General features: G+C 43.7%; 1 protein-coding gene across 1 annotated transcript; it reads left to right on the top strand.

Annotated features, from left to right (window-relative positions):
- The first annotated feature begins 16,179 nt into the window (after positions 1 to 16,179).
- ANKDD1B (ankyrin repeat and death domain containing 1B) lies at positions 16,180 to 105,942 on the top strand. The gene is made up of 15 exons (XM_088443690.1): positions 16,180 to 16,481; positions 26,457 to 26,560; positions 39,148 to 39,246; positions 47,130 to 47,228; positions 62,798 to 62,902; positions 71,129 to 71,227; positions 73,659 to 73,757; positions 76,602 to 76,700; positions 80,600 to 80,698; positions 91,951 to 92,049; positions 95,001 to 95,099; positions 96,035 to 96,130; positions 99,135 to 99,327; positions 100,262 to 100,393; positions 103,481 to 105,942. Exons 1-15 carry the CDS (start codon positions 16,310 to 16,312, stop codon positions 103,537 to 103,539), a joined length of 1,653 nt encoding a protein of 550 aa, XP_088299816.1. The 5' UTR covers positions 16,180 to 16,309; the 3' UTR covers positions 103,540 to 105,942.
- The last annotated feature ends 2,482 nt before the right edge of the window (positions 105,943 to 108,424 follow it).

Here is a 108,424-nt window from a genome sequence, read left to right as displayed (position 1 = left end):
CTTGGTGTATTATTGTGAATACAAAATGAAGATGATTATCGGGACTATGCATCTGTATGACACTTATAATGGGGATCTATGAATGTAGACCAGCCACATCATTTAACCCTAAAACAAAGTACTATAAATGTGAGCGGTTTACTTACACGCACAGAGGAGACTGATATTTGTAGGCTGGACAAATCCCGCTCACCAGGGGATACATGGTAATTGGTAATCGTGTGCTACCTACACTGGTACTTATGTCTGTGGTTCCTAACGCTTGGGTATATTTGTCCAGGTTTGGCTGAGCCAATGTTCAGAAGAATGCAGCCTATCAGCTAGCTATCAATCAGTGACATCACAGAGGAGCTTCATCACCTATATACACCAGGCTTTCCAGCCTAGTGTATTGACTGACTACAGTCTCATAAATCCTCCACCAACACAATGGCTACTTCCACTGTGTGTGCTCATTAATGGCAATTTTCCAGCGCAGCTGGTGACATCAGTCTCTTTATAAATACATATATGCGTAAATGCTGAGTTGCACACCACAGTTCTGGCTACGGGAGTTCACTGAAAGGAACATAAATTTGTCAGTGTATGGGCAATGCAAGTTTGCCATGGAGTTTGGAATCAATGTGTTGGGTAATGAGAGATTATTTTTTTTTAAATATAGAGAGGCTATTAATAGCGTGTGTTGGCTTGAGCTATAAGGGACCGTCTCATTCAGCAGAAGCATTGTCAACTTATAGATATAAATTCTGTATTAGCTTACCACTCTCTTACTGTGATCAAGTAGAACTACAGAATCTTATATATAAAATTCATTGGTCTGTTTATTTGTTTGTCCGGTTATGCATTCGGACACCCCTGCAGCGATTGAGATGACACCAACGCGAGGTGGTCCAGTTGGATTCTGGCCAGGTTTTAGGGGGGTGAGGTCTCGGTCGGACCTCCCGTTGATGTACGCTGGGCAGAACTTTGACCCAGGGAGCCTGTACTGAGCTTTCCACCAGATGGATTTAGATGAAAAGTGGTAACATTGAATTACAGAAGACATACTAGAGGTTTGAGGTCCCGGTCGGACCTCCCATTGGCTTACGCTGGTCAGAACTTTGACCCGGGGACGCTGGGCAGAACTTTGACCCGGTGAGCTTGTTGTGGGCCTTCCACTGGATGGATTTGGATGAAAACTTCAGAGGGATGGCAATTGGTCTGGGATGCCTAATGGAGTGGTTGGGGTCCCAGTCGGACCTCACGGCAGAGGTCCTGTTCTGGGGCTTCCAGTGTATGAATTTGAACAACATCACATAATTTGGACGAAAACTTCTCAGAGTGGTAACATTGGAGCCCAGGAGACATACTAGGGGGTTAAGATCTTGGTTGAACCTTCCCTTGGTGTACTCTGGGCTGAACTTGGACCCGGGGAGCCTATTCTGGGCCTTCCACTGGATGGATTTGGATGAAATCACATAAGAAACCTTAATAACTTGAAGATTTAAACCCGGGCAACTTCAGCTATTACATGATAAAGTCACATCAACCATGCTAAAGTTAACTTTATATATTATTACATTTATATTATTGACATATTCACTAAGACTGCTTTATTTAAACATTCTTAAGACCGTAAAAACTTATGGCCTGATTCAGCATGGATCGCAGATGCGATTGCAATAGCGATTATGCACGCAGTATCACTGCGATCATATGCTAATCCACTGCGATCGCATCCGTAATACTTAGGAGGACTGCAAAATAATCAGTAACACTTGCAAAAGGTCAGACCTTACTCAGGAATTGCTAACCTTCCGGTACGCAGTGAGAGCTCAGGCTGCTTATGGCATCGCAGTGGCTAATTTATGCACGCCCCTGCAACAGCGGTCAAACGCACTGGCACGCCTGCATTTTGCCGTCCACTCCCCAAACGGTACTTCCTGACAATCACTCTGTGATGGGTCTGCATAGACACTGCGATCGTAGTTCCAATCGCAGTGGAGTGTTCGCGCACTGCAATGCATACACATGGGTAGTATGCAACAATCGGACGATTGTGTGAGTAATCGCATTTGCGATCCATTCTGAATCAGGCCCTTAGTTACATCTGGGTCCCCTCCATATGTTATTACTATGAAGATTTTGCATGTGCAAGTATTAACGCAACCTCTATTGTATTTATAACTAACCACATATTTGAGATTTTTAATATATATATAATATTTCATAAATGTGCAAGTGATGAATGAGACTTGGACTTAAATCCATTTTCAAATTACCTTACTGTAATGAGAGGTTTTTTTTTTATGAAAGGAAACAAATTTGTTTAGTAATGAAAATAAGTTGCTGGGATTGCTTCAGTAACAGAGCCCTAGTGTACTGTGCTTTCTACAGCAGTCACTAATGATCCTTTACTTTGCCTTTTAAGATTTTCTAATCGGAATTAATAACTCCATGTCCCAATTCAACCAAACAACACCCTGATCTGTTCAAGCCCGTCTCTTGCTAGCATGCCACTTACCCAGCAGGCCACAACGCTTGTCGCCACCAGCAATATGGTGGTTTTCCATTAAATGTGTTCTGTATGGAATCTTGATTTACTAATATGGTGCAAATGTGCAGCAGTCATAGCAACCAAACAGTTTTCTTCAGTCTAAATTGTCTTAACTGTTAATACCCATTACTCAATATTTCTACAGCGAACCACAAAATTCGGTGAGTCATGGTGTGGGATGGTATTTAAAAAAAGTTTGGCAGCATTAAGTTAGTAAAATCTGATTAACTTTGTTTGACCAGAGTTGTGGTGAAAAGCACGGATGTTCCTTAAACCTATATATCTTACACTTCCATGAGTTTGTTAGACAAAAGACATGTTCATTTTAACATTAGATTGGCAGTATGTTCATTGTGTAGGAGGATATGAACATAAACAGAAACTGCACAGACATAACACTGGTTTAGCTTTTTATTCAAGCTTTAGTCATATTTGAAATCAAAACAACCTATTCCTTCAGAATTCATATTGAGTATTTGTTTACTTCAGTTTTGTGGGCCTAATTCAGCAAGGATCGCAATTGCAAAGCTGCACGCAGGCTATAGATACAGTATATGATATATGCACGCAGGCAGCTTTGCAATTACGATCCTTGCAATAATGCAAATGCAGACCCTGAATATATATATATAATGGGAGGTGCTACCGGTGGTCGATGGTTGCGATGGTGGATGGTGCCGGGCGGCCAAACAGCTGAGTAAGCCTAAGCTTACTCAGGCTGGCCGGCTTGCGAGCCCAGAAGACTGCGTACGTCCACGCAGTCTCTGGGCTGGCCACTCCCAGAAAAAGGGGTGCAACCGCCCCGTTTCCGGGAACGCCGAACGGCCCCGCACCGCCCCTTAAATGCCTCTGCCTGTCAATTACCACGCTCTCCATTAGACCACCAGGGATATATAATACGGTACAGGGGCTGCTTAATACAAGCAGCAGCGGCCATATTCCCAGTGGGTTTTGCAAGAAGGGGGAAGCTTGCGCCTCTCTGTTCGCCCCTCCCCCAACCCCCGGGGATGCGCTTTTCCCTTGCTGCCAATAAGCTCCAGGTGCCGCCTCACTTCTCTCCTTTCCCTTCTAGACATTGGGCAGCCATTTTACTGCATGCCTGCCTCAGTGCTGGAGTGAGAAGTTTGGGCTCCGGTCTCCTTTATACCCTTCTCCCTGCAGCTGTGCTTAATTCTGCTCCTTCTTGCTATTTAGCTGGATTGTTGAGCTCTTTAGCCCACAACTCTGCATTAATAGGTCTGTGTGCATGTAAGTCACTGTACCCTTCATTGTGCCTGTGCTGCTGTTACTGGTCACTGGGGGAGCATTCCTTGCAGGGGTGAGTCTACACTACTAGTGTAGTGTGTGTGTATATATATATATATATATATATATATATATATGTGTGTGTGTGTGTATATATATATATATATATATATATATATAGAGGAAACAGTCAGGTTAGCCCCCCCCCCCCCCCCCCGGGGACTTAGGTTTAGGCGGCAGGGTAGGGGGGGTTAGGTTTAGGCACTTATAGGGAGGATTAGGGTTATACTTACCTTCCGACGTTTGGGATTTCCACCTGTGCCGGGCTGCCGCTGCTGGGATTTGAACCGCCGGCGGTAAATCATACTGATTCCATATATATATATATATATATAAACTGTTATAAGCCGGCACTCCCTGGCTGTGTAGGCAAACAACCGCGTCCAGTGCCTTCCACGTGGTGTATCTGTGACGATACCCGCATCAACTCCAAAAAGTAAGAGGTGGCACTCTGACGACTGTATAATGAATCCACACGGAGCCTGTATATAATCAACGTTTCAGAACTTTATGTTGTTCTTTCGTCAGGATACATAACATACAAATACTAACACACTTAAATACTGCACCAGATGTGACGTAGCCGGAACTCTGTGCACCGCACAGCTTCTTAGCTTGATTACAAACACACTATTAACCCATTACCAAACACAGCTGTGAGTAATCATTTACTGAGTCACTTGACAACAGTAACCCTTATAAACAACATGAGAATAAGAAATACTTACAACATACATTATTACAGAAAAACTGCTACATCAAAAAATGGATATTTTTTAAATACCCTTAGGCCGAAGCACAACCGACAATATGATATTGCACATTAATCATATAACTGTAAATAGGTGCACAAATTAGTAATGATATACATATATAAAGAAAAAACTACTAGACCCAAAAAAGCGATACTTAAAGAAAGGCATGCAACCCCAAAGTTTCATTAAGATCTATCGGTGACAGAGTGTTTAAGCGAAAGATCCATTGGGATTCCAACTGTAATAACCTCCGCGATCTATCACCGTCTCTCACCCAGGTCGGAACATGATCAATGATCCGATACCTTAGGGAAGACAAGCTATGATTGGCTTCTAAAAAATGCCTTGCTACTGGCTGATCACTCTGTTGTTTAATAAGTGCTGATCTAATTGCACTACGATGTAGTGCAGCCCGTTCCTTAAACATGCGTTCAGTTTTTCCAATGTAGTTTCTACTGCATGGACAGGTGATCATGTATATAACAAATCTTGAACTACAGGTGAGAGTTAATTTAATAGGTATCGGTTTACCTGTCAAAGGATGTCTGAAAGAACTGCCACTTGTCATGTAATTACATGTCGTACAGTTAGGACATTTATAACATCCCAACTTGCTGTTTTTAAGAAAACCAACTTGTGTTTTCCCAACATCCGTCACATCAGACTTCACAAGAAGATCCCTCAAATTTCTACCCCTCGTATAGCAGGGCATAACTCGTGTTTGCTTCAAACTAGATAGCATGGGGTCACTAGTAATGATGGGCCAATATTGATCAGTACGCTTCCTAACTACATCACTTGAATTGTTAAAATGATTAACCCATGGAATCACTTGTTTATTCTCCTTAGTCTTTCTGGGAATCAATGCTTGTGCATGTGTCAATTTTAAAACTTTATTTCTCTGTACAAGTAATGTCTCAAGAGGAAGTTTTACATCCAGACATCTGGATGTGCTATGGGGTCATCGGTTGCTCCGTCATTTGCAAATAGTTACATGTTTAGTGTGGAAAAAGAACTGTTCTATTTGGATCATAATATATCTCAATATCTTTTTTTATATTATCGTTATATAGACTATTTACTAATTTTGTGGTCTGGTCCAGAGCAGTTGCTGCAGGATGTATTTATCAAACACAATGCATTGGCCCACCCGATTAAGTTCACTTTTACCATTGACCATGTGTCAGTGAACTTTTTGGATGTGGTGATTACACTGCAAGAAGGTTTTTTAACAACCTCGTTATACACTAAAAGTACTGATCGGAATGCTATTCTTGACTACAGGAGTTGTCATCCTATTCGTTTGAAAATGGGATTACCATACTCCCAGTTTTTGCGGGTACGCAGAATTGTTAGTGACAATGAGGAGGTTAAAATTCAATTGGATAAAATGATTGATAAGTTTTATCAAAGAGGCTATCCTCTTGAGACATTACTTGTACAGAGAAATAAAGTTTTAAAATTGGCACGTGCACAAGCATTGATTCCCAGAAAGACTAAGGAGAATAAACAAGTGATTCCATGGGTTAATCATTTTAACAATTCAAGTGATGTAGTTAGGAAGCGTACTAATCAATATTGGCCCATCATTACTAGTGACCCCATGCTATCTAGTTTGAAGCAAACACGAGTTATGCCCTGCTATTCGAGGGGTAGAAATTTGAGGGATCTTCTTGTGAAGTCTGATGTGACGGATGTTGGGAAAACACAAGTTGGTTTTCTTAAAAACAGCAAGTTGGGATGTTATAAATGTCCTAACTGTACGACATGTAATTACATGACAAGTGGCAGTTCTTTCAGACATCCTTTGACAGGTAAACCGATACCTATTAAATTCTATCTCACCTGTAGTTCAAGATTTGTTATATACATGATCATCTGTCCTTGCAGTAGAAACTACATTGGAAAAACTGAACGCATGTTTAAGGAACGGGCTGCACTACATCGTAGTGCAATTAGATCAGCACTTATTAAACAACAGAGTGATCAGCAAGTAGCAAGGCATTTTTTAGAAGCCAATCATAGCTTGTCTTCCCTAAGGTATCGGATCATTGATCATGTTCCGACCTGGGTGAGAGACGGTGATAAATCGCGGAGGTTATTACAGTTGGAATCCCAATGGATCTTTCGCTTAAACACTCTGTCACCGATAGGTCTTAATGAAACTTTGGGGTTGCATGCCTTTCTTTAAATATCGCTTTTTTGGGTCTAGTAGTTTTTTCTTTATATATGTATATCATTACTAATTTGTGTACCTATTTACAGTTATATGATAAATGTGCAATATCATATTGTCGGTTGTGCTTCGGCCTAAGGGTATTTAAAAAATATCCATTTTTTGATGTAGCAGTTTTTCTGTAATAATGTATGTTGTAAGTATTTCTTATTCTCATGTTGTTTATAAGGGTTACTGTTGTCAAGTGACTCAGTAAATGATTACTCACAGCTGTGTTTGGTAATGGGTTAATAGTGTGTTTGTGCACCGCACAGCTTCTTAGCTTGTTTACAGAGTTCCGGCTACGTCACATCTGGTGCAGTATTTAAGTGTGTTAGTATTTGTATGTTATGTATCCTGACGAAAGAACAACATAAAGTTCTGAAACGTTGATTATATACAGGCTCCGTGTGGATTCATTATACAGTCGTCTGAGTGCCACCTCTTACTTTTTGGAGTGTATATATATATATATATATATATGTGTGTGTTTCTGTTATATAATACTGACACTGCTTAAGGACCCTTTTTTTGCTTCACATCTTCTTTATTTTAAAAAGGTGTGTGGTGGTACTTTCTGCAACTGTCCAGAAATAAAAATACAGAAGAGACAGCTGCCTCAGCACTGCGCAAATGCAAGAACTGTGTTCTTGTTATTTCTCCTCAGGATCCAACGCATAATGGCCTCTGTGTTAGTTGTTTTGGAGCTCTGCAACAGGTGCTTGCTCCCATGGATTCTATTCGAGAACCGACCTGAACGCCACGTCTGTTTCAGGTAATGTCGCAATTTGTAGACCGTATGTCACTCTCGGTACCACTTGTCCCTGTCGCAATGCTACAGCCACCCATGGCTGTGCCACTCTGGATGCAAACTTTTGCACAGTCAGTTCAGGGGTTGGCTCAGGTATCCACATCCTTTCAACAGATGCTGGATAGAGCTCCTAGGCGTAGGCCTGCCCCACACGAAAGTTCTACTCCAGTATCTGGAGTGTTGGTGCCAGAAGTCTCTTCTGGTGGCGAGGCTAGTGCTTCTATTGCATCCGATGTGGAGACGTCTTCTGTATCTGAGGAAGCAATGTCTCCAGAAGACGTAGAGGCTCTTATTAGAGCTGTTAAAGCTATCCTTCTGGTGGAGGACTCGGAGTAACCTTCCAGATCCAAGGCACCTGTCTTTAAAAGACAAAAGAAGACAGTGGCGGAATTTCCGTCATCACAACAGCTAGTAGACATCCTAGCGAATGCATTGACTCAGCCTAGCAGGCGCTTTCAAGTTTCCAAGCGTATTGCTCCCTTTTACTCTCTCCATGCAGCGGATAGGGTTAAGTGGGAGACGACTCCTACCTAGTAGTGGGAGATAATCTCTCCTACCTATTCCTAACATGGCATCTCTTAAAGATCTTACGGACAGGAAGCTGGAAAATTTCCTAAAAACAATTTGTTAACGCAGGTGCTTTAGCTCGTCCAGCCCTTGCATAAGGTTGGGTGGCTAAAGCTGTTGGCCGCTGGGCAGACGCTTTGGAGGAAGGTTTAACCTTGGGTGCACACCGAAGTGATTTAGTTTCTATGGTTACACATGCGAGAGAGGCCGCTGCTCATCTCTCCGAAGCAGCCATAGATTCGGGGGTTTTAACTTCTTACATTTCTGCTTCAGCGGTTGCTTCAAGAAGAGCACTCTGGCTTCGCACCTGGAAGGTGGACACGGAATTTAAGAAGGCCCTGGAAGCCCTCCCCTATTTGGTCCAGAATTGGACAAGATAATGACTACACTAGCAGCTTCTAGATCTGGTTTCTTGCCATCTGTTACCACCCTGAGATTCAGAACTTCTACATCTCGTTCCTTTCGTCCTCAAGGCAAGGCCAGAGGTCAGCCCCCAGTTTTCCGCAGCCCTTAGAAGCGGAAACTTGGTTTCCCCGAAACCATTTTTCCGCTTCTAAAAGCTCCAAACCCAGAGGTAAGCAACCATGGTCCACTAGACGTCCAGCTGCCAAGCTGGCGGACAAGCCTGCTGCATGATGGGGACCTCGGAGTGGGAGGCCGGCTTTTTCGTTTTTCGGCGGAATGGATGCAGGCCACAACAGATGTTTGGGTCAGAGGCATCGTGTCTCAGGACTACGCTCTCACCTTTTGTCAGTGTCCACCTTCCCGGTTCTTTTTCACTGGCCTGCCTACACAGCCAAAAAAAGCAGAAGCTCTTGAGGCATCGGTTCTCTCTCTCTCTTGGCCTTAGGGGTCGTCATTCCAGTTCCCCCATTCCAGAGAGTGGTAGGCTTTTACGCCAATCTATTTCTAGTTCAGAAGCTGGACGGCTCCATTTGACCCATCCTCAACTTGAAACATCTGAACAAGTTTTTTCGGATTCCCAGATTCTGCATGGAGTCCCTTCGGACCATCATTCTAGCATTGGAACCGGGGAACTTTATACAGGATGCATATTTGCATATCCCTATGTGAGCCAATTACCACCAATTTCTCAGAATCATACTACAGTCTAGAAAGCCTTCTTCGGCGCTTGTTTATCACATTATTTAGCGTACCTGCTTTGCCTGGTGTTCGACCAGAGGTTATAATCCCAGGTCTTTTCGTCTTTCCCGGATCCTTTCTTTTTCTACAGACAGGTCTGGTCTTGGGCCTACGGCTCTCGTCCTTGAATGTCCAGATGTCGGTCCTAATCCAAAGGCAGATTGCTCTGCTGCCAGAAGTGCATACATTTTTTCAAGGAGTACTCCACATTCAGCCACCGTTCGTGGCTCCTTGGGACCTTTCCTTGGTTCTTCAAGCTTTGCAGGCGGCTCCCTTTGAGTGAGCCATTACAGTCAGTGGATTTGCACTGGCTCACATGGCGAATGTCTGATTTGAGTGCTTTCTTGAAGCTCCCCATTTTTGATTATCCATCCTGACAGGGCTGTGCTACGGGCCCGCCTGGGATACCTTCCTAAAGTGGTATCCCATTTCCACATTAATCAGGAGATTGTTGTTTTGGCATTCCAGCCTATGGATTCTTCTCCACTGGAAGCTTTGCTGGATATGGTAAGAGCTCTCGGGATTTATGTCAGACGTACCAAGTAGATATGTAAGTCAGACGCTCTCTTTGTGCTGTGATGTCTTTAAGCAGAGCTGGCCAGCTTCTAAGCAAACCTTGGCCAGGTGGCTCCGATTCTCCATTTACAGAAATGTTTTAAGGATATCTATGCCTAATGAAAGTCACAACTTTAAATACAAGACATTGACTAATCAGCCTGTAAACATTTTTACCATCTATTCATATAGCACTAGCATATTCCATTTATGGGATGTAGTTATAATATCAACATGTGACATTCTGCAGGGTTAGGCACTTGGAGAAGGGTTAGGTTTAAGCTCTGGGTTGGGAGGTTAGAGTTACGCACTAGGAGTGGTGAGGAGTTAGGGTTAGAGGTTAGTCGCACTTACTGCCAGAAGCAAAACCGCATCGGTCGGAAGTCATCAGGACATCACCGCCAGACCCGGAAGACACATCTGCAGCCACCAGACCCACCATACCAGGCAAGTCACCAGTAGACAGCCAGGGACATTTTGCCAACATGGTCAATGTCAGCATTACGACCATGTTGACATTCTTATGTCAAGATTATGAATGTCGACAAAACACATCACACCCCTTGTTTACAATTGGGAAATAGTAATTAGACCAGACTGTATATTAACAGACAGACACTGGGAGGTAAGAGGGCCCTACTCGCAAGCTTACAGTCTAAGATTGGGGGGTTTAATACAGGATCGATACGATCGTTCGACGGTCATGATGTCGATAATCATTATGGGGACTTTGAAATGCCGACGCCGTCATTATGGTGATACAGTTGTAATGCTGCTAATAGCATTTTTAAGGGGACAGCATTTTTAGTGTCTTCATAGAGATTGATGACATCATGACCATCAACAATTTAACTCCATCCTGTTTATTACATGAGGATAAGAGCCACATATTGCATATTAATCTAGCCAGATTGCTGAGACAATCCTGATTCCTGCAGGTAAGTACCCTAACCCTCCTCCTAACCCACCTTTCCTGCAGCTTAACCCTAACACCCCCCCTCCCCACAGCCTAATCCCAAGCCCTCGACTTGCCGTCGGGGTTGGGATTCTGAACGCTGGCATCCCAATCACCGGATCCCGAATGTTTAATTGTAAATAAAGAGCACCTGTAAATTTTATGAAAACTGCAGAGGGGTTGAAAGTAGGTAGTACAATTTATGGAGGTTAAATGGACGGTTTAAATGTTTGCATGAAGCAGTCAGATTTCAGAAAATTTTTGAAGGATGTAAGAAAATATTGTGTGAGGAAGGTCATTCCAAAGAGTGATTGCAGCCCTACAAAAGTTCTGCAATCATGAATGGGAACATCTAATGAGTGTGGATGAGAATGTGAGCTTGGCCTCAAATCTCTTCAAACCTGTTCTACCTGCCCCTTTGACCTTTGCAAGTTATTCACTGTAACACTGCTGCAATCCCCAACTTTGCCCGGTTTCTCACCATTCTCTTGTTTGTCCGCAACTGCCTGAGGGCTGTGGCCTTTGAGATCATCATAGCTATGTCCACTTCTCTGCATGGGCCCCATCATACTACATATTCCATGTTTCGCAATGCACATTGATAGCAGCATAGCTAATCCACATCTGGGCTGGAGGTTACAGATGGGAGCTTGGAGCCTTATTTCAACCATGAAAGCAAATCTAGAAAAGTACCAGTGACATTTTTACTCTAACCGTTGCTTCTTTAACACTTTTAGGTGTCTGTTTATCAAATATCCTTGAATAGTTTTATTTATTTTTCACTGGAATAGAAAACATTTTGGGGGTTATTTATCAAAAAAAGAAATTTAGTCTGAGCTGCTGGGCGATGCTCCACTTCACCGTGATACTGGCTGGGAGCAGTAAACATAGACTTGCCACAATGCCAGGTCATAACATGCTCACTGTACATGGAGCCCTGGCTCAGGCAAACAGGTGCAGATTCCAGATTCTGTATGGATGTATATAATAAATATATAATACTAACTGAAGTTCCCAGCGTTGCCCGGGTTTAAGTTATTAAGTTTTATTATGTGATGTCAATCAAAACCATCAAGTAGAAGGCCAAGAACAGGCTCCCTGGGTCAAACTTTTCCCCGACGCACTCCACCACGAGGTCTGACCAGGACAACAACCACTCCATTAGGCATCCCAGACCAATTGCCACCACTCTGTGAAGTTTTCATCCAGGATGCACAACAAGTCCTGATCAAGTTTTCCACAACTCTTGTCTGTTTTCCAGTCTCAAGAATTGGTGTTGATGCAGCCCCCTCCACAAAGCCTCAACCACGGGCCGGTATATCAGATATGTAAAAAAAGAAAGAATGGAGGGCTGCATTGAGTGAGTATAATTTCAAACACACATTTACTGTAATTATGTTCACATTCATCAAGATAAAAGATAATCAGCCTCATGATCTTCCTCCAGACAGCCAGCATGATCTTATACCAGGAGCTGTCCGGGGGCACTATAGGAAGATCATCTTTTATGTCCCCTCTGTCATCAGGGAGAAAATATAATGTAAGATTTATTCTTATATTTCTTCCTGATGACGGAGTAATTCCGAAACATAGGAGTTACAGGAGGTCTGATTATATTTCTTTTAGAGTAAAATGAGTGTCACTTCTCTGCTGGACATATATTTTTATAAGTTGTGACGATACAGTGGAAATTAGCTTGGTAGAGTGTTAGTGGTGCAGTGTTAGGTGCTTAAAGAAGGGTCTACACATAGCTTTTCACGTTATATATAAATGAAAAGTGCTTACTGTCAGCATAAAAGGAAATCTAACAAATATCTAGCCCCCATTCAGGGCACTGACTCACTTCTTCACCCCTGACTAACCTTGGGCAGCAAGTCTGCGTCACAAAGTCTGCCTGATTCTCTGCAGATCTATTTCAGGCTCCAGCCTGGCTTTGCTTGGCTGCCACAGCTACTCGAAAACTCAGCTCAGTCTTGATGGCCTTCCCTATCACCTCCAGGTATAGACTCACTGGCTTTCCCAACCCCAGTTGGGCAGGATACACAGGCCACAGGCTGTCCTGGCTGAAGAGTCTTCCACACTGACTTCCCACTACAGCAACCATTAGGTGTGCTCAAACCTGGCTTTTCTTCCCTGTGTGGGTGGATCCCTCCAGCCCAACACTAAAACAGTTGCTCATCAGTGCCATCTTTGGTGATACTGTCAATATATATATTATATTATAATTTTAATATACATTAAATAAGGAAAAATAGCCATTGCATTCTAAAGCTGGGTACACACTATAAGATATATCACACAATGTATCGTTCCGACGTGGATCAGAATGATATATCATGTGGCTTGCATAGTGTGTATGCTGTGTTGTGCTGAACAGCAGATGGGATGATGCAGTGAACTACACTATGCTGCTAAATGCAGTATGGAGCAATATATGTCACAAAGGTGTACGGCACGCACGATGTAGCGTTCCATCGCATTGTGCTGTCGCTGGGTACACTCATATAGTGTGCACCCAGCTTAAGAGTAGGGACATCAACCTACATGGTCATGCACCATCTGGGCTCTCAATAGAAGGTGGCCTTGATGGTGCTCACTGATGGGCACTTGGTCACGCCTCACATGCAATCCCAGGCCCCCTATGTTCCTGCCTTTACCTTTCACTGCACTTCTGCCTGGGGGCTTGGCAAATAAACTGAAGTTTTTGACTTTTAGAACCATTAATCTCTGGCACTTCACTATCTATGGCAGATATGTTTGAATGAAATGATATTTGTCACCGTAAAGACATTAGTAAGATATCTACAAACTATCCAGTTGTGGAGACACATTTTCTTCTGAATGTCTATTACATTTTCATCAATCACTCGTTTTAAGCACTGTCGACTATTGAGTATCCTGCTCATTTCTTCTCAGAGGATTATTCATGAAGAAACCAGGTCTTGTAGTTCTACAAGGATGGGTGCCGAAACATAGGAAACATCAGAATCCTGACGCCTGCATCCCAACAGGGTTACAGTAACACTGCACAACAATGAAAATGTTTCCGATGTGAAAATAGTTACTTCTAATTGATTTCAGCATGCAAAGAATGAATACGACATTTAAAACTCTCAGTTAGCTCTGAGTTCCGAGATATAGCCCATTTATGACGATGTAGGGGTATTCCTAGTGAAGTGGGCAGAATGGAGAGAATCTTACCAGCAATCTGCGTTCTGCACAGAGGGGGCGGGGCCTAATGACCCAGTTAAATGAATCAGTTATTTGTTCCCTCCCCTATTCAAATATATGCGATTCATGGGATTACCCACACAAGATAACTGTGGTGCACTGCGTGACAAGCATAGTGAGCGATTCCACCAAGACATTTCAGCAATGGAACAAAGATATCAGGGTAGGTGATCACTACTGTTGGACGGTGACAAGAGATGCCCCAGAAGAGGAGTACAAGCGACAAGCAAAGAGAAAGCACCCCCATGAATAGGCCTCTATATTAGATAGTACTTTCGTATGCTGTATGTTTGTTTCGTATTGTGTTCTTATTTGTGAATGATTGAATTAAAACAACTGTTATTTATTTTCTATGAAGAAAATATCAGATTATTTTAAACTAGCTTTTCACTATGACTATATTACTAATGTACATACAGTATAGTGCAAGTAGTGTAGCTCAAAAAATAGAGCTAGTAAAAACATTCTGACATCATTTTAGTTTTCCTTGACCTCAAATTAGTAATGTATGACTATTTTTAGAAAGGAAACAAATTAAAAGTATTAATTTGTTGTACAGTGTAATCAGTATGCTAACCCTCCCACTCTCCCTAACCCTCCCTCCTTGGTTCCTAACCCTAATCTCCCCCCTCCTTAGTGCCTAAACCTAACCTCCCCCATTCTGCACACTAAAGCTACCCCCCCCCCAGTGCCTTATGCTGGGTACACACTGGCCGGTATATTGGCCGATCATATGATCGGCCAATATATCATGCCCCCGTCGGCCAGTGTGTACAGACGAAATGTCTGTGAACAACGTCTTTCATGGACATATTGTATTGGCTGTGCTGCACAGCCGATGAACATATATGTCTGCATATGTATCTGTCCATTGGCAAGTGTGTATGGGCGATCAGCTAATCACCCGTACACAGGGGCGCCAGGAGGGGGGGAGTCGTGAGCGTGTACTAATTTCCTGGGTCTGGCACTGCTCCCCATCCCTCTTGGGTCACTGCAGCCCAGCACACGCTGCTGTGGGCTGGGCTGCACTGGGAGACTGTCAGAGGCTGCTAAAGCAGCAGTCGGAGAGTCTCCTATGCCGAAGGGGGGGAGCGATCACGCTTATCGTGCCCCCCATTGGCTGGGCGCCGGGCTGAGGGGCATACAGCGACCCCCTCCCCAGCGCGCAGCGCCGCAAATGGTTTCTTTTTAAGGGGGTGTGGCTACGGGGTCCCGCAATTAGGCCACGCCCCATACCCGACCCCAGGCCGGCCCGACCTGCTGCAGCATGCAGATGATGGTCGTTCAGTGTGTATGAACGACCATCATCTGCAGATATATTGCTATAGTATGTACCTACCTTAAGACTAACCCTCCTCCTAGTGCCTAAACCTAACGCTCCCCATAACCCTGGTACTTGCCTTTGGCGGTCAGGATGCCGGTGTCGGGATTCCGGTGCCGGCATTCTGGCCGCTGGAATGCCCTCCGTCTGTATTTTTAACCGCATCCCATTCTACAATAGCTAAACAGGACACTATGCTAAAGCCTACATGAAAGCTACAATACTGTATGAGATTTCTAATAGAATCTATTAATTCAGGTTTCAAAGACAATAATATTTATAATTATATAGCTCTCTATTGCCCCATGCACACCAAAATGTAAAGTTATATAAAACATATGTAAATGTCAATCTTTGTGATATTTATATAGTGATTTACTCCCCAATTGGGTATATTTTCATTGTGTTGAAGAGATTTTGGTTCATGTTGCAGTCAGTAAATGGCATAATTTATATAAGCGACTATTTAAACTTGCTGAGTCCAAGGCAATCTTGTCATATATTTACTTTGTGTCTTTAGTTTAGTCTTGCCTTCGGTTAACCATGTATCTTATTGACAGTTTTACAAAGAGTTAAAACTAACTTTATATAGCATAAATACCTCCATGTACAGTATGTGTCAGTGTATGCTGGTTCCAGCTAAAGGGGACACCCATCACACACACAGACATACCTGTGCACTATTCAAAAAACTGGACAGGGAGGGGAGACCTGAAGAACAGGCCAGCCCAGCTCAGTCATCTCATGTGTACAAATACTGCAGGAGGTAGAGAACACAGACCTCGCTGACAGAGATTACTGAATGAAGGCTCCACAGCGTACAAAGGTGCCTGCAATAGGGAGTTACATTGAGGAGAATACGGGAAAGAGCTACCTCTACAAAAGAAGACAGACTATTTTCTGCAAATAACAAAGATGAGGGAAGAGGAGAGCTCCCAAAGGAGAGCAGATGGCAATGTGGTGCTGGCTGAATTGGGTAACAGTGCCCAGAAGGTGTTTGGAACAGTCACTGGATCAGTCACTGGGCTGGTGCAGACTGTTCGGCATAAAACCATCCCGCAAACCTCAGAGGAAAGTAACGAAACATGTAAGTTACAGACAGTGATTGCAGCATAATTGTGTACTGTCCTCAATTTACAGGAAACAATATTTACATTGAAGATTTGTATCTGAAAGACAAGGTCCCCCTTTATTAATATAGGGCCTAATTCAGATTGATGCAGAAACCTTATGGTTTGGGGTCTGCACATGTGCAGAGCGGATCCTGTGATCTCGCTCTCAGACCCCTCAAACCGCAGCATAATTCATGTTGTGGCGTTTGGGGGCAGAGCGGGGACTGCGTTCCTGGAAACGAGGGGGTCGCCCCCATTTCCTGGGTACCGAGGCTAGGGCCTGCATTGGTGGACGCAGATATTCCAGCCTCTCAAGCTGCAAGTCTGAGTAAACTGCAGCATGTGATCGAATGTGATGGTGGTCCAATGCAGCGTCTACATATACTGCACTCGGATTGCAATTGCTGTCAGAAGGCGTCTGCTTCCTAAAGTTGCATCCTGCAGCATTTATATATTTGCTGGTGGGTCCTGAACAGCCACTTCCGTCAACATCTGAAATGGGCCGTGGAATGACTTCCATAGTACAATTCACAGAATCTTTATTCTGGATGATGAATAAGTTAATATTAAAAATCAGTATGTACCCGTCATGTGATGCACTCATGCGCATCTGGTGCCCCTGCCTGGCCGCAATACGTGCCTGGTAATAGCATTCACATGTTAGAGACATTTCTGCTCTGAAATACCGATAAGACGGCCTCCTGCCGAAGGACAGTCTTACAGAATACCTGATGTGACATTATTTTGTGTAGTAACTAAAACCAGAGCACACAGTAAACATAATTAGTTAAAACTGAAATAGTCATATATAGTTATTTAATATTGAATAGATTTAGCTATTACTGCCATAAAATTCCATTCAAATTGTATGTTTTGTATATAAGTGTACAGCCACTGAGATATCTATACAGTAATGATGTGCTGTATGTATTTGTACTATAGGGGGCATTAATATATGGGTTATATTGTCTAAGTAATATTGCACTACCTCCGTTTACTTATACATCTTTACACCCCCTACCCAGCATTATGGGTGGACATTGGAAAACAATGGTTAGCAACCATCGATGTTCCCGCTCCGATGGAAATACTTTGTATTCGATGGTTGCCAACCGAATACAAATCGGTGCAGCTTTAAAATAGGCTCATAATAGATATAAATAGATCAGTCCCTGGGATGCCAGCCTTCCATTGCCAGCAGTGTGTTTAACCGTGACCTATTCCAAAAGGATTTCCAGCTCTCCAGAGGACGACTATAAAGCAGGGGTGTAGCCAGGACTTTGTCGGCCCTATTGCAACATTTTGAAGGGGCCCCTGTCCCAATGATTCTAGAGTGACTCCTATCCGCAGCAGCTGTTCATTCTTTGCCCCAAAATCATGCCCTAGTTAATGTTATGCCCCATAGTAGTACCCTAGTTTATTTTATGAACCATATAGTGCCTAAGTTCACATTATGTCACATTGTAGGGCTGCCGGGACACATTATGCCACACAGGACCCCAATTCACATTATGACATAGTGGGCCTGATTCAGAGACAGGCGGTAATGCATTCGCAGCTCCTCATATCTGTACGACAGCGTGTAACAGTGTAAACATCGGTACCATCGATGCACATCGGGCAGCCGTGTTGCTCATGCTTCAAGTCTGACTAGCTCCAAGCACTGCAGGAAACACTGCAGCTCTCCTGACATGCAGAGGGCTATCATGCTACGTATGAGATCACAATTGATAATATATGCACGCCCATGTAACAGCTTTTAAAATGGTCAGACACACCTGCCTTCTTCTTACCACTCCCCCATTACCACCCCCAAATGCTGAAATGCTGTCACTCACTTTGCGATTGGTTCCTCTATACGAACATAGTCGCATAACAATCACTTGACGTCCGTACATGCGCATTAGCAAACAATCACTCATTCTGTGTAAATATCAGCATTGCCTCCGTCTCTGAGTCAGGCCCAGTGTCCCCAGTTCATATTATGCCACGTTACAGTGCCCACTTTTCATACTATGCCACACTATGGTGCCTCCAGTTCATATTGTGCCACATTACAGAGCCCTCCAGTTTAAATGATGCCACATTATGGGGCCCCTAGTTTATATAATAACACACATTAGTGCCTCCACTTCATATTGTGAGACATTACTGTGCCCTCCAGTTCACATTATGTTACATTATTGTGCCCTCCATTTCATATTATGCCACACTACAGTGCCCCCTTACCATTATAACATCCAATATACACACCTTTCACTGTAAATGGAAAGTCACCTCATTCACGCTGGGCAATGGGTCAGACCCAATTGCTTAGCAAGCAAATCTGGAAATTGGTGTGCAATTATATAACCTGGGTCTTGAGCCCCTTAAACCTCTGAGCCCTATAGCAATGGCGCCTCCTGCACCCACTATGGCTACGCTGAATGAGTGAAAGCTATATTGGAGCAAGGCACTTTTCATTTAGTTATTTCCAATTTGTAACTGATGGCTGGTCAGTACGACTATTGTACAGGGGCATATTTATCAAAAGAAATTTGATGGATTTGCCACGAAAACATCCATTTTTGAGTGACAGAAGCAAATTTTAAGCATCCCCAGAAAGTGTTACGGGGGTGGCCCAAAGCAGATATCAGAGTTATCTTCTGGTGTCCACTGTTTTCAATTGCAAAAGCAACTCCCATAGGTTTCTGTGAGGCTGCTATATTGTGAGATTTACCAAACTGTGTTATGCAAAGCATGACAGAGCTTGGTCCCATTACCTAACGCCATATGGCTAGGGTCCACTCTTCCACAAATTTTACTGGAGAGGGATCCTTTGAATCCCCTCTCGCCAACCTTCATTGTTGCATGCTCAACCCAAAAGCAAAGCATGCTTGCCGACTTATAAATTCTCCTCCCCGGGACAAGCAGGTGGGTGGGGCCGGCCGTGTTGCGTCATTAAGCACAGTCCCCTCACGGGAATTTGCCACGAACGCTGGATATTTAAAATAGGGGCGGGGTGAAATTACACGATTCTCATAGAATCTTGTCATTAGGCCATGCCCCCAATGCATGGACCCACCGATCCCTGGTAATAGTCTCCTGATTCTGCCCACTTCACTAGGAAGTGGGCAGAATGTTGGATAAATGCCACCCTTCCACGGGTGCGGGGGTCTACCTGAAAAATCGTGAGCCTCCCGCAACTTCCGGGAGGGTAGGCAAGTATGAAGCAAAGTGATAGTGTAAGCCAGAGCCGTAACTAGCGTGCACATGATCTACCGACATTTATACACAATGGTTCATTTAAAACTTCACCTTTGACAATCTTTAGAACAGATAGATGTTCAGATCAGAACGAATAATCAGTAGCATGTATACTGGAGATCAGATGTTATCAAGATTGTTTCATCCCTCATAAAATCATAAAGACTATTGGACTATGAGAACAAGCTATCAGGGGTGTACCTAGTTTTAGCTATCATAAATTAAAAAGGATTTGGACCTTATACCAACTAGCGTTTTTTTTTGTCAAATACCTCTCAAATGTTTTTACAGCTTGTAAGAGATGGGAAGCAGTGGGGAAGCCAACGGACGGAATCCCGACCGTCGGCTTCCCGACTATCTAATCCCAAAGTCCCAACGCCCGTCATTTTACCTAGGCCGGGAGCCCGACACCCGGCTTACCAATCGAAGGTAAGCCGGGCGCGGACAGCCGTCCGGGGGGGAGGGTTAGGTTTAGGGTTCCCGGGGGGAACTTAGGGTTAGACACCTCCCCCCCTGGAGTTTAGGGTTAGGCTAGGGGAAGAGGGGGTTAGGGTTAGGCACCCCCGGGGGGAGGTTAGGCTTTGGCGGCGGGAAAGGAGGGGTTAGGTTTAGGAACTTAGAGGGGGGATTAAGGTTAGGCACATACGGCCAGCGACACAAAAAACTATTAGTTTTTCATACCCTTTCTTGTTTTACTTGCATTGCTTTCAACTACCATTTTTTGAATGGTGCTTGTTCCGTTTTCATGCGCTTAAATGCATTGGAAAGACGACAAACACCCATTGATCCAATACATATTATACATAACTAAACCGCATTTGATAAGCATTTTCACCAGCATTAAAAAAACATATAAGTTGCCACTGGGTGTAGTATGTAATGTGGCCTAAAGATTCTCGTTCTCCATTAAACTGCAAAATGCAAATATGGGGGAAAATGAAATAGCCTGTACGATGCAGGTATCGGGGAGTTCTCAGCCAGTCTGGCAGATGTTTTAAAGGGGGCAATTATTTAAAAGGCAAAACTAATTTCCTTTTGCCTTTTAAATGATTGCTACTTTGAAACATTAGTCAGACTTGCCAATGCCTGCATTGTGCAGGCTATTACATTTACCCCATGGTGTCTTTTCATTTATCCAGACAGTGTCGGACTGGTACATGAAGGGCCCAATGGGGGACTGCAGTGGTAGAGGCTCATGCTTAGGGGGTGTGGCCAGCCACCACAGTGACAAATCTTGGTGTAGTTTCCATAGAAACAAGCCAAGCACACATGTTCATCAATGGTCCTACTTCACCAGGAAGCCTAGAAGAAGGTATGGGGCCCCCAGGCAGTGAGGACCACCTGTACCTCTGTGGGCCAGTCCAACCCTGTATCAAGATAGTACCAGAAAGTAATTACAAATAAAAAAAATTATAATTTAATAAGTATGAGAAAAACAGGGGCAGTGTTCATTTTTAAATATAATTTAGTACAATTTAGGTATGCTCCAAATTCTAGAAAAAAAAATCTGGTACTGTACAAGCTACTTCCCAAATTTATAGCACTCATTCCATTACTATTCCTTTTAATTCCGTCTGATGTAAATTGCACAAGATGTTCTTCATGACGTGTGGAATTTGTGCATAAAAAAAGCAACAGAATATGAATAACAGACATTCAGCCAATCAGACAGCTCGTCATTTCTGTTTCTCAGTACTGATAACTGTGGCATTGAATTGTACATAATTTCTTCTCTTCTACTGTACAAAAATGATGTATATAAGCTCTGGAATACATAAATGATTAACATATTTTACCCATAATAACACACTAGAAAGTGTTTGTTATGGAGAGACCATAAGTAAGCAGCTTATAGACAACAAGCTGCACTGCCGGCAACATGAAATGTTACAATCTTGTTTATCCGGTTTGGCCAGAGTTTAACCATAGTTGCTGGATTGTTACTGCCACTAAGTGCAGGGTGAGCGTTACTTGCAGTACACCCAAAGACACACAACTGGTTTGATTACTTTTGTTTTTTTAAATGTAAAACCGTAAATTGTAGCCTTGTGTCTTAAACCCAGGGGATAAATTTGCTAAGCCGCCATTCTTGGCATGTCTAAGCAGGAAATTTAAAAAATGGCAATATGACTCAAAGTGAAACATGGCATGTTATAGTGTCGCCTTTTTACATTTTCTGTTTAATCATGCAGAGAATTGGCATCTTTTGCAAGTCACCCCTTAGTATAATTTACCCCCAAAACTGTGTAGCAAGGATCAGAACAACTGAACTAATTTATCCTTAGCTCAATCGGCCAACTAATTGTCATCAGCTCTGTGTTAACAGCCTTGTAACACTGGCCATACACGGCACGATCGGTGCAGACATCATGGCGGATGGATTAGGGGAGGAGCGACGGATTGATAATCTGATCGCCCCATATACTGCATGATGTATGGAAGCTATCTCCTTTCAGAGCATGAAGTCGGTTGAATGACGTTCATATGGATCAGACAGGTTTGGTAACCAAACCAAATAATCCATGTTACACAGGGCCATGGCCCCATTACCAGGTCGGCCAGTGTACCCTTTGGTCCCCACAGTACTTCCTCACAGTTCCAAGCACTCACGTGTACATAGCTAGCGTACTCTCCAGGCGTTTCCCACGGCTCCCGTCCTTGGGTGCCGCAATCTTGGAATGATGCTACCCAGACTTCTAACCAATCACAGTACAACAGGTCCTGGTCATGTGTGTTGAAGGAGTGCGCTCCTGCTTTGTCTATCTCCAGCACCTGACAGGTAGGTCTGACCGACCATCACTAAGACCTGCCAGAGCTCAGACACACCCAACCTCTGATAAGAGTTACTGTCCGTCCACGCACATCTTTACTCCCTGGTGTTTTTTTGAGGACAGATCCAGGAGACTATGACAGTGCAGAGCCACATAGCTGGACCGCAAGTATTCTATACCACCACTGTTATTATAATACAGGGCATCACCTCTACCATCCGTGTTGGTGTATTAGTTGCTAACCACCCCTGGTGCACAGCAAGGCCCAGCAACATCCAGGCTGCCTATATGTGTGTGTGTGTGTATATATATATATATATATATATATATATATATTTATTTATAAAATCAGCATAACATTGTTATACCTGTGATATCCAAGTGTTATTTGCCACATACTCTACCTGATCCAAAAAAATCTAAGAACTGGTTAAGCTGTACCACGTGTGGACTAACCACCACCAGCACCAACAACTGCATTATAAACATTACACCACATGAATCTTGGCCAAGTACATTATTCCCTGGTTTAACTATTGTGTGTAGGACTACTGCTCACAGCACAATCCTCTTTCACATTGTAGTGGCAGTCTACTCTGCTATCAGGTCATACCCAGCCTGCTGTCACCATGCTACTCTGCTAATAATGTGATTGGAGGAGCCAATCACTAGTCAAGATGCTAAATTTAATGCAAGAAGTCCTGGCAGTACATTGCCAGTACAGCAGTTCTCACTGAGGCTAGTACCTTGCCTTCAGGTTCCTACTTTGCATTCTGCACTTCAGACTCTGCATCAGTGTTCCTACTCTGAAGATCCTGCTTACCTGCATTAGTGTACTTACACTGGAGATCCTGCTTACCTGCATCAGTGTTCCTACTCTGAAGATCCTGCTTACCTGCATTAGTGTTCTTACACTGGAGATCCTGCTTACCTGCATCAGTGTTCCTACTCTGAAGATCCTTCTTACCTGCATTAGTGTTCTTACACTGGAGATCCTGCTTACCTGCATCAGTGTTCCTACTCTGAAGATCCTGCTTACCTGCATTAGTGTTCTTACACTGGAGATCCTGCTTACCTGCATCAGTGTTCCTACTCTGAAGATCCTGCTTACCTGCATCAGTGTTCTTACACTGAAGATCCTGCTTACCTGCATCAGTGTTCTTACACTGGAGATTCTGCTTACCTGCATCAGTGTTCTTACACTGGAGATCCTGCTTACCTGCATCATGTTCCCACACTGAAGATCCTGCTTACCTGCATCAGTGTTCCTACATTGAATATAGTGCTAACCTGCATCAGTGTTCCTACGCTGAATATCCTGCAAACCTGCATCAGTGTTCTTATGCTGAAAATCCAGACAGCCTGCGCCTGTGTTCCTACACTGAATATCTTGAATACCAGTATCTGTCTTCATTGGGCTCAAAGCCATATAATTGGTAAGAATACAACAAAAACAACACTACAATGGAGACCATGTATATGTGTAAGAAGACAACAAGAAAAACATAGGGAAATTCTTTATACTTCTCCCAGATCATACATGGTCCAAAGCGGGCAGGAGAGAATGATCAGGAACCAAACACACCTTCTATCTATTATTATAATTTTTATCTTTAATTTATATGCATCACCAAATGTCTGTAGTGCTATCAGGGAAGAATGACAGTGAAGCATAACCATACAATATAAGAAGTACTGTACATGACTTCTGGCTAAGATCAAGGGGTATATTTACTAAAGTGAGAGTTTTTAGAAGTGGAGATGTTGCCCATAGCAACCAATCAGATTCTAGCTATTATCTTCTCGTAGGTGCTAGATACATGGTAAGTAGAATCTGATTGGTTGCTATGGGCAGCATCTCCACTTCTAAAAACTCTCACCTTAGTAAATATAAGCCCAAGTGTCAATATAAAAACAGTACAAATAGAACGTACAAGAGGAGAAATTAAACCGCAAAATAAGAAGTCAATGAAGTGAGTAGCAGTTAAGAGTGTCAGTCAATGATATATTGCCCTGGAGTAGCAAAGGGGTTTATTGTAAATGGGTGTTCTCTTTAGAGTTTGATAATGCTCCATGAAAGAGCAGTAATTACACAACACATTTTATAAAGCTTCTGGTGCCTTTGTATTGAACTATATAGATGTATTTTAGGAAGCATTGTCAATACACATTACTGGCTGACATTTTAGGACTCTCAGACTTTATCAATAAGCAATAATTAAAGCTAAACACTAGTACATCAGACCAGCAGCCGTTTTACGTTATTAGTGCTGTAATCAATACACAGTGGTAATGGAAGCAAAATAGCGATTAGCTATTTTCTTTCTCAAAGGTTTCCCATGCAGATGCAGAATACACCAGGAAAGTAGAACAATACTGTACAAAGGACTCACATTTATATTAGAGATGTGCACAGACCAGGTTTTGGTTCTAAAGATCATAGTTATGTTTTGGTTTTGGCAAAACCACTCTCAAGTGTTTTGGTTCAGATTGGGTTTTAGATTTCTTTAACATTTTTAAAAAACGCTAAAATAATATAATTATTAGACGTGTTTTTGTTCCTACAGTATTATTAACATCAATAACATTAATTCCTATCATTTCCAGTCAAGTTTGACCACATCACAGCACTTAAAATCATAAGGGAGGGACATAAACCAAAATACACAAAAGACCGAATTTTAGATCCGAGATTTGAACCTGTGGGAAGAACCGAGACGGGACTTGGTTCTACTTGGAACCCCAAAGTGATCCAACCTGGGACTTGGTTCGACTGTGAACCCCAAAGTTCGGATGTGTTCAGTATTCAGCAAAACTGAAACATTCACCTCTAATTTTTTTTTTTCTCCACACATACTGTACACTGGATAACACAATTCAGCACCCAACAAAGCAGATACTGATAGACTGACGTTAGGGCTGAAAATTAAACTACTTTTTATTAAAAAAAATAAATAAAAAAAATCTAAAATAGTGCTAGTGCCTCAAACAAAGTCAGTCTCCAATGTTTTACTTACAAAGCAACTAAATAGACTTGAACTTAAAGGTAACACTTTGGGGAGAATTCAATTACCCACAGTAAATTACAGCGGGTAATTACGGGAGGTAGCCTCTGGCTTTAACACCCGAGGCTATTCAATTAGCATCCGGCATTCGCCCGACAGCCTTGTTAACGCACATTATAAACACGTGCGTTAACAAGGGTTATCAGGCATAAACGCACAGGATCTGTAATAAGTTCATGGACCTGTGCACAGTGGCGTCATAATTGGGGTGTGGGCAGCACCCGGGTGTCACCCGCCGAGGGGTAACACCAAGGTGCAGGCTTCCACTCAGTGACAGGAGCCGGGTGCTGCACTGTAGAATTAAGTGCAGCACTCGGCTCCTGTCATAGTGAGAGAGCCTGCAGTGCCCGCACCTCTGGCACCTTACACCACTCCATAGAGATACACGGGCCGGGGACCAGATTCAGGCCGCAAGACCACACCCCTTTCTGAAGCCATGCCTCCTCTATGAAGCCACGCCCCCTATTTGCCGTGCACAAGGCATCCCTCCCCGCACCAGGTATCACCGCGGGGAGGGATGCCACTGCCTGCGCGTTAACTGGCAGTTATCCCCTCCTAGTGACCAGCTAGTATGGAGTTGATTCTGTGCTCCTCAGTGGAGGCCCAGTTTATCAGAGGAACCCACTATCCGGAGCCTCAGGAGATGAATCCCACCAACCTGGAATGGAGGAAGTATTTCCTTTAAAATGTGTAATGAGTCTTTAAGGACATAACTGGCTACTACAACATCTGCTTAGTTTTTGCGGAATGTTGTTGTCCAGCAAATTCAACAACTCGTTTGCTGTTGGAGGTGAATCTCTGGGGAATCCTGGGTGAGTTCTGTGAACATATGAATTTCTTTTGACATACCGTATATTTGCTATTTCAGTGCTAAAAAATGAAATGGAGTTCCATCAAGCGGCCAAAAGAAATGATGTGGAGAAAATGACCAAACTGAAAGAAAAAAGACTGAACATAAACTCTAAAAATGTTGTAAGTGTTTTTGTTGCTTAACATTAGACACTGGAATATTTGGTTCTTCCTGTGTTATAGTATCCGTTAAGAACCAAGGATTTACAGGCACTTAAGGTAAAGGAGGGAAAATTATAAGAGCTGGTGGACTGGTATCTGTGCAAGGAGATGCCTGAACTCAAAGCAGTCAGAAAGCATTTTATATTATTTTATAGCCTGTAGTAGGAAAATCAAAAACAAATTTGTTGCTATGGGTTGAAGCGGCCTTAGCTACAACAGTCTTAAGCAGCATACACACCACACTAGACAATAAGTTGGCCGATATTAACGATATCGTTATCGTTCATCACAATATCGTCCAGTGTGTATGCAAGAAATCGTTAACGATGCGTGCTCCCGTGGATCGTTAACGATGTATTTCATCGCCCGTACTTGCAGGGCAACCTGACGATATCATCAGGTTCTGCAAGTACGGGGATGAGGGAGGGTGCAGTCACTGAATGATATATCGTTCAGTGTGTATGCTCAAAGTCTTTAACAACACTGAGTCTGGCAGTGCAGGGGAAACACTTAACAATATTGCTCATGGAACATATCATTACGTGTGTATGCGGCTTTACACATATAAGAGTATTGTGACATATGGGTCTATTCATTTAGCTGTTAGGGGGCTGATTATGCGGCTCAATCTCACTCCGGACTCGCAGATTTTTTGTGCAGTCCTATGGGGTTGCAAACAAAAATCAGCGAGTTGGGAGCTACACAACCACACAGAACTAATTGAACCAACACAATAGTGTCTTACACTTTATGATAGACTGATTTTAGCTAACGCCTGAAGAACATACTCCACCAGACTGCCCATGCCGCACCTGACGGTCCACGTGATCTACCACAGTACACAACACCTGACCACCCACAGTCCACTCCACAGGCCAGAGATGTCCAGTACAACCAAATGTTTCTTAGGTTCATCATCATTATGTATGATTGGAAATTTACCTGAGTATAAGATGAAAAACAGTAGACTGCCCCTAGCATAAATATATTTCCCCAAATACAAGGTTACAAAATTCAGGGGGAAAAAAATATAAAAAAGAATTAACATATGAGTCACACAAACTGCAAATAGTTTGTGATATAAAAGGATGTATTGGTATTAAGGACCTAAGGGTCTGTTTACTAAGCCTTGGATGGAGATAAAGTGAATGGAGATAAAGTACCAGCCAATCAGCTCCTAACTGCCATGTCACAGGCTGTGTTTGAAAAATGACAGTTAGGAGCTGGTTGGCTGGTACTTTATCTCCGTCCACTTTATCTACATCCAAGGCTTAGTAAATAGACCCCTATGTTAAAGCTAAAGTAAAATAATTAAACTTTTGCATGGGGTCCAAACAGTTCCGTTTTCTGTGGTGCTATTTTGAGTTGCACAAACCTTACAATCCAGTACATTCAGTGTATAAATTAGAGATATGCGTCGACCCCCGTGTTTGGTTTTGGTTTTGGATCTGTATCTACTTGTGTTTTGGATCTGTATCTGGTTTTGTATCTTTTTCCTTGGTGTTTTGTTTTTAGGTTTTGGTTTTGTATCTGTATTTTTTCCAGAAAATTATATAAACAGCTAAAACCACATAATTTGGGTCTGATTTTGTTCCTACAGTACTATTAATCCCAATAACAATCATTTTCAGGCATTTCCATGCATATTTAGCCACCTCACAGCTCACAATATTGATTTCACTATTTTTCACCAATATAGACCAAAGGCTGCAGCGAGCTGGCTGGCTAATGTAAGCAACAGAGCAGTGGCACAAATGCACATCAGTTTAAATAAATATAGGACATCTATGAAACATTGCCACACAGCAGTGGCAGACAGGATGGCAGTTTAATAAACTATAATAATGTCAGTTGGCAATGTCTCAATTCTGCCAAATGTAAAGGAAAGAGGTGCAAGATGGAATTGTCCCTCCCACCCACTCTTATGTGGGATATTAAAGAGGACATGCACAGTTTAACAAACCAAGCACTTTAGTGACTAGGACTGACACTTTCGTGGCTGAACCCCTTGGTTTGTATGGGCCCCACAAAACATTTTTGGAAGGACTACCTTCAATTATTAAGGAGGAGGTTGATGATGAGGGTGTCGGTGGTGGAGATTGCATGTGCTGGTCCAAACTGCTGGTAGCTGATACTGAACTGCTTGTTATTAATTTACAAATTATAATTTTGTTAAACAAATTGCATGAACTCGCTACAAATTACGTAACAGGGAGGAGGTGCCTAGATGGTTAATGTCCCTTCCTCTGCTAACTTTGGCTTTACAAATGGAACAGATGCCTTCACAACTGTTGCCAGAATTTAGATTAAAATAATTCCACACCCAAGATATGGCTTTTCTGGCTTTTTAACATCCTCATCGTCAGATAGGACACAAATTTCCCCCTCATCCTCCTTTTGCACTTCCTTCACACTGTCATCCTCATTGTCTATTATTTCACCATCTAATACTAGCACCTCCGTCATGGCATCAGTGATCCGCTGTGAAACTAGGTGACAGCTGTTATACTTACTTCCTCTATCAAAGGACTGTTTAATAGTCAATTGTTTTTTTTTTAATTACTACTAGTAGTAGTCTTCTTGGTCCCTTTCTGGGATGAAGATCCACCCCCAGCAGCGGCAACAGGCTTAGCACTCTAGGATCCTTCTGAGCAATCACGGATAGGAGAGCAGTCAGTCATGCTTATGAAATTGTATGACGGTGATGCAAAATCTGTGCTTGTTGGTTGGTATAGGATAATAGTAGCTGCTGGCACTATGGAGATAATCCCAGATCTCTTACAGACAATATTAATATATATAGTTATAGTGCCTGCGCTAGTTTGCAATCAATATGTGTATGTAGATCTAATAATACTAGGCACACAGGGATACTAGGTGGTTTTAATGGATCTAGTACATACTACAACAAATCAATTGAGAAGTCTGCGACTGTTACGCACATGTTCTGCAGTTCTGATTTTAAGCGGTCTTTTTGTTCTCCCTACATATTGAAGGCCACAGGGGAATTCCGCTAAGTAACTGACCCCTGTGCTAGCACATGTGATGTGTTCCCTAATTGTGAAATCTTTGTTGGTTTGTTTGGATTATGATAGAAGCACTGGAGAAGTTGTGGATGGCATATATATATATATATGTGTCCCAGATTTCTCACATATGTGCTTTAAACCCCCAGGAAAAGTCTGTTCTGCCGAACAGAATGGAGTGTTGGCTTTTGGTAAAAGCCAGATAATGGGTCCTGGGGGTGTGGATGTGAGAAGAGAAGGGAGGGATCCATCCACAGGCTGTTCCAGGTGTTGGGCCTTTCAGTCTGAGAGCAGGCTGATTATTAGTTGCACCTGGAAGTGACTCATATAAGCTGGATCAAGGTTTGGTTCATTGTCTCACATACCCTTGGGAGAACAGACACTGAGGTTTGTTCAGAGACACTGTGATATTTGAAAGTGCTGTGTTTGTGTTTGTGGTAAGACAGTAGGCCCTGCCACTTGTAGAGAGGGAATAACCTGTCTAGTTAGTGCCCAGACGGGCTAGGATTTATTTTTATGTTTTGTTTATTTTATAATTTATATTGCACAATAAAAACTGGTTCTGACCAGCTTGCACGAAAACCCTGGACTGGTGTGCTGTTTCCTGGCTGCTGTGTGTAAGGAGGTGTCCATCTACCCCAGGACAGGGACCCCCCATCCCCAGTCATATCACAAGTGGTGGAGAATGCGGGCATACACACGGAAAACTGCAGCCAGAGGAAAACACACCAATTTGTTGTTTGAATGTCAACCTGTGTTTTATGGAATCCATGAAGGTGGTGTCGGTAGATGCTTAGAGAAACCAGATTACGCTTCCAACCTACACCTAAAGACAACATGGAGGACATTGTTAAGGTCTTGCTCCAAGCTACGGCAGCTCAGCATGAAACTAACAAAATTCAGCAAGAAGCTATCAGAGCTCAGCAGGAAACTAACAAAATTCAGCAAGAAGCTACCAGAGCTCAGCAGGAATCCACCAATGTGCAATTATTGGCCTTGGAGATCACCCAGAGGCAACAACAAGTCACCATAGAGGAAACCCGACAGGCCTTCAGAGAGGTGGTACAACAGCTAGTAGTCCGGTCTGGAGATACTTCCCCTGCTCTTCTAACTCACACTCACACCATACGGGCCAGTCACTTTCTGCAAAAGATGACCCAGAATGATGATGTGGACGCGTATCTTACGGCCTTTGAAAGAACCGCACAAAGAGAGAATTGGCCAAAAGAGCAGTGGGCAAGTCTTATGGTACCCTTCCTGTCTGGAGAACCACAGAAAAGCATACTATGACTTGTGCCTGACTTATGCAAAAGACTATGTTAAATTGAAACAGGAAATCTTAACTCTATTGGGAGTCATAGTATTTGTTCACGCCCAACGAGTCCACCGCTGGGAGTTCCAAACAGAAAAGCCTCCACACTCACAAATACATGACCTCGTCCATCTTACCACAAAATGGCTGCAGCCAGAGACTCTACCAGGATCACAGATCGTGGAAAGGGTCATTATGGATAAATATCTGCGGTCTCTACCTGCAACTCTGAGCAAGTGGGTGAGCCATGCAGACCCTAAAACAGCAGACCAATTGGTTGAACTGGTGGAGAGATATGTGGCGGCAGAGGAACTGTTGAGTGTACCCCACCTAGCCCTGATTCCGCAACAGCAATATCCCATGATAACTGGTAAGACTGTTCCAGGGGAGAAGGGTGCTAGGTGGTGGAATGTACTTAAGACTGTGGGTTTGGAACCTGGAAATAGGCCAGCCAGGCCAGGAAGGTTCCTACTCCGTAATAGACTTGATAATAGTATGATTCAATGTTTCCGATGTGGTCGTTTGGGCCATATTGCTGCTAATTGTTCACTTACCTCTTAACCTATGCAATGTGATACTGCTTACGTTAATCACAGAGTGTCTTTCTTTGCACAGCCTGTACTGCTGACCGACAGGCTGAGACAGATAGCAAAAGTGTGTAGTTACTGTAGAAGGTAACCGAGTAGAGGCTCTGTTAGATTCTGGTAGCCTGGTTACACTTGTGAAAGCTGAACCCTTTGAAGCGTAAGGGAAAAACTGTGGATGTGACCTGCATACAGGGGGATACTCGATATTATGTTACTGCAGAGGTGAACATAGAAACACAATGTGGTTCCGCGATAGTCTCTGTGGGTTTGGTGCATGGCTTGATGTATGATGCAATATTGGGGAGAGACTTTGCTCACTTCTGGAAGTTGTGGGAAAGCTGATTTGTTATAGAAGTAAATAACCCTGACCCATTTGAGAAGGTTGCTGATGCAGTAGCAGAGGGAGTTTCTTCAGAGTCTGAGATGTTCCCCTTTTCTAGCCTGATTGGCGAACCAGAGAATGCTGAGAATGATGGTGGCTCATTAAGTGATGTGCCTCCTATTGAGATGGTAAGTGTTATTGAGTGAAATTGATCATCTGCCTGATCTTGAAGTCAGAAAAGGGATATTTGCCATGGAGCAGTTAAATTACCCTACTCTGGTAAAAGCCAGGGAAAATGTAAAAGTGATTGATGGTAAATCCGTAGACCCTGATAGTCCGTTGTCATATCCTAACATGGCAGTATGCCAGGATTTTTTGTATCAGGTGACTAAGAAAGGGGAAGATGTTGTGGAACAATTAATAGTTCCAAAGGCATATAGAGGAACCATGTTAGACCTGGCTCATGGTCACATAACTGCAGGTCACCTAGGGGTAAAAAACACTGAGCGAATTTTACAGAGGTTTTTCTGGCCTGGGGTCCATAAAGAGGTTTCTGACTATTGTGCATACTGCCCTGAATTTCAATATCATGCTCCAAGACTGCATTTTAAAAGTCCACTTGTCCCATTACCCATTATTGAGGTTCCATTTAAAATAATAGCTATGGATTTGGTTGGACCATTAATGAAGTCTGTCCAGGGCCATCAATATATTCTGTTGATAATGGATTACGCTACCAGGTAACCGGAAGCGATACCACTGCGCAATACATTAACAAAGACCATTGCTATAGAATTAGTCCATGTCTTTAGCAGTTTGGGAATACCTAAGGAAATCCTGACTGACCAAGGTACCCCATTTATATCCAAAATCATTAAAGAGTTATGCCGCCTGTTTAAAATTGATCAGTTAAGAACTTCTGTGTATCACCCCCAAACTGATGGGTTAGTGGAGAGGTTTAACAAAACTTTAAAAAACATGCTAAGAAAAGTAGTGGAAAAAGATGATAGAGATTGGGATTACTTATTGCCTTATTTGTTGTTGGCCATAATAGAGGTTCCCCCATCCTCCACCGAGTTTTCACGTTTTGATTTGTTGTCACCCAAGGGGATTACTAGACATTGCCATTGTTATTGAGCATGTTTCCCAAATGCAGGAAAGAATTGCTGATGTGGTGCCGATAGTGAGAGAACTTGGAACAAGCCCAACAGCTACAGCACAGGGTGTACAACCGCAATGCTCAGTTACGTGTCTTTGCTCCTGGGGACAGAGTGTTGGTATTGGTTCCCACAGTAGAAAATAAACTTTTTTCGCTAAGTGGCAAGGACCCTTTCAAATTGTAGAAAAAGTGAGGGAGGTTAATTATAAGGTTTACCAGCCTGGGAAAAGAAAGCCAGAACAGATATACCATGTAAATCTTATAAAACCTTGGAAGGATAGAGCAGCTCTGTCAGCCATCCCAGCCCCTCCAGTAAACCCATGGCCCTTGGTTCCCGAAGTGACAGTAGCTAAAACCCTGTCGGCAGTTCAACAGCAAGAAGTTAAGGAATTTCTCATCAGAAATAGGGTTTTGTTTTCAGATATACCAGGCAAAACCACAGTCATTAAACATGATATAATCACTGACCCAGGGGTTAAGATTAACCTAAAGCCCTATAGGTTACCAGAAGCCCAAAGAGAATCAGTATCTAAAGAAATAAAAAAAATGTTGGAATTGGGTGTAATTGAAGAATCGCATAGTGAGTGGTCAAGCCCCATTGTGCTTATTCCAAAGCCTGACAGGAGTGTTAATTTCTGCAATGATTTCCGAAAATTGAACAGTGTGTCAAAATTCGATGCCTACCCAGTGCCTAGGGTGGCTAAACTAATTGAAAGACTAGGAACAGCCAGGTATTTATCCACTGTAGACTTAACCAAAGGGTATTGGCAAGTGCCGTTAACTGAGAATGCCAAAGAAAAGACAGCTTTTTCTGCACCAGAGGGGTTGTTCCAATACAAGATGTTGCCGTTTGGGTTACATGGGGCATCGGCTACCTTTCAAAGGATGATGGACAGAATTCTAAGGCCCCATAGACAGTATGCTGCTGCTTATCTAGATGATGTGGTTATTCATAGTCCTGATTGGCAGTCTCACTTGCCCAGAATACAATCAGTGTTGGACTCCATCTATAAGGCAAGATTGACAGCCAACCCAAAGAAATGTCGCCTAGGGATGGAAGAAGTAAAGTATCTTGTATACCTCATTGGCAGAGGTTTGATAAAGCCACAGCTTAATAAAATTGAGGCAATACAAAACTGGCCACGACCCCTGAATAAGAAGCAGGTGAGATCCTTCTTAGGGATTACTGGGTATTATAGGAGATTTATACCCAATTTTGCCAACATTGCAGTCCCATTGACTGACCTTACCAAAGGCAAACAGAAAGTCATGGTTAAATGGAGTCCTGAAGCACAGAAGGCTTTTCAGGAGTTAAAAATTGCATTGTGTACCCAACCAGTTCAGATGACCACTGATTTTGACAGGGAGTTTGTTGTGCAAACTGATGCATCAGATGTAGGCATAAGATCGATCCTGTCCCAGAGTAAAGAAGGTGAAGAACACCCGATTTTTTACTTAGGCAGGAAATTGAATGTGCATGAGAGAAACTATGCTACAGTCGAGAAAGAAGCGTTGGCCATAAAGTGGGCATTAGAAACTCTCAGGTACTGCTTGATGGGAAGGAAATTCAGGCTGATCACTGACCATGCCCCTTTGAAATGAATGTCAGAGAACAAAGAGAGCAATGGGAGAATAACAAGGTGGTTCTTGGCATTACAAAATTTTAAGTTTACAGTAGAACACAGGCCAGGAAGCCAGCTGGCCAATGCAGATGCTTTATCGCATGTTCATTGTTTGGGGGCTGCAGTTGTTCTGCCCCACAGGTCAAAACAAGGGGGGGATATGTGATAAAAGCACTGGAGAAGTTATGGATGGCATATATGTGTGTCCCAGATTTCTCACATATGTGTTTTAAACCCCCAGGAAAAGTCTGTTCTGCCGAACAGATTGGAGTGTCGGCTTTTGGTAAAAGCCGGATAATGAGTCCTGGGGGTGTGAATGTGAGAAGAAAAGGGAGGGCTCCATCCACAGGCCGTTCCAGGTGTTAGGCCTTTCAGTCTGAGAGCAGGCTGATTTAGTAGTTGCACCTGGAAGTGGCTCATATAAGCTGGATCAAGGTTTGGTTCATTGTCTCACATACCCTTGGGAGAACAGACACTGAGGTTTGTTCAGAGACACTGTGATATTTGAAAGTGCTGTGTTTGTGTTTGTGGTAAGGCAGTAGGCCCTACCACTTGTAGAGAGGGAATAACCTGTCTAGTTAGTGCCCAGACGGGCTAGGATTTATTTTTATGTTTTGTTTATTTTATTATTTATATTGCACAATAAAAACTGGTTCCGACCAGCTTGCATGAAAACTCTGGACTGGTGTGCTGTTTCCTGGCTGCTGTGTGTAAGGAGGTGTAGAGGGACCCCCTTCCCCAATCATATCACAGGATATAAATGTTTTGATTCTTTTGGTTGTTGGTGTGCATGTGCACTCCTGATGGTAAATCCATAATGGTCCTTTGTTTTGATTCTTTTGGTGGTATGTGATTTTTGTTTAGTGTCCTGTTCAGGTCTGGTGCTTTTCTGAAAATTAGTTTTGGTCTGTTTGGGAGAATTCCTGGCAGTTTTTTATCCTGTAGTAGAATGTGCCAGTGTCTGGTGAGTATCTTGCGTAACAAATCTGAGTGTCTGCTGTATTGTGTTACTAGACAGGTTTTGTATTTTTCATTGGTAGTTGTTGGTTTTGATTTTGGTTGGAGCAGAGCGAAAACCCCCCAGGACATTAATTCCATCTGCAATATATATTATTTACATTTTTTCCTATATTTAAAAGACATTGTTTATTATTTTATCCCCCCATTTTTTTCTACGTTCATTTGACCATATACTTATATACTACCCATTCCCTGTACCATATCCTGCATACGTCAAATTAGAGAGCCTTGTGTCTTCTCAATTGATTTGTTGTAGTATGTACTAGATCCATTAAAACCACCTAACTATTATCCCTGTGTGCCTAGTATTATTAGATCTACATACACAAATTGATTGCAAACTAGCGCAGGTACTACAACTATATATATTATCAATGCTTATGAAATTGGATGCAGGACTACTGCTGATCACGATTGAGGATGTTGATGATGATGATGCAGGTGTTGGTGGTGGAGATTGCAGGTGCTTGGATCCATATAGAAGGGAGCAGCTAGGTGACACTGGACTGATTGTTGTTTGTTTTTTTGTTCCCAAAGATTCATAATTTGAGATAACCTTTCCAATTTGATGAATGCACTACAAGTGATGTAAAAGGGAGGAGGTTCCTAGATGGTTAAGGTCCTTACCTCTATTCACTGTTACATGGCAACAGTTACAAATGGCTTTGCAAAGGTGTCTGGATTTGGGTGGAAATAATTCCACACATGAGAAGTGGATGTTTTGGTCCTTTGCCCAGGCATGGCAACAATGGGATTTTTACCACATTTACAGTTTTTACACAAACATTCTCTGCATCAACATCCTCATCCTCATCATCAACATCCTCATCATCCATGTTGTTACTGCCAACTACGTAAATATCCTCCTCATCCTCCTTGTGCAATTCCACAGAAGCATCCTCGATTTCTATGTCAGCATGTTGACTTGTGCTGCTCATCCCCACATTTGCAGAGGGCACACAAATGGTGGAAGGAGGATCCTCTTTAAGTACAGTATTAGAAAGGTCAGGCTCACACATGGCAACCGCGAACACACTTGGACTCTCCTCGGGCATCTGTGACTTTTTGGAGACTATTTAAATTTTTTTTGTACCTCTTCTACGAGCAGAAGGGCTTAAATCATCACAACTAGAACCACCAGTCATAAATAAAGGCCATGGCCTTATCCTTTCCTTGCCACTTTGTGTAGTGAATGACATATTGCCAGTTTTTTGTTTCTCTAAAGCTTTAGATTTTTTTTTACTTTAACAGGGTAAAAGTAGATTTTTTTTTTACATGGCCTGACTTAAGCCCTGGTGCATTGATCTTCATAGATGACATTGACGGCCTTGCATCTTCATCGTGACTGCTGCCGGCAGCTACAAGACTGATATGTGGATCCTGCTCTCCTGTCATGTGACTGTCCTCCATACTCACTGCGGTCACCAAGCAAATATAGCGCAGCTAAGTTGCCACACGGGGGGGAAACACCCCTGAATGAGGCAGTAGCCCCTTGATGAATGACACAGGCAGTTCACCTGCGCACCTACGTTGCTGATAAGTATGGCTAATGCGCACACACATACAGAACAAATAGTTTTTATTTTTTTCACACTGGGGGGGAAGTACCCCTGAATGAGGCAGCAGCCCCTTGATAAATGACACAGGCAGCACCCCTGCGCACCTACATTGCTGGTAAGTGTGGCTAACGAGCACACAGAAAATATAGTTTTCTTATTGTTTTCACACTGGGGTTGAAGAGCACCCCTGAAAGAGGCAGCAGCCCCTTGATAAATGACACAGGCAGCACCCCTGCCCACCTACATTGCTACAGAAATCAAATACTTTTTTTTTCACACTGGGCGTGGAAGCACCCCTGAACGAGGCAGCAGCCCCTTGATAAATGACACAGGCAGCACCCCTGCGCCCCTATGTTGCTGATAAGTGTGGCTAACGCGCACATACACACACAAAAAATATATTTTTTTCACACTGGGCATGAAGAACACACCTGATGGACAGAGCTCCCCCTGGACAACACAGCAGCACAGCCAGCCAGCCTCTATGGACAACTGCCAGCCCCTATGGAGTGGACAAGACAACAGCCAGCCAGCCCCTATATGGACAACAGTCAGCCCCGCCCCTATGAACATTAAGCCAGCCCCTATGCCCAGCAACAGCACAGCGATTACATTCACAGCCCCCTCCCTCTTCACTCTCCACAGCGAGAATTAAAAATGGTGGCGATCGCGGGACCTTTTATACAATCCAAAACCGGCGAGAATCCGACAGCGGGGTGATGACATTTTGCCTCGTTTTGAGATCCGAGTCAGGCGAGAAAACCCGAGCCGACTCGGATCTGCCTCGTATCTCCTAAGTTCGGGTGGGTTCGGATCCGGGTGGGTTTTGAAATCCGACCCTGCTCATCTCTAGTATAAATACACCCATAGTCATTATCCTTTCAGAAATGTGCACCAGAAATAAGAAACGCCTCCTAAAAATATGTATTTTCAAGATATATATGCAAGTCAAAATCAGAAGCATCTCTAAGGGACTTGGTGGATTTACATCTCCATGCCTCCACTGTATTGTTCCAACCTGTGAATTACCATGGCCAGGGCCGCTGAAGGCTACTCATGGGGCTTGGGTACTGGGGGGAAGGTCTTGACTAAATTTAGGAGGGGTGGCAACGCCCCCTCCAGGGAGGGGGAAATTTAAAAAATACAGCGCGCTGCAAAGCTGACCCAGACCCCCGCCATGCTCCTCCATCAACACCGGACCTGTGTAAAAAGTACCTGCCCCCTACTCTCTCGGTGCCCCATGCTTTTTAAAAAGCAAGTTTACTCATATCTAAGTTACATTGTGTACATTGTGTGCATTTGAAATATGTTAAATGTTGCATTGTGACGTGGCGCAAATGGACCAAATATTAGGCCCTAACTGTTAAGTTCAATAAATTCCACTTTCAATAGAATTGTTTTTGTCTTGTCTGTAGACATCCTTGCCAACTTTTGAAAAAATGCCTCTGGGAAAGTCCCGTAGGGGGCAACCATTTCGGAGGTACAGGGCGGTGTCACTGTTGCCCTAACCCCCACTGTTCAGAGTTGCGATTTGCGGCATTGCACAGCAGGGGCAGTGCCAATGTGACTCGATTCAATACGAATGCCAAAATCTAACCCCCAGACCACAAACTTTACTCTGGAAGTTGGCTGCAGATGTAGCATGCTAACCCACTCGCCCGGGACTCTAATAAAGAGAGCCACCAAATGTTCAGGACTCTCCTGGTTATTCTATAGTGGTGATAACATGTAAAACTATAATCACAGTGTGAAAGTGTTTAATTTTAAAGCAACAAATAACCTATAAGACCATTTTCATTGTGGTAACTAAACCCTATACAGTGTAGTAAAAACTATTTTGCAGGTTTGGTGAGAAACTAAATTCTAAAAACCATATAGTCTAGTACAAGTGCTGCCATTTCTTTGCACCTTTACATAACCACCTGTGCGTTCTTTGCTTAGCTGGATCGCACCGCACTCCATTTTGCCGTAGCCGGAGGCCACCATGATGCTGTGACGTTTCTTCTCATGCATAAAGCCCGCGTTGATGGCGTTGATAAGGTAAGGTAAATGACCATGACATTTAATGACCTTGATCAAATAATTTTAAAATATGTGTTTAATCAGTGATAAAAAATTGTGATTAGAACAATTATGTTGTAGCAATGATGAACCACCTTGTGGTATATGCTCACATGTTATACTAGAGGTGATTAAGCATTTTTTTCCTTTTGTTTTTTTTCTTTTCAGTTACCCTTTGTATTTTTCTAATAGGAATATTAAAGCAGCAATTCTACTGTACATGTTTTTTTATTCTTTTAAATAGCAAGTTACACATGTATATGATAGTTATTATTATTTGCTATCTCATAGTCAATTTGTGTCTGGAGGGCAACCTTCCACAGATTTAAGTAAGACGTGATGGCAGAGGGGGTGAGAAGGAGGGGGAGGATGTGACAGTGAAAACAGCTGAGAGGGGCGTTCCAAAGTCTCTCTGCTTAGTACTTCATGTGAATGTGGTTACCATGGTAGTTATATGGCATTGTGGAACGATATGAATTATCATTCATTCATCGCAGTTTGAAGACACCAACCAAGGAGAACAAAACATTATCAAGCTGCTTCTTATAGTTTGCTGCTCTTTGGGGTGATATGTAAATAATATTCCAGTTGCAAGTCTTTAACTTTTTTGCTAGCATGTTATGACAGGGCCGTATCTAGGGGTGTGTGACCAGTACCGCTGCACAGGACTCAGGGCTCTGTGGGCGGCGTCATCACTGCCTTATGGCCCTTGCTTCTGGTTAGCAGGGTGCCTGGAACAGCCAGTGCTGACCATGGTGAAGACTCTCCAACATGACCAATGACCCCTTCCACCAGGTACAAAATACTCTGATTGCAGCCACCTGTGGTGAAACACCTTTCTCATCAAATACCTAGTTAAAAACAGGTGACTGCAATCATAAATTAGGTGGGAAGTCCAGGAGCAGAGCATTTTGTAACTGGTGGAAGGGGTTATGTTAGGGACATTTGAAGAGAGGAGGGGGCCCGTGCGTAGACTCAGTGCAGGCCGCCTACTCTCTCTAGCGGTGCTGCGGTGCAGTAGATTCTGGCTTAGTGCCAGAATCTACCGCGCATGTGCAGGTCTCCGGGAAAATGGCCACCGCCATTTTCCCCGTGATTTTTGCTACTCTGCAGCACCAGCCATGCGCTGCAGAGCAGCACTCCCTGCACACCCTGCACCCATTATAGATACGCTCCTAGGTCATGTTGGAGGGTAGGCGTAGTGTCCTGCCGTGTATGCAGCTGTACAGAGCATCTTCTATACACTCTATTATGTACTGATGTGCTTCCGGGTGCTGGGTGGCCCCGCCCCCTATGCAAGATCGTAGTGCGCACAAAGGGGGCGGGGGCGGCACAGGATACATTAAAGCCCTGTTACGGCACTGTGTTATGTACTCCACTAGCACTAACATGGTTAGGCATTGTGCATAATGGTACAGAGTTGGTAATGGGAGAGACATAGGTATTAGCTTGCTCATACAGGGGCATATTTATCAAATAATATTTGCAGGTTATCCCCTGAAAACATCAATTTTCGGGGGGTACCTGCAAATATTAAGCATTCCTTCTATAAAACAAGGGGATACAGCAGCAGATATCGCGGCCCCTCCTTTCCCAACAACAGAAGCAGCCCTCATAGGTTTCTATAGGGGCTGCTAGACTGTGGGATTTAACAAGCTTGGCCCCGGCAGCTAGCACCATCTTTAGATGGCATTACAGACTTTACCGGGAGAGGGATACTTAGTACATACATGCCTACTCTCCCGATTTGGCCGAAAATCGGGTGTCGCTCCCAGCCCCCCCGGAAAAGTAGGCAAGCCTCTCAGCCCCTCCAGTCCCCCCCGCAATGTACCCCAAACACCCGCAGCGGGGGGGCTGATGATGTGATTCTCGCTGAATCGCGTCATCATGACCTCGCCCCCAGCACAATGGCAGAAATCTCTGCATTGTGTAGCCCCTAAACAGCATGTGATGTCTCCGGCCACGCCCCTTTTGCCGCCCCCACCCCCCTGCGAAGCCGACCTGACTGCTCCCTCCCCAGAAGGGGCAGCCAGGATATCGGCAACTATGACTTAGTATCCATGGTGCTGCCTGCTCGCACATGTGCTGCTGGCCGAAGGAGAAACTAAAGTGATCTTGGGTGCAATTGCTTTTTTAATTCCTATCAGAGCCCTTGCAATTCAGTAATAATACATTCCAGAGAATAAGGATATCTTATTATGGCAGTAAGGAATCCCTAATATCGAGGGCAGAATGCAAATATTAATAACTATGCCCCACAGTGTTAGATGTATAAAACATTCTAAAGAGGACAGTTGAAGAAGTTCCCATAGCAACCAATCAGAATTTAGCTAATATTTATCAAATACAATCTGTAAATGTTAGCTAGCATCCACCCTCTTTAGAATGTTTGATACATCTCCAAGACAAAGAGATAATATAATGGAGTTTAGCATATTAATTGCACTGTGGGCTCGATTCAGACCCGTTTGGATGCGTATGCAAATTCTGCTAAGTGACATGAAGGCAGGCGATCGCATGGCAAGGCATAAGCACGCCCACTATGTCTTGGTGTGCAATCGCTTTGTGTATGCAGATGCCCACCAGCTTGTCTTAAGACGCCCACTTGCGAACATCATCTCCTGGAAGTGTATGTAACCATCGGTACATCGAGTACCATCGGAATTGAACGCAGCGCTTGTGGTTGATTATACCCTACCGCAAGCACTGCGAGCACTTCAGTGTGAAATACAACCAGGTAACGTGTGCTATGACGCTGCCTGATGATTATGCACGTCTCTCACGCCTGCGTTCGCACCTCCACTCCCCCATTTGTAATGGCCAGCCCTTGTCACCACCCACAAACGGCCTCTCCTGGCACTCACTCTGCTGGGATGTCTATGCGCAGCGAGCGAACGCTTCCCGATCTCTTGTACTTGTTCGTGCTCGCGCACTGCGATGTGTACGCATGTGCACAATGCGACAAACGGCCGGCTACGAGCGAACGCATCCTAGCGAGCGGGTCTGAATCAGGTCCTGTAACTGTAAGTGTTAGAGTTAAACAAATATTTTAAATTAAATAATACATTTTATGTCTGATATTTCATGGTGACTTCCACCCAATAATTGTATTTATTGCTTCTGACTAGTTATAATATAATGTGCTTCATGTTGTAACCAGAGAGTGCTACTGCACATACTCCATTTGTCTCCTTTAGGGAGGCTTCAATCCCTAGCCAAGATGGCTGCCATCTGTACTTCTGCGCATCTTATCTCTACAGTATGTTAGAGTGCCACAGTGGGACAGGGACGTGTTCCACTTAGCTCCAGAGAGACCTCTGGGCCTGATTCAGACCCGCTCGCGAGGGATGAGCGCTCGCAAGCAGGTCGATGTTGGCCAAGTGCGCATGCGCACGACGGAGGCGGCTCCTTCATGCGCATGTGCGAGACCTGAATAACGACGGCCAAGCCGTCGTTATGGGTCTCGCACCAAAGGGGGCGTGCTGTCGATGGTGATTGACAGCACGCCCCGTTTGGTGGGCGTGCCAGGGGCGTGGCTGCCCAGACGGAGGTGTTCCCATGGGATGTCAGTGGGAGTGCTTTTGGCTCTGATAGAGCCAAAAGCACTCCCGGGCTTGCGGCAGACGAGACCCTACCACAAGGGTCTTGTCGCAAGCCCGATGGTCGCGATGGTCTTGACCATCGCGACCATCTTTTTGGCCGCTCGCTATAGCTGTGGGTGGTCACCCACAGCTATGCGAGTGGCCAGGAGGCCGCTCCAAACACTAAGAGGGACGGCCCTGATTCAGAGCGAGCGCTCTGTCAGAGCGTCCGGCTCTGAATCAGGGCCTCTATGTTTAAAATTTAAAAAGTGAATAAAAATAGTTTTCATGATTTGTTTTACAGCCAAATGGTCTTTTTTTTACACTATATACGGTACTGTGCAAAAGTTTTAGGGGCCTATTCATCAACACTAAAATAATGTTGTTAAGGACATTTTCCTTAATTACCGTTATTTTAGTATTCATGAAGATACTTAACGCAGGAAATATCACTGATATCTCCAGGTTAATTCCCCCTGCGTTCATTTCCACACTCCCCATACATTAGTATGGGGATATGGAAATTAGGCTATTCATCAAATTCCAAAAATTATGTATTTTCGGAATTTTATGATGTTACCATACGCCACTGTGAGGTGGCGAATAGTAGGTGACACTTACCTGATTTCAGCTGGGCAGGTCCCCCAGCGTCTTCTCCGGTGCTCTGGTCTGTCCCCTGGCTCCGGTGACTGCTAGGACACTGTGTTCTCCCAGCAGAACACAATAAAGTTTAGAAGAAGAAAAAAAAGTGTTTTTTTTTTTCCAAACTGTACTGTGTTCTGCCTGGAGAACACGTGTCAGCATAGCAGACGGAGCCAGAGACTGCTGTGCGGGCAGGTAAGTCGGGGACGGGGAGGGAGGTGAGCGGGAGGGGGGGTTGGGGGTACACACACAAAATTACCGCAGCTGTAGGCAGTGCAGTGCATGAGCTGGTTACAGATGTAACGGCGCATGCGCAGCACGTATTCCAGCTGCGGTAAGGTAGAGCAGGCAGGGATAACTATCTATTTCCTGAAAAGCTGTCATCGCAAAAATCACAGCTTTTCGAAATTGATAGTTATGCAGAGGAGGAATGATGAATTCCTCCGGTAATTAAGTAGAACTCAGGGTGAGTTCTAAACCTAATTACCTGCAGAGAAAGTTTAGGTATGATAAATAGGCCCCTTAGGCAGGTGTGGAAAAATGCTGCAAAGTAAGAATGCTTTTAAAAATAGAAGTGTTAATAGTTTATTTTTTTATCAATTAACAAAATGCAAAGTGAATGAACAGGAGAGAAATTTAAATCAAATCAATATTTACTGTGAGCACCCCTTGCCTTCAAAACAGCATCACTTCTTCTACAGTAGGTACATTTGCACACGTTTTTTGAAGGAACTCAGCAGGGAGGTTGTTCCAAACACTTGGAGAACTAACCACAGATCTTCTGTGGATGTAGGCTTGCTGAAATCCTTCTGTCTCTTCATGTAATCCAAGACAGATTTGATGATGTTGAGATCAGGGCTCTGTGGGGGCCATATCATCACTTCCAGGACTCCTTGTTCTTCTTTACCCAGAAGATAGTTCCTAATGATATTGGCTGTATGTTTGTGGTTGTTGTCCTGCTGCAGAATAAATTTGGAATCAGACGCCTCCCTGATGGTATTGCATGATGGATAAATACCTGCCTGCATTTCTCAGTATTGAGGACACCATTATTCCTGACCAAATCCCCAACTCCATTTTCTGAAATGCAGCCCCAAACTTGCAAGGAACCTCCACCATGCTTCACTGCTGCCGACACTTATTATTGTACCGCTCTCCAGCCTTTCGGTGAACAAACTGCCTTCTGTTACATATCCATCATGCAATACTATCAGTGAGGCGATTGGCTATTTGTAACTATCTTCAGCATAGTCCTGGAATCAGGGGCGTATTTATAATGGGTAAAGGGTGTGTCCACATCGCACACCCTGCACCCATATGTTATAATACTTACCCTCCCCCCGAAGTCCCGCTTTGGGCTGTAGCACTGGTAAAAAAAAAAGGAAAATGGCGACTGTGGGCATTTTTCCGGTGTTATGCACACTATGGAAATTGATGGGAAAATGGTGGCCGTGCCATTTTCCTGGTGATCTGCACATGCGCAGTAGACTCTGGGCCCAGTGTTTACTGCTGCGGTGAAGCGGCTGGCCGCCGGGGAGAGTGGAGGGGGCCCCAGACGGGGAATGCATATGGGCCATCCTCTCTTAAGACGCCTCTGCCTGGAAGTGATTATATAGGCCTCGCAGAACCTTGTTCTCAACATCATGGAGTCTGTCTGGGATTACATGAGAGACAGAAGGATGTGAGCAAGCCTACAACCACAGAAGATCTGTGGTTAGTTCTCAAAGATGTTTGGTTCAACCTCCCTGCCGAGTTCCTTCAAAAACCATGTGCAAGTGTACCTATAAGAATTGATGCTGTTTTGAAGGCTAGGGGTGGTCACACCAAGGGGCCTATTCATCAAAACATAATTATCACTGTGATAATTATGGTTTGAACTCGCTGCGAGTTCAAACACAGTCTAGGAGGTTTCTATGAAGCAGTTTTTCGTAAGTGAAAGACTTTTATCCTAGTTTTTGCCTATCTTCATGCTGCGGACTCCACTGCCATAGACCTCCCCTCACCGGTGGACAATCCGGCCCCCCTACGCTGGTGTACAATCCGTCCCACCCCCCCATGGGTGTACAATCAAGCTCCCCTCACCCCCCCACGGGTGTACAATCCATCCCCCCCTTTCCCTTTGTACAATCCAGCCAACCCGTTCTGCGGGTGTACGATCCGGGTGTCTGGACCCCTCCTTCCCACCGCCGCAACACCTGAGCCCGTCTCCTCTGTCTTCTTTCAGTGAGTCCGGGCCACATGTCTGCAGTGCCCCGGAGCGCTCGGCAGTGCAGCGTGCAGACACAGTAGGGAGGGATCTGAATAGGTTATTTTTATTATAATTATTACATTTGATTTATAGTGCGCCACAAGTGGTCCGCAGCGCCGTACATACAGTACAGGGTACACAGAACATTACATTACAATACAGTAACCAAATTATAAACAGAGCACAAGTAACAAATAGCAACACAATTCTCCATACACAATACAGCTGGGAAGGTGAAGGCTGTCATTGAAGTGCTAGAGAATAGCGCTGTGAGACAGTAGGGAGGAGGACCCTGCTCCCAGGAGCTTACAATCCGGCCTCCCCTCCACGGGTGGTGTACAATCCGTCCCCTCCCCCCTCGTCGGTGTACAATCAGGCCCTCTCTCACCTCCCCCGTGGGTGTACAACCCCCCCCCGCGGGTGTACAATCCACCCCCTCCCTTTCCCTGTGTGCGATTCGGCCAACCAGGGTGTACAATCTGGAACCCCCACGGGTATACAACCGCCCCCCCCCCATGCTGTGTCTGCCATGTAAACAGCAGCTTGTGAAGGTTATCGGGGACTGAATGCCATTTGAAAGTGGCGTTCAGTTGCACCATCAAGTTCGAAATAAATGCTTTTTCAGAACTTGATGAATAACCCTGACACTTACTTTTTACAAAAGAATGTGAAAATTTAAATTTTCAAATGCTTTTGTGAAAAATAAGTGATTATGAATGGCCCCCCAACATTGATTTGATTTAGATTTTTCCTCTGTTCATTCACTTTGCGTTTTGTTAATTGATAAAAATAAACTTTTAATACTTCTGTTTTTTAAAACATTTTTACTGTGCAGCCTTTTTTCCACACCTGCCTAAAACTTTTGCACAGTACTGTGTATAGTATAAAAAAAATGACCATTTGGCTGTAAAAAATCGTGAAGACTATTTTTAGTCACTTTTGCACATTACTGTATATGTATATATTTTATTACAGAAGCCCCCCTGCAAGTCCCCTGGATGTGGAGGTGGTGTGCTTAGTCTATACAGTGTGTATTAGTATTATATTATCATCCAGTAGTCATGTTGTGTTATCTGGACACTGGATGTGACATCCCTAACCCACAGTGTTGGGAGGTGTAGTGTCCTGGTGGGAGGTGCAGTCTCCTATATCTGTATAGCGCATAATAGAATTATATAATGACTTTGTCCAGTGGTCATACATGTTGGGTAGGTGTATTGTTCTATGTGTGTATATAGTGTGTAATATCATTGTATTATTATATTATGTGTGTATATATATAGAGTGTAATATAATTGTATTATAGTAATTTCCAGTGAAAATGATCGTTAGATATAACTTGATTATACAATAAATGATGTGCGTATTCTGACTAATCCTCTTATTTCCAGCATGGCCTCACTGTACTGCACTTGGCTGCCTGGTCATCTGACCTGCGTATGGTGCAGATGTTAATTAAGGCAGGAGCAAGTCAGAAAACGACAAATCAGGTCAGTATGCCTCCAATACTCCTTACATTGTCACGCTGATTATATCTAATAACGTGCTGTGTTTTCATTATGAGTAAATACGTACAGGGGTGGATCCAGAAGAAAATTACATGGGGGAACCATGATAGAGTGTGCGGGGGGACCTTTGCATGGAAAAGGGAATGTGACCTCATGGCAGGAACTGCGTCCTTATGGGAAATGCCACGGTCCATTTTGTCACACTGGGCGCATGCCCAGGGCTGCGGGAGCAGCCGGACAGACCCCCAGTCCCTCTCTTTAGTGAATAGACAATGCAGGTATGCGCCAGTTATCTATTGACCATTTGCACTGCTAAGCAGAGTAGTGGGTGAGAAAGGGCCTCTCAACCTCTCCCCCCACTCCCCCCTACTGCAGGACACTGCTGCCAACAGATAAACGTGGGACAGTGCTCAAAAAGCGGAATTGTCGACGTCTGTATTCAAGCAAACCAAGGGTGATTACTATTTATTGGGTGGAGGATGGGGTGCCAAGCTTCACCCCTGCCCTGGGTGTATGTTTATATATACTGTACATATGTGCGAAGCCGGGGCAAAGCTGCTTATATATATATATTTATATATATATATATATATATATTTATATATATATATATATATATATATATATATGTATGTGTGGAAAAAGGAAATTAGTAAGGAAATATTAATCCAGTGTCTACACCTATGATATGGGAGTGGAGGAAAACTTTTTACGGTATGTCACCAGTAAGGCGGCCATCTTAAAATTGTCCATCTTGAAATTTGCCATCTTGAATGCAACTCTATTTTTTTATTTGGGAAGGTAGTCATGTGACATAAACCAGATGCAGAATTTCATAAGAAAAACAATGGTGTTCTTCTTTTTAATGTATCTTTATTCATTCTCGAGTTTTAACTGAGTTTTCTTTTGCAGGTAGTGACATTAATGACAATGGCAACTCGAGAATAAATAAAGATACCACAGCCCCCTGCATCTCACAACAGCCTACTGCTTCTTACTCAGACCCCTGCATCTCACAACAGCTTCTTACTTCTCACTCCTGTCCCCTGAATTTCACAACAACATCCTATATTTCATCACAGCCCCTTGCATCACACCACAGGCCCCCACTTCTCAGTCCTGCTTCACCCCCTGCATCACACCACAGGCCTTTGCATCTCACTCCTGCCCCCTACATCTCACTAGTGTCACCACAATCCCTACTGCTGCTACCCTGCGGTTAGCTGTGGCCCGGCCACTGGGATGTGCTTGGCAGGGCAGCAGGATCATGGATGTGAGATTTGTATTGCAGCTACTGTAAGCATTATCAGCAGCATGTTCTGTGTGGCAGCACCGGTTACATACCCCTAGTTATGGCCCTGCATAAAGGAAACACACACAAATATTTTAGCTAGCTCCAGTAATAAGAATAACAATAATAATAATAATTAAAAATAATAATAATATACACAAACATTAACTTTTTCTATACATATGAAAGTTACCACTACTGATGTTAATGCTACTAAGCCTTTGCACGGGGAAGCCTATTGTAGCAGTACTTGCACCGCTGTAGAACCTGTTCTCTAAGCGCTATCTCAGGATGGCAATAGCATAAGAATATTTTTTTTAGAAAAAAAAATAGATTTTTTTATACATAAAGACTTTTGAGATTTTATTTTATCATTTTAATAATTTTTTTTTATTTTACATTTTATTTGTATTTTTTATTAACAAGTACAAATAAAATCCCCAACCAGGTCACACATGCACGTTTGTAAAGCAGTAAGTTAACCCTTACCACCCTGGTCCAGTATTGCCATTGCAGCCAGTTATTTTTTTTTAAAAAGGCAATCAAGGTCGGGCAGACATAGAAACATAGAATTTGACGGCAGATAAGAACCACTTTTTGGATCCTCAACCCTATTTGATCCTTAGGCGCCATTTCATCATAACCTCAGGTCACGCATGTGGAGAAGCCGGCGACGGGAAAAGGTAAGTAACGCAGCTACTTCTGTAGCTGAGCTACTAATCCCGGACAGTTGCTTTTCGGAACTGCTGTCCCCGAACCAGAGCGATGATGAATTGCTTCAGTGATAAGTACCCACCACTGCGAGGTGGTTACTTAAGTATACGATCCCCAATAATGAATAGGCCCCTTAGTCCTTTGTAAGAATATTCTTGTGCCTATCCCAAGCATGTTTAAATTGCTCTACTGTCCTAGCCTCTACCGCTTCTGATGACAGGTCACACCCTTTCGCAAAAAAACACTTTCTTGTTTTAACTCCACTATAGTGGATGATGATAGGCACTAGCTATACTCTCCGTTGTGAGAGCTATACCATGACCAGGCCACACCCCCTGTGCAGACCACACCCACAGAACACTGGTCACGCCCCCATAGCACTAGTTGCACTCCCTGCAGTGGCACACAATAGGCTCTTCAAAACTTAAAAAAACATATCCACATAAAATACACTGAAACAAGCCACATACACAAATATACACTGAAAAAGCCACATCCACATAAAATACACTGAAAAAGCCAAATCTACACAAAATACATTGAAAAAAAAACATTCACATAATACAATCCAACCCCCCCTGGTGTCACTCCAGTCCCTCCATGTGTCACTTCAGACCCCTCATGTGTCACTTCAGCAGCCTCTGATGTGTCACTTCAGCCCCCCAATTGTCACTCCAGCAGCCCCTCATGTGTCACAACAGCAGTCCCTCCATGTGTCACTCCAGTAACCTCCAATGTGTCACTTCAGCAACCCCCTATGTGTCACTTCAGCAGCCCCTCATGTGTCACTCCAGCCCCCCATATGCCATTCCACAGACCCTTATGTGTCACAACAGCGGACTCTCATGTGCCACTCCAGCCCCCCCTCTCTCCCTGGGCCACTCCAGTCCAGCCTCCCTCCCACTCCACAGGCCACTCCAGCCCCTCCACATGTCACAAATAAATGGAAAAAACCCCCCCCACGGCTCTTACCCTGTTGCGACTTCTGTGTCACGTAGGTATCTGCGACCGCATCCTCCTCATGGCTGCAGGTTCAGTCACAAGTTGAGCTCCGCCTCCTGTTTGCGGTGTGACATCACCACATTGCCCATACATGCCTCGAGTGGAGCAGAATGCTACAACAAAAGCCGAGCCTCCTCTGAACAGCTGCGGTCTATCAGAGGAGGCATTCAGTGTCAGTCAGGGGAGCCGAATTAGAACAACGGAAGAGCCGCATGTGGCTCAAAAGGCCACAACCTGGCCACCGCTGCTCTTGGGGGTCAATCTAATTAGCCTCACGGCCCGGTCTCACCCCAGGTTCCCTGATTTTTGTATGCAGCCATAATTCGTGAGTTCCGAGGTACTGTAAGTGCAGCATAGAGCTGCACTTGCTCGTTCCGCCAGAAAACTTGTGGCTAATAGAATTGACCCGTAGGAGTAGAAGAATAGATCCCGACCCCTCTCCGAGTGAAATGGTCTGGCCCGGGTCTTGAGGATGCAAATAGCGGCATTGTACATTTGTGTCGCCACATTCCTCACCCCACACACCTTGAGGTCACACAGTAGAACCTCACTGAGGGACTGGGCCTGACTGGTCATCTGACACAAGGGCTGATGGGCTGGTCCGAGCAGCTCTGCCTCCCGGCGCTCTGCTCAGCCAGGATACAGAGATACGGGGGTGTTCCCCGAGGCCAGGCCCCCGTGACTTGTGACACGCCCCGTGATATTTAACCACGTCCCCGTGAGATGAGGTCATGCCCAATTTACATGAGCGTGTACGGCATGTGCACATATGGGGCTGCAAGGGCAGGTAAGACACACATTTACACAAACTCATAGATTTACAATTATATAGACTCACAATCGCAATAATAAACACACAGACAATGACTGACAGATGGACACTGATTGTTTGTCAGAAGTCTTCCCCAGTGCCTCATATTACCTTTCTTGCTGCTTTGTGCAGGAAAGATTTGAAGCTGCCACAGCCGCCGTCCCCTGCGCTCCTGTTAGGGCTGCAGAAATAACTGAGTCCAAGGATGCAGCCAAAAGTTGCAATGACTGTCTCTTACAATACAGGTTGCATCTCTTGGCTTTGGAGCTGTTGCAGCCATAAACTGAGCATGGGGGAAGGACGAGCGATCCTTCACAGCAGGAAAAGGTAACAGAAGTATCTTTCATATATAGTCAATGTATTCTGACAGCAGAACTCGCTATTATATATAGACATTATTAAAAATAGGTTCTTCATTAATGTGCAATATACAGGAATTGTTAGTTATATGCTGTCACCATTTTTATGCAGCGCTGTATAGACAATACTTGTCATTCACATCAGTCCCTGCCCCATTTGTGCTTACAATCTTTTTTTCCCATGGCCACACGTACACCCTAGGATTAAGTTTATTGTCATAATCCAGTTAACCTACAAGTATGTTTTTCTTCTTCAGGTTCCTTAGGGTCCACAGGGATACCATGGGGATAATGTGGTTGGAGTGAACCAAACAGTTACAGCTTTCAGCTCCCAGGATGCCCCTGGTCTTCCTCCACATATTCCCCGCCCCTGGCCATAGCCATTCAATTGTTCGTTGGGTGCGATAGGATTCAGATGCACTTTGTAACAGGGGACTGCTCAGGCAGTCCCAAGCTTTATTTTATATTTTATTTCTTTGTTTTTGAGTTAGCAGTGCTGAGCGCCTGTATTAAGACGCATGCACTGTGACTCCGTCTATCTCCGCCGGCCCACACCACTAGTAACATCTCTGGTGATTTTGGTGGGTCATGGCAGAGCTTGCTAGCAGTGATGCTGGGGCCCGCACTGCTACCGGATGCACGGAGATGTCAGGTAAGGCGATTCCTCGTTTACAGGGAATCACGAGCGGCAGTCCTTCCGGCGAAGGAGATGCACCGGAATCCGCTGCAGTGAGGGCCCGGAGCATCTGCGTCCTCACTAGACCACCGGGGCCTTATCGTCTGACGCCGGGGATCGGCAGCAGACTCATCTACTGTCATGAGGCCAGTGTACCTGGCTGGTTGATGCAGATTGGGGAGGTAGGCGCTCCCCGGTAGCTCCTCCCTCGACCCAGTTCCTTCAAATGTTTTCGTGTGTCTGGGTCGCTCCTCCTACCCGCCTCGTGTATGAGACGCTCATATTCCACTATCGGTGTGCTGCTGTAGCTGTTGGTCTTAGGAGGTTTTGGGTCAGTCTCCCTGTATACCTTTCCAATGGGTCAGGTATATAGAGCTCTATATATCCTACCAAGCATCATGTTTTGAGTAGTTGATTCAGAGCCCATTGCAACTAAATTGCATATGTGACAATTGCTAGCTGCTGTATTGATACTGCCTTTTATTTCTGACTGTCAGTTATAACTATCACTGTTTTTCTCCTCCTCCCTCTATTGCAGGTGTATGGGATTTTTTTCTTTTATGCTTCACATTTTACTTATTTGTGAAGGCTGTCACATTACATTACTTTGCATTGTTACCTTTATAATTGATATGTGAAAGTTAAAAGGATTCAGGAGGGGGAGGCCCCTGTGCTGGTTTCATGTAAATCCTGTTTGCCGGGCTTGTCCTCTCAGGGCTATATAAAGGATGGTTTGTGTGCTGTCTGTTATAAAGAGCCACCTCACCAGTCCATTATAAAAGCCCCTGTACAGGAGCCATCTTGGGTGTCCTCCTTGTTTCAGGTAATGAATCAGTTTGTGGATTGTATGTCTGCCCCCAAGCTGCCTCCTTGTATGGGGTACCCACAGTATGCTATGGTTGCACCTCCTATACATCCTTCCTGGATGGATGCTTATACCCACTCAAGTGAGTCAGCTGTTGCGGGCAGAACGGTAGTCACTAAGGCGTTTAAACGGAAGTTGTCTTTTTATCGGTCTGTTCAGCATATGGATTCAGACGCATCGTTGGAGGAATCAGATGATGCGCAGGGTTCTTCTTCGGGGTCTACCTCAGGAGAGGAGGACCATCCTTCTACTGTGGATGTTCCTTCTTTGGTGAGTGTAGTTAAATCAATCCTAGATATACAGGATAATGAACCAGCTCCTAGTAAGAAGGCTCCAGTGTTTAAACACCAGAAGGTGGTAAAAGCTGAGTTTCCTAAATCAGAGCAGCTCACTGAATGCATGGAAGAGGCATGGGGCAACTCGGATAAACGGTTCTATGTTACTAAAAGATTAGCATCATTGTATCCCTTCCCAGCTTCTGAATGTACTAAGTGGGAAAACCCTCCTACTGTGGATGCTCATGTTACACACTTGGTCAGGAATGCTACATTGCCTATTCCGTCAGCATCTTCTCTTACAGATCCTATAGATAGAAAAATGTAAATATGTATTTTCATCATCTGGAGCTGTTACTTGTCCAGCTATGGCTGGGGCTTGGGTAGCCAAAGCAGTTGAAGAATGGAGGTTTCTCTACCAGATGCTACCAGAAAACAGCTCACATATATCTCCCACATACGGGAAGCAGCCTCTTATTTGGGAGGAGCTGCAATAGATTTGGGACTCTTAGCTTCTAAAGAATCAGCAGCCTCAATGGTGACTCGTAGGGTCCTTTGGTTAAGGTCCTGGAAAGCTGATACAGGGTCAAAGAAGGCCCTGGAATCTTAACTTTCTATGGAAATATACTTTTTGGAGCAGAGTTACATAAGATAATAGCTCCTCTAGAAGCTTCAATATCTGCAGGTCTGCCATCTACGGCTACATTAAAGTTTAGGCAGTTTTCTTTTCAGTCCTTTTGTCCTCAGGGACGAGCTAAGGAACAGTCTTCTGGGCCAGGGCGGGCAACAAACCCTCAGCCTGATGGTTTGGGCCTTCTCCTGGTGGATTCCAGGGTGGGGGGCCAACTTCTTCAGTTTACGGAGTACTGGCATCAAACAACAACAGATGTTTGGGTCCGAGAAGTGGTCTCTCAGGGGTATGTTCTCACTTTTCTTTTTTTTGCACAAATCCTCCATCAGATGCGGTCAAGGCTTTAGCCCTTCAGGAATCCATTTACTCCCTGCGGCAGGCAGGGGTAATTATCCCAGTTCCTGTGTTACAACAAGGAAGGGGTTATTATTCCAATCTATTTTTGGTTCAGAAACCGAATGGGTCTCATCGCCCTTCTAAATCTGAAAACCCTCAACATATTTATCCGTTTACCCAAGTTCCGTATGGAAACTCTTTGTCAATTATTTTTGCAATGTAGCCTGGGGATTTTATGGTTTCTCTGGACATTCAGGATGCGTATTGCATGTGCCTATTACGCCATCCCACCAACAATTTCTATGGTTTGCTGTCCTGCAACAACATTACCAGTTTCAGGCACTGCCCTTTGGTCTGTCTATGACCCCTCGGGTCTTTACCAAAAATAATGGCGGTTATGGCGGCCTATCTCAGGCATCATGGAATCAGAATACTATCATATCTGGATGACCTTCTGATATTGGCACAGTCTCCAGTTGTTTTACAACACCATCTCCAACTGACCATTGCCTGTCTACAGAAGCATGGCTGGATCATCAATTGGAAGAAATCCTCTCTTTCTCTAACACAGCAAATGGTACATCTGGGGGCACTTCTGGATTCTCAGGCACAAAGGGTGTTTATGCCAGAGGACAAGATTGTGGCCCTAAAATTGCGAGTACACAAATTGCTACACAAGCAAAAGGTATCCATTCTATCAGCAATGCAGGTTTTGGGGTCAATGGTATCCACCTTCGACATGGTGGGGTATGCTCAGTTCCATTCCAGGCCTCTGCAAAAATTGATTCTCTCCAGATGGAATGGACAGTATCATCTAATAAGGTACCAGAGGATCCTCCTCACTCCAGAGGTTCGTCTCTCTCTTTCGTGGTGGCTACAAAAGGATCATCTGGACAAAGGTCACCCATTCTGGATTCCACATTGGGTGCTTCTCACCATGGACGCCAGTCTTCGCGGATGGGGGGCAGTTACAGGTCATCACACCTTTCAGGGAAGATGGACAAATCAGAAAAGTCATCTGCCCATAAACATTCTGGAGCTTCGAGCAGTATACAAAGCACTCATCGTGGCACAGGATCTGCTCCAGGGCAGGCCGGTCCAGATCCAGTCCGACAACGCGATCTCAATCATCAAGGCGGCATGCAAAGTCATGCAGCCATGAGGGAAGTGACAAACATTCTGATTTGGGCAGAACATCATCTTCTTTCGATATCGGCAATATTCATCCCGGGAGTTCTCAATTGGAAAGCCTACTTCCTAAGTCATCAGGACATACACGCCGGAGAGTGGTCTAGACCCCGGGGATTTTTCAACTCCTGGTGAACAAATGGGGCCTACCAGACATAGACTTCATGGCATCTTGTCACAACCACAAGGTCCCCAGGTACGGGTCCAGGACCAGAGATCCCTCAGCAGCCTTCGTGGACGCACTAGCAGTATATTGATTTCTACCAGTCACTATTTAGCGCTGCAAGTCACTTAAGAAAGAATTGCTTTCTAGTCCAATCGTGTGGTTCCAAAGCACAAAAAGTTATTTATGTAAAAGGAATAACACGATGTAAGATTTAACAAGTAGAATAAAAAGCAATGAAAATAGTACAGCCCGATACATACGCGTGCGCACTGGTCCCGGTATACAGTCATCAATCCAGAAGTCTGCAGTCGCAAGAAGATGTGTGTACACTGAGGTCAGGACACAGCCTATATACTTTACAGGTTTCAGAGTTAACAAAGGGACAAATTGAAAGGTTCTTGCTTCTGGTCAATCTGGTCATTGGTCAGTTCATACGGTGTCATCAGGGGTATGTCTCAATCTTCCAACAGTCACATTGTGTAGCTTCCCGTCGAAGAACTGGTTAAAACTGGCTACAACACTGCATACTAGTAATAACATTCTATTAAATAATTCCCTATCATCCATAACTAGCAGACGCATGATGTATCTTATTTTCCGATAGAAACAGATGTCTGCAAATAAACAGGGATTTAGTATGATACCAAACATGACATGTCCACTGTATTCTGAACCTTAGATCTCTTTTAAGTTCATCTTACATCATAATTATTAGCTAACAAATACCTTTAATAACTTTGATTATTAACTATAATGTGTGGGAACCATTTTATATGTATGCGTTCGCCTATGTGCGTCTGTGTATTGAAAATAGCAAATGTGCGTCTATGTGTATGTATGTGAATATATACAGGCGACCGTCCATGTGTATGTATGTGAATACGCATATGAGCTTCTGTGTGTATATATATATATATATATATGTGTGCGTTATGTATGTGTATTGTGGATTCGCATTTGTGCGCATTGGATTGCACCGACGCAAAGTAGCGTCCTAGTAACACGTTATCCGACCATAGACGACTATATCGTCAGATAATAATTGTACAGCGATCATATCCAATTATTTGACTTTGACAAGTAAGATGGGACTTGAAGCTGGCGTATCTCTTTCCTCTGATTTCCCTCCTCCCAAGAGTTCTCATGAAATTCAAGCAGGAAGGCGGAACAGTAATACTAGTGGCTCCTGCTTGGCCCAGATGTCATTGGTTCACCGACATACGGAATCTATCCATAGACAGTCCGTATCCTCTTCCTCTATGGCTAGATCTGTTAGCGCAGGGTCCCTGCCTACATCCGGATTCACCTCCCCTGTCTTTGACGGCGTAGCTCTTGAGTCTTCCATCTTAAGAGCCAAGGATTTCTCCAGCTCTGTAATTCAAACAATGCTTAGGGCACGAAAGCCTTCTTCTGCCTGCATCTAATACAGAGTTTGGCATTCTTTGGTAAGTAGTGTTCCCACAGAAAATATGACCCTAAGGTGTTTAGGGTTTCCCGGGTACTGGATTTTCTCTCTCTTGTTACTCCCAATTTTTTATTTTTCACCATGATAGAGCTGTTCTCTGCACAAGGGAGGGTTACCTTTCTAAGGTAGTGTCCCATTTTCATGTGAATGAAGAGATTGTAGTTCCACCTTTTCAGTCTTCAGACCTTTCTGTAGGTGAAGCCTCCCTGGATGTAGTTCGTGCTCTCCGTATCTATGTGGAGCATACAAACTCTTTTAGAAAATCAGATACTCTTTTTGTGTTATATGGTTATCACAAACAAGGGTGTCCAGCTAACAGACAGACTCTGGCTAGATGGTTATGTACGTATGACTCAGGTATACATACAGGCTGATCTCCCTGTTCCAAACATGGTGATAGCACATTCTACTCAGTCTGTAGGGCCATCTTGGGCATTTAGTCGTGGAGCCTCTGCTGAGTATTTGTGCAAGGCAGCCACGTGGTCTTCTGTTCACACTTTCTCAGGTTTTACGCTTTTGATACTTTTGCCTCTCAGGATGCTTCCTGTGGACGACAAGTTCTCCTTTCTGCTCAGGAGCGTCCCCACCCTTAGGGTTACTGCTTTATGACATCCACATGGTATCCCTGTGGACCCCTATGGAACCTGAAGAAGAAAATTAGAGTTATGATAGACTTAACATCTTATCATCTTGTATGAGAGTGTTTCTGATGTACAATGTTCTTCCTTCTCCTCTTTCCTTCTCCTGCCTTGGGCTTGCTTACAAAACTGAATGCCTGTGGCCAGGGGTGAGGTTTATGGGGAGGGGGACCAGGGGCATCCTGGGAGCTGAAAGCTTTAACTGTTTGGTGCCTGGATCACTCCAACCACGTTATCCACATGGTATCCCTGTGGACCCTATGGACCTTGAAGAAAAAGAGTTATCAATGGTAAGTCTACCATAACTCTAATTTTTAGTGTAGAAGGAAACCCATGGAAACACAGAGAGAACATGCAAACTCAACACCTAATATGAATATGGTCAGGAAATTTACCTCAATACTGTGAGGCAGAAATGCTAGGCACCGTGCTGCCCATTTAATATATTATATATTAAATTCATATTCTACATTAATATCATGTGTGTTATAAGTCAATGACTGGTAAAAGATCAAGGCTGGCACTGTGCTCAGTGGTGCACAGGGGGGGGGGGGAGTTCTGAATACAGAGAAACATTCCCCCACCCTGATGTGATGATTTTTTCTAATGAAGTCTCCATCACTAGGATTTGCTGTAGGATGTTCTACCGATGTATTGGGTGGCAGAGGCAGATAGGCTCATTGTACATACAGGAGATATCTTTAACTGATATCTTCAGTTAAATCCCCCTATATTTAAATCAGACAATTCTCAGCATACCATAAATAGGAACTATCAACCTCAGACACCATAGTCAAACACTTACAGTAACACATAGAGCTATTTGCTTCTGCATATAACGCCTTGTATTATGGCTGGACATGCACAATGCATAGATCTACTTAGACGCAATGGCTTAAAAAAAGGTTCCCCACCCCTGGTTTAAACAAACAATCCAACTAGCTTCATATAGTTAGGATTACAAGACTTGAAATACAGAAGCATTTAGCTCTATTTGTAAAGAGTCTGACTGCGGGATATGAGGTTGTGTGTGTCAGAAGCAGGAAAAATTAGCAAGTGGAAGGATTTGAGTGACTTTGATAAGGGCCAGATTGTGATGGCTAGATGACTGGTCAAAGCATGTCCAAAACGACAGGTCTTGTTGGATGTTCCCACTAAACAGTGGTTAGTAGTATCTACCAAAAGTGGTCCAAGGAAGGACAACGGGTGAATTGGCAACTGGGTCTTGGGTGTTATTGCTGCACATGGGGAGCAAAGGCTAGCCCGTCTGGTCCGATCCCACAAAAGAGCTACTGTAGCACAAATTGCTGAAAAAGTTAATACTGTGTATAGGACTTCATAACTGCAAACCGGTCAGAGTGCCCATGCTAATCCTTGTCCACCACCGAAAGCACCTTCAATGAGCACATGATCAGACCTGGACCATGGAGCAATTGAAGAAGGTGGCCTGGTCTGATGAATCATATTTTCTTTTACACTATGTGGACGCTCAGGTGCATGAAGCATTATTTACCTGGGCAAGAGATGGCACCAGGATGCACTAAGGAATGAAGGCAAACCGGCAGAGGCAGTGTGATGCTCTGAGCAGTGTTCTGCTGGGAAACCTTGGATCCTGTCGTTCATGTGGATGTTATGCTGGGTACACACTGAACGATGTGTACCCAGCACAATGTCGCCCATGGCAGGTCCCAGCAGGGGTGCTGGCATGGACAAGTGCATACACACTTCCAGATGTGGGCAGTGAAGGAACGACAGTGGGGGCCATGCTGCATTTGGCAATATGGCCCTTGCTGATGATAGCCCCCATCAGACCTGTATGCACATCCGACAGGCGATGACGCTGACGATGCACAGGAGCGTGCATCGGCAGCGACATAGCAGGTACGCACTGCCCGATGTGGATGATATGCCATATCGTCTAGTGTGTACCCGGCTTTACTTTGACACGTAACACCTACCTAAACATTGTTGCAACAAAGTGCACCCCTTCATGGCAACAGTATTCCATGTTTCAGCAGGATAAAGCGGCCTGCCACACTGTAAAAGTTGTTCAGGAATGGTTTCAGGAACATGAAAAAGAGTTCAAGGTGTTGACTTGGCCTCCAAATTCCCCAGATCACAAACCGATTGAGCATTTATGGGATGTGCTGAAAAGACCAATCCGAGCCATGGATCCAGCCTCACAATTTACAGCATTTGCCGCTAACATTTTGGTGCCAGATACCACAGGACACCTTCTGAGTCTTGTGGAGTCCATGCCTCAATGGGCCAGCAGCACGAGAGGGACCTTCACAATATTAAACAGGGGGTTTTAATGTGATGGCTGATCGGTGTATAGATATATTCTATATATATGTGTGTAAAAGCACATATACGGAACAATATACAATTTAACGACTTAGGGCCTGATTCAGCAGTGCACAGCTGATCGCAGATTCCCGATGTTTGGGAATCTACACGTGCGAAGGACCCGTTCTGCGCATGTGCATACCCTTGCATGTGCGCAGAACCCATATAGAAGTACACTCCTTCTTGATGTTCAAAAAGATACACATATTCAGAGCATGCACGCCCATCTTTTATCTGCTTCAATACACTATACCACAGGGGGTAAGACCACCCTGGGTCCCTTAAATAAAGAAGCTAAGTGCATGTGGTGCTCATGCACTGTACATTCACACATTTTACATTGTCCTTTACGGACAGTGAGGAGTGGTCAGTCCTCTGTGCCTGAGACCACCTGCAGATATAATTGACTCCCAGGTGCTGGCACATCCAGAGGGAGGGATGGTTCCCTCCAAAACTTACTTCAGGATACTGCTAGGGGACCTTAACAGCTCCTATACCCGAAGTCTGAGCACCATGAACAGACAGGCAAGATCCCCAGGCAGAGGAGTCCTAGCTGCCAAAGGGAAGCTCTTTGGAGCAGGATGCAGTCAATATCCCGACCACGGGGATTCAGGTGCTCAGAATGCCGGTGCTGGAATCCTGACACCTGTTAGATTCCCGACCGCCAGAGTCCTGAAGGCAGGTAGCAGGGTAGGGAGGAGGGTTAGGGTTAGGATTAGGCACCAAGGGGGAGGGTTAGGTTTAGGGTGCGGGGAGAGGGAGGTTAGGGTCAGGCACCGGGGAGGGAGGGTTAGGGTAGGGAGTGGGGGAGGGTTAGAATACTCACTGACAAGTGTCGGTATTCTAACCCTATCTGGATGCTGGCATCCGGGATTCTGAGCGCCGGCATCCTGTACCCATCCCCTTTGGAGCTACCAGAAAGCAATCAGCTAGCTGTGTTGGTCAGGTCTCCCTGCTCCTTATAATGCCACTTCCAGGCATGAGACTGCAGAGGAACCCAGCAGCCCCCAGGGAAAACAGGTAAGTGCAATTTCACTTAAAATGTATATTTAAAGTAAACCTTCTTACATTAAATATATGTACAGATATGTACACACTTTCTGCCTGTACATAGCATCAGGCTTTACCCACAGGCATTACAGCTTGGGATCTTCTATCCCTGGCTCCTCTTTTAAATGACATTATACATTATAAACATACTTTTTATTTAAACCTTTGTATGTATATGTGTTTATGTTTTGATATACTGTACCCAGCACTGGGCGGAGGAGCAGGGAGCTAAGCTCACAGTCCTAACAGTGGGGCACTCAGCCCTGTAGCCTTGGACTATGTCTTGGCTGCAACGGCGGTATATTTACACTCCCCTGGTGGAGCGCCTGATGTCGCATCCACTGGACTCAGTCTGGGCTGTGGATGCTCCTTACTGTCCCCTGTCATGCGGTTAATCTGCCTTGTAGTGCTGGGGTGCAGGGAGCTAAGCTCCTGGTCACCAATGGTTGTCTCATATGCCTGCAGCCTGGGACTGCGGCACTTTGCATACAGTCCCTCGGTGCAGCACTTGCTTTGCAACAGCTGCTGGAGGGGATCTGGGGTTGTGGCACATAACATAATTTAAAAATACACTTTTTAATATAGACCGCGCCTGGTACAAGTAATACTTTTAATAAATGGTGCCGCAGCACATGGGTTAATCCCTTCAGTGTCGGAGCTGCCATCCTAGCCACATGGGGGACCTGGCTTGGGACTGTGGGCCTGATTCAGCAAGGATCGCAATTGCGATCGCGGGTGCGCTTATGCATGCAGTCTTACAGTGATGATATGCTAATCCATTGCGATCGCTATGCTGTCGAAGCACAACATAAAGATGTCCACCTTACCTTACACACATCCGTAATGTTTAGCAAGACTGCAAAACCATCAGTAACATTGAGTACAATCGGAACCTCACTCACACGTATTTATTTATTTATTAACAGTTTCATATATAGCGCAGCATATTCCGTTGTGCTTAATAGAACAAAACTGGGTAATAACAGATATATATATAGGTAGGAAGGCCCTGTTCGCAAGCTTACAATCTATAGGGAAATAGGCATTGATACACAAGAATAGGTGCTATATATTGCAATTTGGTCCAGCCAGAATGCAGAATTTCTTGGTGGGCTGCATGATCCAGTCACACAGGATGTTGGCCAAATTTTAGGAGGATGTGAAAGAAAGTCAATGTGTGAGGTTATGTGTGGACTGTGAAAGGGGATGTAGTTAGATATGGAAACTCAAACGCACTGGCACCTGCGTTTCGTCGACCACCCCCTTCACCTCCCAATAACGGCACTTCTTGTCAATCGCTCTGCGATGGGTCTGCGTATTCACTGCGATCGCAGTCTCAATCGCAATGGCTGTTTCACGCACTGCGATGCATATGCATGCACAGAACACAACAGTCGGCCGATTGCGTGCGTAACCGCAGTGGCTATCCTTGCTGAATCAGGACCTGTGACCCGACTACAGTCATCAGTAGTTTTTTTTTTTCTTACAAATCTTAAGATAAAAAAATAAACGGCAGAAAAAAAATAATATTTAAAATATCATGTTAATACAGTTTCTTATAGAAAAATGTCTGACCCAGAGGATTCAACAGTAAATGAACCGAGCACAGAGGAGCTTACTGTGACACTATACAGCTTATATAGGCTTCACCCACAATCATTATGGTTCACTGTCATCATACGAGCTAGTTGTAATATTATAATGACATAGAAATAAACATGCTTGTGTTTTGCAGGATGGAATGAATGTCCTCCATTTTGCTGCCCAGAATGATAAGAATGAGATCGTGGATTATCTGCTGAGAGAAATGCAACTGAGAGACTTAAACATCAAAGATGCGGTACATTCCCTTCTCGTTGTACAGTGTGTTACTGCTACCCATGTGTGTGCTCAGCAGATATAAATATTGCATTGATTACTGATATATTGTATGAATGGGTTGGGTATAATTTGTCTACAGTCATCATGTCGGCTTGAGGATGTTGACATGGTCACAATGCTGTTGCTAACCATTCTCAACATTCATCATGTTGACAGTGATGAATTGTTGACATGTTAGAATGTCAACATATCGTCCCTGGTGGCCCAGCAGTGACTTACCTGCTCCAGGCTGCGTCTTCCGTGTCCCAGCGGTCATGTGACTGTGACTTCCAGGTGAGACCTCGAATTCTCCGCCATTTAGGTGAATATTTCCCCTCTATCCCTATACCCTATCTCCAGGGCCGGCTCTTGGGGTGTTCAACCAGTGCGGTCAAACAGGGGGGCCACCCCATAGATGGCGCACCCCTCCCCAACATCCCGATTTCAGCCACTTCGGTTCTCGGGTGGTCAAATCGGGAGGTAGCGGCACAGTTGTACGGCGGTGCCGGACCCTGGAGTAGCTGAATGGATGCTGCGCGTATGTGCGCGCCATCCATTCAGTGCCAGGAGAGGGCTGGGGGAAGCCCAGCTAGTGACGGAGGGTTGGGCTCTCCCCCAGCCTGATGTTATATGAAGGCGTGCCATGCGGGTACGCCTCCAAATAATGTCACTTAGGGGGCGTGGACTATGGTAGTTTATCCACACCCCCTTTTCCGTCTGCGAGCAGCTTTGCCACGCACGACTATAGGGAGCAATCACCAGAGCCGGCACAGGGTGCTTTGACCCCTGGAGCCGGCCCTGCCTATCTCTAACCCTAACCTCCCCCCGCAGTCTAACCCTAATCTCTCCATACAGGCTAAATATAACCGTCCTGCCGCAGCCTAACCCTAACCTCCCCCCACCCAGCAGCCTAACCCTAACCTCCCCCCACCCAGCAGCCTAACCTTAACCTCTCCGTACAGCCTAACTCTAACCCTCCCGCCGCAGCCTTACCCTAACGTCCCCCCACCCCGCAGCCTGACCCTAAACTTGTGTACAGCCTTACTCTAACCCTCCTTCTGCAGCCCAACCCTAACCTTCCCCCACCCAGCAGCCTAACACTAACCTCCCCGTACAGCCTTACTCTAACCCTTCTGCTGCAGCCTAACCCTAACCTCCCCCCACTGAGCATCCTAACCCTAACCTCCCCATATAGCCTTACTCTAACCCTCCTTCCGCAGCCTAACTCTAACCTCCCCCCACCCAGCAGCCTAACACTAACCTCCCCGTACAGCCTTACTCTAACCCTTCCACCACAGCCTAACCCTAATGTCAACATTTCACCTGTTTACATTCCTAGAATGTCAACACATTGCCTATTGACATTTTGACAATGTTGACATAACTGTCAACATTGTGATGTCAACATTATGTTATATTAACATTTTATGACCGTCAACCTTCTGAATGTTGGCATATTGATGTCGACATTCGAGCCACTAGTTCATATTCAATGCATCATATCCCTGTGTTGTTGAATTTGGGCAAAGAAATACAGCAATGATCACTTTGATAGCATCAGCACTGTAAGATTTTCTCAATGATCTAGAAGCAGGCCATTTGCAGCGCAGTTTAATATGTGCAGGGTTTGGAATATAATAAAAGGCCTCCATTCTTGTAAACATAAAACAATGTTTTTTTATTGAGATTTAGAAATACACATAAAAAAATCTTCATTGATTCTGTGAAGGCGTGTCCATTCACTCTCTGCCGTAGCTGACGGATGTAATGACCAAGTTACTACTTGTGGTTTGTACTCCAGATAACCGTGTGACAGTAGTAAATGCAGACGGAATTAATTTCATCTGAAGGTGGTAGTGACCGTGGATGCTGTATTTTGGCTTTTATATTTAAGGCGCCACAAATTTCCCAGCACTGTACATAGCAAAAATACAAAACAAGATACACCAAGTAACAGTATAAACAATATACATTATAACAAATGGGAGAATAAAACTGAAACTTAATGAATAGAAATAGTACAAACACAACCACATAGTTTTAAATGTGGAAATATTACTGACAGTTAACAAATGTGGGCATAATGCCAACATATAATAAATAATACTGACCCAAACCAGCTGACTGAGTTTGCGGACATGGGGAGAGGGAAGAAACTTTCAGAGGGAGGGCCTGCTCACAAAAGCTACATTCTAAAAGGGAAAGAGAGGGAGTAACAGTGACGTGCGGTGAGGTAAATGGCTGGGGAGGCAATGGCTTGTATCAGAGCCAGATTTATAGATACATATATGAATCCGAGGGTGCATGTGGGCATTATACAAAGGTGCAGCAGTATGTAGTGCTGGAAATTTGGAGTGTTTTGATGAGGGATGTGTGGAAAAGGCAGACAGGGGAGGCAGTGCCTCACCTGCCATACACTTTTTACTCCAGAGTTTTGACTATAATAATGATTAGAATAAAAGAAGATATTTATAATACTTTATTTACATTTTTCTTATAATTTTTATAGTAAAAACTGTGGAGTATACCTAAGTATGACAGGAAAGGCTCTGCCTCACCTCACTGCACCTCACTGGGGAGTAGGGGATATATTGGGTAGATACAAGGGTGAGCAAAGTGGGAGGTAAGACTATAGTAGGCAGAGATCTGGTACACAAGGGTGAATAAGAAGTTTTTGAGGTTGCACTTGAAGCAATGGACTTTAGGGGAGAGCCTGATATAATGAGGGCGATCAGTCCATAGTTAGGGGGAAGCACGGGAGAAGTCATGGAAGCGGGAGTGAGAGGTGCTGATAAGTGGGGAGGTAAGGCAGTGATCGGAGAAAAATTAGGTTGGAGATGTAGGAGAGTGAGAGAGCTTTGAAGGTTAGGGGGAGAAGTTTAAACAGAATCCTGTAGGGAATAGGGAGCCAGTAGAAGGATTGGCAGAGAGAGGAAGCAGAGACACAGCAACGTGACTGAAAGCTTAGTTTAGCTGCAGCATTAAAGAGAGATTGGAGAGAAGAGAAGCAGTTGAGGGGAAGACCAGTGAGCAGTAAGTTGCAGTAGTCGAGAGATAATGAGCAAATGGACATGTGTTTTGGTGGCATAGAGGGAGAGGACATTTTCTGGAGATGGAGCAGATTAGGAGTGTTTAGGTGACTGAATCGAAAGAGTAAATGAGAGCTCTGAATCAAGGTTAATGCCAGGCATCGGACTTGATAAACAGAGAAGATGGTGGGGTTGTCAACAGTGAGGGCAAGATGGGGAGGGGTAGAGAAACAAGAAGGAAGAAGACAATGAGCTCAGTCTTGGACATATATATAGTAGACAGTTTGAAATGTGTGTGAGGAGGGGATAGGTCAGAGGAGTACAAATAGAGTTGGGTGTCATCAGCTTAAAGATGGTATTGAAGACAGAAAAAGCTCATGAGTTCAGCGAATGATAACATGTATAGTGAAAAGAGTTATGGGCCTAGGACTGTCTGACTCCTACTGGGAGCAGAAGTGCAGGGGAAAGAGGTGGGGATAGTGACAGGGAAGGAATGGTTAGAGAGATAGGTAGAGAATCAAGAAAGGACCGTATGGTAGAGACCAAGTGAGTGAAGGGAGCAGAGAAGAAGTGGATGGTCAACTGTGTCAAATTCTGTGGAGAGGTCAAAAATGAGGACCATCATATTTTCACCATCGATGTGATCCCACTGATAATAAAACATGATTCTCAATGGTGAATGCTGGCATAGCTATGCACATGCGAGGGTGCAATCTGTGCATGTGCATAAACTAACCATCAATGGCTCATCATTGATGGTTAATTGCTGATGGTGAAAAACAGATTTCCATTGATGGTCATCACTACTTTTGAACCAATGTGCATGTGTGTGTCGCTGAAAGCGTTTGTTCACAGAGACTATCTTCCGCTCACACATACTCAGATGGGAAAACTGCACCTGCCATAGGGCTGGTGCAAGTTTTCAATGGTGCGACCGATGTTTGCATCTTACGTGCATTCTTATGCATGGATGTACACCAGAGAGGGGCTTTGTAGATGCAACAGCGTAAAGCCGCTGATGTGACTGCAGCAAAAGATAATAAAGCGGCTGCTTCTGCTTGTGGCTCAGAAACAGGCCCTCAGTGTCTAACTGTGGTGGTGCCTCCGGAGCTCCAAGCACTGACCTCCACTGGATCCTGAAGCTTTAATCAACCTCCTTACAGCACTGCTGTATACCCTAGTCCACGTTCCAGGGCTGACAGGATCTCTGCTCTGGCTTCCTTCTCATCTATCCTAAATACAATCCTAATGTTTCTTCAACTGTGTCTGCTGCGCTCTCTCAGCTCCTCTTCAGTGCAGCTCTTCTGGAAAGCCTCTTCAATGTAAAAGCCTGTCTCTGTGAATTTTAGGCGTCACATGGTAAAGAGCCTCTGTGGGAAACGCAGGATTTCTAAAGAGTGGTTTCCAAATGCTTGAGTTTAAATCAAGTGTGGCCAGTCCATGAAGAGGGCATAATACGCACTTAACCAGCTATAATATACGTCATACGAAGGTATGAAATATTTCTGACATATACAGGACCAGTAATCACAGTAAGCCATTATATGCGGAAGTAGCACCATCCTGTCTGAGCTGAATGTTTTCATTTCAGATGTGGGCTCCACTCCAGATCATTTGAGTAAGTTCGGGAATCTGGGGGTCTGCCCTGGACATATTGTTATCTACTGGATAGTGTATTATTATACAGTATTAATAATTGACCCTATAGATGGTCTATATCAGTGCACCCCTAACAGTGCATGTTTTCCAGGTCTCCTAGTTGGTGCACAAGTATATTCATTACTGGCTGACAATTTGAAAAGATCACCAGGTGGTGCTAATTATTTCATTTGTGGCACTGAGGGGATCTTAAAAATATGCAACTTTAGTACTATATGCTATTTCTATTGTGGTCATCATAGTGTGGGCTAGGTAAGAGGGTTTCCAGGCAACCAGAAACCCCTCCTGCGTTGCCTGTGACCCTGGTTTTCCTTTTTAAACGACTGCCTCTTTTAAAAATTGGGCAGACTGGTTGTAAACTTGCCAATGCCTTCAGCACACAGGTTATTACATTTATCGCATGGTCTCTGCCTAATCCTCCTGGATCCCGTCTGCTTCGCAAACTGATTTTTATCCTTCACCTGGATGTCTGATCCTGTTTGGGCCCCTGGTAACTTGCTAATTGACTTACTGCATTGTACTCCGTCCCTTTCTCAGGTTCCCTCTAGAACGCCAGATCTGTTAGTAATATACTAGAACCTATACACAAACTTTTATCTCTAAATCATTTCACCTTCTGCCTCCCTTACAGAAACCTGCCTTTCTCCCTCTGACACCACCTTAACTGCTGCTCTCTCCTATGGGGGGCTCTCCTTCGCCCACCCTACCAGGCCTGCTGACCATTCAGATGGTGGTGTGGGCTTCCTTCTTATTACCTCCAAATGCATCTTCCATGTCATGCCACCTGAACCCTCCTTCTCATTCTCCTCTTTTGAGGACCATTTTATCTGTCTTTTCTTCCCACCCCACATTTGTTTTGCAGCAATCTACCTCCCTCCTGGTCCCCCTGCCAACTTTCTTAATAACTCTGCGGCCTGGCTCCCCGTCTTTCTTAGTTGTACTGATCATTACTTCATTTAGGGAATATATATTTGGTAGTCTATAGTCCGTAATCTTTTTTCTTTTTTTGGTTGCTTTGATTTTAAAACATTACATAAAAAATATTGGTGCCAAATTTTGTTTTTTCAGACCATTCTGCAGCACTGGTCACAGTTTATCCTAATTATTTTCTATAAAGTCTGTATCCTATGAAACCTGTTCTACACTACCCAGCAGCTCGTTCTCAATGTTAGCACTTTTCTAGGTCACTTGTTAAGTCTAATGCACATATTTGGCTACACAGAAGAGTACTTTGAAGGTATTATTTACACATAAGCACTTGATGTTTGCTCACATTATAATGTGCCTGAGCTGTGATTACGGCAGTGAATGGCTGTTACAATATGAAGCATTGTTGGGACCTGTGCCTTCAGCACAAACTGACACATTTTTTGAATGTTTCATGTAACAGAAACAGAATTTTCGTTCCTGGGGGAGCATTCAGAAAAGTGTCAGTGTATACAAGTCCTGTGTTTACTAGGGGAAGCAATTCAAATGTTCAGGGTATGAACACAAGACCCATATGGACTTTGGTGAAGACTGATGACTTATCAATAAAATCTTTCCAATTTGTATATACAATGACACAAGTTCAAAGGGTTGTAGAACTTACCCTGGTACATGCCTAGAACGTCGTCATCATCATCATCATCAGTGAGCATGTGAAAAAGATGCCTCTGAAAACATTTATACATCCCGCATCTCTGTCAGCACACTCTCTATAAGCAAAGCCTATGTAAGAGCATCCTGTTACAGCACAGTTCCGTCTACTCATTCGCAAGCGTAGATGAGACTGAAATGCATACGACTGTTTCTGACTAATGACAGCATTGTTTTAAAGTTGTATATCCTAGTTGCCCAACCCCCATAGTCAGTGCCCAGAGCTGGATTAAGGGGAGGAAGCAGGGGGCACATGCCCCAGACCCACCTCCTTTAGGGGACCACGCACACAAGGGGGATCTAAATGAGTCCCATATTAGCCAATTGCACACCCCTCCCTACTCACCATTGGCTGCACAGACTAGTATGGTGAGTAGAGGGGGGTGGTCACCAGTCACTCATCGCTCACAGTGCACAACTTCTCCCCTCCCAGCCCAGTTTGCACACATCGAAGGCTCAATGTGCGTGTGATGGCGAGGCCACGTAGAGTACAGTGGGTAGAGAAGGGGGCGGGCAGCACAGTAACGAGGAGAGATGTGAGTGAAGAATATTTTACAAAAGTGAATTTGTCCATCACTGGGTACTCGGAGAGTCTGAGGTTAGCTCAGATCTAGATGTTATACAGTAGTTATCAGTATACTGTATATGGGGTACATGTATCAATCGGTGATAACCTGGTTTTTTTGGCGTTTTTGCTGGAAAAGGTTTTATTATTTAGTTATTTATTTACAGTTTTTATATAGTGCGACATATTCATTTGCACTTTACAATTAGAATCATTAATAGAACAAAACTGGGTAATAATAGACAGACTATATATAGAGGTAGGAAGGCCCTGCTCACAAACTTAGAATCTATACTATCTCTTCTCTAAAATGATTTCTCCAGCTGCGCCTTCGACTTGTGTAAGTAACGCTGCCACCATAGCTGCCTGGCAATGGTGACAAGATGTTTTGTGACACTTACTAATCTACAAAGAGCTAAGCTTTTCCCCTAAACCACAAGTTTTCATTCTGGTCCCATAGTACATGCACAGAGACATCTGGACAAGGCGGCGGGTCTGGTCATTGTGTATGTACTGTGGGCTCAGAATGAGAACTTGTGGTTTTGCCGATGTGCAGCTTGTTCGCTGGGAGCAGTACTGTATCACAGCAACACTAGGCTGATGCTATACAGCCAGCACAGGGGTCACAGGAGGCGTGAGTTATCATAACATCTCTCCGGCAACTCTCTCTTTAATATATCTCAGTGCTAAGACATCCAGCAGTAAGCAGTAATGCAGCATGTCTCTAATGCAGTGATAAGGGCAGGGCCGCAACTGGGGGGGGGGCTGGAGGTGCACGTGCACTGGGTGCCCCGCAGCACCTGCCTCCAGTGTCCTCCAGCCCGGCGCCACAGGGAGGCTCCAAACAGGACGCCCGCTGAGATTTTATTACCAGTGGGCACCCGGCTTCTTCCCTGCAGCGCCGCGGTAGCCAGAGGCTGTAGTTCTCTCCTTAACTCCAGCTTCCGGCTCTCCTCACTGGCACTATGGGAGAAACGTCATGACGTCTCTCCCATAATTCCGAGGAGCAGCAGGGCGGACGGCGGAGCAGGGTTTAAGGTAAGTAATGTTTGAAAAAATCGTTCACTTTCTGAGTCAAACGATAATCGTTCATGCGCGTTCACGTTTGTAGTTTGTAGTTCGGTCAGACTTAGTTTACATATTCATGCATTAAAGACCAATGGCAGTTTTACTATAATATGAAGATTCTTATTGCCTTTATCAGGATTGGGTGAATTAGTGCACAACACTGACTCCTATTTTAACTTATATCTAAAAATTTTGATTAGTATTTTTATTTATTTTTTCATTATTTCTCTGTCCTGTGTTTTTACAGAAAGGCAAAGAACCATTTCATCATGCTGCTGAGAATGGGCATATTAATATGATCAACAATCTGCTTTCCCTGGCATTGTTCTCATCAGAGGAAGACAAGGTACAGTTAGCTTCAGGACACCTGCCTCTCCTTGTCATGGAGACAGGTCAGTGTGTACAGCCAGGTGACTGCGGCTCGGTTGAAACATTCTTTGAAATGAAATTTCTAAGCGAGTTGCACAGTGCATCATGCAGTTAGTGTTTGCTTCAAACTTCTATCAAAAAGCATTCTTACTATATTTTTGTACAAACATACAGATTTTAAGTTAAAATTGAGGACGGTTGCTGTGGTAAAGAGACATAGGGCCTGATTCAGAGCCACTCGTAAGTGGCAGCTCGTTCGCTCCGAGCGATGTTTGCCCAACTGCGCATGCGTACGGATCGTTATACGCATGCGCGAACCAGTCAGTGCGGTCGAAATTTATGTGCTCGCAAAATAGCGAATGCCTGCTAATTTGAGTGACAGGATGAGGCGTATGTGGGTGGTAACAGGGGAAGGTGCTTGAAAACGGGGAGTGGAGATCCGATCGCAGGCGTGCTTAAAGGTCAAAACGGGCGTTTTATGGGTGCGCATATTTAAAACAGCAGCGTCATTGACCACGTCACTGGGTTATTTTATAGCCAGAACTGCTCGCAAAATTGTGGTAGCAAAAACCAACCACAAGAATAGCGAGCAGCTCATACCCTGGTCGATGTACTCGATTAATCTAATAAATAGCGGACATGACGTAGGATGCGAGCGGACAGGGGGCGTAGTTTCCCAAAAAACGACCGCAAGTTTTGTTCGCTCGTTCAGATCTAGAGGCGTGAACAGACCGCAAACAGCGAACGGTTCATTGGAATAGCCACCCCTATTTTCTGGACGAGCGATCGCAAATAGCGACCGGCTCTGAATCAGGCCCATATATACTATTCTACTTATGTGTGCTGATATTAATGCTATCAGTTTCTAATTTGTTACAAGTATTAAGACAATATGCTCATTCTATGGTAATGCTTATAAGGAGATGGATAAGTTATTATTTACACTTTTAAAATAAGTCTGATCGCAATGCTACGTTTTCAGTGTTTGTTGAATACAGTTGTCTCCAGGATTGGACTGGCCCACAGGGGTACAGGGGAATCCCCCGGTGGGCCCCACTGTCTGAGGGCCCACCCCCTCCTCTAGGGATCAGGTCCATGACTGTTGACTTGAACTATGCATTATATATACTATTTGTGCATTTTACTGCACAGTACTATGGTGTATTTTATACAATGCATTTCTACTATTAATCTGGTACATTATCATGCATGCACTAGCAGTATTTACTAGATATATGTTTTTAAGGGGCCCACTCCATGCACTCTCTAATGGTTAGCCACACCCCCTCTGGAGGCTAGCCACACCCCTAAGTATGGGCCTCTATCATTGCATTCCCCCGGTGGGCCCTTCATGCCCCAGTCCGACACTGGCTGTGTCCAAATACACCTAACCGCAAATAGCTCCAAATAGCCCGGTCACTGGATGTACTGTATCCCGCTACATCATTTTGTAGCGAATTTGCACCTTATTCACATAATTAATGCAATAAAAGTATAATGCATCGGTACCCTGGACACTGGTGCTGGTATTGTATGCAGCTACTGTGTGCAACTCAGACACTAACTTGAGTACAAGGCAAACACTGAAGTCTGTTACGATTGAGACGTGCATGCATTGCACTGCACAGCTTTATTCTGCATTTGTGGCTTTATACCGACTTCATTGCACCAAAAAGCTCATCCTAATCACCAGGAACACTATACACGACTTTGAATGCAGCTGCGATCTGACAAAGGCACAAAATTCAGAAAATTGTAAGAAAGTCTGGGAAATGCTACCGGAGGTCTTGTGCCATATGGCGCATGGATAGGTGTATGAGGACGCATCTGTATTCTATTGCTTTGTTGGTCTCTAGAGCACTGGTTCCCAAACTCGGTTCTTAAGGCACTCTAACAGTCCAGGTTATAAGGATATCCATGCTTAAGCAAAGGTGACTTATTAGTACCTCAGTCAGTTTGATTAAACAAGCTATGCACAAGCATGGATATAATTAAAACCTGTACTATTAGGGTGCTTTGAGGATTGCGTTTGGGAAACACTGCTCTAGAGGGTATACAATGTGTTAGGTAGGTGCTGTTGGACTCTGTAACTAGCTTGTAGTCATTTGATGGTTCTCCAGTGCACTGAGAGCCAGATTAAAGGCAGGGCAGAGGGGGCCGATGCCCCAGGCCCCCCTTTTTCTCGTGGGGTTCATGGATTTAGGACATCCTAGACCTAGGATGCATGCTGGGTGATTTGCATCACCCATATACTCCACACTCCACTGTTTAATCATACGTAGGACTCTAAAGTTGCTTTATACAGAAGGGGGTGGGGATGTTACAGAGACATAGCCACACCCCCTCCAGATATGTTACATAGGCACTATAGGGTTCACATTTCACTTTTTTATTAAAACCTCTTTCAGGATGCCAATACAGCTCTCCACTTGGCTGCCACTAATGGTCACGATGCAGTGGTGAGGGTCTTGTTGATGGATTGGAAAGAAAAGGACAGCCCAAATAAGGTATAAGGCAATCATGAATAGCTACAAATAGAATGCAGCTCATAATGCTTAATGAGAGCATAACAAAAAACTTAAAATGTTTTTAAACTCAACTAAGTATGCCAATTGTAATGCCCATCATGCTTTCCCTGGACCCTTAGTGGCAGGATGCTGTGTTAGGCAGCTCAGAAGCAGGAGAATATGTGATAAACATGCTGGATTTTTCTGCAGAATTGCTCTTTGTGACCTGATGGATTTATACATCAGGGCAACCTCAGTAGTACAGCAGACATGACGTGCTTTGTAGTTTAAGCTTTTTGACCTGTTTTAAAACCACTTTGGACAAAGTTCTAACCCTGTGGGATGAATAGCTACAAATAGAATGCAGCTCATAATGCTTAATGAGAGCATAACAAAAAACTTAAAATGTTTTTAAACTCAACTAAGTATGCCAATTGTAATGCCCATCATGCTTTCCCTGGACCCTTAGTGGCAGGATGCTGTGTTAGGCAGCTCAGAAGCAGGAGAATATGTGATAAACATGCTGGATTTTTCTGCAGAATTGCTCTTTGTGACCTGATGGATTTATACATCAGGGCAACCTCAGTAGTACAGCAGACATGACGTGCTTTGTAGTTTAAGCTTTTTGACCTGTTTTAAAACCACTTTGGACAAAGTTCTAACCCTGTGGGATGTAATATGACTTGTTTGAAATTAATGGGGGAGAATACACACAAGCCTACATTATTTTTTAGGAGATCTGCAGTGGGAAATCAATATGAGACTGAACAGAGCATTCTGCCACTGCACATGTGGAAGTATCATTCTTGGGTTTGATTCCTTTAAAGGGTAAATGTGGCAGGAGTTATATAACTCCTAGTTTATAATTCGCTTTTATGTTTCAGTAGTGTATAACTAGCCTTAATGTTTTATATCCATATTTGAGCTGATATTTTTTTTGCCACATGTGATATCGTTGATAATATCAGTATATAGATTTTAGTCTAAATGACTAACATGCTTGCTATTAACATATCATCAGAGTAAGAGCCCTTCGTGATTTTAGAATGTGCTTTAAATTAAGTATGAATCCCAACCTTTCATAGATAGAATGCATTACACCTTTTATATAGCGCTAAGGCCTTTATGAAATAGGCAAACTGACCATCACCACTAGAATGAATTACCAAAATTGTAATTAAAGATTTCATTTTCTTGCATTTTATGGATATTACTCATTGTTGCACTGTAGACACAGCAAAATCATTGCAATAAATACTTAGGTACATGCAGAGCTTCCAATCCCCCACTTACACATCACAGGGATCCTTACATAATACCACTGCCTCCGCATAAGGGCGTAAATACCATTGATGCAGTGTGTGCAGCTGCTATGGGTCCTACATCTGATGGGGACCCATCTTCCTTGTCTATCCCATGTTGTGAGTTTTTTTGCCATGGGACGGTACATGGTGCTATCGGGCCTAGAAATTGCTAGCTATGCCTCTGGGTCTGCTCATTCACCACAAATTCTAACTTCAGCATCTGGCAGAGCAGCACCAACTGCCCTCAAGTCACTGCTACTGGAGGGGTGGTACTCGTACTACAAGAATGCAGCAAATGCATCTCGTAGGCAGTGATACCTAATGACACTTAGAGACATGAGATGCTGCGCACATAAGTGGTAGCTGACTTTTGCTCGCACCTCCACAGGATGAGAGAGACACATACCACAAAGCCACCGGTCCAGCGCAAGCTCGAGGGTAATTGAATCGGCCAAGAACATTTTTTCTTACTCATATTTTCCCAGAAGATTTATGGTAGTCTTAAATATAAAGCCATATTCAGAAAACAAGGGTTTTCTTTGGAGGGTGGGGTTCTTATCCTCAAATCCAACTTCCATATAGTCACCAACAGTAGCAGATTTTAACTAGGGGCTGCAGGTCTGCAGCACCCTCAGTAAAATCTGCCACCTTAGTGAGACAGTCTGCACTGGCTACACTCTGTGACTTGCAGTGGCTTCCCATTGGAAGCGCTACATGCCAATCACACACAGAACAGGCAGTCCCCTTGGACCGCCAGTCTGGGCTGCGATTAGCAGAGGACATGTTTCCAGTGGGAAGCCACTTCTCTGGCTGACGGGCAGCCCTACCTGGCTTCTAGGGGCTGCAAACAATGCAGTCCCTAGAAGCAAGTGTTATGCGGATGCGCGTTCCCACCACCGCATCTGCTTGTCCCGGGCACCTGCCAGATCCATTGCGGGACCCGTCCAGCCGGCCAGGACTACTGTCCACTCCTCCTGCAGTGCATGCAGCGATAGCCCCACTCATCCAAGAGAGTGGAAGCCGCTGCTCGTCACCAACCAAATTAATGCTAGAGTTATAGAAGTTTATTTACTAAGTTGCATACTAGATTAAATATTTTTTTGTTCTTAACCATGTTTTTCTGACTTCAAGAGTTGGTGAATGTATTTGAAGTTGTTCTGTGAAATTCATACTGTTCAATATCTTTCAAAGTCTTTGCTTCAGTGAGATCTGTGGATCCTCTTGTCAAGTAATATGTGTTTTATTCCTTGTGTACTAGATGATCCTGCTTTTATGTTTCTACGAGAGTAAAAAAAAAACAGATAAAGAACATCTCAGTAAAAACGCAACTGTGTTATACTGGCGGAGTGTGCCTGAGGGATTTACATCTTTTCAAAGTAGTTGATGATCTTTTTTCCCTATCAGATTTTAGCACAACCCCCCCCCCCCCCAAATAATTATATTGTGAATATGTCTTGTACAGTAAGTCTTCCATGATTGTGATCTGAGAACACAGACTGCAGCCACCTCTAATACTGTATCTCCATAAACTGCTCACTAGGATGGGGCCACACCATTTTACCTGGCAGTGGAGGGAGGACATGAATCTTGTGCAGATCAGTTGTTCCAGGATGGAAGCGATATCAACACAACCACCAATGTAAGTATTTTATTTTGTAATTCAACTAGCAGCACATTATAGTGCTAGTGCAAAACCAAACCAAAAACTCCCACATTCTATACGATAAGAGAAGTAAGAGCTAGTAATTGTACATCAACCACCTGAAATACACAGGGCCTAATATATGAAGAGTATTGTTGTTACTACATGTGTCTAGTTGTTCTGCAATGTACTATGGAGGCGCATGGCCAATCTCTGTTCTATGGATTTGACTCTAGAAACTATAAGTGCTCCTAGGTTTGTAGGGAAACTCATTGGGTGACTTTGTATCCACTGCATTTATGGTATAACACTTTTTTTATTTTTCTCCTACAATAACACTTGTTTAAGACTAATGTATGGCTTACATTGATCCAGAGTCGCAACTAGATGTGTGTGACCACTGCTGCTGCACAGAATGCAGGGCTCCATGGGTGGCACCATCTCTGCCCCTTGGCCCTCGCTTCTGGCCAGTAGGGTGCCTAGAATAGCACCTTGCAGCCAGTAACGCTGCCTATAGCGTTCTATGGATGCTACTGGCAGGCGCCATGCTATGTATACAACTGCATGGAACATCTTCTAGACACTCCGTGCACTGCTGCACATCCGGGTGCTGGCTGAGCCCACACCCTATGTGCGACGCCATGTGCAAAGGGGACGTGGCCAACACAGGGCACATTAAAGCCTTGTTACGGGACTTCATTGATTACCAGAGCGAGGAGACATGCATCTCACCTTTGTTACATACAGTGCAGTAACAGCCCTGTGCGCTGGCTCCTCCTCCTGAGCGCATGACATCATGCACGAAGCATCCTCATAGAAACATAGAATTTGGCGGCAGATAAGAGGCAGTGGCACATTTAATCTGCTCCTTTTTTTAACATTATGGTAATCTCAAACCCTAGTTGATCCTTAGACATAAGGATATCCTTACAAAGAATTATCCCAAGCATGATTAAATTGCTCTGCTGCATTAGCTTCTACCACCCCTGATAGGAGGCATTTCCGCTTATCCACTACCCTTTCCGTGAGGTAATTTTTCCTCAGTTTTCCACTGAACCTTCTTCCCTCCAGTTCAGTGCATGTCTGCAAGGTGTGAGTCCAGAGCGTCCAGGCACCGTGCTAGCCAGGTGCAAGGACCATTTTTGCACTGCTCCACAGAACTAGATGCACCACAGAACTAGGTGCTCCTACACTGCACTGAGCAGTGAGCGCCCTCACTCCACCATACTCCTTCCAGGTGCCTAAGCAAACCTAGAAATCTAGGCTCACCTTTGCTATTGGCACCTCCATAGTGTATTTGCCACTTCACCTCAGTGACTTCATACACTGTGCTCACAGTATGCATAGTTGCATTGCTATGGATACCTGCTATGGGCCTAATTCTGAGTCTAACTGTGACCAATCTCACCGTTATCAACAGACAGAAAAACCGTCTTACACATGCAGATGCACGGATAATCAGCACAGACGGGCATATACTCGCCGTAGCATAAGGTAGCAAACAGGCTGCTGCGGTCATATGGAAATGCATCTGACTCAGCATATGTCTACATTTTAAATTAGGAAATTTGTGGCAGGTGTGTTTCATATATTAAAAACTAGCTGAAATGCCCGGAGTTGCCCACATTAAAATGTTCACGTTATTAAGTTTTATTATGTGATGTCGTCCAAATCCATCCAGTGGAAGGCCCAGAACAGGCTCCCTGGGTCAAAGTTCTTCCTGGCGCACTCCATAGTTAGGTCCCACTGGGACCCCAACCACTCCATTAGGCATCCCAGATCAATTGCCACCCCTCTGTGAAGTTTTCATCCAAATCCATCCACTGGAAGGCTCAGAACGGGCTCCATGGGTCAAAATTCTGCCCAGGGTACAAAAACCGGAGGTCCGGCTGTGGCATCAGTCCCCCGTTAGAAAGGGTCCAGGGCTGGTTTTAAATATACGGGGTACCTCACGTCAAATTTTTTCTCCGTATATTTAAAACCAGCTCTGACCCTGCCCCCTGTTGCTGGTTCGTAATTTACTGTGGAACCCTACACATTTTGTTCCCTGTAAATTAAGAACCAGGACAGGCTGGCAAGCCCAGGGCTGGTTAGTCTTTTTTTTTGGGGGGGGGACCTCACGTAATTTTTTTTCTTATTATCCCTATTTTCAACATTTACAGAAAGAAACATACACAAATCACAATGATTTGTATATATTTCTGACCATCTCGCAGCTCACCCGAGCTTGTCATCCCGACTCTTGGTAAATTTGAGAGATGTATGTTTTAGGTGAAAAGTACTTCCGATTTGGCCCGATGGTGATAAGAAATCTCTCTCTAACTCACCCGACTTTGCCTTAGTAAATTTGCAAGCAGGGAAAAAATCAATAAATCACCCGAGATGGTCATATCGACCTATCTCGAATCTTAGTAAATTTACCCCTTATTGTCTGGTGATTCCTGTGATCACCAGTCAAAAACCCATTACACTACAGAAATCAAGAAGAGCTATATATAATCAAACTAAGATTAATCTCCCCCACATACATACAGATGCAAAAAAAAAATGCAGGTGCACACTCTAAGCACCAATAATCAAAACATTTGATAGGTCACAAGTCAGGGCTACAGCATAGCCAACCAACAGGACTTACGCTTGGGGGATCAGAACTACAAAACACTGAACATGTGCGGAATCTTGGTGTTGTCCTGGATAGTGGCTTGACACTTAAACATCAGGTATCAGCCACAATCAAATCCTCATTCTTTCATCTGAGGAACATTGGCAGAATCAGGCACTTAATTCCCTCAGAAGATCTGCCTAAAGTCATACATGCATTTATATCATCACGCCTAGACTACTGCAACGCCCTCTGCCTTGGACTCCCAGCTAAAGAATTGCACCGCTTGCAGATGGTACAAAATGCAGCTGCCAGGTTATTAACCAACCAGCCCTGTTTCAGCCACATAACACCCACTCTCTAGTCCCTGCACTGGCTGCCTGTCAGATGGCGAATTGTTTTCAAGATTAGCTTACTAACTTACAAAGCCTTACATGACCATGGCCCAAGGTACCTAAAGCAGCTTCTGATTCCTTACCGTCCCACTCGATTACTGCGATCCGTTGACGAAGGACTATTAACAGTACCTAGAATCTCCCGGAATTCGTTTGTGGGTCGAGCTTTCAAGTTTGGGGCTCCAACCTTATGGAACTAACTTCCCCGCACAGTTCGAGAGGCCACCAGTCTAGAATGCTTCAAAAATGGGCTCCAGACTCACCTCTTCACCCAAGCATCTCACTAATGTCCATTGTTTAAGCTTATTTTGTATTTTGTACTGTAAAGGCAAATGTAAAGCACTTTGAGTCCTTTAGGAGAAAAGCGCTATATAAATAAAATAATAATAATAATTATTATTATTATTATTTATAATAAACTGTATTTGTATATATAATGTACACTTGAAGGTGAGACTCCTTCTCCTGGACTAGCACTCCTCCCACCTGCCCCAGGCGTTTTAATTAGTATAGGCCCTTGCATAGCAGTCTACACATCGGAATTTACACTATTATAGGTAAGTTCTGTAAGAATGTATATAATGTGCCAGTATTAGGGTTGTTAGGGACCCACCTGATGAGGTTCACCTTGACGTGGTATGTAGACATACAGTTTTGGCCAAACATGTACTAAGACCGTATTTAAACTCGATATTAACTGTTAGCGTTTATTAAAAATATTTTGATTATCAGTATTCTTAGTGCTTAAAGTGTGCACCTGCATTTTCTTTTCTTTTTTCTATTTTACAATAGCCCAGTTTTGTAGGCTACCTTTAACTTGTGGTTTGTATGTTCTTACTGTCAGTTATGTAATTTCATGTTTCCTTTAAACTATAAATTCTGTCATATTTAACTTTCAGGAAGGATACACTGCATTACATATAGCAGCAGAGAAGGGTCACTTATCCCTGGTCAAATTCCTCATTAGGAACCACATTGACTTGACACCAAAATCCAATGTAAGTAAATAGTTGCTCTAGCGATTACATTGCAAATTCCCCATTATGCAATATATCTTATTGATTTTCATTTAAAATTGGTCTGATGACTTTATATTAGTGACTAACACAATGAGATTGGCTCTTGCACTCTTTGCTCTACACGGGTTACCTCTAATTATTAATTGCTAATCACAGGTGTTGAGGTTGTTATCAAAGGAATATATATTTGTTTATCCATTGCTCATATTATATACTTTATGTTTTAAATGAGTAAATAGCATTTACTTATATAATTAGTATTAACCAGCACTGGGCTGAAAAGCCAGTGATCTTCCCTGCATTACTGATGGCGGTGGATGCAGGTGTAATGGCTTAAATAAATGGTTAATATTGTACCAGCGTGCCTGCCCTGCAGAACTGACGCGGCTGGCCAGCCACCGGAGCCTTAGTAGACTCCGGGCACTAGAGTGTGCCCGGTGTCTAAAGCGCTTACACTGAACACCGGAAAAATGGCCGCGGCGGCCATTTTCCGGTGTTCTGAGCAGCACTAACACCCGACGCGTCACCACGGACAGGTTAGTTTAAACCAATATGGGTGCAGGGTGTGCGGTGCAGGGCCCCCCACACACACTGCACCCATTATAGATACGCCACTGCAACTAGTGTATTCAGGTGCTGCACACATCCCTTTCTGATGGCCCTGAGTAATCTCACTGCATAGGAGTTTGTGCAGTGTGAGAAGCTTGCGCTTTGAATAAGGTCTGCAACATTATTGCACGCAATAAGATACTGTAATGTAAGCTGTTAGTGGACACAGTATGTCAGCCTTTAATCTAGAGTTACAGAAATGCCCACATACCAGGGGCTGATTGGCAACTTTCAGGCTGGGGGGCACACAAAAGCACGTGGCCCCGATTGTCTACAGGGGGGGGGGGGGGGAGAGTGAAGTAAAACGGACGTTTACCTTGGCAGAAGATGGTTATCCTCTGTGCCAGGCCTTTCCCACAAGGGTCAGCGCCACTCCTCAGCTCGCCATGCGCCGGATCCTCTCTTGCCTCTCAGTGCTGGCTTGATTCCGCCGGCTACTTGAATTCTCGATGGACTTAACCTAAGCAGCACTGGGGATGCAATTAGCTCCTTTGTATATGAATATAATATATATACAGTCATAAATATTGGGACATTGACAGAATTTTCATATTTTGGCCTCTATTCACCACCACAATGGCTTTGAAAGAAACAAACAAGATGTGCTTTAACTGCAGACTTTCAGATTTAATTTGAGGGTAATTACATCCAAATCAGGTGAACGGTGTAGGAATTACAACGGTTTCTATATGTGTCTCCCACTTTCTTTTTTACTGGCAGTATGCCTATATTCTGTGTGCCACTGCCGGTGTATCTGCTTGCTAAACACTGTAATGTAGCATTTCACATGCAGACACACCCGCACTTGCTCAAACAATTTAGGCATTATAGGTATTATTTATAGACCACCTGACAGACTGATAGAACAATCACCTAGCCAAAATAGTCACTCTAATTAGGAGTGATGTTCTCACCCCCGCGAGTAAGTGTGGCTGTATGTCGCACTTACAATACCTCCGGCTCACATATTTCTGTTCAGAACCCCATAGGACTGTAAGCAAAAATGTGCGGGTCTGGGTGAGATTGAGCCGTGAGGGGGAAGGGCGATTTGCAATGATGGTGTTTCTTTGACGTTGCAACGCCAATTTGCCCACTCTGTTCTTAATTGGTTTGGCCCTCAAGAATAAAAATTAAATGTTATGCAGACAGATTTATAGTTGAAAGGAGGACAGGCTCTAGTTTAAAGTCTTAACCTCAAAAAGTGTGCGGCTGTGCTCATTTCCACTTATTATGCTAGGAAAAAAGGTGAGCTCATGAAGGACAGAAACCTCCCGTGGAGCAGGAGCCCTTCATGGGACACAAGAAAAAAGAAGGGTTTTGCTGCCCATGGAATATTAGCTGACTACATCTACCACAAAGTGCTGATTATGTAATCACAAATAATATCTTCAGTATGTGTATAGCGTGACATTAAGGAAATGAAATGAGATGACTTGAGGAGATAATTTGCAATTAAAATGAAGATAATCATACTACATGCTGTGTTTTACTAGGGTCAATGCGGCATAGCTAATGGAGCTGGGATATGGTTAAAAGGTGGTGTCAGGAGATTGAGGTCCCAATAAACAGTGTTACTTTTTAGCCAATAATCCCGTGTGGTGTTTCTCAATGAAACATTCAAAGGGCTTAAACCCACTACTTGTAGACTACAGTAATTACCCATCGTTAGCAGATGCATGGTTGCCAGGAAGAGATAATGACTCTTAAGAATGAACTGAAACAGGATATTTATGGTATTGTATTTAACAAAGATGACACATTAATAATTACTGAGAAACTTCTACACTTGGGACCTGATGCTGAGTTGGACTCATATTGGATGTAACTTGTTCTCAATAATCCTGTATGAAAAAATGTTACTGCTCATGAACATTGAGCTGTATATGCGCATCTCTGCCAGGTATATGCCGCATGAACTTACACCCATGTCTTTAGTTGCTTGTTTAGGCATCACTATTAGGTTTTATTAATAATTATAATAATCATAATAATAATAATAATAATAATAATAATGTATTACATTATTAATAATAATGTAAAGTAAAAAATAATAATAATGTAAAAAACCCTCTCTAATGCAACAGGTACAACTATTCATCTCCGTTTCCAAACAGTAATAAAACTAAAAACTGCACAAAAATAAAATATATGCACCAAAACCCTAAATCAATAAAGCACCTTTTTATCACCTGAACTTAATCCCAAATGCTGGTCATGCTCAGTCCCCAAGCGCAATTCAGTAGAAGTGGGTACGGGGTGCCATAGCATGCATTTGCTCCAGGCACCACAGCTCCACGCTACAACACTGGGGTCACCACCAGCAATGCCAGGAAGTGGAAGGCAGGCTCGATGTCTATGCCCACAATTGCAGAGTGGCTCTATCAAATGTCACTGATCCTTATTTGAGGGTCAGGAATAAATGCTGAGCAGATCCAATCAGGGCTCAGCACGTGCTTATATGAGCTTTGGCACTTAAATATTTAAGGGCAGTATTTCAGTCCTCTCAAGATTTAAAAAAAAAATTCCCTTTCATGTGGGGGGTATATGTGTGGGGTTTATTTTACCTCTTGGTGCCAATGGGAAGGGGCCCTATCAAGATTTTGCTATGGGGCCCGCAAAGTTCTAGTTACGCCCCTGTCTTTGAAGTTAGAGAACTTTAGAGAACTTTCCCAGGTTTACAGAGAAGCTTTTTATTGATCCTCACCCCTTTTGGAATGGAGTGATCTTATTCTACAGAAAGCTACTGCCTTCAGCATTTTGGGAAGCTACTAAGGAGTCCATTTGAATTTCTTCTGCTTTAATATTTCTACAACAATGTAGGAAGACTGTATGTCAGTAGTACTCTATCTGCTTCAGACCTTCAGTTTTGCAGGAACAATGAAGCTCCAGTATCCACAATTTTGGCAAGAACTTTTTCAAAATATCAGGATGTGCCAAAGCCTTAGTAGATCTTGAAAAGCTTGGGCAATGTTACTGTACCTCTCCAACCAGCAAAGTATCTTTGTGAGGACCCTACTGCATATTATGTCTTTCAGGTCTGATACCTTCCTTGATTTGGGGTTGTTGGTCGTTTTTTGGAACAAATGCTTGTTTAAAAAAAACAAAAAAACAATACATTCCTGTAATTTTTCTCACAAAACCCCTAAAAATTAGAAAAAAAAAAACCTCTCTCTATTATGAGTCCAAATACTGAGCAACTCAAGCAGATGTTGAGATGTAAGTTGGGTTGGCACACAAGCGGATAATCAGATATCAGCTAGGTTGGTACACAATCGGTCAATCAGATGAATATATTAGGTTGGCATACAAGCAGATAGCCAGATGTAAGCTGGGCTGGCAGAGGTATGTCGGGTCTGTACAAGTATGTAGTCAGTAGTAAGACGCGTCAGTACACAAATGATTGAACAGAACTGTTCATAAACTGGTAAGATATGCAAAGCAGTACCTGCATATCACTGCAAAGACATGGAGAAAGGTTTAGCGGACACCAATTTAATGGTCACAGTGCAGTATTGGTTACTCTAAATCAGTAGTTCTCAAACTCTGTCCTCAGGACCCCACACAGGTCACATATTGAAGGTCACCCAACAGGTGCACAGGTGTATTCATTACTCACTGACACATTATAAAGATCCACAGGTGGAGCTAATTATTTCACTTGTGATTCATTGAGTAGACCTGGAAAACATGCACTGTTTGGGGTCCTGAGGACCGAGTTTAAGAACCTGTGCTCTAAATGATCTGTGTGAAAAAGGTATTTGAAGGAGACCTTTCCTACAACCACATCCTAAAATGAACATATGGAATATGCAGAACAATACTTAGATAAGTCAGAAACCTTTTGGGACATGGTGCCATAGGTGGATGAAGCAAACATTTTATTCCAAAACCACAAACCATACATTTGGAGAAGTACAGGTGAAGCATTTGCCAACCATTAACCATGGAGTGGATTTATTATGTTTTTGGGGTAGTGTGTCAGCCAGCGTCATAGGAAATATTGTCCAGGTAAAAGGAAGAATGGATTTAACTTAATACCACCAACTCTTGGCAACTAATACCCCAGTGTCAGTGCAGAAAGGTAAGGAGAAAGGAGGTTTGATATTTCAGCATGACAACAATCCAAAAATTTCTCAAAACTACTCAGGATGTGCTTACAGGACGTAAATGTTTGGGATGGCTGCCACAGTCCTCAGACTTACGGTGAGACCTCAAACATGCAGTAAATTTCCAAAGCAAGAACAGACCGTCTCTTAGCTGGCTATAAGATACATATGAAAGTTGTGATTACTGCTGGTGTTATGTACCAAAGTCACTTTTTTCCCACTGGTTAAATGAAGCAAACTATTAGCAGTTGTGCATTAAAATGTGGAGAAATATATCATGTTCAAGTTTATACAGTGAAATGATTGTGATCAATGAGCCATCACGACCTCTAGAAAGAAACTCATGATGCACATCTTAAGGTCTCTGTTCTTCAGAAAATACAGAGATAGACATTGTTGATATAAGGCTCCTCCACCTGCAGGCTGTTAATTATGGCTTGCTACTAAAAATATCAAACTCAAAGTACTTTCTTTCAAAGGCAATCCCTGGGGTAATGGCTCATATGTGATTTTGCAATGTATTACCCTTGAGTTTGAAGTTGAACACATTTTTAACTCTTGAAGAGATACTGGGCCAGAGCGTTAGATGTACATGCACCTTATCTCATGAAAAAGCTCCATCTAGTTTTTCAGCTGGATCCGGATTTTAGATAAACAGAGGATATCCATAAGATGGGGACTACTGTAACGTAGGTGAACAGAGGAAATCCATAAGATGGGGACTACTGTAACTTACAACATGAACAGAGGAAATCCATTAGATGGGGACTACTGTAACATAGGTGAACAGAGGATATCCATAAGATGGGGACTACTGTAAGTGGTGAGCAGAAGAAATCCATAAGATGGGGAATACTGTACCATAGGTGTATTGTAACATAGGTGAACAGAGGAAATCCATAAGATGGGGACTACTGTACCATAGGTGAGCAGAGTATATCCATAGGATGGGGACAACTGTAACATAGGTGTATTGTAACATAGGTGAACAGAGGATGTCCATAAGATGGGGACTACTGTAACATATGTGAACAGAGGAAATCCATAAGGTGGCGACTATTGTAGCATAGGTGAGCAGAGTATATCCATAAGACGGGGACTACTGTAACAAAGGTGTACTGTAACTAGGGATGTGCGCCGGACCATTTTTGCCAGATTTGGTTCTAATTCGTCGTCCGGCTTTGGATTTGGATTTGCCAAACTGCGGTGACTGTCTTTGGATTTGGATTTTTTACAAAAATTTACAAAAAAAGCTAAAAACACACAAATTGGGCTTTTTTGAACTTCCTAGAGTGTTATTAACCTCAATAGCTTAATTTCCAGTCATGTACAGTCAATTTAGACCACCTCTCAGCTTAAATGATAGTTTTCATCATTATTGGCCAAAGGTTGCAGTGAGCTGACTGGTTACCAAGCGTCAGAGCAGCGGCGCAGTGGCACAGACACCACAGTTTAAAGCACATCTATGACACATTGCCACACAGCAGTGGCAGAAATGAAAAGTAGTGCAAGATGGAATTGTCCTTGGGCCCTCCCACCCACCCTTATGTTGGATATTAAAAAGGACATGCAGAGTCACAGTGCTTTTATACATATAGGGCCAGTGCCCAAAGGAGTCACGGTGGCTTTTCATTTATACACAGATGGCTACTGCCCAAGGACTCATTGTGCTTGTATACACAGAGGACTAAGGCCCAAAGAGTCATGGAGCTTGTATACACAGAGGGCTTATGCCCAAGAAGTCACAGTGCTTGTATACATTGGGCTAAGGCCCACGGAGTCACAGAGCTTTGTATACAGTGGGCTAAGGCCCAAGCAGTCACGGAGCTTGTATACACACAGTGGGCTTATGCCCAGTAAAGTCACGGAGCTTGTATACACACAGTGGCCTTATGCCCTGTCACGAGACTTGTATACACACAATGGGCTGTGCCCAGTAAGGTCACGGAGCTTGTATACACACAGTGGGCTTATGCTCTGTCACGAGGCTTGTATACACACAATGGGCTGTGCCCAGTAAGGTCACGGAGCTGGTATACACACAGTGGGCTTATGCTCTGTCATGGAGCTTGTATACACACAGTGGGCTTATGCCCTGTCACGGAGCTTTTATGCACACAGTGGGCTATGTCCAGTAAGGTCACGGAGCTTGTATACACACAGTGGGCTTATGCCCTGTCACGAGGCTTGTATACACACAATGGGCTGTGCCCAATAAGGTCACGGAGCTTGTATACACACAGTGGGCTTATGCTCTGTCACGAGGCTTGTATACACACAATGGGCTGTGCCCAGTAAGGTCACGGAGCTTGTACAGACACAGTGGGCTTATGCCCTGTCACGGAGCTTGTATACACACAGTGGGCTTATGCCCTGTCACAGAGCTTGTATATACACAGTGGGCTTACGCCCTGTCACAGAGCTTGTATACACACACTGGGCTATGTCCAGTAAGGTCACGGAGCTTGTACAGACACAGTGGGCTTATGCTCTGTCACGGAGCTTGTATACACACAGTGGGCTTATGCCCTGTCATGGAGCTTGTATACACACAGTGGGCTTATGCCCTGTCACAGAGCTTGTATACACACACTGGGCTATGTCCAGTAAGGTCACAGAGCTTGTATACAGTATACACACAGTGGGCCTATGCCCTGTCATGGAGCTTGTATATACACAGTTGGCTATGCCCAGTAAGGTCACGGAGCTTGCATACACACAGTGGGCTTATGCCCAGTCACAGGAGCACACACAGTGGGCTTATGCCCAGTAAAGTCATGGAGGTCATTTATTTATTTTATATGATTGTGCTATCACAGTCAGAGGGCTAATGCCCTTTAAAGTCCAGCGGCAAGAACAAAAGTTGGAAGAACTAGTCTAGTTACTGCCTACCTACTACTCTCTCTAGTCTAACTACGTCCGTCCTCACTGTCCACGAAATGGCTCTGAGTCCCGGGCACCGCGCCTTTTATAGAGGCCGAACGTCACCCGGTTCCCGCGAGAATCCAACGCCGGCTGGGTGAAGTTCGGCCTTGAGGTGGAATCTGAGTCAGACGGGAACACCCGAACTTGCGTTCGGGTGGACTCGGATTCCACCTGCTTGGAGAGGTTCAGATTCTGAGGTATCCGAACCACTCATCTCTAACTGTAACATAGGTGAGCAGGGGATATCCATAAGATGGGGACTACTGTAACATAGGTGAGCAGAGGAAATCCATAAGATGGGGACTACTGTAACATAGGTGTACTGTAACATAGGTATACTGTAACATAGGTGAACAGAGGATATCCATAAAATGGGGATTACTGTAACATTGGTGAACAGATGATATCCATAAAATGGGGATTACTGTAACATAGATGAGCAGAGAATATCCATAAAATGGGGATTACTGTAACATATCTGAACAGAGCATATCCATGAAATGGGGACTACTGTAACATAGGTGAACAGATATTCCAGTAAGTACTGCAACTGTATAACAGCAATGATGGAAGAAGAAATGTCTCCAGAAAAATGCCCGAATGTCTGTTTTGAATGTCGACATTCACAATGTAGGCAGCAGAAGGCCAACATTGATAATGTCAACCTGGTTAAAAGGTTGACATTAACAGAATGTTGACATTGTCATCATGTCCATATATCCATTAGGGTTAGGGATAGAATTAGACCAGCAACAAATTAAACATTACATCAGTGTTGACATGTTCAATGTAGACATTACAACCCTGTCAACAATCTCAATATACCATACCTGGTGCCGGGACAGCAATATTACCTCTCTAGAAACTCCGGACTCCAGAGCTCTTCTTACTGTAGGTGCATGGCTGCCACTTTTTCCTACTTTTATGATGGGACAAAAGATTTGTGTTTCCACATTAGCAGTATAGCCTTAACATTATCAGTATTAGGTTTCAAACATGTCTGTGTCTGAGCAACATATATTTCATGATGCTGACTGTTGTGCTGATTTGGTCCAACTGTTACCAACTATGCTAATGACCCTGACATTTTGCTTGTATCCTGACTTTAAGTGCTGTCTGTTCTGATCCCAGGCCTGTCCATGACTTAGATCACATCTAGTTAGTCCATCTGAGAGCCTTGAAGTACGGGTTTCCCATATTGAAGACCATCCCCACCTTGTAGGGTTCCCTGGTGAAGCAGTTAGCACCAACTGCTAGCAGCAATGGTGGGTCCACTTCTCTTGTGCTTGTGACCCTCATGATGACTGAATGGCTTCTACTGCAGTATGATGATCTTCCCTTTATACCATGACTAGCTGGAGTACCTGGCGTTGCCCAGGATTTTAAGAATGTTTGTTTACACATCATCCTCCAACCAACCTCTCCTTAGGCAGGCCTCACGAAAAGTGTGACAAACTTCCCAATCAACAGTCCTAAGGTCTTCGAAGGAAGTAGGACCTGTAACAGTGTAAAGCAAACTTCAGAGATAGAAGCATTCAAAATGTGTAGGATGTACAGTGTAAACATGGCCAAGAGCTTCTGTTGCTCTGATACCACGATGACCATCTACAGCGACTCCCTGTTTTCTGCGCAGAAAAACTTTGGGAGAAGCATTCCATGTGTAATATTTTGGCAGCTCACAGTACAGCAGGGTCCTTGCAAAGTCATCATTTTGACACAGTTGGAAGAAAGAAGTAAATGTTGTTGCGTAATATAGTCAGTGAGCTGAGAATGCTGGCAAAGCCTGCTAAAGCTCTCTTCGATAGTAAACATTAAGATCATGACAAAACATGATAACACAAAATGTTTGCTCCGAGGCCCTACCCATATGCCGTGAGGCCCCACAATAAGCATCCAGCAAAAATTGTGGTTTTAAATGAATTAAAAATCAACAGTAATTAATTTCGATTTAAAATCATTTTAGTTGCCTCCGCCGGGTTTTAATACGCTGGTATGTAAAATGTCACAATCTTCCCTTGTAAACTGTGGATTTGTATAGAAAGACAGAAGTACAGAAGGACAAATTTTCGCTTTGATATAGTAGACAAGATAGAAAAGAAAAAATAGTAGAAAAGCTAAATCCTTTTGTAATTCCATACCTGACCTTTTAGATGGCGAATGCTATGCAAAAATTGTGTTTTTTAATTAATTAAAAAGTAACAGTAAGTAATTTCGATTTAGTAGAGAAGATAGAAAATAAAAAATAGTAGATAATCTAAATCCTTTTGTAATTCCGTACCTGACCTGTAGAGGGCGAATGCTATGCAAAAACTGTGGTTTTTCATTAATTAAAAATTAACGGTAAATCATTTTGATTTCAAATTTTTTTAGTTGCCTCCGCTGTGTTTTAATATGCTCGAATGTAAATTTCACGATCGTGGCTTGTAAACTGTGGATTTGTATAGAAAGACAGAAGGACAAATTTTTGCTTTTATATAGTAGATAGCTGTCCATATCCCACTAGGAACAACTATAACACACTGTTATCTGTGAAGATACGCATAACCATATTTAGAAGGTTATATAAACAAACAGCAGTTTATTATCAAAGCGCAAAACAGAGGTAGAAATACAGTCTATTGGTGCAGCAATACTCATACTTATATGTGGTCACACATGTCCTGCATATCCTCATTCATGGGAAGTCTGCTTCATATATCGATAATGGATGGTGACTCTTGCATACATCTCAGCACAGGTGCATGTCATTCCACTGTCTTCCACGCATCCCCCATTTTTCCTTCTGATGAATTCTCTTCTTCTGACTCCTCGTCAGACAACCTCCCCTCATATATTCTCTTTCTAGTTGACCACACTATTCTGTGTCTCTCTCACACTAACCATTTGTGGTTTGCTCACACCATATAAGGTACTTCCATCATTAACTGTTTCCAATGAGCTCACCACTGTACCTAGGTCCCTTAATGACCTGTTGATATAACAGTTGGCCATTCTCTAAAAATAATGGTATCGGTATGATATGCCGGCGGCTGAAATCCAGAAAGTGGAAGCCCGCATGATGCAGAATCCCGACAGCGGTAGGTAAGTACCCTAACCTCTCCCTTCCCCCCCTAACTCTCCCTTGGTGGTACCTAACCCCCCCTCTTCCCGCACCCTAAACCTAATGTGGGGTGCCTAACCCTAACCCCCCTCTTCCCCTAGCCTAACCCTCCCCGGGGGGGTGCCTAATTCTAATCTCCCCCCATGGGTGGCTAAACATAACCCCCCCTTCCCCGGGGAGAGAGGCAGTTACTTACCCGTACGGACGATCGGGATTCCAGTGGTTCGGGCTGTCGACGTTATCTTGTTTACCTTTGAGATATCGGCGGCGGCATACTGCCGTGTGGCGGGATTCGGCCGTCGGTAAGTCAACGCCCGGCATCCCGTCCACCGGCAATATGACTGCATCCCGGTGACAATAGCCCCTACAGTATTTATTAAGGCTCAGTGTCTGGTGCAATGACATTTAATATGGGGAACTGGGAATTAGACCTAATAATACAGATTAGAATGTTTTGCCTTTGATGTAATATTTGTTCATTTCAATTACAGGATAAAATTCCTCCTATCCATCTGGCTATCCTGAATAATCACATGGATATAGTGGATGTTTTTCTAGAGATGCGATATGATATTAATGCCACCAATTTGGTAAGTTTATAAACATAACTTTGACTTCTTTGTTGATAGAAAATAAAGATATATATATGTAGAGAGATATTATATATACATAAATGAAGCATTGTATATTCAAATTAAAAATAATTCCTTATATATTATCTATGTTAATAGCTTACTAAGACCATATAACGTTTGCTGTAGCATCCGCCATCGGCTGGGCTAGAATAGATAGGACCATTAGCTTTACCAGTTTATCAGCTTGTTTCCAAATTTCATAAACATTTAGAAAAAGTATTTATATGAAAAAATCTATTGTGCATAACGCAGTACTTAGAGTAAAGACCCTTTTAAACATTGACATGTATATAAAAGTAAGTATGTGTGTGTGTGTGTGGTAAATCATACTGTAATTCTGATGCAACTACTGTAAACTTAACCAAATCTGTCCCACAGCTCTTATTCCTCAGAGAGAGCAGCTGTTGCTGGGGATGGTGGTGCTTCTCTGCCTTGCAGCAGTGCATGTTCTCACACCAGCCTGTTAGCAATTAGCATTGGGTAAAGTGGGATGAGAAGTGTCAGCTAAAGGGCAGCTGGAAAGTGCACAGTGCTCCCCATTCATACCCTAGGACGAGCCCCGATCTACACCAGCCTGAGCTGATGCAATAGCCAAGTGGTTTTTCAGTGAGATGATGGCTCTGTGACCATCGGCAACTTATGGATTGCCCCTACTATTGCACCCTCTACACCTCGTTATCTTGTTGCTATGATCACAGGGGGTGACTCGGAGGTGGACACTATTGCAGTGGTGGCTGTGTCTTTTGTGGCAGCTGCTACTGTGTCTTTATTCTAATCCTGTGGCTGATGGGATCCTATGAGGAGCCCACCGGCTGCGGCATGAATCTGCCGATGTGCGTGCAAAGATGCACTATCAGTGCACCATTGGTCGCACCATCGGACATTGAACCTACCCCATGTCAGGCGCAGAAAGGTCCAAATGAACGTGGCCGCTGGTGTCACTGCAACTGGGTCTTTAGACATTCCCGTGACACATCCATGTCCGGTAGCCGCTCCAGTTACCACCCAAAACTGTATGGACCTGCATGGAATATCAATCTGCAACTGCGCGCGGTAATGACCGATATGCATGCACAGTGCGGCTCGGAATCATGCGCAGAGGGAAATCATCGGCCACTTGCGCCTGATGGCTTCCCTGCGTTCATCTCTGATTCACCCCCATAATTTCTCCTATGTGCCCATTATGGGCCTGATTCAGACCCGCTCGCGAGCGCACAGCGCTCGCAAGCGGGTCGATGGCCAGGCAGTGCGCACGCCCGTGAGCCCCGTAGCGAGTGAATTTTCACTCGCTGCGGGACTTACTACAAGACAGGGCGGCTGTCGATTGTGATTGACAGCTCGCCCCGTTTTGTAGGCGTGCAGGGGGGTGGCTGGACAAACTGAGGCATTCCTGAAGGAACGCCTGCCGTTTGTGGGTGGCCCTACTGACATCACCAGTGATGTCAGTAGTGAACTTCCTGCTCTATTAGACCAGGAAGTTCACTGGGGCTTGTGGTGAACGAGACCCTACCACAAGGGTCTCGTCGCAAGCCCGATGGTCGCGATAATCGCGACCATCGCCAGGCCGCCCACAGCTTAGCAAGCGGCCTGGAGGCCGGTGAAAAAAAACAAAACGCCCCGCCCTGATTCAGAGCGAGCGCTCGCAAATAGCGAGCACCTCTGAATCTGGGTCTATGTTCTTCAGATAGAATAGCCCCCTCCGCCCATCTCTGCCACAATGATTCCAAACAAAGTGCATTTTGGCGGTGCTTTTGCCCCTATGCCGTTTTGCGCTTTGGTAGTGACATCCAATGTGTTTTACTTTAATGCATAATATATGATGTCTTTAATTCTAGGGGTTTTACACCTCCTGCATATTAAAGCAAATGGTTGTTGTAACTGGGGCTCTGTATCTATTCTAAAATATTTAATGAGTTATTACAGAGAGTGAAACAAGTACACCTAAACATGTCCATTTGCATAACTCTACGGGAAATCCATTTGGATTAATTAAACACCAGTCACTTATCAGTGCTCACTGCTTCCACAATGTGAAAACTAAGCTAAAACAGCAGCAGCATTTTATGAGAAAAAAACGAATAATGTAATAAAAGGAATGGTTAATGAGGAAGTAGGTTGGACTTTTATGCAATTATTACAGTACTATTACAGTACTTCTACCGATATAGGCTCAAACTGATAATACTGTGGTGTTTCCAAAAGTCAGTGACATGGGCATTCAACTTGACATTTGTCAGATGGACAAGTAGGTGCACGAAATAAGCATTAAGGATTGCAATATTTAGCGGTTGGAATATGACTTTCAGGATAACAATACTGTGATTAGAGGCGAACAGGAAGCCCAAAGAGTAAAATAGTTGAAGCTGCAACAGCGCAGACTGACGGTGTGTGTTTCCTATTACACTGATGCAGAAAACATGCAATGCCAAATGCCACTAGTATAATGCTGTATATGAGCAGGGCCGGCTCTACCATTAGGCAGCTGCCTAGGGGTGCCAGGATCTGGGGGGCACCACAGAGTCTGCCAATCACAATATTAAGGATGTGTCTGAGAGAGACGTTCTTGTTGTTACTAAGTGCAGGTGGTGGCTGTGGAACTAAGATTTCTGTCTTCACACTTTCATCTGATGGGTTGGAAAGTGGGTATTGCTGGCGGTTGGCACCTCAGTAAGCTGCAGTTTTGCCTAGGTGCCGAGAAACCGTGCACCGGCCCTCTATATGAGTCTGCCAGATGTGATTATAGATCATTAAATTATTACCGTATAAATCACTAAACAAACCTAGGATGCCAGTGATTTATTCATCTGTAATCAATTTACTGACAACAAGCAAGGGCATTTGTCAATACGATTTATTGTTCACTGTTTATTGTTACCACTTCTCTCTTCTGTCTGTGTGAATTACAGAGACGGCAGACTCCCCTGCATCTAGCAGCTGAACTTAAGAATAATAATTTGGTGGAAAACCTTCTTAAAGCTGGCTGTGACCTCACCATTACAGATAAGGTATCATCAAGTAACCTAAGTTTGCATTAATAAGTGTGATGTGTACAGGATAGAGAGGAGGAGCATATGATTTTGTCAGTAGTGATTTGCATTTTTGGATTCTGGATGTAAAGGAGCAATAATACTAAATACAAAGCATGCCTGGTTTTAGATTTACTATGATTACCCCTAAACCCTAAAGACAGGGGTTGGGTAAGTATACTAACCCTCCCTCATTCTCCCCCTAACCCTCCCTTCTTGAAGCCTAACTCTAACCCTCCCCACCCCGTTAGTGCCTAAACCTAAGTCTGTCCCCTTCATGCCTAAACGTAACCCTCTCCCCCCTTAGTGCCTAACCCTAACCCCCCCAGTGGTGCCTAACTCTAACACCCCCCCAAAACCTAACCCTACTATGCTGCCAAACCTAACACTCCCCCCTGCAGCTATCAGCTACAGTAAGACGCCCTGTGTTACCTCGTTTAGGATGGCGTCTGTCTAGATTCCGCCGTCGGAATTAAGATAGGTGTCGGTTTTTCGACGCCTATCTTAAGTCCCGTGTCGGGTTTGCACTGTCAGGATTTAGATCGGCAGCATCCCATCCACCGGTCTGCTAACTACCTTCCCTTGTAATAACTTGTAAAACATAGAAAGTTTAAAGACAGTATGCCCTGTTAGAAGGGTGCAGGAATTATCTTAAATTATGTATACACCTAAATACTTTTATAAGGGATTTTTTCCTGTAAATAATATATACATTGTGTGATTTATGGCATTACACAGTGACCCACAGGTTATGCTGCCAGTCATGTGAAGAGCCCATGGGGCGGGTACCAAGATGAATGACTGGTTGTCTTCCCAGAGGTTTGCCTGTGCTGTAATCCGTTTAGAGTATGGTGTTAATAAATACTGGGGTATTGTGCATCTGAAGGAGGTCATATATTGCATTTGTTTTACAGCAAGGTAAAACAGCGCTGGATGCAGCAGCAAGAAGCAATCACACCCTCATTGTAGATATGATTATTAAAGCAGACCGATACAACACATGGATAAAGGTAAGTGAATCATTTTCCAGGTTAATCAGCTACTGATTAAATGCAGGATCATTATGTAGCACATGATGGGTGTAGCTATAGTGCATGCAGGAGGTGCTATTGCTATGGGGACCAGAGTCTTAGGGGGCCCTCTGGACCCAGGTCATATAGTTGTCTACCAAGTTCCCGGAATTGTCTCTTAAGCAATTGGGTCTGGCTTGTTGCCAGGACTGAAACCAGGGACTGGTCAGTGCTCATATAGGTCTCTGCTTCTGTCTACACTCACAGTAATGCTTCACATGGATATGATCCATCTAGATCACCCCCACAGGCACAGCTGAGCTAATCAGTGAGCCCAGAATGATCAGAGAAGGCTTCTCCTTGATTACAGCCTTTGTGAAGTGAGTTGGGGGTGGGGATTAGAACTGTCCCAGAAAGGGGCGGTGTTCAAAAATTAAAAAGATCTCCACTCAAAGTGGAATCTACTGAATTAGGAAGTATTCTCCTCAAGTAGGAGATGGCTGCTCCCCTCACCCTACTCCCCTGTCTTTACAATCACTGTAAACTGCAATTTTATCAGCCATGATGATATGGCACTGTTGTGTAAGATTCAAAAGCTGCCATTAGGAGTGAAGCAATTGAAGCATTGCCACCACAAATAAGGTGAAAAATGAAGGGCAAACAATTAACTAGGGCACTAATATGGGACATAGCATTAAGTATAACACTACTATAAAGCATAACATTAATTGGATAACTACTATGGGGCATAACATTAACTAGGGCACTACTATGGGGCATAACATTATTTGGAGCACTACTATGGGGCATAACATTAACTAGGGCACTACTATGAGTCATAGCATTAACTAGGGCACTACTATGGGTCATAGCATTAACTAGGGCACTACTATGGGTCATAGCATTAACTAGGGCACTACTATGGGTCATAGCATTAACTAGGGCTCTACTATGGGGCATAACCTTAACTAGGGCACTACTATGGGTCATAGCATTAACTAGGGCACTACTATGGGGCATAACATTAACTAGGGCACTACTATGGGTCATAGCAATTACTAGGGCACTACTATGGGGCATAACATTAACTAGGGAACTACTATGAAGCATAACATTAACAAGGGCACTACTATGGGGCATAACCTTAATTAGAGCACTGCTATGTGGCATAACATTAATTACAGCACTACTATGGGGCATAACATTAACTAGGGCACTACTATGGGGCATAACATTAATTGGAGCACTACTATGGGGCATAACATTAACTAGGCACTACTATGGGTCATAGCATTAACTAGGGCACTACTATGGGGCATAACATTAACTAGGGCACTACTATGGGGCATAACCTTAACTAGGGCACTACTATGGGTCATAGCATTAACTAGGGCACTACTATGGGGCATAACATTAACTAGGGCACTACTATGGGTCATAGCAATTACTAGGGCACTACTATGGGGCATAACATTAACTAGGGAACTACTATGAAGCATAACATTAACTAGGGCACTACTATGGGGCATAACTTAATTAGAGCACTGCTATGTGGCATAACATTAATTAGAGCACTACTATGGGGCATAACATTAACTAGGGCACTACTATGGGGCATAACATTAATTGGAGCACTACTATGGGGCATAACATTAACTAGGGCACTACTATGGGGCATCGCATTAACTAGGGCACTACTATGGGGCATAACATTAACTAGGGCACTACTATGAAGCATAACATTAACTAGGGCACTACTATGGGGCATAACCTTAACTAGGGCACTATTATGGGTCATAGCATTAACTAGGGCACTACTATGGGGCATAACATTATTTGGAGCACTACTATGGGGCATAACATTAACTAGGGAACTACTATGAAGCATGACATTAACTAGGGCACTACTATGGGGCATAACATTAACTAGGGCACTACTATGGGGCATAACATTAACTAGGCCACTACTATGGGGCATAACATTAATTAGAGCAATGCTATGTGGCATAACATTAATTAGAGCACTACTATGGGGCATAACATTAACTAGGGCACTACTTTGGGGAATAACATTAATTGGAGCACTACTATGGGGCATAACATTAATTGGAGCACTACTATGGGGCATAACATTAACTAGGGCACTACTTTGGGGAATAACATTAATTAGAGCACTACTATGGGGCATAACATTAACTAGGGCACTACTTTGGGGAATAACATTAATTGGAGCACTACTATGGGGCATAACATTAATTGGAGCACTACTATGGGGCATAACATTAACTAGGGCACTACTATGGGGCATAACATTAATTATAGCACTACTATGTGGCATAACATTAATTAGAGCACTACTATGGGGCATAACATTAACTAGGGCACTACTTTGGGGAATAACATTAATTGGAGCACTACTATGGGGCATAACATTAACTAGGGCACTACTGTGGGGCAAAAGAAAAACAACTGTTGCAGAGATAGGTGTCTCCTAGAAGCATTGGGACTGTGGCCCATTTAAAATGTTGCTATGGGTCTCACAATGTTCTGGCTACTCCCCTGAACACAAGTAAGCTCAATAATAATAATTTGTAATATGGAAGTATAGTTTGCCAAAATTAAATATGTTGCTTACATTGAGCTGTGGAGTATGATATCTCTATATTCACTAATCAATGCTGCTGTTTTTGTGTGGAACAGCCTTTGTTGTCATATTTGACTCCACTGTCTGCTATATTGCCCTTATTCTTCTTATCCAGTCTCTCCCAGTCCTGTCACCTCCACCTTCATTGGTAAAATATGCCCCTTTCACACACAATATACAACTGACTTCTCCATTCTCTCATCATCTCCCGCCTTGACTATGGCACTCTGTTCCTATCTGGTATTATTAGTAATAATAATAATAATCGCTTTAACTTACCAATTTGTAAAAATACAAGGAATGATGCTTTTATCTTGAGTTGTCATCTTTGACACCACTTGACTCTACTGCTTTTGTTAGGAGCTTATAGAAGGTGCTAATACCGATGACTCTGTCACGTTCACACAAGATCACACTACAAAGACCAGCCAGATTCGCTCAGCTCTCTGGAATTTGTCATATCAGCAGCTCAAACCTGATGAATGGAAGAAGCTGGCACAGTTGTGGAAGTTCACAGAAGCACAGATTAAAGCCATTGAGATGCAGTGGACAGGTAAGGAGGATCTGTAAGGTACACACGTCTCAGCATTCCCCATCAGTCCGTAGCATTTATTACCAGTTATTTATATAGCGCACACATATTCCGCAGCGCTTTACAGAGAATATTTGGCCCATCACATCAGTCCCTGCCCCAGTAGAGCTTACAATCTATTTGTCTAACTACATAGGGGAACATCCTAAGTTGGGTGCAAAGCAAAACACAGCAAGTAACTTTGCACCTGGAAAAACCATGTTGTACTAAAAGGGGGTCATATGCTGTACATGTATTATTTTGCATGTTGGGTAAACACTTGGTGCTTTTGCATGTAGCTTAAAAATGCTGGACAGCTTTATTTTTACTCTGCAATATATATTTGAGTTTGGACATGTCCCTCTCATATCTTAAGCTGGGTACATACTGGTGCGATGTCATACTAATTTAGCCAAATCGGAACGACAAAATGCGCGGTCATATGCTACGTTGTCAGGTTTGATGTGCTGCACCTCAAACCTTAGGATATCGCATGTGGCGCAATGTAGTGTAATAAAGGACGGAATGAGGGATCATTCCGTTGTTCATTACCTCGTTCTGATGTGTACCCAGGATCCATTATATAGCGGCCCTTTGGGTACACGTCGCTCAGTGTGTACACATCTTTAGTATGTCCTGAATAGCAGGAGTGGGTCACCTCCAACTCAGGGCTCAGCTCTGATGTGTTTCTCAAACATATGCAGCAGGAACACGTGAGATCCAGTCATGTGTACATATCACTCTTACATGCAGCAGCTGGAATGTCATATTTAATAATTCCTCAAAGAAATTACACAAGATTCAAATTGAACATATCTATATTCAATGTAATGATATGTAACACTATCAGATGTTTGAATATACAGAACTCTCCTAAACCCGCTTTCATTTCTAATAATTGTATATTCTCTAACAGATAAAACAAGTTACAAAGAACATGGCCACAGGATGCTGCTAATATGGTTACATGGGATTCTACTGAAAAAACATAATCCAATTAAATCTTTGTATGAAGATCTGGTAACAACAGGACACCCACAGCTTGCTGGTAAATATATACAGTTCACATACTAATTGACACAGCGCAGTTCTGCTATTACTCTTACTATGGTTGATTACACTGCCCTCTTGTGGTCTGTATTTGTTTTTACAACCTACAAGCAGGGGTGACCGTTAGGATTGTCCCAGGGTTGACACCCCAGCACCAGTTTACAATAACACTCCAAAGCCAAGTGAAAGTCAGGTTTTATAAGTAGTTATCAAAGTCTTTCCTTTCTGAGTTTGATGCTTAAAAGCCTATTCTTCAACACTCATAACCAGTGAGAAGTATTCTAAATACCGACACCTAACCTACAGTAGTAAGAAAACAGCAAGTGTTCTGTGTCATCCCTTTATACTCAGGGGCAGAGCACCTGGAACACTACCACCACTCATATCTTGTCTGTAGGGTATAACAACATGGATTCCAGTACCATGAAGCATTCTCTACAACAAATTCTAGTTATATAATGAGACCCTGAACTAGTAAAAGGAACAGAAATCGCTTTGGGGCATCACTTTGTACCCTGGGGCAGAATGCTCAGGATTCTAGTGTGTAAGAAAAACCTGATTGTCTACGTCTGTGATGCACTCCCCATAGTAATACATATTGTTATTATAATCATTTATTTATATGGTGCCACAAGTGTTCCGCAGCCTTACAAAGTACAGAAACAAATAAGTGACCAATCAACCATTGACTTACAGTACAATACAATGCAGGACAAGGACATGGTTTATACACATTGCTGTATTAGAGATTATAACACTCAAATAAGAAACAAAGTGTAAGCAACCAGGCGTTAGGTGTCCTAGTGGGGAGTAAGGAGTGAAAATAAAGTAAAGAGAAGCACAAGAGGGTAGAGGGCCCTGCTCATGAGAGCTTACATTCTAAAGGGGAGGGGCTGACAAACAGGCGTGACACAGATGGGGAAGGAGCATGTAGAAGTGGGTTGGGTTAAGAGCTGGAAGGCTTTGGTGAAGTATTGGGTTTTGAGAGCCCATTTGAAGGATTGTAGAGAGGTGGGGAGCAAAAATGTATTTATTTATATACAATCAGTTAATTTGGAGTTGAGCACCTGTATTTCTTTTTGTGTATATATCAATTGTCTCCACTGGTAGCACCTCCAATTATATATATACATGTTCAGGGATTTGCAGTCTGAGGCCCATTTTCTATATGAATCAGTGCATTGCTTTGCACACTTGGAAAGCCTGAGACACTTTCCACTCAGACTAGCACCCCTACTACATTGCTTTAGAGCAGGGGTGGGGAACCTTTTTTCTGCCGAGGGCCATTTTGATATATATAACATTATGTTAAGTAATCAGTTGTCATGAGCATTTGTTGAACAGGGGAGTGAAGGGAGATGAGGTCAGAGATGTAAATGGGAGAAGAATGGGCAAGGGCTGTGTAAGAGAGTGTGAGAATCATCAATTGGGTTCAGATTACATATTGTTATTATTAATATTATATAGAACAAAGATGCTGAGCTAGGGGAAAGTACAGCAGCAGATTTGGGGCAATGCTTTAACCTGTAGCAGAGTAAAACAAGTGCCCATCTGTTATCCCTATATTGTCTATTGGGTATCAGGAGAGATTGAATTCCAACTACAATGAATCACTCTGCACAACCAGCTATGCATTCTAAATAATAGGAGCAGTAACACTTTGGGTTTGACACTTTGCACCCCAGGATATTCGGAACCCCAGTGCTATGTGTCAGTATTATGTGAGCTTGAAATTTTCACTTCCATGAAACAAATTATCCATGCTCTGAATTCTGCGGCACTAATTCATAGACCGAAAAATAGATTTTTTTTTTTTTGTTTAAAATGTAATTTATTTTTCTATTTGTCTTTTTGCTCCGCTGTTCCACTGTAATGAGTTTTACCCAGTCCCAAATGTATATAATATTCAACAGTTAATGGAGAAATACATATCCCTGTGAACGTAATGTAGTCAGGAAGCTGGCGGTCGCCAGTGAAAGCCCGACATGGGACTAATGATAGGCATCTAAATACCGACGCCTATCATTAGCCCCACGCCGATATCCCGATGCCCGGGCATACCGAACGTAGGTAAGCCGGGTGTTGGGAGCTGTTAGCCGTGGAGGGGAGGGCTAGGTTTAGGGACTCCGAGGGTTACGTAGGGTAAGGCACCCCCCAGGAGGGTTAGGCTAGGGGAAGTGGAGGTTAGCGTCAGACACCCCCGGGGGGGGGGGAGGTTAGAGTTAGGCACCCCCCCGGGATGGTTAGGCTTAGGGTGCAGGGAGGGATGGTTAGGTTTAGGCACCCCTGGGGGGAGGTTAAGGCTAGGTACTACTAAGGGAGGGTTAGGGCTAAGACTTACACTGTAGGGATCTCCAACTGCTGGCCTTTCCGGCAACGGTATTTCATCCGCCGGGCTTAGGTTTGGCGGTATAACTTAAAACTCCCTGTGAACTATTGTTCTTCTGTAAGAGTGTTTCCTCTTTATTAGGAAAGAGTATGCATTAGCCTACACTTATCTGCTAGATGGGATTTCTCCATGACAGAAAATGAATTACAGTTTATACTTTCACAGATTTCTACTATTTGAACAGTTGCATGTTAATTGCTTTGTCTACAGAACTATAAAGTGTTTTCTTAATGGGCATTTCTGAAAACAAAAGGCCACTGTTATACTGTAACAATAACTAGTATTTTTCGCTCAATGTGGATCTTAGTGTGTGATGTGACAAAAAACCCTTAACGAGTCTGCACTGATTAATTTGATGTGACACTTGTACATTTGTGTGTGACTGAATCTGTATACAAAGTGTTACAATGCAGCAGCCGCAGCTTTTATTCACGGGAAGTTCTGTGACGATTCCTGTGCAGTTAGTCACAGCCCAGCGTCTTGCGTACAGATTGGGGTTTCGCTGTGTCTGCAGTGCCCATAAGACGCAAATTTAAAGAAAAGGGCGCTAGGCTACACCACTCAGACTTGTGCCAGGCATCACACGCCGCATGGCGTATTGAGGTTAGGTGTATGAAGACGCCTCTGTAAATATATTTCCTGAGCATAAGACAACTACACTATTGTCTATATTTATTCTCTTCCTTTCTTCCCCAGAAACCTTCAGAGTACAGAGCAGTGATGGCGTACAGCCCAAGAAATGCATCATTTCATGATAAAGGATAAAAACATTTCAACATTATGAAAAAATGTGACACCTGTAATAAAGGTCAGGCCTGCCCCAGGCTGCCAGTCTATGTTTATTAATAATAAAGGCCTATGGCCTTATGTGTATATGTACAGTTTTATAAAGCCATTTTGTATTCACTGTAAAAATATGTCTTAAGTTGTGTGCCATGTAGTAGTACTCGTTTGTCTACAGAGGCTGGTTCAATCTAGGTTATTATTTGTATAGTTTAGTGGTGAGGAATTACTGCCAGAATAAAGTCTGTGTATTTTTGCTTGGCTTTTTCCAAAAACGTGCCTGTTTTGCACAAGTGTGCAGGTAATTGTGAGAAAGTGTATAGATTTGCATGTGTGAGAGTGCAAATTCCCACCATCGCATGGACATGGTTGGGCAGCCGTAGGCTTGCCTGCAGTGCATGCACATGTTTTTCACCAACATGGAAGAATAAAGGCCTCCATACATCTGCGATGTATGGGTGCAAGTCCCTGATCCCCAGACGCTGGGGTCGGGGTACCGGTAAAATCCAACTGGTTGGAATTTCCTGATTTGCCGATCCTGACCAAAATATGATCAGGATCAACAAATCGGGAATTTTTAACATGAAGAATTTCGCCGATTCCCCAATGGATGTGCGATCATCGATGGCTGCTAGTCGGCATTTCTGACCTGCGGATCGACTGTTCCAGTCCGATCGGAACCTGGCTGGCAGATGTATGGGGGGCTTAAGATTTTGTTTTGTGGACAAGATTATTTAACTAGCAAAACGTGTGCAGAAGGTTCATTTAGTAGGCAGGTTTGTGCTGTCTAGGTGCACCACCTGTTCACCCTTCATATTCTGGAATTGCTGAGGTGCTGGAGGGCGGGTTTTATCCTATACTGAAATAGTACTCATTGTGCACCTTCCAGCTACACTTCTGTAGACTCAGATCAATATCTACAACTACAAAGTGACACATGTAATAATGACAGTCCTGACCCCCTCTTTATCATGACTCATTTAAGATATAAAGGAAGCAGAATTTTATGGCAAAACCAGAAACATGCCCACATAATAAGCTGTGCTGGCCAGACATGGACTACACAATAATACCTAATGATTATGTGAAAATTCTTATTTATTAGTTACTTATATAGCACCAGCATATTCCGTTGGGTTTTATAAAACATTAATAAAACCAGACTGGTAATAAACGACAGAGGTAAGAGGGCCCTGTTCAAAGGCTTCCAAACTAAAAGAAAAACAGGACTTTGATACATGAGGACTAGATGTGGATAATACAACTATTACAGAGGTTCTTGGTTGGTTGTATGACCTAGTCACACAGCATGTATGTAAGGTTGTGTGTGTGGACTGTAGATATTGGAGGTTATGTGGGTGGTCCTGGAATTTGATTAGCTGCCTGAAGAGGTGAATTATTAGGGAACACAAAGTTTCTGAGAATAGAAGAAAGTCTTGTTGTGGGAGGGAGATAATTCCACAGAGTGGGTGCAGCCTGAAAAAAGTCCTGTAACCGTGAAACTGCAGATCTTGCACAGAGCAGAGGGTTTCGGCTGGGAAATATTTTGAGATAAGTGAAGAGATGTATGTTAGAGTAGTCTTGTTTATGAGCTTCTATGTTAGCTTAAATATTTTATATTGGATTTTATAAGATACAAGTAACCAATATCCCTACATTGGTTACTTGTATCTTATCAAATCCAACACAGTGAGCAGCAACAGAACGTTTTACTAGGAAAATCAGTCTAGCCACTGCATTCAAAGTAGATTATATGGGTTAAAGTCTGTTTAGGACAGTGCTCCCCAACTCCAGTCTTCAAGGAGCCCTAGCAGTGCATGTTTTACAGATCTCCTAGTTAATGCACATGTGTATTTATTACTGGCTGACACATTTTTAAAAAACCCACCATTGGTACCAATTATTTCACTTGTGACACTGAGGAGACCTGTAAAACATGCACTGTTAGGGGTCCTGAGGACTGGAGTTGGGAAGAACTGGTTTAGGAGATTGTAAAATCCTTTTTGAGGATATAATGTTATCGGATTAGCGCGAGTACACCCACATTTCCGCCGTAATGCTTTGGTTTGCAGGACAAGATAGTTGTGTTTGCACTGCAGTGCAGCAGTTAGCAAAGACTGCCCTTGCTCTATGCTAAATATGGAGTAGCTGGACACTGCACATTGTTTTATAGAGCAGTGAAAGAACAAGAATGTATTTTGCAGAGTGAGAGTATTAGAGTGAGGTAAAAGGATCCAGTGGTTGCACTGTGTGCAAAGTGGAAATGTCTGTGTGCCTTTCCCAAACTCCAGCTGGAGGGGATCACCTTTGTTTGTTTGTTAATAAGCTGTTGGACCTGAACCTATTATATGTCTGTCGCTTTTATGGATGTAGAATGTTGAATGATATTTTTAAATATTGCTACATAATAAAGAATTAGAAAAGCCAGATGGGTGTGTGGTGTATTTATTATAACTTCTTAAAACAAAACCTTGGATGAAGCCAGTCGGGAGTCCTGGGGAGTGTAGGAAGGGTGGTTACAGATTTTGTATGACCACCAAGTATGAATTTAGGTGAACGAGTGCCAAGACAAACACAAAATATTATGTTCTACCTAAAACAAACACATAGCTGTAATGCTATCATTTATCATGCATTGTATTAAAGAAATACCTAAACACAGACAATCATACAGCAGTGAGTGATAATGGAAAATAGAAAGTAACATTGTGAAAGGAAATGTGTGCATCGACTAATGGACGTATAACTACTTACTGGTCATTAAGACTAAAAGGATTGCTGTGTGAAAGTCTTCACACCCTCCGGCGCTATAGTTTGATATAATGAAAAAAGATAAGATAAAAATCAACCAAATACAATGAATGTAATAAAAACGATTTTGTACACATTTAAGCTCACAGTATTTTATATAAGAAACATCTGATATAAAGCTGCATGGGTTACAATGAATGATCCAGAGTTCGATACTTATCAGCTTCCCGAAGTGTGATGGAAAAGTGGTAAGTTGGGGCAATTAGGACAGCCAGGAAAATGACTCGTACCGTAGTTTATATTTGCAGGTCCAGTAATTTAGGACGTTAAAGATATACTCCAAATGTGTGTCTGTCCGAAAAGCCGGGATCTGGCGTCTTCGTAGAGATGCCGTGATAAGGCTCTGCACAAAGCTGCAATACAGAGTCGCAGTGCGCACGGTTTAACCAGATCAATGAACCATCCAGCGCTTACAGGTAAAAGCTCAGCCAGGTCAGACCTCTGTCCACAGTGGATAAATGCAGCTGTGAGGATTGTGAGCAGTGTGCCCAGATGGAGACAGTAATATGGACACAGTCAACGCGTTTCATTTTGTTAACACAAAACTTTTTCAAGACACACTGATCAGTTCTCTCCCAATAGTAAAACTATTTTATTACACATTTAATTATGAGGAAAGGGGAAAGTTGGGATACCTGAGCATAAGTGGATAGCAAATGGCAAGTACTATGAATGAGTTGCGAGTGATATAATATTAGCCCACTGTAGAATATCAATTTTGTATCCTCAGATACTAATGTCTCATGTGGGGGTGCTCCTCTCTCATTGAGTCGGTGGCCTGGGAGGACTCTGCGCTGTATTAACAGAGCCCACTCAGTCCTACGTCACAAAAAAAGATGCCCGCTATACTCATTCACATCCTATGACCATCTAGGGGTATGCTCACCTGCTGTATACAGTGCCTTGCAAAAGTATTCACCCCCTTTGCATTTTTCATGTTTTGTTGCCTCACAACCTGGAATTAAAATGGATTGTTTGAAGGTGTGCATCATTTCAATCACAGAACATGCCTACAACTGTGAAGTTGTGCTTTTTTTATATTGTGAATCCAACAACATTTAGGACAACCTAACAGAAAACATCAGCATGCTTAACTATTCACCCCCCTAAAGTCAGTACTTTGTCAAGCCACCTTTTGCGGAAATTACAGCTGCACGTCGCTTTGGATAAGTCTCTATGAGTTTGCCACATATTGCCCCTGGGATTTTTGCCCATCCCTCAAGGCAAAACTGCTCCAGCTCCTTCATGTTGGATGGTTTCAGCTTGTGAACAGCAATCTTCAAGTCTTGAAGATTGGATTGGATTGAGATCTGGGCTTTGACTAGGCCATACCAACACATTTAAATGTTTCCCCTTAAACCACTCGAGTGTTGCTTCATCAGTATGCTTTGGATCATTGTCCTGCTGGAAGGTGAACCTCCGTCCCAGTGTCAAATCACAGGCAGACTGAAACAGGTTTTGCTCAAGAATATCCCTGTATTTAGCACCATTCATCTTTCCCTCAACTGGAAACAGTTTCCCAGTCCCTGCTGCTGAAAAACATCCACACAGCATGATGCTGCCACCACCATGTTTCACTGTGGGGATGGTGTTCTTGGGGTGATGGGATGTGTTGGGTTTGCGCCAGACATAGCGTTTTCCTTGGTGGCCGAAAAGTTAAATTTTAGTCTCATCTTACCAGAGCACTTTCCGCCATACATTTGGGGAGTCACCCACATGCCTTTTCTTTTGGCAAACTCAAATTGTGTCTTCTTATTTTTATCACTAAGTAATGGCTTTTTTCTGGCCACTCTTCCATAAAGCCCAGCTCTATGGAGTGTACGGCTTATTGTGGTCACATGCACAGATACACCAGTCTCTGCTGTGGAACTCTGCAGCTCCTTCAGGGTTACCTTTGGTCTCTGTGCTGCCTCTCTGATTAATGCCCTCCTTGCCAGGTCTGTGAGAATTGGTGGGCGGCCCTCTCTTGGCAGGTTTGTTGTGGTACCATGATTTGATGGTGCTCAGGGTAATCATCAGAGACTTGGATATTTTTTTATAACCCAA

This window comes from Taudactylus pleione, unplaced genomic scaffold (assembly GCF_031769625.1).
Source record: "Taudactylus pleione unplaced genomic scaffold, aTauple2 ptg000333l, whole genome shotgun sequence".
Taxonomy (NCBI): domain Eukaryota; kingdom Metazoa; phylum Chordata; class Amphibia; order Anura; family Myobatrachidae; genus Taudactylus; species Taudactylus pleione.
This window is presented reverse-complemented; position numbering and strand designations above follow the sequence as displayed.

Bases quoted from the DNA above. Each gene is read 5' to 3' on its own strand.
- ANKDD1B (XM_088443690.1), top strand. From the start codon at position 16,310: ATGAGGGAAGAGGAGAGCTCCCAAAGGAGAGCAGATGGCAATGTGGTG. The intron at 76,701-80,599 runs GTAAGTATTTTA...TTTAACTTTCAG, and splicing joins ATATCAACACAACCACCAAT to GAAGGATACACTGCATTACA. The intron at 92,050-95,000 runs GTAAGTTTATAA...TGTGAATTACAG, and splicing joins ATATTAATGCCACCAATTTG to AGACGGCAGACTCCCCTGCA.